At 54.8% G+C, this 135447-nt stretch overlaps 8 protein-coding genes and 1 long non-coding RNA gene across 22 annotated transcripts; 4 read left to right on the forward strand and 5 right to left on the reverse strand.

Moving 5' to 3' along the window:
- Positions 1-14931: 14931 nt before the first annotated feature.
- Positions 14932-15396, forward strand: LOC117200942 (uncharacterized). Its single transcript, XR_004482772.2, has 2 exons — positions 14932-15067; positions 15192-15396. It is a non-coding gene; the product is annotated as an uncharacterized LOC117200942 (long non-coding RNA).
- A 4951-nt stretch (positions 15397-20347) lies between these two features.
- On the forward strand, positions 20348-26194 carry ACHE (acetylcholinesterase (Cartwright blood group)). 3 transcript variants are annotated; one of them, XM_049699778.1, is made up of 5 exons: positions 20348-20476; positions 22064-23153; positions 23515-23999; positions 24780-24949; positions 25064-25460. In XM_049699778.1, the coding sequence occupies exons 2-5, from the start codon at positions 22089-22091 to the stop codon at positions 25189-25191; spliced, it is 1848 nt and encodes a 615-aa protein (XP_049555735.1). In that variant the 5' UTR covers positions 20348-20476; positions 22064-22088; the 3' UTR covers positions 25192-25460. The 3 variants fall into 3 exon arrangements, with proteins under 3 accessions (XP_049555735.1, XP_004268899.1, XP_004268898.1); XM_004268851.4 differs by lacking the exon at positions 25064-25460 and adding an exon at positions 25848-26194 and having other exon boundaries at positions 20350-20476; positions 22067-23153; XM_004268850.3 differs by having other exon boundaries at positions 20350-20476; positions 22067-23153.
- A 174-nt stretch (positions 26195-26368) lies between these two features.
- UFSP1 (UFM1 specific peptidase 1 (inactive)) lies at positions 26369-27437 on the forward strand. Its single transcript, XM_004268855.4, has one exon. The coding sequence runs from the start codon at positions 26880-26882 to the stop codon at positions 27306-27308; it is 429 nt and encodes a 142-aa protein (XP_004268903.1). The 5' UTR covers positions 26369-26879; the 3' UTR covers positions 27309-27437.
- Positions 27438-27504: 67 nt separating this feature from the next.
- On the reverse strand, positions 27505-41770 carry SRRT (serrate, RNA effector molecule). Of its 6 annotated transcripts, none has more exons than XM_004268857.4 (20): positions 40971-41770; positions 40559-40698; positions 35246-35374; positions 34838-34984; positions 34392-34580; positions 32378-32547; positions 32064-32248; positions 31779-31877; positions 31580-31697; positions 31226-31383; positions 30828-30889; positions 30637-30715; positions 30148-30336; positions 29627-29800; positions 29374-29527; positions 29025-29218; positions 28672-28828; positions 28040-28129; positions 27801-27927; positions 27505-27699 (listed from the first exon to the last, which is right to left on the reverse strand). In XM_004268857.4, exons 2-20 carry the CDS (start codon positions 40678-40680, stop codon positions 27624-27626), a joined length of 2619 nt encoding a protein of 872 aa, XP_004268905.1. In that variant the 5' UTR covers positions 40681-40698; positions 40971-41770; the 3' UTR covers positions 27505-27623. The 6 variants fall into 6 exon arrangements, with proteins under 6 accessions (XP_004268905.1, XP_033282322.1, XP_033282320.1 ...); XM_033426431.2 differs by having other exon boundaries at positions 27505-27643; positions 28040-28141; XM_033426429.2 differs by having other exon boundaries at positions 28040-28141; positions 41045-41769.
- Positions 41771-42291: 521 nt separating this feature from the next.
- Positions 42292-46441, reverse strand: TRIP6 (thyroid hormone receptor interactor 6). The gene is made up of 9 exons (XM_004268858.3): positions 46007-46441; positions 45589-45716; positions 45375-45500; positions 44693-45079; positions 44285-44378; positions 43998-44167; positions 43071-43249; positions 42677-42797; positions 42292-42562 (listed from the first exon to the last, which is right to left on the reverse strand). Exons 1-9 carry the CDS (start codon positions 46113-46115, stop codon positions 42431-42433), a joined length of 1446 nt encoding a protein of 481 aa, XP_004268906.1. The 5' UTR covers positions 46116-46441; the 3' UTR covers positions 42292-42430.
- Positions 45354-59308, reverse strand: SLC12A9 (solute carrier family 12 member 9). 4 transcript variants are annotated; one of them, XR_007472318.1, is made up of 17 exons: positions 55924-59307; positions 54955-55177; positions 54663-54797; positions 54071-54202; positions 53349-53657; positions 52321-52428; positions 52088-52199; positions 51360-51517; positions 51169-51251; positions 50860-50984; positions 50521-50713; positions 50175-50349; positions 49805-49951; positions 46967-47886; positions 46007-46118; positions 45589-45666; positions 45354-45500 (listed from the first exon to the last, which is right to left on the reverse strand). XR_007472318.1 is itself a non-coding variant. In XM_033426426.2 (14 exons), exons 2-14 carry the CDS (start codon positions 55133-55135, stop codon positions 46994-46996), a joined length of 2751 nt encoding a protein of 916 aa, XP_033282317.1. In that variant the 5' UTR covers positions 55136-55177; positions 55928-59308; the 3' UTR covers positions 46583-46993. The 4 variants fall into 4 exon arrangements, 3 of the variants coding, with proteins under 3 accessions (XP_033282317.1, XP_012388211.1, XP_033282316.1); XM_033426426.2 differs by lacking the exons at positions 45354-45500; positions 45589-45666; positions 46007-46118 and having other exon boundaries at positions 46583-47886; positions 55928-59308; XM_012532757.3 differs by lacking the exons at positions 45354-45500; positions 45589-45666; positions 46007-46118 and having other exon boundaries at positions 46583-47886; positions 55924-59306.
- Positions 59309-66029: 6721 nt separating this feature from the next.
- EPHB4 (EPH receptor B4) lies at positions 66030-82980 on the forward strand. The gene is made up of 17 exons (XM_004268861.3): positions 66030-66469; positions 69154-69224; positions 69433-69720; positions 70415-70811; positions 71788-71943; positions 72130-72462; positions 73042-73166; positions 73679-73844; positions 75620-75722; positions 75918-75982; positions 76090-76203; positions 76341-76588; positions 79176-79391; positions 79702-79851; positions 80278-80471; positions 80665-80820; positions 81925-82980. The coding sequence occupies exons 1-17, from the start codon at positions 66418-66420 to the stop codon at positions 82052-82054; spliced, it is 2964 nt and encodes a 987-aa protein (XP_004268909.1). The 5' UTR covers positions 66030-66417; the 3' UTR covers positions 82055-82980.
- Positions 82981-85162: 2182 nt separating this feature from the next.
- Positions 85163-118352, reverse strand: ZAN (zonadhesin). 4 transcript variants are annotated; one of them, XM_049699780.1, is made up of 46 exons: positions 118200-118352; positions 117642-117694; positions 116599-117158; positions 116335-116422; positions 114796-114948; positions 112732-112896; positions 112303-112394; positions 112039-112117; positions 111801-111947; positions 110997-111268; positions 110603-110687; positions 108703-110130; positions 107860-108044; positions 105454-105595; positions 105173-105289; positions 104549-104673; positions 104208-104353; positions 103402-103545; positions 102928-103035; positions 102637-102806; positions 101584-101786; positions 100242-100383; positions 99701-99948; positions 99314-99494; positions 98935-99046; positions 98526-98620; positions 98052-98228; positions 96474-96682; positions 96064-96208; positions 95510-95754; positions 95258-95422; positions 94991-95115; positions 94352-94647; positions 91352-91563; positions 90698-90839; positions 90112-90359; positions 89484-89613; positions 89116-89290; positions 88635-88808; positions 88257-88396; positions 87598-87797; positions 87360-87498; positions 86708-86848; positions 85480-85579; positions 85339-85376; positions 85163-85247 (listed from the first exon to the last, which is right to left on the reverse strand). In XM_049699780.1, exons 3-46 carry the CDS (start codon positions 116851-116853, stop codon positions 85207-85209), a joined length of 8124 nt encoding a protein of 2707 aa, XP_049555737.1. In that variant the 5' UTR covers positions 116854-117158; positions 117642-117694; positions 118200-118352; the 3' UTR covers positions 85163-85206. The 4 variants fall into 4 exon arrangements, with proteins under 4 accessions (XP_049555737.1, XP_033282305.2, XP_049555736.1 ...); XM_033426414.2 differs by lacking the exon at positions 118200-118352 and having other exon boundaries at positions 116599-116870; positions 117012-117158; positions 117642-117789; XM_049699779.1 differs by lacking the exons at positions 112732-112896; positions 118200-118352 and having other exon boundaries at positions 116599-116870; positions 117012-117158; positions 117642-117789.
- A 5024-nt stretch (positions 118353-123376) lies between these two features.
- EPO (erythropoietin) lies at positions 123377-130716 on the reverse strand. The gene is made up of 5 exons (XM_004268862.3): positions 130430-130716; positions 129738-129877; positions 129413-129499; positions 128991-129170; positions 123377-128841 (listed from the first exon to the last, which is right to left on the reverse strand). Exons 1-5 carry the CDS (start codon positions 130440-130442, stop codon positions 128683-128685), a joined length of 579 nt encoding a protein of 192 aa, XP_004268910.1. The 5' UTR covers positions 130443-130716; the 3' UTR covers positions 123377-128682.
- Positions 130717-135447: the final 4731 nt, after the last annotated feature.

Below are 135447 nucleotides of genomic sequence, written 5' to 3' on the forward strand. Positions count from 1 at the left end.
TGCGGTACGCGGGCCTCTCAGTGCTGTGGCCTCTCCCATTGCGGAGCACAGGCTCCAGACGTGCAGGCTCAGTGGCCATGGCTCACGGGCCCAGCCGCTCCGCGGCATGTGGGATCTTCCCGGACCGGGGCACGAACCCGTGTCCCCTGCATCGGCAGGCGGACTCTCAACCACTGCGCCACCAGGGAAGCCCTATATGATGGTTTTTGAAGGTAATTAAAAAATAATTTAGAGGAGGATTCTGGGGAGGTTGTGGGCTAGGACACACCAGGAATCCATCTCCCCACCAAGACAACAATTGCATTAGCAGAATCTGTCTGATGTAACTATTTCAGAATTCTAGAGTCTGTTGAAGACTTGAAACTTCCAGGGGAAGACCTGGATGGTAAATTGCAAATTTCAGTTAATTTTGGTCAATTTTAGCACAGTAGCAGGTACCCATTCAACACCTCCAGCCACAGAGCAGGTAGCTATGCATGTGTTCCAGGAGTTGCTTGCACATAGCTTGTGGTAGGCAAAAAGGACTATGTACAAATATCAGGGATCTATGTTCTAATTCACTGATTGCTGCTTCTGATCACATAAGTGCAGGAAAACAGGTAGATAGCCACTGTAGTTGCACCTCCCCCTCCATTCTTGCAAGAACTTCCCCCTCCATCTGAAATGACTTCTGGGTGATTTAAAGGGCCAACACCCCTTCCCCCCTTCATTTTTTGCCTTCTCCCCTTTTGGGATTCAGACATTAAAGACTAGGACATTCAGAAACTACTGCATATATGGGGAAAATTAGAAAGTGGCCATGCATGCCCAGGGGAAGGATTAAAAAAGACCTGAGAAGACCTTAATCTGCACATTATTCTGATCCTTGGCACAGACACAGACCACAATGATCAAAAAATAAACAAAAACAAAACAAAAAACCCGGCAGACTCTAGGGAAGGAGAATCTGATTTCCGGAGTTGCCACACTATCAGATTCAAATGTTTATTGTTCAACGAACAAGAAACAAAATGTTAGCAAACCAAATTCAACATTACATTAAAAGGACCACACACCATGATAAAGTGGGATTTATTCTAGGGATGCAAGAATGGTTCAATATCTGCAAATCAACATGATACACCACATTAACAAAATGAAAGATAAAAATCATATGGTCATCTCATTAGACGCAGGAAAAGCACTTGACAAAACTCAACAACTTAAGAGTTTTTAAAAACCTCTCAACAAGGGCTTCCCTGGTGGCGCAGTGGTTGAGAGTCTGCCTGCCGATGCAGGGGACGCAGGTTCGTGCCCCGGTCCAGGAGGATCCCACACGCCGCAGAGCGGCTGGGCCCGTGAGCCATGGCCGCTGAGCCTGCACGTCCGGAGCCTGTGCTCCGCAACGGGAGAGGCCACGACAGTGAGAGGCCCGCGTACCACAAAAAAAAAAAAAAAAAAAAGTTCATACTACCTGAAGCAATCTACAGATTCAGTGTAATCCCTATCAAAACCCCAACGATGTTTTTCACAAAATAGAACCAAAAGTTCTAAAATTTATAAGGAACTACAAAAGACTCCACCAATCTGTTCTCTGTTTCAATGAGCTTTGGTTTTGTTTTAGATTCCACATATAAGTGAGATCATACAGTACTTGTCATTTTCTGTCTGAGTTATTTCACTTAGCATAATGCCCTCGAGGTCCATCCACGTTGTTACAAATGTTGGGATTCCCTTCTTTGTATGGATGAATAATATTAGATTGTGTATATATATACCACGTTTCCTTTTCCATTCATCCATTGATGGACATTCAGTTTCTTTCCATGTCTTGGCTATTGTAAATAATGCTGCAATGAATATGAGGGTGCAGGTACCTTTTCAAGTTAGTGGGGTTTTTTCCTTTGATAAATACCCAACAGTGGAAATGCTAGATCCACTAGATCCATTTACTATGGTAGTCCTACTTTTGATTTTTTGAGGATCCTCCATACTGTTTTCCATAGTGATTGCACCAATTTACATTCCCACCAAGAGTGCACAGGGAATCCCTCTTCTCCACATCCTCTCCAACACGTGTTGTTTCTTGTCTTTTTGATAATAGCCATTATAGCAGGTGTGAAGTGGTATCTCATTGTGGTTCGGATTTGCATTTCCCTGATGGTAAGTGATGTTGAGCACGTTTTCATGTACCTGTTGGCTATCTGTGTGTCTGTAGTATGTTTATGATATAGGAATGTCATGGGTAAAATGTTTTCAATATAGTTTTTGAAACTTCTGTTTCCATGTGAAATTTGTTCCTTGTGAAGTTTTTTCCATTAATTAATATCCCCCTCCCTCAGCCCTGCTCATCTCTCCTTCTTTGTTTCACGTATCCATAGTGATTCCTAGGATAGAATCAAGTGCCTAGCTCACACTATTCAGGAACCGAAGATCATAAGATGCCATTCCAAGTGGCAGCCAGTTCTGTTCTTAACTTTCATTTTGACAGTTTTATTTTATTACCACCGTTTCTATAAATCCATTATAAGGTTTATGATTTAATGCAAACACTCTAGCCTGAGAAAAGAAAGTGTGGGGTGGGGGAGGGAGGGAGAGAACAAGAATTTGCCAGTTTCTGTGTGCAGTATGACTTGATATTATTGCCATCACTTTCTTTCTTATGAGGACTAACACCCTATTTAATTTAAGTATGGGATTTATCCTCTTAGGAGGAATTCTCACCTTAAGTTAGAGAAATGAATGCCACCATTTATAGATTTATGAGTTAAAAAAAAGACTCACAGGGCTTCCCTGGTGGCGCAGTGGTTGGGAGTCCGCCTGCCGATGCAGGGGACGCGGGTTCGTGCCCTGGTCCGGGAGGATCCCACACGCCGCGGAGCGGCTGGGCCCGTGAGCCATGGCCACTGAGCCTGCGCGTCCGGGGCCTGTGCTCCGCAATGGGAGAGGCCACAGCAGTGAGAGGCCCGCGTACCGCAGAAACAAAAACAAAAACAAAACAAAAAATCAAAAAACAAAACAAAACTCACAGAAAGCTTGTACAAATATTTCTCACGTGGCAATAGATTTCTGAGGATTGCATATAAGGAAGACCAGGTCAGCTTGAGGACATTTCTGAAGGTTCAACAAAATGATATCAACTCAAGGAAACTGAATCTCAATTTTCCCTGGCATTTATTTCTTCTCTTACTCAGTCTTCTTCCTAAAGTCTGTTATATTAGGAAGTTCTGTTAACACTAGTCTACCCCATACAGTCAGGCCAGGAACAACTATTGCTTTCCTATAAATACAGAGGGTGCTACTGGCCTGCTACTTATAATGCCAACAGAATACTGAACAGTAAACACTCACCTAAAACATGATTGAAGCTTTGGGCCACAGCTAATGGAACTGAAAGAACTATTTGTTGAGTTTCTCAGACCATAAGCTGTCACTCAGTTTTCACTTCCTGTTAGTTATACTCTTGCTGCTTCCAAGCTCTTGGTTTTTTGGGGTTTTTTTGGTTTTTTGGGGTTTTTTTGGTTTTTTGGTTTTTTGGCTTTGTTTTCTGGTTGGAAAAGTTGCTTTTGTAAGAGTATGTATTTATAAGTACAAATTTGCTCTTAAGGTTTATTTGTTTTTGTTCATCTGTTTACGAAATTAATGCACAAGTCTTCTATTGGCTTTGGAGAACTTCAGTTCTTGCTGAGTTTCAATCCTGATATCTAGATCAACTTCCACCTCGAACCATGCTAGTAAATGTTTTTGGCTCCAAACCTTAGGAATGTTTTAGAAATTAAAACTGGTTTTTCCCTGTTGGTGACCTTAAAGACTATGCTTAGCAGTTTTAATAGTTCTATTCTCTAACTACAGTTTTAAGTAGCTACAGCATGACTTGTCTTAGTGAATTTGTTAAAGTGTGCATTTTATTCAAAAGTAAAATTTAAGACAAAACATATACTAAACACACAGATGTCTAGAAAACTTGGCTTGTGGTACATATGATGGATTACTAAATAACTGTTATAGGTAGCTTTTGTGTCACACTTTTCATTCCTGGGTATTGTTTTTACAATTCAGTTCCACTTTTATGATGTGAATGAATACCATATTTAAAAAATATAACTAGGCCAGTACCATTCTTATACTTTATACTACAGGAAATTTAATTTAATGGGTTTGAAATGAGTCCGTTGTTGATGAGACTATAAAAAGCAAACTACTTCTTCTCAAGTTTACATGGAACATTCGCCAAGATAGACTACATCCTGGGCAATACAACACACCTGAACAAATTTAAAATAGAAATCATACAATGTCTGCTCTCAGATGACAATGGAATTAAAGTAGAAATCACTAATAGAAAGATAACTGGAAAAACATCAAACTATGTGGAGATTAAACAACACACTTCTACATAACACACGAGACAAAGAAGAAATCTCAAGAGAAACTTTAAAATATTTTGAACTAAATGAAAATGAAAACACAACTTTTCAAAATTTGTGGAATGCAGTGAAAGCAGTGCTTAGGTGGAAATGTATAGCATTGAATGCATATATTAGAAAAGAAGATCTAAAATTAATCATCTAAGTTTCCACCTTAGGAAGCTAAAAAAAAAAAAAGAGCAAATTAAATCCAGAGTCAGCAGAAGAAAAGAAACAATAAGAATTAAAGAAGTCAATGAAATTGACAACAGGAAATCAAGAGAGAAAAATCAGGAATTCCCTGGTGGCACAGTGGTTAAGAATCCGCCTGCCAATGCAGGGGACACGGGTTCGATCCCTGGTCCAGGAAGATCCCACATGCTGCGGAGCAACTAAGCTCATGCGCCACAACTACTGAGCCTGCGCTCTAGAGCCCGCGAGCCACAACTACTGAAGATCGCACGCCCTAGGGCCCACGCGCCACAACTACTGGAGCCGGCATGCTGCAACTACTGAAGCCCTCACACCTAGAGCCCGTGCTCTGCAACAAGAGAAGCCACCACAATGAGAAGCCCGTGCACCGCAACGAAAATTAGCGCCTGCTCACCACAACTAGAGAAAGCCCAGGCGCAGCAACGAAGACCCAACACAGCCAAGGATATAAAAAATAAATTAAAATTTTAAAAAAGAGAGAAAAACCAATGTAACCGAAATCTAGTTCTTTGAAAAGATCAATCAAGTCGATAAGACTCTAGCCTGGCTCACTAAGAAAAAAAGAGAAAGGACACAAGCTACTAACATAGAAACGAAAGAGGAGACATCACTACAGATCCCCTGGACATTAAAAAGATTATAAAGGAATACTAAGAACAACTCTATGCCCACAAATTTGATAACCCAGATGAAATGGACCAGTTTTCTTTTTGGTTCGAAAACTAACCCCCATACACGCAGGGCAAGGAGAGACTGAAGAAAGAGGCAGACCACTCCAGATTGGTAGGTGGCAGTTCTAATGAGCAAGGGAACTTACCCAGGCTTGTGTTGGGCTGCTCACAAGATGAGTAGTTTTCTGCACCCACTTGCCAAATCTTAAAAGTTTCTATACAGGCCTTACCTGGGTTCAGTCACTGTCTAGACGGTCTCAACAGCATATTGCTCTCTCAAGGTTGCGTCCTTGAAAACGGCTCCCACTTTGAGAACAGTGGGGAGAGTGTATATTCCAAGCACAGGTTGGGAGTGGGGTGGGTGAGGAGCTTCTGATTGTCCAGGTCCAGATCTTGGGTCAAAACACAAAGAACCCCATGATCTAAACCACTGATTTACTAAGTCCCCTAGGTTGGGGGGTCGGATCACTCAGGGTGTTCACTTGTGTCTTCATGTGATTTAATAAGACGGCACATTGGCAGGCTCATTAGGTATGAACACACGATGTTCTGTTTGGATAATGGCACAGATGCCTCCTTGTAAGGCAGTAATAATGTTCAAGACCCTTCTTTTTTGGAGGACAGCCTTTCTCTTTAGAGATCTTTCAGCGTTCAGTAAGGACAAGCTTTGTTTGCTGTCACTTAAGCCTTGCTGGGTGAATTCAGTAAGGACTATAATGTCCTCCAGGACCATGGAGGGAACAAAGTCAGCAGCCAAATGATTCTATGTGTAGGAAACAGAACGTGCCCACCTGGTCTTGAGGGGAGGGAGGCTGGCAGCTTTAGGAACTTGACCTGGTTGTACATACCATACAAGTTGGGTGGGGGAGGCAGCACTGTCAGATGGGCTGGGGGCCGGATATGCCAGACCAGGACCCCCACCTTCTCCCCTCAGTGGTGTGTGTTCCATTCCAGGTACTGAGAGTTTCAACAGGTCCAGCTTGTAGCAGGACAATGGGATCCCAGTGGAGACTGAGTAGTTGCTCCTCCCCCAAGGGTGTGAAGTAATTCACCCATCCTGGTGGGATATCTCATCGCAAATTCCAGTAGATAATGCCTTTCCCAGGCATGATGCCGCTTGGTATTCTCTACAGCATAGCACATTGATCCACGGTGACAGTCAGGGCAATGCCTGTCTCCCACCACTTTCACCCCTTTACCGTGTTGGGTGTCTTGACAGGGGTCCCCACTCTGGCATGTGGGGCATCGGGCCTTACTGGTTGATCATTTCAATATGTAAAATCATTTAAATGTATTAACTGATTAAACAGTACTTTAGTCCACCCAGCCAAGGTGGTTTTTACCTGTTAGGTATTTAATCTGCTACTTATTAAATATTAATTTCATTATTTTTTACCAACCCTGCTACTTGCAGGTTATAGGGGAGACGGATCCTCCATTCAACGTTACGTTCTTTCGCCCAGTCTTCCACATCATGACCTTTGAAACGTGACTCCCGATCACTGTCTGTTCAACAAGGGTGTCCATACATGGCACTCAGCTTCTCTAATCCACTAATGGTGGCACCTGGTTTGCAAGGAGACAGGGAAAACTTGGGTTAAGCCAGACACAGTGTGCATACAAACCAGGGCAGGTTTAGAGCCCCCACTCGGAGGGAGAGGGCTGATATAATCATTTTGCCAATCCCTCACCAACTGGAATTCTAGTGGTGGCCCCAGACTCTTTTGGTGGTTGCCTTGGGTGTTGTTCAGAACTCTCAGGATATGCTGTTACTGCATTATCCAAGTCACTGTATTTCAAGGGCAATCCAGCATCCTTGATGATACACCACCCCACCTGCACTGAGGTGGCCACTCTTGCTGCTGTGGTACCCAATCTACTGTATCTACTGAAGTGTCAGTTGCTAGGGCTCATATCCAAGCTAGGGCATCAGCTTCATGATTGCCAGGGTGTGTCAATGCCTTAGGAGCTGGGATGTGGGAAACAGTGAGGACTGCCTCAGGCTCTTGCAGGTGAACCAAAATGTCCCTTCACACATCCTGACCCCATAAGTGCCCACTCATGAATCATCCACCCCTTGGCTTCCCCTTGCCCAAGCCACAGGGTTAATCTCTTTAGAACAGCCCAGCACAAAGGGCTAACAACCAGGGCTCATGGTCACCAGTCAAACTACTCTGAGTTCTGGCCATTGGCGGCTGCGGTTTAGTCCCCGAGAGATCCACCTGGAGGAGCATGTGTACGCTGCTAGGAGCTGCTGCTCTGTGGGGGTATATGGGGTTTCTGTCCCCTTCCAGAGCTGGGACCAAAATCCCAGGGGCACTATCCCCTTCCCTTGTCTCTGCCCCAGTGTCTGACCCATGCCTTCTGGTGTCACAGACACATCTAACTCAAATGACCGCCCTACTCAGGCGATACCCAGAGCTGCTTCACTAGTATTTTGCCTTCTCAAAAGTAGTTTCCTGGGCTTCCCTGGTGGCGCAGTGGTTGAGAGTCCGCCTGCTGATGCAGAGGACATGGGTTCGTGCCCCGGTCCGGGAAGATCCCACATGCCGCGGAGCGGCTGGGCCCGTGAGCCATGGCTGCTGAGCCTGCACGTCCAGAGCCTGTGCTCCACAACTGGAGAGGCCACAACAGTGAGAGGCCCGCGTACTGCAAAAAAAAAAAAAAAAAAGTAGTTTGCTGCTCGGATCCCCAGTCCCATGTGTACCTTTCTTTACCTGGAAGCATAGAGGTGGAGGCACTGTGCCAGGTGGGGAATAAAAGTCCTCTTAAAACCCCCAAATCCCTGCAAAGCCTCACATCTCCTTTATATTCTTAGGGGTTGTATAGGCTTGCATCTTACCCAACACAGCTTCTGGGACAACACGCCTCTCACTCGACCGAACGACTCCAAAAACCTTACAGCTGTGCTTGGGCCTTGAATTTTCTGTGGGTTCACTGCCCAACTCCCTCACAGGTGTTCCAACAAAGCCTGCAGAGTGTCCTGCACCAGAGGCAAGTCTCCACATGTTAACATTAACCATCCATGTAATGGGCCCATTTTACTGGGGTGGGGAAGGAGAACAAGGACAGGTTTGGGGCTACCATCCCATGACATATGTGCAGGTAGCCTCGGGGAACACTTGAAAGGTTCCCTGTTGTCCCTCCCAGGTGAAGACAAATTGATCTTGTGACTCAGTGGCCAGGGGAGAACTGATAAAGGCATTTGATAAGTACTCATTTACCACGTGTACTGGACTCCTGTACAGTGCATACTGTCCATGCACTACTGTCCATGCACTCCCAGGACCATGGCCAAGGTGTCTAGGATGGTGGTGATGTGGGGCTCAGCCCCACAGATGGGAAGCACTACCTTGTTCAATTCTCGGTTGTCCGGCGTCATCCACGTGAACCATCTGGCTTTTTTACCAGGCATGCTGGGTGGCTGAAAGCACTATGGGCGGGGCGTAAAATACCCAGGCAGTGCAGTTTATGGACACCTTCTCCTATCTCCTTATGCCCCACCCCCCAGGCAACTCATATGGCTTGTCAGTTACCACTCTTTGAGGGAAGGGCAAGCTTACCAGCTCCCAGTTGCTGTTTCCCCTCAGCACTGGTTGGATTCACACAGAAGCGGAAATCACAGATAGAGGTTGCAGAGTTTGACCTTGTAGGATGCCAAGGCTTATGTTCTCTGTATTAGAGAGGTAAAAACTTCTTATTCTCTGGGAGTAGAATACCCAATTTTCAGCGTCAAAAGGACCTTCCTGATCATGACTGTTTGCCCTCCCTAACAGGCGAGGGGACCAGAAAACGGAGAGTGACCATGTACTAGAGTCCATTGAGCACCACCACCCGCCAGAGCTGTCACATTTTGTTTATTTCCAGGAGACCAGTGAACAGTGAGCTCAACATGAGGCCTTTGATTGCCTCCGAGAGCCGTCACCTGGAGGCAATCCTGATCTGCATCCTATACCCGGGGTGTGGGAGGCACCCACCCCAAAGAGAACTGTATCCCTGATGTCTCTGCTGGAACAGGCAGGGCATCGGGGATGCTAGGGGCAGATGGGTCAGGTCTGAGCTGTTGTTTGGGTTTTAAGGCTTTCTACAGGTTGACCCACCCAGCAATGTGTTGTCGGTCCATCTGTTCAGGTGAGGTTCCCACAGCCATGGGGTCAAACACATTTGTTTCCAGGTTTCTTCCCCAAACCTTTACAGCCAATTAGGATAGCCCTTTTGGCTTTCTGAGCTCCCTCCTAGTCTCTGGTCTTTCCCAGGGCCTGTGTCCATTCCTGGGATTTGTCAGTTTCCCCTAGATCAGCAATGGATTGCCAAACATCATCAGGGACTTCCCTGGCGGTCCAGTGGTTAAGACTGTGCTCCCAATGCAGGGGGCATGGGTTCGATCCCTGGCAGGGGACCTAAGATCCCGCATGCCTCACAGTGTGGCCAAAAAAAAAAAAAAAAAATTTTTTTTCTTTAAATAAATATCTTGTGCCACAACTGGGCTCAGCATGGCTATCCCATCCCACTCCAGGTGGTGGGGGCAGACGAGAGCATCTTAACTCATTCCTGCAGTGAATGTGGCTCAATCAGGGCCTTCAAAGACAGGGGCATAGACTGCCTGTCTCATTCCCAACTCCCTAAGAATTTGTTGTACCTCATCTATACATTTCCAGGGTCCCATATGCCCAGTCATTGGGCAAGCCTCCCCGCAGGAGAGAATAAGCCAATCTATAAGGGAGTGAGGACCTGAACCCTCCCGCCAAGCCCAGCACCACGCAGGTGCTGTCGGAGGGTAGAGTGTCTGATGTTGTTCATCTTCTCTGCTTCCTGCCCAGTCAAAGAAACCATAGCTGCTCATATCCCACGGCTGCACCAACCGTGCCTGGTAACTCTCCCTGCCCTTTGGCTGGAATTTAGCACCTATATCCATAAGCTCAGCGGGTGTGTATTCTTTCATCATGAACCTTTCCTGGATTGGGGGCTCCTGTCCCTAAGCCTGGCCGGGGTTGCTGTGGCTGTGCTTTTGTTCTCCTTTGTATGTGATTGGAGTCATAGTTACACAACTTTGTGAATCTACTAAAAACTACTGAATTGTACACTTTAAAAAGGTGAATTGGGTAGTACATCTCAATAAATAAATGTTTTTAAAATCTAGTGAAGATTGGGTAGGGGTGGGGGTGAGAAAAAAACTAGAAAATATTGTTCTCATGAGCCTTTTATGAAAATAAAAAATACTAAAATAAAAAAGTCAGCCAACCAAGAGATGAGTGGACAAACTACTAACTCTGATCACTGAATCTCTCTAACTGATGAAGTAAAACTAAAAACAATATGAGGATTATAGCTAAAAGATAATGAATACATTATAAAATCTAACGACGTAAAAACACGTATTGTTCATTGGGAGGGAAAAGGAAGTTCAGGTATGATTTCCTTACCTTCTACAGGTGGAGATTTACATACCTCATTGAAAACTGATTAACCAGTAATGAACTTATAAAACTACTGAACAGTACAAAGGTAAATATTAAGAAAGATAATAAGATAAACAACAAGGTACTACTGTATAGCACAAGGAACTATATTCAATATCTTGAAAACGAATGTGAAAAAGATTATATATATGTATGACTGAATCACTTTGCTATACACCAGACTCAACACTGTAAATCAACTACACTAAAAAATTAAAAACAAAAAGATAATAAGTACAAACAAAGGGAGTGAAGGACGGGAAGGCAGAAGAAGAAAAGTATATTGATCTAATTATTGCTCACAGCAGGGAATTCATTCCTAAAGAAACAGAATTACAGCTACTGTATAAGTTACATATTCTATAACAGTAACCATAGTAAAATAATTTAATATTCCAAATTATCAGAAGAAACGAACACAAAAGAAAGCAGAGCCCAAACAATAAAAGTGTTTTTAAGTTATAAAGCGTGGGGGGGGGGGAATGTGAGGGGAAAAAAAAAAAAAGCTGTCATATAAATAAAAGAAAATGAATTAAGCTCACTTACTTTTTAAAAAGACTTTAACAAAAAGGAAAATCCAACTCTACTGCATACAAAAGACACATCCCAAAGTGATTCAGAAACTTTTTAAAATATTTTAATTATATTAGAGTGTAGTTGATTTACAATGTTGTGTTAGTTTCAGGTATACAGCAAAGTGATTCAATTATAAATACATATACTTATATCATTCTTTTTTAGATTCTTTTCTTGATTCAGAAACTTTTGATGGCCAAAAGTTTCCTAGGCAAATGCAAACAAGAAAGTGAAGGTCATAATATTGAGTTGTTCCTTTTGTATTATAATAGTGTTCTTTTATTCCTTACTTCCTTTCTATAAATTTTTATTATCTTTCTTTGGAAGATCTGCCAAGGCATCCGAGGCTCACAGTTTTGGCAATCTGTGTGCCAGCAATTAGAGCACAGTGTTCTGAAAATAGCAAAGATCCGGTATGTGGATTCACAGACATAGCTGCAATACAAAGGGAAAGAGGAAAAATCCAAGGACTGAACTATATCCTGGTTTCAGTCCTTACATTAAAATTACATTGAGATATAATATTGTACAACTTCATTTTTAACCTTATTTGCCACGCCTTAGAATCTTTTCTAACTAAAAATGAAACAGAAACCCCACAGAAGAATATCGTTTGGTGTTGCTCTGGTAACCCATGCAATTTGTGTGCAGGCCTATAAATTATTAATCTGAATCTATAATTTTATATTTCAAGGTGCCTCCACCTGTCACTCATCTCAGATTAAATGAAACCGAAAATAAACATGCAAAGCTTCCCCATCCAAACTGAGATCATAGAGTAACTCATAAAGTATATAAAGTATCAAATCCAAACATTTTAATGTTGTACTGTGTGCATTCCCCAATTATAGTGTATAATTCCTACCATACTTCTCATTTTTGTTGAAAAATGCAGTAAGTATCCATTTTAAAATACACCAAAAAGGGCTTCCCTGGTGGCGCAGTGGTTGAGAGTCCGCCTGCCGATGCAGGGGACGCGGATTCGTGCCTCGGTCCGGGAAGATCCCACATGCCGCGGAGCGGCTGGGCCCGTGAGCCATGGCCACAGAACCTGTGCGTCCGGAGCCTGTGCTCTGCAACGGGAGAGGCCACAACAGTGAGAGGTCCGCGTACCGCAAACAAACAAACAAATTATCATACAGTAAAATTGACTTTTTGGTGTACAATGCAATGAATTTTAACACTGGTCTAGATTCACGCAGCCACCGCTACAATCAGAACACAAAACAATTCTCCCAGTCCAGAAACCTCCCTCCGTGCTCTCTTTGCTGTCACAACCTCTTCCCACCCCTAACTTCTGAAAACTCCTGATCTGTCCACTATCCCTGAGCTTTGTGAGAACGTCACATAAATGGATCTTTTGAGATTGGCTTCTTCCTCTCAGCATAATGCCTTTGAGATTCATCCAAGTTATTGGTGTATCGATAGCAGTTCTTTCATTTTTATCGCTGACTTAGTCCATGGTATGGATATACCAGTTTATTTACTCATTCACCGCTGGAGGGCCATTTGGATTGTTGCCAGTGTGTGACATTTCTGCGTGAACTGAAAATTTCACTTTGCTAGTGCAAACACCCAAGAGAGGGCTTGATGGGTCATATGGTGAGTGGATATTTACTTGGTAAGAAACTACCAAACTTCTCCAGAGCGGCTGCACCATCGAGCACTCCCGGCAGCAAGGTACATTTGCTCACCGGTCCCATCAGCACTTTACCCAGTGTCAGTGCTTTTTGAAGTTTAGCCATTCTCATAGGCGTGTAATGGTGTTTCACTGGGGTTTCAATTTGCATTTCCTTAATGACTAGCAGTGAGGAACATCTTTTGATATTCTTATTTACCATTTATATATCCTCTTTGGTGAAGTATCTGTTCAAGTCTTATTCACTTTTCAGTTGAGTTCTTTGTTTTCTTACAGTTGAATTTTGAGAGTTTTTTTATAAATTCTGAATACAAGTCCCTTTTCAGACGTGTGATTTGCAAATATGTTCTCCCAGTCTGTAGTTTATTTCATTCTCTTAGCAGTGTCTCTCACAGAGCAAAAGTTTTTAATTTTGACAAAATCCAATTTATCCATTTGTTTCCTTCTATAGACGGTGCTTTGGGTACCACAAAAGACACTTTCTAATGGCAGGGTGTACAATTCACAATGAAGATATGAAAGTTATGAACATCTGTGCACCAATTTGCAAAGCATCAACATTTTTTGAGCTACACTTATACAAAATATAAGAAGAAACAGACGGAAGCATGTAATAGAAAACTAATTCATTTCTCTTAGCCCAGGATAAATCAAATGGACCAAAAAAGAAATGAATGTAGAAAGGGTTTAATAGAATATAAAAAGCCTGAATAACATACTAAGGCAAATCCGACTGATCTATATAATGAATACTGTATGCTGAAAACAGAGAACAGATCTCTTTTGCAGGTGCCAATGGAACATTCTAATGCATACTTTACCATGCATTAGACCAAAGGAAGAAAACACATCCCCAAAAGAATTATACAGTATTTCATCAGTGGTCAGGGAAGAGTCAGAGAGATGGGGCCTGGGGTTGCACTGGGCTGTGGGTCCTGAGAGCGACTCAGAAAGCACTAACCTCCCCATGCCCTCAGGCCCTGTCCAGGCTGAGGAGGGTGGCATCCTGCTGTAGGGAGAGGCCTCTGGGTGTGGGAGTGGAGTGGAGTGGAGGTGTGAGGTCCCAAATTGTGAGGAGGAAGCATCCCTGGAAACTGCAGAGACCATCACCTGTCCTTCTCCCCCAGAGTTTATCCTGCTTCTGCTCTTGCCCCTCAGAACGCTGGGGCAATACCCTAGCACCTCTCACCCGGACCCCGTCGTCTTAATGGTCCAAGATAGCTAGAAGGTCTGACAGGCAGAATCCCAGGAGGGAGAGAGCAACGGAGGGAGGGAGGGAGGGACAGTAGGCAGGAAGGGAGGAGGGGAGAGTGGGAGGCAAGTAGGAAGCTGTCCCTGGAAGCACAGGCACCCACCCCCATCCCTTTTCATTTCTCAGACTCTAGGAGTTAACTTTCTGGAAGTCACAGAAGAGGTGACTGGCTCTGAAGCACAACCCCATCTCAGGACAGAGTTCCTGTCCAAAATCCAGGGCCTCCACTTACCAGCTGATGAAAGTAAGAAAAAGCTTAACCTCTCTGTGTGTCAGTTTCAGTTTCCTGACTGTTAACGTGTAAGGATTACAGGGTGTATCCCTTTGGAATGTTGTGAGTGAGAATGAAATAGGGTGATGCTTTGCCACGTGATCAGTCCAGCAGCTGGCAAACAAGCCCCCAGTAAATGCTAATGTGGAAGTAACGCTGAGTCTGGGCTACTCACCAACCCCACTCTGGTGTCCCCATGTTGCAGACATTCACCTTGGGTCTACAGCTGTCCACAGGACCACTGGCCACGCGGCTAACCTTGCAGTCAGCCCCAGACAGGCCCTGCTGGCCTCTGCACCACTCCTGGATCCGATGCCTGGTGTCCCTGGACCACAGCCAGGTTCTTTCAAGGAACCTCTGCTTTGGGATGGCTCTCATTGGCTGGCTGATACCTGCAGGGCAGCCAGGAGCAGCTGGGAACATTTACAGGAGCTCCCTGGGTGTCATGGATAGTATTTAGTTCAACCTTGCCAGCTGTTCCCAAGAAGTCATCCAAGGTACACTGCTAACCTTTAAACCAAAACCATCATCAGAGTTGGCTGGGGCCTGTGTGAAACCAGGATCCGAGCGAGCAACAGTTCAGCGCTCCAGGATCCCTCAGGTGGGTGCTGGGTCACACTCCTGGATCCTGAGTTCCTTCAGGGTTCTGACACAGAGCAGATAAATGATAACACAGGGCTAAGTGCACTCACTGTGAATTAACTTACACTTTTGATTTCTTTCAGAACCATTACAGCTTATGGATGGAAACCAACCCCAGAAGGGTCCTGATTAATCAGTCCGGGTCACAGGGATATGAAACCCCCGCTCCACCCTGTCCTCAGCTAGAAAAGGGGAGAAAATAAAGGATGTTTGATGAACTGCATGGGAAAAACTGTGAACTGGTTAAATATTTAACAGAACTGTGAAAATAAAATTAGACTATCCAGAGACTGGCTTAAAAATGTGTGAAATACTCAAAACTAGCAAAAGAGGGGAAAGGTAAAAACAGGATGGACGGATGAGTCCAAGGAGGAATCATATGAAATGATGAAACTTGGATCAAGTATGAATGTTAGGCCAACCTTCAGGAGGGGTCACAGGGAGGGGTGGGGAGAGGGGAGGAAAGCCTCTTGCATGGCTCAGGCTCCCAACTCTGCAGATCAACAACCTGGCTTAACGTGGATTGTAGCAGAGGTCACATCAGGCGCCCTCCAGCCCTAGGTGGGGGCAGTCCTGCAGAATATCCTTGGCCTGAACCAGCGCCCCTGACTCGCTATGAGCACGGGGGTGATGGGAGGACCCCGGTGGGAGCGCCGCGTCTGGAAACCCTTTGCAGCCCTCACCCTTCCACCCCCAGCGCGCTCACTGCCCCCCCTCCCCCCCCCCCCCCCCCCCCGCCGCCGCCTAGCCGGTCCCTCCTCCGGGAGCGCGCGCAACGGAGACGCTCGGCGCTACCTGCAGCGGCAAAGCCGGGGCCCGGCCAGGCCCACGCCCAGCGCCCTCCAGCGGATGACCACCTCGCAGCGCCCGAGAACCAGTGCGTGTCCGTGGAGAAGCAGCTGGGGACAGCAGAGGTCCCAAGTCACAGAAATCGCAGGGTGGGGACGTTCACGAAAGAAAGGGGGTGGGCGGGATTCCCTGGCGGTCCAGTGCTTAGGACTCCGCGCTTTCACTGCGGTGAGCCCGGGGTTCAATCCCTGGTTGGCAAACTAAGATACCGCAAGCCGCAGGGTGCGGCCGGAAAAAAAAAAAAGAAAAAAAAGGAGCGGGGAAGGCGGGTACCGGGGTGGGGGACATCATCCCTGAATTGAAACATTTTAGAAGTGTGTTTCAGTCTTGCACTGACGAAGCAAAGGAAGCCTTCATGCGGTTTGGCAAACGTCTGCTATCCCCAGTATCTGCCCCACCTTCTTCCTTAGTATTAGGACAGCCAAGGTTTAGATGAGTAACCTGTCATCCAGAACTTCCTGTATAGCCAGTTATGACTTTAGGATTAAGTTCTGACCAGTGGGATAGAAACTGAAGTGCTGTGTCTGTGATTTCCAAGAAATGTCCTTAAAGGGAGGAGCGATGCCCTTCTTCAGTCCTTCCTCCTTCCTGCTGGCTGGGAATGTAGATGTGATGGCTGAGGCTCCAGCAACCATATTACACCATGCAGTGGAAGCTACATACTGAAGACAGTTAAGTAACAAAATTCTCTGTAAAGGAACGAGGTCCCCGATATCAAGGGCACCCTGCCAACCCTGCATGGCCTACTTATGGGTCCCTTTTATCTAAGAGAGAAATACATTTCCATTACATTTCATTCAAGCCATTACTGTGTGGTTTTCTGTCTCACATAGCTGAACTGAATCCTAACCAATAAACAGAGGAGATAAGAATCCTTTTTGTTGGCAGAGGTAGGCAAGGACTGTAATGGAAGTAGGGGTTCCCCGTGTTAGCAAAGGTGGGAGACAGAGATGCAAGGAAAGTATCAATAGAATTGGCAGCACTGGTGATAGAAGTCAGATTGATTACTGGATAAACAGACATGGTGAAGGAAGAAATGGATCAAGGATATCTCTGTAGTGGCAGCTGTGTAGGGTGGGGTCACAGAGGACATTGGGGAGGTTAACATGTTGGACTATGTAGGGACAGGTGTCATGGCTAGACAGGTGAGGTCCCTGTGTTGACAAAGGTTGGAGAGAGGCTAAAGGTAAAAAGAGGAATTGTTCCTGGAAGTTCTATCCATTTTAAAGAACGAGTTCAAGTCCCTGTCCATCTCCCTTGGTGGCCAGAGGCGTCCCTGTTAGTTCTTGTATCCACTGACTGCCCACAGCACCTCCTGCTGACCCACACAGCCTGTTGATCCAGAGGAGGTCAGTTTGGCCTGACTGTGAGGGCAACTCATCCAGCATTTCTCCTCATGTAGTCCTCAGACCACCCTCATGGGACTGCCCTGACGACCTGTTAAAAACACAGACTTAAGAACACTCAATACCAGATGGATCAGCCCCTCTAAATAGCCCCATGATTCTGACGTATACTCAAGTCCAATCCACCTTTTTTTTTTTTTTTTTTTTGCGGTACGCGGGCCTCTCACTGCTGTGGCCTCTCCCGTTGCGGAGCACAGGCTCTGGACGCGCTCCGCCGCATGCGGGATCCTCCCGGACCGGGGCACGAACCTGCGTCCCCTGCATCGGCAGGCGGACTCCCAACCACTGCACCACCAGAGAAGCCCCACCTTTTTATACGTCAGGAAACAGAGGCCCAGACAACGAGTGTGGCCCCTCCAGAGGTCTCCCTGCCCGTCAGCAGAACACTGAGAACCCAGTCCAGGGCTTGCTCCAATGCCCTGTGGATCTCCCAACACCTGCACCCTTTATCTTGGCTCCCTCCAGTGGTCAGCTGCTAATTTTAAAACTCTCTGAGATGGGGACACAATCTGAATGATCTCCTCCATGCTCACAATCCTGGGACAAACTGCCGGCTGAGGACACACCGTGTCTCCTCGGCGCATCTCCCAGAGCTGTGTGCAGCTGCAGAGCCCTGGCCTCCTTCTGCAGCACCTCCCGAGCAGGCACAGGGCCTGCATGCCCTAGGACTCCATGCAGACTTGCAGATTCTTCTGGCTGGACATTCAACTGACCCCTCCCTGACCCAGGGCCTGGGGAAGCACAGTAGGGGCTCCAAGATCAGAATACCCTCCTCAGATCCCAACCTAACCCCCTGCCGGGCCTGCCTGCCCTTCCTCCCATCTCCCTAGTGCAGCCCTGCCCCTGCCTTCCCCATGCCTGCGGAAGGCGGAGAAGGGTATTGACATAACTGGCTGCATCCCCTTTCTGCCCCAGAATCTGAAGCATCTTCATGTGCAACTTCCCCTTCCCTCTCCTACTGGCTGACCTTCCATATTCCACCCCCAGCTCCACCCCACCCCACCCCCGCCAAAATAAAGTTCTGACTGGCTTCAGAAGACTCCACAAATCTAGAAAAAAGGTACAGATGAACAAGTTTGCAAGGCATAGAGACACAGATGTAGAGAACAAATGTACAGACACCAAGGGAGGAAAGCGGGGGTGGGGGTGGGGGGATGAATTGAGAGATTGGGATTGACATGTATACACCAACATGTATAAAACAGATAATAAGAACCTGTTGCATAAAAAACTAAATTAAATTAAATTAAAAAAAAAAAAGAAATCTCCACAACCAGCCTTGCCCTTACCTGCCATGGATTCCCCCACAGGTACTGCCCCACTGATGCCATTTCCAAGCGCAGGAGCCAGCACTCACCTCTCCGAGGAGGTCTCTGCTGGGCCAACTCCTAGAACATGCCCTGTCTTTTCACCTTCTAAGCTATCACTAGTTCATGACAACCCCAGGCTATAAGCTGTCCCTGACCTCGCTATCTCCGTGGTCCGGGCCTAGGACTTCATGACTACAGCAGTCAGGTGAGGCGACCCCGTGGCACAGCCCGTTCAGGAGAGTGACAAGGAGGCAAGCCCCCATCACCCCCAAGACCTTTATGGGCCATCCCAGTTTCCAAGGCTGGAGCGGCTGCCTTCGGCGCCACCTGGCGGCCGCCGCCCGAAAGCGGAGAGTGGACCCAGCGCGGGCCGGTTCCCGCGGGACGGGTGGGTAGGCTGGAGGGGGGTCGCCCACCTTATAGAGCAGAGACCAAGCGGCCCAGGGCCTGGCACGTCTCTGGATTCCCGCGGATCCCGCGGTCCTCGCGAGACCCCGAGACCCGGTGCCACCCGGCCCCTAGCGGCGGCGGACGGCCTCGTCGGACGCTGCGGGGCGCTCGGCGGCCGAGTGAGCGTGCGCGCACGCGCCCGCCCCACGCATCGCCCCGCACCGCCGCGCGCTCGCACGCACGCACACCCCGACGCTCGCCCGCGCCGGGCGGTCTCTCACGCAGTGAGCTGGTAGCGAGTTCCCGAGCCAGCTACCCCGGGAGAGGAAGGCGCTTACGCGCGGCGAGCTAGAGCGGGCACACCAAGACCCATTTTTTTCCACCTCACTTCGCGCGCGGGGACGCCGCCGTGGCCGCACCGTCCTCATGGGTGACCCCCTCAGGGCGGGACCTGGGGGTCCGTGCGGCCCAGGCCCTTCCGACCAGGCTGCGCGAGCCCAGACCAGGCCGCTCCCACCGGCCGGCCGCGGCGGCCAATGAGAGCCTGGCGTGGTGATGTCATGCCCCGACCGGATCCTGGTGACGAGAAGTCCGAGGTCACCCGTCAGGGAACCAGCGCACACCCACCCGCGGGGGTTCCGGAAGTTTCCACTGCGGCGGCGGCCTCACCCCGCAGCCTCGCGCGTGCCACCACGTTGGCCTTCCTTGTCTGGTGTCCCGGAGTCACCTCTCCCTCCCCCCGGGGGTCTCCTCCCTCTTCGGGGGTCCCCTTCGTGTCCCCTCGTGATCTCATGTTCACATCCTCATTCTCACAGGTGTCACCTTTTCTCCACCGGTGCCACTCGGGCCCCTGAGGGGGTCCTCAACCGCATTTTCACGTACCGGTCCTCCCATGCCACCCCTGCTCTGTCGTGGCCAGGGACGCTCATTTATTCGGCCCCCAGCCCCGACTTGTCAATGTGTCCAAGTGTGTCCGTCCGTCTGTGAATGTCGGTCACTGCGTTTGTCTCTGGCTGTCACTGCATGAGACTGTCCGTCTGCATGTGTCTGTCTCCGCGGGCTTCTGTCCTTCTGTCTGTCCCTGTGGGTGTCTGCTCCGCCGCTGAGGGTCTTTCTGTCGTGTCTGTCACTGCGTGTCTGTCCGTCTGTCGGCGTCTGTCACTGGAGTGCGTCTGGGCCCCGGGGTCTCTGGGTCTGGGCTCCGAGAGAGGGAGAGGGAGAGGAGGTGGCAGCCCGGGGAGGCGGGGAGGGGCGGGGGCGGAGACAGTGGGCGGGGGCGGGCGGGGGCGCCGAGCGGCCCGGAGGGGGTGTGTGCGGGGGGCCGGAGGCGGCGGCTGTCAGAGTCGGCTCAGCCTGCGCTGGGGAACATCGGCCGCCTCCAGCTCCCGGCGCGGCCCGGCCCGGCCGCCTCAGGTGAGTCTCCCGCCCCGCCCAGGACCCTCCTCCGGCCCGCGGCCCATTCCGCATCCTGGGAACGGTGCGCGCCCCGAGGGACCCAGGCTCCCAAACAGGACGCCCACCGCGCCCCGGGGCCTGCCCAGCGACGCCCCCCGACGCCCCACACTCACCCTTAACTCTTCCCTCACCGCCGCATACTTAACGATTGCCCGCGCGGGAGACAGCATCCCGCAGGGCCAGCTGCCGCCTCTGCTCTCGAATTCCTGTGGGGACCCCCGAGCGCCGCTGCCCCTGCTCGCCCCCAAGTCTGGGGCCACTGGAAGATGCCCCCTGCTTGGGGGCGGAATCCAAGCTGCGCAGGTTCCTGGAGCCCGGCTGGGCCCTCCGGGATCCCGCGACCCCAGCGCCCCTGCGCAGCTCCCAGCCGAAGCCCCCTCCCAGGCCCAGGCGTCCCCCTCCCGCGGGGACTCCGTCTCTATTTTAGGGGAAGGGGAGGCTTAGCGGAAGCCCCGAGTTATAATTAGCCCCACTCGGGTTTCCTAGTTAATCTCCATCACCACCACCCCAGCTCAGGGCGGCGAGGGCTGGGTGAGGGGTGACCGGCGGGAGAGGAGGGAGTTCCGACCCGGGGAATTTTGATCCCTTGGCTGGAGATGCCGGAACCGCAGCAGCTGCTGCCCCAAAATAGCGCCCCTGCCCCTGCAGCCGGGGATCTCCGGAGCTCCGAGAACGCAGGCGTCCCGCCTCGCCCTTCAGACCCCTCGGCAATGCCCGCGAGCCCCCAGACCCCCGCCCCAAGTTCCCGGCTCCTGGACTCGGGGCGGGGAGCGCCGTCCTTTTCTCAGTCTTTACTGCCCCCCGCTGGCGGCAGCGTGCACCGCAGCATCGGATGGATGGGGGGACTCGAGTCCTGTGGGGCCAGGGCTAGCGAGCCTGTTGGCTGAGGCTAGGCGAGGGGGGTGCGCAGTTGACGGGCATTCGCGGGTACCAACGCGCTGTGTCAGACAGTGGATGAGGCGGGGCTGGGTGGGGCAGGGTGTGGAGTAGGCAGGATTTGGGGTACCCCGGGAACTGCGACTCCCACACCCTGAATGCCCAACCCACACCCTCCCAGGGTACGGCCCTGGCCAACTGCATGAGAGGCTGAGCCTTCACGCCACCTCAAGCTCCCCCGTCGGCGCCTCCCGTCAGTGAGGGCCCCGCCCCTGTCGGGAGGACTGTGCGTGGCCTTCGGCCTCTGGTGCTGGTGCCCCGCACTGCTCGAACTGGGCCCAAGGCAGTCCACCCAGCTGGGGGAAGGAAGTGAGGGCGGTGGGTCTTCTGCGGGGCAGGGGAGGGTATTGCTTGGCAGGTCTGTCTCTGTTCCCTGCATTTGTCCGTCTGGGTGTATGTGTGTGTGCCTGATCTCTGTCCCCTCTTGCTTCTCCCTGTCTGTGTCCTTGTCTCTGCCTGTCTCTCTCCCTCCCTCCATTTCTCTCCTTTCTGCCAACCTGCCCCACCTCCTCTGCAGCTCAGTGATAACCCCTGGGCAAGAGTGTTACCTAATCATCTCCTCCCTCCTGGCAGCTTTGAGCCTTCACCCTCTGCCTTTCTTTCTCCCAGCAGACGCCTGCCTGCCCTGGCAGCCATGAGGCCCCCGTGGTGTCCCCTGCACACGCCCTCCCTGGCTTCCCCGCTCCTTCTCCTCCTCTTCCTCCTGGGAGGAGGGGCAGAGGCTGAGGGCCCAGAGGACCCAGAGCTGCTGGTGACTGTGCGTGGGGGCCGGCTACGGGGCCTCCGCCTAATGGCCCCTGGGGGCCCTGTCTCTGCTTTTCTGGGCATCCCCTTCGCAGAGCCACCTGTGGGCCCCCGTCGCTTTCTGCCACCAGAGCCCAAGCGGCCCTGGCCAGGGGTGCTGAATGCCACAGCCTTCCAAAGAGTCTGCTACCAATATGTAGACACCTTGTACCCCGGCTTTGAGGGCACCGAGATGTGGAACCCCAACCGTGAGCTGAGCGAGGACTGCCTCTACCTCAATGTGTGGACACCGTACCCCCGGCCTGCGTCCCCCACCCCTGTCCTTGTCTGGATCTACGGGGGTGGCTTCTACAGCGGGGCCTCCTCCCTGGACGTGTATGATGGTCGCTTCCTGGCCCAGGCCGAGGGGACTGTGCTGGTGTCCATGAACTACCGGGTGGGAGCCTTTGGCTTCTTGGCCCTGCCGGGGAGCCGGGAAGCCCCAGGCAATGTGGGTCTACTGGATCAGAGGCTGGCACTGCAGTGGGTGCAGGAGAACGTAGCAGCCTTCGGGGGGGATCCAACGTCAGTGACTCTGTTTGGGGAAAGCGCAGGTGCCGCCTCCGTGGGCATGCACCTGCTGTCCCCACCCAGCCGGGGCCTGTTCCACAGGGCCGTGCTGCAGAGCGGGGCACCCAATGGGCCCTGGGCCACAGTGGGTGTGGGAGAGGCCCGCCGCAGGGCCACGCTGCTGGCCCGCCTCGTGGGCTGTCCGCCTGGTGGGGCTGGTGGCAATGACACAGACCTGGTGGCCTGCCTGCGGACACGGCCGTCTCAGGATCTGGTGGACCACGAGTGGCATGTGCTGCCTCAGGAAAGCGTCTTCCGCTTCTCCTTCGTGCCTGTGGTGGATGGAGACTTCCTCAGTGACACGCCCGAAGCCCTCATCAATGCTGGAGACTTCCATGGCCTGCAGGTGACTAGTGGCTGGAGGGGGTGGAGCTGCTTCCTCTAGGCCTGTTCTTCACCTGCCCCTCCCCGTGGGGACCCAGGCATGAGGGCTCCTCAAAACCCACTCCCAAAGGCCCAGGCTTCTGGGCCCCATGGCCCGCTCCTCTCCCCTGAGGGCTCAATCCCAGGGTGGTCCGTGGGACAGAGAGGAAAGGAAATGTGGGTGTATTTTCTCTTTCTCTCTTTCCCTTCCCCAATCTCGAACTCTCTTCCTCCCTGGTCCTGGGTCTATAACTGTTCACCTCTCTGGCTCTTTGTCCATCTGTTTCTGTCTGCCTGTCTGTCTGTGCTTCCCCTCCCCCCATCCCTCCGTCCTGTCCCCTCAGGTGCTGGTGGGTGTGGTGAAGGATGAGGGATCCTATTTTCTGGTTTACGGGGCCCCAGGCTTCAGCAAAGACAACGAGTCTCTCATCAGCCGGGCCCAGTTCCTGGCCGGGGTGCGGGTCGGGGTCCCCCAGGCAAGTGACCTGGCTGCCGAGGCTGTGGTCCTGCATTACACAGACTGGCTGCACCCTGAGGACCCGGCACGCCTGAGGGAGGCCATGAGTGATGTGGTGGGCGACCACAACGTCGTGTGCCCCGTAGCCCAGCTGGCTGGGCGACTGGCCGCCCAAGGCGCTCGCGTCTATGCCTACATCTTTGAACACCGTGCATCCACGCTCTCCTGGCCCCTCTGGATGGGGGTGCCCCACGGCTACGAGATCGAGTTTATCTTCGGGCTCCCCCTGGAACCCTCGCTAAACTACACTGTCGAGGAGAGAAACTTTGCCCAACGACTGATGAGATACTGGGCCAACTTCGCCCGCACAGGGTCAGCGGGGCTGAGGGGAGGAGGGCCTCCAGGAGCCAGGGAGGCAAGGGGCGGGGGGAACAGACAGAGAGGGAGGGAGACAAGCAGAAAGGGCGGGGGGGGGGGGGGGGGAGACGAGTTCACAAAGGAAAGGAGACAAAGGGGGAGAGAGAGAATGACAAAGGAGACCCCAAGAGAAGGGAAGGAGGGAGGAAGGCAAGGTGGCAGATCCTGATGAGACAAGGACAGAGCTGAGGGAGGCAAAGAGAAGAGACAGACAAGGAGAGACAGACAAAGGAGTTACCAGAGCAGTTAGGAGTGTGGATTGTAGAACTGGATCAATTGGACCAGTGATGATTTTTTTAGCTGTGACACACACGAATGCACACACACGCACACAGTTTACCTGTCTGAAGAAGGGGACCATAAATATCCCATCACATGGGTGTCCGCAGAAGTAAACATGATGTTTGTAGAGATAGGACTGGGCCTGAGTATATAGTAAGGGCTCAGTAAGTCATAGCAATTTTTTAAATGGGAGAAACAAAGATGGAGCAGAAAAATTGAGGGAAAAAAAAAGAGGAACAACAGAAAGAGGGAGGGCAGGAGGAAGGGGAAGACTCCGGAGGACGGAGCATATTGGAAAAGAGAAAGGATGAAGGAGAATGTGGGAGGGAGGAGAAAGGGCTCTCCCTGGAGCCTAAGAGGGAACGGCATGGGTCAGGAAGCAGCCTGCCTCCTCCTACTCTCCATCTCCATTCCCCAGCCCCCAGGGGCTGAGCTTTCCCTTTCCTTCCGCAGGGACCCCAATGACCCCCGAGACCCCAAAGCCCCGCAGTGGCCACCATACACGGCGGGAGCGCAGCAGTACGTGAGCCTGAACCTGCGGCCACTAGAGGTGCGGCGGGGGCTGCGCGCCCAGGCCTGCGCCTTCTGGAACCGCTTCCTACCCAAATTGCTCAGCGCCACCGGTACGCAGGGGCCAGCGGGCAGGGGCTGGGAGGAGGCGGGGGAGAAAAGGGGCGCGGAGAGAGAGAGAGGGAACTGGGAGCCGGCCGGGTGTAACCCCTCTCTTCTCCCCCCAGCCTCGGAGGCCCCCTGCACCTGCTCAGGCCCCGCCCACGGGGGGGCTGCCCCGAGGCCCAGGCCCGGCCTCCCCCTGTCCCTCCTCCTCCTCCTCTTCCTCCTCCTCTCCCGGCTCCTGCGGCTGTGACCACGGCCTCTTCCCCCTCCGGCCTCAGGGGGCCCCTCCTCTAATGAGTGGTCTGACTGTGGGGAAGGGCTCCACTCAGGGATCTCCGACCCAGCGGCCCCTGCCTCCTCAAACCGAGAAACTCAAACTGGACAGGGCTGGGGGCAGAGGGGGTGGGGTGGGGTGGGGTGGGAGGACACCTACGACCCATCTCAGGGATCCACACGCCTTTATTGTTTAAATGGAAATGAAAAAGACAATTTTCTTTTTTTATAAAATTATTATTTGGAGCCTGAGCTTGGTGTTGGGGTGGGAGGGAGGCCCTAGGGCTAGATAGCACCCCCCAGTGGGGCTATAACCGCCAACCATTTCTGTCTCTTCTCTTTTCCCCACCAACCCACGGATCCTCCTCCTCTGATCCCTTCTGTCCCCCTGTCTTCCGGTCATTTTCTCCCCCTCCCTCCTCCTTCCCGCCATCCTTCTCTGGCCCCGCCTCTACCCTCGTCCTTCCCCTGGTCTTCCGTCTGTTGCATGTTCTCCTGATCCTCTTTCCACCACCCAACGTGGTCTCCTACATTCTCCGTGTGCCCTCCCTGAACTCACGCACCCCTCCATGTCCGTTCCCGTCCTTCCCCATGTCCTCCCCCCCACCCACTTGCCGGGCACCCTGGCCGCAGACACGCTGGACGAGGCTGAGCGCCAGTGGAAGGCTGAGTTCCACCGCTGGAGCTCCTACATGGTGCACTGGAAGAACCAGTTTGACCATTACAGCAAGCAGGATCGCTGCTCAGACCTGTGACCCAGGAGGGACCCCCTCGTCCCGCTGCCCTGCCCGCTCCGCCCGGCCCCTCAGCTGTATATACTATTTATTTAAGGGTTGGGATATAACACAGAGGATCCCTAGACCCTGCCCACCCACCCCCGACTTTCCCCTGGGGCTCCCCGCCCTCTGCATGCCTCGGGCCGAGCCCCCTCCCCCGCGGTGCCTTCGCCCCTCTGGGCTGCCAATAAACTGTTACAGCCACAGGAGTGTGCGCGCCTGGGGAGCCAGGGTCCGGGCAGAATGCCTCAACCACTGGGATTGAATGAATGGAGGGATGGGTGCTAAAGCCGGCGGGAAGAGCGGATCTGAGGGGTGGGGTGATGGGCGCCCGCGCCACGCCCCCGCCGCTGCGGCGAGTACCTTCCGCCCGGCGAGGTGGAGCTCACGCCTGCGCAGTGAGGACGGCGGCGCGGACGCGGCGGTGCATTGTGGGAGCCCCGCGCGGCAGCTTGGTGGTGGTTGCCGCGGGGCGCGCCACGCGCTTAAAGCTGGGGCCAGGCGAGAGCGACCCCAGGGACTGTACGCCCGCAGTTAGCCCAAGACTCGGGGCTGAGAGGAAGCGCTAGAGCCCAGAGTTCTCCCTGGAGTTCGCTCCGCGCCGCCTGGAGAACGGATCTGCCCGGCCCAGCGACCGCCGCTCCCGCCCACCGCCCTGGAGCCGCTGAAGGACGTCCACCTGGGCCTGGCCCCGCCCGGCCGCGGTGGCGGCCGCGCTCGCCTGGCCCTCCTCTCGGGCCATTACATTTACTATCATTACGGCTGCGACGGCGTGGACGACCGGGGCTGGGGCTGCGGCTACCGCACTCTGCAAACGCTGTGCTCGTGGCCAGAGGGCCGGCAGGCGGGCGTACCCGAACTGGGTGACGTGCAGGCGGCCCTGGAGGACATGGGCGACAAGCCCCCCGGGTTCCGGGGCTCTCGGAGCTGGATCGGCTGTGTAGAGGCCAGCCTCTGCCTTGACCACTTCGGGGGTCCCCAAGGGCGCCTATGTCACGTGCCCCGTGGAGCAGGGCTTCAGGGGGAATTGGAGAGGCTCTATTCCCACTTCGCAGGGGGCGGGGGACCTGTAATGGTTGGAGGGGATGCGGATGCCCGGTCAAAGGCCTTGCTGGGAGTGTGCCTGGGGCCAGGAACGGAAGCCTACGTCCTGGTATTGGACCCTCACTGCTGGGGTGCCCCGAAAAACCCCAGTGAACTACAGGCTGCTGGCTGGGTGGGCTGGCGAGAAGTGAGCACAGCCTTTGACCCCAACTCCTTCTACAACCTGTGCTTGACCAGCTGTAACTCAAAAAAGCAGCTGCCCACCCTGGACTGAGGCTTCTCTAGCGCCATACCCGTTGATCTAACCCATCTCAAAGGCAGAGGCTGCCTGATGTCAGACCCTCAGGAAGCCCCAGCAGAGCCTGGGATCTTTGGTGTCAATAAAGTGGCAAGGCCCAGCCAACCATGGCCCCAGCTTATTTTTGGGAGCATCTGGGGAAGTACATTACATATATACATTAAGCCAGGAGTCACCACGCAAGTGTTTTTATTGGCAGTAGGGCTGAACGTACAAAAACTTCTCAGAGCTGGATGGGACGAGGCAGTCACAAGTATAGATGATGACCAGGAGTGAGGAAACGTATATGACTCAAAAGAAATCCACATCATCTGGAGCATCCAGGTCACGGTATTCCACAATGGCCCGTGGGTCTCCACGGACCATCCTGTGAGATTAGAAAGAGGTAAGAGGGGGTGAGATTTGAGGGTCCCTGAAAGGGAGTTTGAAGAGGGCCAAGAAAACTGAGACATCTTAGCCCAGTCTCACCTGTTTCGGGGTTTCCCAGGATAACCTCCCTGGCCTCGGAAGGCATCATAGTTCCCTCGGCCAGCACCATAGGGAGCATGGGGATATGGAGGCCCTCCTGTGGGCACTGCAGGGCGAACAGCACCAGCTATGAAAAAGATCAGTGTTGAGTTGAAAAACTGTGACCTCAGCTACATCCTAGCTAAGTTTTCTTTCTCCCAGCCCCAGTCCAGGTCCTTTCAACTCCCTCTTACACTTACCTCCATAACCCAAGATGGGGGGCCGGGGCTGACCATAGGGCATCAGGCCCTGGGGAGTCTGGTGTGGGTAGGGGAGTCCCGGGGTCAGACCTGGGGGGAGTACAATACAGACAGGGACATGAATTACTGCGGGGGGGGGGGGGGCGCGGGGCAGTGGCGGGAGATGGACAGCTGGCTTTTTAGTAATATGGCCTGAGAGTGAGGTAGAAACTTCACAGGATACAACAAGTTAAAGAGAACCAGGAGGCGCTTCCGTGGTGGTGCAGTGGTTAAGAATCCGCCTGCCAATGCAGGGGACACGGGTTCGAGCCCTGGTCCTGGAAGATCCCACATGCCTCGGAGCAACTAAGCCCGTGCACCACAACTGAGTCTGCGCTCTACAGAGCTCGCAAGCCACAACTACTGAAGCCCGCGTGCCTAGAGCCCATGCTCCACAACAAAAGAAGCCACCACAATGAATGAGAAGCCCACGCACCGCAACAAAGAGTAGTCGCTGCTCGCCGCAACTAGAGAAAGCCCGCGCACAGCGACAAAGACCCAACGCAGCCAAAATAAATAAATAAATAAAACCAGGAGTCTTTGAACAGTCAAGGGAGAGGGAATGGGGCAGACCCTCATGGATCGTATCTTACTCTGGGCAGGGCCAGGTGGCTGAGCTGGCTTTATCTCAGGCAGAGCTGGTCGCTTGGCATCAGTGAGAAAGTTGTTAAAAAATGCAACCTCCTTCTTTACTTCCTCAATTTTCTCTGCATGCTTGTTGAAGATATGTTTGCGTACAAACTCAGGGCCCTGGGTGAACAGAGGAGGGGGTGAGAACTGAGTCAGCAATGAGGGTTCCCTAGCTCCCCAGACCCAACCTGCAAGGACACTCCACCTCCCCTCTGTCTCATCCCAATGAGCAGTTCCTCCCCAGGCTCTGAGGAGGCTTCCCGGCTGAACCCTCTCCTCCCACAGTCCTAACACACAAATGTCTAACATCCCAGACCTTGAATTTCTTGCCACTGAGAGGGCACAGCCACTTATCCTTGCCCAGTTCCTGGGTGTTGGAGGTCACAAACTTTTCCACTTCCTGCTCAGGGTCTTTGCGACCCATCTTCTGGGCCTCTTCCTCTGAAAGAGATTCCCGCACACTCAGCAGCGGAGTCAGCTTCTCCTCAAATGTCTTCTGCCATTCTAGCACTGTGGTTTTGGAACAGACGGAGAGCAGGTTGGAGAAGGGAGCCCGGAGGCGGGGATTAGAGGAGAGGGTGGCAGAGCATTGCTACCAGAGCAGAACTAAGGCCAGAGGCAGCTGGGAGAGAGGGAAACCAGGAATGGGAAAGCTGGGAGGTCACCTTCTCCATGACTGATGCGGTTGGGCGGCATGGGCCCCCGAACATGGATGATGCCACAGCGGTTGGGCATCTCATCCTCATTGGGGTACTCGCACGTGTTATAATAATCCAGGGAATGCACGATGCGCAAATAAAGGAGGAGTTTGTCCAAAACCTAAGAGAAATGAGAAGCTGAGAGTTCCCCATACACTTGCCCCTTTACCGCCCCGAGCCAGGCTCTCCCACGCCCCACACACTCTGCACCCACTGGCACCTTGATCAGCTTCTCATCCCGCTCCACGTTGATCTCTGCAGGGTTCCCTTCCTTAGGAGGCTCCTCAGGAGGGGCCCCCCCACTGCTCCCCAGCAGCTCCTCCTCCTCAGCGCTCACTTCCTCAATCAGGTAGTCAGTGATATTCTTCAAGATGGGGTTCTGCGAGGGCAGACTCTGGTAGGGTGAGAGAGGTAGAGCAGACAAAACTCCTCAGGGTAGCCTAGGAACCTTCTCATTTGAAAAGGCAATGTGGGGCAGAAAGGAGTTCAGGGCTCGGCTGGGCTGTTACATTTGCCTCATTATTTGTCTTAATTTGTGTACGTGTCCTGCCCTAGCCGATAAGTAATCACTAATACCAATCTGTTCTGTTGGAAGCTGGAGATGCTGCTCAGGAGGAGAGGGGCAAATACGGGGGTGGGTACAAGGGGGTCAGTGCTACAGACCAGGTAGGGCCAGAGGTGCCCACAGCAGATGAGGGGGAACCAGCGGCTTTTTAACAAGTTCCACGAGGAGTCACTAACCGCTGGCAGAGGCGGCGTCCCAGGCTCAGAGGCCCAGAGCTGGGTCCTGTCATCCAGCGTGTGGATCAGCTTGGCCGCCAGCTTGATGTCGTTGCGCACTATCTGCTTGTGCTGGGTGATGCCGTTGATGTTGCGGACACGACGGGTCAGGTCTCTGTTCACACCAGGGCTCAGCTCACACTCCCGGAGCTGGAGGGAACAGAAGGCTCACCAACACTTGCCGAAGAAGAGCCACTCAAAGATTGGCCCGACTGAGCACGCTAGCGATCAGACTGAGCTCCCTAAGGACAGGGACCGGGGTGTCTTGTTCACAGGAACAGTCTCAGAGCCAAACCGAGAGACAACTGCATACAATTCACGTGAGCAGACTAAATGGATGAAATAAGGAGCAGATGGATGAAGCCATCAATGAACGAAGGGATCAGAGACTGTGTGGAGCAGAGGGAGCCCCGCCTTCTCTCCCTCAACAGCCCCACTCCCAGGACTCACTCGGATATTCTGCAGGTTCCAACAGATCTCTTTAATGTTAACGCTGCGGTCAAAGGTCACCCAGCCACGACGGAAAAACCTAAACAAGAAAATGTCAGCATAATCCTGGGATGGACGTGATGTTGGCCACCAATCTTCCCCTGCACCTTTTCCCCAAGGTATCCAGGGTCACACCTCCCTCCATTCCTTACCTCCTCTCCGGCTGGGGCTCCGATAATGCCACGCGCATAAAGCCGGGGTATCTTTTACAAAGCTGGAAAAGCAGAAACAGAAGCCCCACTTGTGATTCAAGGATTCACTTCTTCCTCCAATCCCCATGTCCTCAGAACCCTGGGGAACTGCCTTTTCATCCTTCCTTCGACTAGGAAGAAACAATTAAGGGCTTAAGAATAACAGCACTTGAAAGCAAACCATGCAACCAGGGCCAGCCTCTCTGAAGGGCGTGGGCCCATGGGAAGGGGGCCTCCCCATCAGAGAAACAGAGATGTAGGTCAGAAGCAGTGCCAGGTTATCTTCTCGCTGTCGCCCCCGCCCGAAGGAATGGAGCCTGGGCGTCATCCCTGCCCCCAGTACCATTCTTCCCACTCACAGAAATGATCTCAGCCCGGGAGATGTTGGGCGCGATGTTGCGCATGAAGAGAGAACAAGTCTTATGCAGCGGTCGGGGCTTACATTCCAGCCCAGGAGCGTCCTTAGGCTTCTCCCTCTCTTCTTCCTTGGGCTTCTCCTTTTCCTTGAGTGCTTCCTCTATGTAGGAAGTGGTGGGAGTTGGTGAAAATTTATTGTCAATTGAGGAGCGGAGGACAGAGAGGCTGTCAAACCTCCCCACACCAGTCCCTCCCAAAAGGCCACCCTCCCATCAATTTCACAAACCTCTCACCTCCCCCCGCCACACCGGTCAGTATGAAGAGACTGGACTAGAAGCAAAGAAAATAAAACCTACCAGCCTCCTCCTTCTCCTCCTCGGCCTGGCCACTCTCCGACTCCGACTCCGACTCGGACACACTGCCTTCGTCAAAGCTGTCATCACCACTATGCTTCCTATTCCGCTTCTTGCTGCTCTGTAAGAGCCACAGCAAGGGGAGATGAGTCAGGTACCAGGACCCAGCCCCGACACCGACCTTGTGCAAAGGAGAGCCCACCTTTTTGGCTTCTTTCTCAGAGTCTTCTTTCTTCTCTTCCTTGTCCCCATCACCCTCGGATTTCTTGGTTTTGTCATCACTAGAACTATCGTTTTCGGCCTACAGGTAGAGACAAATCACCAGGGATGCTGGTCTCCCCTTCAGCCTTTGTCAGAGGGCCCCGCCCACCCTCCACAGCTGAGCCCACAAGTTCGCCTCTCCCCCACCCGAGACACGACCCCTGAGGCAGCCCCATTCTCCTGCCCAGGCGGCACAGGCAGCACCCAGAAGCCCCGGCACTCAGACCTGTTTGCCGTCCTCTTTCTTGTCATCCTTCTCATTGGTCTTGCGTTCTCCATCGCCCGGGCCTGGTCCAACCCGGCCTTCCTCTTTCTTGCTGGGCTCCCCGGGCTTCCCTGCCTGTTCCTCCTCCTCCTCCTGCTCCAGGATGCGTAGGTCATTCTCTGTACCTCCTTCCATCTTAATCACAGCTACCAACAAAGGGAGCAGAGGTCACCATCCAAGGGCCCTGGCCTTCAGCCTCTGGCTTTCTGTCCATCTATTTCCATTTTCAACCAAGACCTTGGTGCAGACAATCCCACCCCTCCCAATCCACCCACCTGCATCCAGCATCTTGACAATGGCATCAGCTTTGTCTATGTCCAGCAGAAGATTATCAAACCAGCCGCTCTCCATGAGGGACAGGAATACCCTCAGTCGGTTTTGCAGGGCCCCCCGGGCCTCCTGCCGACGCTTCCCCACCTCATCTGGGTGGTACTTAGACCGAAACCTGGGAAGGAAGTGGGGAGGGAAGAGGCCAAACAGTCACTGGAGGCCAGAGCCAGGACATGGGGAGGGGCCCAGGAAAATCAGGGGAAAGCCCCCATCCTCTCACACCCACAAAAGATCATAAAAGCAGAGATGAGGGGAGAGGGGTGCACTAGAACCACCCAATCCCCCCAAAAGGAACCAGAGGTTACGCTCTGAGAAGATCTAGGGAAGAGCCAGGAACTAAGAGCTCTGGATCTGGAAAGAGCATGACTACAGGGGGAGCCAGGGCTGGAGGCAGACTGACTGCCCTGAGTATCTGGGAAACACAAATTTTAAAACGTGTAGTTTCCCAAAGCTTCCCAGAGGAACTCTAAGGAAATAGTAGGCCCCAAAGAACCTCCCTCTCCTTGCCAACCCCAAACTAGAGTCATTAAAAGGATTGCTCCCACCAGCTCCCTCCATCCCTTGGTGGAAGACAGGGAAACCTGAAATCACCAGAAAGGAAAAGCCAAAAAAGGCAGGATACCTTTCTCCCCCCTTGGGAAGATAAGCAGATGGTGAAGGGACAGGGAAAGAGCAAAGGGAGAAACTGAAGTGCCCTTATAACCTCAGGTACTGCCCACAGGGATCGAGAGAGGACAGGGTGGGGAGTTAGGATAGATCATGAAAAAGGAAACACTTAAATTAGGACCCTGGGCAGGGGGGCAGGAGTGGGGGGGAGGGACAGAAGAAATCAGGCTATGCAAAAAAGAAAGGAGAAAGTGAGAGAAAGTCCCAGAAGTCAAAAACAAAAAGGAAAACTAAAGACCAAACAGACTAGGGGGAGAAAAAAAAAACAGGAGAAAGAAGCGTTAGGCAGGAGCAAGAACAAGGACGGAGAAAGAAGGAAAGGTTCACGAGAGAGTGAGACAAAGACACAGATTAGGAAGAAAGAGGAGACGTGACAGAACAGAACCACGAGTTGAGCGTAAGAGGAAAGGAAAGCCGCAGGCGTCACCTCCAGGATCTTTACCTTGGCCGCTTGGTCAAACAGAGCTCAAGATTTAACTAGCCGCGCCCAGGGCCCATGCTGGCTGGTGGGCCACCGGCTGGCTCCTGGCTGGGGCGCCCGGCCCGGATGCCCCACCCCCGCGGGACTCCGCGGAGGCGGCCCTGACTGACTAGCTGCCTGAGCAATCACATTCAGCTAAACCGCTGCATTGTGCACAGCAGTGCCCTGCCTGTCTGCCTGGCCGGGGCAGCGCCGTCAGCCCAGGGGCTCATGTATGGGCTGGGTATGGTGGGGGTGGAGGTGGGTTTGCTCCGAGCTCCGTCGATGAGCGGGTGTAGTTCCCAGTTCTGGCTCTTTTCAAGGAGGAGGAGCAGAAAGAGGATGAGGAGGAGGAGGAGCAGGAAGGGGGGAAAAGATGGTTGATTAAAATTAAAACATCCACAAAAGGAAAAAAATTAAAATTCTTTTTCTGTCAAACGACACTGAGATCTTTGCTTTTCTTGTCTGGATTCACTCGTTGCTTTTGGGAGGATGCCATGGCCAAACAGGGTCCCGGCGATCAGGGATGACAGTGACCCAGTATCAGCGAATGGGAAGCAGTCTGCTGCCCCAAGGGAACAGGTGGCTCTGGCCAGCTGCCTGGAGGCGTCTCACTCACTGAGGACAGTGGGGAAGGGAGATGGCGTGGGGGCCGTGGTGGACGTGGAAGTGAGGAGGAGAACCCATCAGCCAGTGCTGTGACGCTTCCCATCCCCCACCCCCAGGAAGTTCTGGATTGGGGAAAATGGGAAGAGGACAGGGCTGCAGGCTCCGCTGGCGGGGCCAGGGGAAACATGCCAGGGAAAAGACAGCAGGAGAGGAGGGGCACTCACCACTCCTCATCTTTATGAGCCAGGAAGAAATCCTGCATCTGCTGCCTCCGGAAATCCAGCTTGTAGTCGTTATAGCGCTTAACTGCCTCTGTCTCATCCACAGAGTCATCCAAAGACAGGAGAAACTCCTTGAAGGTCTTCATCACAGGTGGCGGCACACCCAAGTCGATCTCTGCTATGCTGCCCAGCCTGAGGGGGGGCCCGGTCAGGAAGTCTTGGTTGTGGGGGAAGAGGGTGGGGGGATGGCGGGCCGAGGTAGCCAGCTGCCCCCTTCCTTCGCCCACCAGGAACATGACCCCAGGCGCCAGCTGCGGCCACCCCCACGGGCACGCCAGTGTGCCTGACCCACTTCTCCTGGCTCCAGCCGTGGTCTTCAGCAGCCCCAATCCATCCCCCAGGCCTACCGACTCCCTTCTCCCAAGAACCCCAGAACCGCAGGTCTTTACCTGGCCTGGATAGGCAGAACATGGTGCTGCATGATGTGGACGTCTGGATGAACCCAGGGCTGAGGGGGGCCATAAGCTGGGCCCCCACCCCCCCCAGCATAGGGCATCTCATAGCCACTGTGGTATGGGTCAGAGCTGTGCTCATCCCTGAGGGTGGGGGACACAAAAGTCAGACAGAGAAGGCCATCATGTCTCCTGAGCGCAAAGGCAGATGGGACAGAGGGAGGGGCACACCTGCCATGTGGGCTCTCACCCAAGGGTTTAGAGGAACCAAAGAAGATGGGTTTATGGGAACTTTGAGAAAAGGAAATGACCAAGAAAGTTCTCAGCAGAAGTGAGGGAAGACAGCTGAGGCCCAGGTAGAACCGAGGCTGAGAAGAGAAGACAGAGAAACCGTGGCCATCTCACCAGTCTCGCCTCATGCGCTTCTGCGGGGGGCTGAGCTCGTGTCGCGGAGGAGAGAAGCGCTCTCGCCGATTCCTGTCATAGTCACGATATTCACCCCGACTGCGGCGCTCCCGGCCACGGTCCCACTCTCTGGAGATAAGAACAAGTAGCAGTAAGTAAGACACAGTTGGATATCCCAAGATCACACTCTTGGACAGGCCCTTCCCATCGTATTTGAGACACGAGACTAAAAGCCTGAAATTATAAAACTTCCCTCTAAGAGGAAAAAAACTCTTGTCTACTTCCATCACTTCAGCCATTCCCCACAAACTGATGGCCTGCCAACTCCTCCAGCCAGGCCTTTTTCCTGAGCTTCAGACCAACATCAACAACCCCTCCTAGACGGCCACTATCACCTCAAAATCAACATGTCAGAATCGAGCCTATTATTTCTATCACTATGGGCCCAAACTTGCTTCCCCTCTCCTGTTTCCCACTCTCAGTTGCACCAACATTATCGCCAGGTATCCAGTTATCAAGTGTCACCCTCACCACTAATTTGTTACTGGCTTGTTAATCCTCTGCCTCAAATGAAAGCTGTCCTTTTCCGTGCCATCCCCACAAACTCTGCCCTAGTCCACGCGCCCTGGTCCTGGCCATTTCTCCTTTAAGTGCAGCCTTGGTTTGTCTTCCCTACCTCTGGTCTCTCCCTTTCCTCCACTCCAAGGTCAAAGTGATCTTTCTCAAACACAAATCCAATCATGCCATGCCCTTGCTTAAATGCCAGTACAAAATACTATTCAAAACCTTCCCTGGCTTCCCTGGTGGCACAGTGGTTAAGAATATGCCTGCCAATGCAGGGGACAGGGGTTTGAGCCCTGGTCCAGGAAGATCCCACATGCCACGGAGCAACTAAGGCCATGTGTCACAACTTCTGAGCCTGTGCTCTAGAGCCCACGAGCCACAACTACTGAAGCCCGTGTGCCTAGAGACCGTGCCCCGCAACAAGAGAAGCCACCGCAATGAGAAGCCTGCGCAACGCAATGAAGAGTAGCCCCCGCTCGCCACAACTAGAGAAGCCCACATGTAGCAACAAAGACCCAACGCAGCCAAAAATAAATAAATAAATAAATAAAATTTATTAAAAAAAAAAAAACCTTGGTTCCTGGCTGTCATTCCAGGTTCTCTACCCGTTACCAGCCAACCCCATCTCCATCTAACAGAATAAAAAAGAAAATCCTCTGCTATAACCCAGTGGTTTTCAAACTGTTCAGTCTTGGGACCCCCTTTACACTCTTAAAAATTACTGAAGATTGAAGAGCTTTTGCTTATGTGCATGAGAGCTCTCAATACTTAACTGTATTCATAATTAGAACAGAAAAAAACACCTAATAATTTTGAAGTTATATAATAACATAAACTACCCATTTATACATTTTTATAAAAAATGGCTATTTTACAAAAAAATTTAGTGAGAAAAGTTGCATCGTTATTTCATTTACAAATCTTTTCAAGGTCTGGCTTAATAGAGGCAGCTGGATTCTCATAGTATATACTTCTCCATTCAACCTATTATGAGACGCTGTTTGGTTGAAAAAGAAGAAGATCTGGCTTCACAGTGATATGTAGTTGGAAAAGGGAACACTTTAATAACCTTTTCAGATAGCTGGGGATATTCTTTGCTTTTGATACTACCCAAAACTTGGCAAGAGATAGCTTCTTAAAGGCTAGCTGCAATGTTGAATCTGAAACTAAATCAATGAACATTTTGTACTCTATATTAAAATTCATTATTCTACCTTGCTCTTTGAAAAGATCTTCACACATCTCATTACACGGTATAAAAATATCATAATCATTAGTATCACTCCCTATCTCACCAGAAAAGTCTTTAAAGTAATAGGAAGCTGTCAAGCTGACACTGGTAGATACTAGTTTTCCAAAATTTTAGTTTACACTGGGAAGTTCCACTTCCTCACTGGCAACAAAACTGACAATTTTCCTTAAAGTAACAAGTTCTCTTAACTTTTTTCAAAATGTCTACCAAATACCCAGATATGAATAAGCATTGTTTGATAGCCTTTCATTCAGGTAACAAACCTGAAGCGGGGGGGTGGGGGGGGAAGGATGAGGACTGTTAGTTCAGCTCACAACTCAATCCCACAAGTGCTCCTCCTCAAGGTAACCACCACACTACATGCAGAAGTGCTTTATGCATCCTTCCTATCATCACAGGTATTGAAAACCATATAGTCAGCCTTCCCTGGTGGCGCAGTGGTTAAGAACCCGCCTGCCGATGCAGGGGACACGGGTTCAAGCCCTGGTCCAGGAAGATCCCACATGTCGCGGAGCAGCTAAGCCCGTGCGCCACAACTACTGAGCCTGCGCTCTACAGCCCTCGAGCCACAACTACTGAGCCCACACACCACAACTACTGAAGCCTGCGTGCCTTGAGCCCGTGCTCCGCAACGAGAAGCCACCACAATTAGAAGCACGCGCACCGCAACAAAGAGTAGCCCTCGCTCTCCGCAACCCGAGAAAGCCCACATGCAGCAGCGAAGACCCAATGCAGCCCAAACTAAATTAATTAACTTAAAAAAAAACAACATGTAGTCAAGAATCCAATTTAATAAAGTTTAAAATTCTTATTGCTTCATTAATGACATGAAGTGAAACTTTTTTTTAACTGTCTGGTGCCACTGCCTTGATTTGTGCTAAGGCACCAGCAGTTTTACCCACCACTGCTATAGTACCAAATGCCAGTACAGTGAAACAACAATACTGTCTATCTTAATATTACTATGAAAATAGTTGTAAGCTAACAACAAATGCTGGAGAGGGTGTGGAGAAAAGGGGACCCTCCTACACTGTTGGTGGGAAGGTAAGTTGGCGCAGCCACTATGGAGAACAGTACGGAGAGTCCTCAAAAAACTAAAAACAGTTGCCATATGATGCAGCAATCCCACTCCTGGGCATGTATCTGGACAAAACTATAATTCAAAAAGATACACGCACTCCTATGTTCACAGCAGCACTATTCACAATAGCCAAGATGTGGAAACCACTTAAATGTCCACCAACAAATGAATGACTAAACAAGATGTGGTAAATATATGCAATGGAATACTACTTAGCCATAAAAAAGAATGAGATAATGCCATTTGTAACAACATGGATGAACCTAGAGATTATCATACTAAGTCAAGTAAGTCAGAAAGAGAAAGATAAATACCATATGATATCACTTATACGTGGAATCTAAACTATGACACAAATGAACTATTATAAAACAGAAACAGACTCATAGAGAAGAGACTTGTGGTTGCGGGGGCGGGGGGAGGAATGCGGTGGGAGTTTGGCTTAGCAGATGCAAACTATTTTCTATAGAATGGATAAACAACAAGGTCCTACTGTATAGCACAGGGAACTATATTCACTATTCTGCAATACACCATAATGAAAAAGAATTTTTAAAAAATAATAAAAATTAAAAAGAAAATAAAAAATAGTTGTAAGCTTAGGGGCTTCCCTGGTGGCGCAGTGGTTAAGAATCCGCCTGCCAATGCAGGGGACACGGGTTCGATCCCTGGTCCAGGAAGATCCCACATGCTGCAGAGCAACTAAGTCCGTGCTCCACAACTACTGAGCCTGCGCTCTAGAGCCCGTGAGCCACAACTACTGAAGCCCGCACGCCTAGAGCCCGTGCTCCGCAACAAGAGAAGCCACCACAATGAGAAGCCTGCGCACCGCAACCAAGAATAGCCCCCGCTCGCCGCAACTAGAGAAAGCCTGTGTGCAGCAACAAAGACCCAATGCAGCCAAAAATAAATAAAATAAATTTTAAAAAAAATAGTCGTAAGCTCAAAGACCTCTTAGGGATTTTGAGAACCACTACTCTAAAAAAACTAGAACATGTGCTTTTTTCTGTGCACAACATTATGCCCCCAACTCCAAGGTGCACACTCCACCTGTGTCTGAGGAATCCCCACTCATCTTTCCAAGCCTTGCTAGGTGTCCCTTTCGTGTCGCTCTCCCCTACAACACCTCCACCACTTGTCCCCTCCCTCAGATCTGTTCCCTCAACATTTCACATCTTCATCATGACCTCTCATATATACTCATTTGCAAAATACACCCAAGGCCATTTTGCCCCACACTCCAAGCCCCAGACTGTAAACTCCTTAAGGGCAATAACTATACCTTAGCCAGCTTCAGAATTAAGAACACCTTTTGTTGTCGTCTGACATTCTTAGAAGATACTAAACAAAACAAAGTGCCACATAAAGTCTCCACAGTGAAGAGATATACTGACTGAACGATTTACTGAACTCACTTTTCAAAACAACACTGAATGAATAAATGCTATTGCAATAAGCCACCTCAAACTTTTTCCCTGATAACCTGTTTCCAAATCAAGCCTGCGCCATCAGCTCACCGATTAGATATTTATGATGTCCCTTAGATAAAAGTCTTCCACAGTTCCTTTAAATATCAGCTGTTTCTCTTTTTTTTTAATAAATTTATTTATTTAATTTTTGGGTCTTTGTGGCTACGCGTAGGCTTTCTTTAGTTGCACTGCGCAGGCTTCTCATTACGGTGGCTTCTCTTGTTGCGTAGCACGGGCTCTAGGTGCTCGGGCTTCAGTAGTTGCGGCACGCGGGCTCAGTAGTTGTGGCTCGCGGCCTCTAGAGCGCAGGCTCAGTAGTTGTGGTGCATGGGCTTAGTTGCTCCTCGGCATGTGGGATCTTCCCGGACCAGGGCTCGAACCCGTGTACCTTACACTGGCAGGCGGATTCCCAACCACTGTGCCACCAGGGAAGCCCCTATCAGCTGTTTCTTAACAGAAACACCTCAAGTATAATTAACTCAAGAACATCCCAAAAAGCTAATCACTAGCTGAGTCAAACCTAATCAATTAACTCAACCATCACTATTCAAAGAACTCTTTCAGTTTTTAGGCTAGACTATTACAAGAAATTTACATATCCTGCTAGGGTACTTGTCTGACAACCTCTCCAGTCAAGTCAGTTCTGTAATACTACTTTTTTTGAATCAACATTTTTGGGGTATAATTTACAAACAATAAAACACACACAAAAACACTGGTTTTTCATACTTAAACTCTTACCTCTATTGCTTTGATCTGCTGGACATTTCAAAAATCAAGCCACAGCTAGCTCCTTCGCCAAGAGCAAATAGGCTGAACCACATGAAACGGTCAAGTATGAGCGATTTCATATGGTTCGCTCTAATAAAACCTTAAGGGAAATGCAACGAGACTTGAATGCAAGAGAATAAGACGGGGGACAAAATTAAGAAAAAGCAGTGTCTTACCGATCATTCCAATCATCCCCTCGACGTCTTTCATCTCTTTCCCGGGAACGGTCATAGTCGCTGCGCTCTCTTCTAAACTTGTCCCTGCGCCTTCGATCATACTCGTCATCACTGTCACCCATGGCGCGGAAAGAAGGGGCCTGGAGCCCGGACAGGAATAATCAGGGTGTTGAACAATGACGACAGGAGCAAAGGATTCCCCCCCACCCCTTGAAGCAGCACGCCCGCCTCCCTCCGCAAAGGCCAACCTTCCGCTGTCCCCGCCAGCCTAAGCCCTCGGCCCCGGGAGCTGTAAGGATCCGACTCTCCACTCTCCCCCAGGGGCCTCCACGCCCACCTCCCCGCCCACCCGCAGGCCCCTGTCCCAGCTGCCGGCCACAGCCCGGCTCTGCAGGCCCCTCCCCTCCCCCACCAGGGAGCGGTGGTGGCCGTTCTTCTCGCGCTCAGGCCAGCAGATTCTCCCGGTGACCTGGGCCCGCCCCTTGCCTCGGGCGCGCGACGGGGATTGCGAGTGTGAGAGGGAGACACGGGGCTCTCAGCGACGGGGCCGAGTAGACGCGAACAAAGTGGGACAGCAGAAGATGGGCGGTCGGCTCGCGCCGCCCGAGCTGCGCCTGCGTCACCCGCAGAACGGCGCCTCGGCTCACAAACTACAACCCGCCGTGCCTGATCTGGAACCAACTCAAAGAAGCAAAAGCGGGGAGCACCGGGGACTGATGGGAAGGGGCGGGGAGCCGGAAGTCTCGCGCTCTTTCCAGGACGAGAACTGCGGGCGAGAGGAACTACGGGAGCGGAGCGGGACCAAGCGTAGCTTCGGGAGGGAGATAGAACCCTCAGGGCGTGAGGGGAAGTTTCCTCCCGCCGAGGTCGAAGGTCGCGCTTTCCCGGATGTGCCCGGGGTCTGAAACAGTTCGCGTCCAGCCGCTTTCGCCCAAGCTTTGATCACGGAGCCTCCGGACCTCATCGGGGGTGGTTCCCCCTTCTTCTTGCGCAGGGCACGGGTTTGGGGAGTGAGGGCGTTTAGCGGATACGGCAACCATTTTAAAGCATTTTCTACCATTTTGTGGTCCCATCAGAGAACCAGCCTTTGTTGGTGCCTCAGCACGTGCTACCTGCAAAATCCATTGTTCCTGCTCTTCTTCCAGAAAGGCACCCCATCTTTAAGCAAAAGTGGCAAACCCCAACCAGTACTTTGATGAGATCGGTTATAGGTTTAGGGCCTGACCACCAAGCAGGATCTGGGTTGCCCCAGATTAAATGCACCGCCCCCCCGCCTTGTTCACTGAGTTGAGTGTGAAGACTTGTTTAGAATAGGAAATGCTGCCTCCCTTGCACATGCTGCAGCCCTGCTCCCAGCGCTGAGAGAAGGGGTGTCTTTACAGAAACTACATTAAAAAGAGTGTACAGTGGAGTTGCAAAAAAAACTGGCCCAGGACTAAGAAGACCCTTCTGAACTTGCTTCTGCCATTTGGGAGCGATCGATGTAAGCTGAAGAAGTCACTTTTTGTTTTTTTGGGGGTTTTTTTTTGGCCGTGCTGCTCAGCATGAGGGAATCTTAGTTCCCAGACCAGGGATCAAACCTGTGCCCCCTGCAGTGGAAGCTCAGAGTCCTAACCACTGGACCACCAGGGAAGTCCCAGGAAGTCACTTCTTAGCCAAAAACGCAGGCAGTCACAACAACCGTGCTTGTGTTGTTCTGCTGTGAGAATCAGATAAGAAAACAGACTTCAAAGTGTTTTACAAACTCTCGAGGGATTATTATTTCATGATTGGAGGAAGAGGAGACAGCATTTGGTGACAAAGTTATAAAGGTAGATGTCGGGGAGGGTGGTTGATGGGAAGGGAGAACACAGCAGGTGCTCCTGGGGAGACTCAGCAGTCGGTGGTGACGGTGGCTGAGAGCTCCTGGATGCGCCAGGCACTGCAAGCCTTGCACAAGATGTGCCCATCCAGCGGGTAGCAGCCCTGACACTCACCCTCAGACGAGAGCAGCAGCCCACACTCCTGTTCGGAAAGAAGCAACAGCTCTCCATCAGGCCCGGACCCCTGAGTTCCTTCTCCCTCGTGCTCAGCACCCCAGACCCCAATAACCCTTCTTCCCTTGCCCAGCCCTCCTACCTCACACTTGTAACAGCCAATGTGAAAACTGCGATCCAGAGCTACGATTCGCACGGTCTCCTCCTGACCTGGCTCAGGCATGATGGCCCCACCACACACTGAGCATCTTGGGGCAAACTTCCTGGGGTGGAAGGGAACCAAGGAGGCTGTCAAGCCCCAGGGTTAGAGGGAACTAACAACAGAGCCCAGAGAAGGTGGGATGCAGGAGGGAACGGGAGAGGCCAGAGGTAGGTAGGGTCTTGGATCTTAGGGAAAGAGAGTGATTTTAATGAGAAGGAGGCATGGCCAGGGGTGTGAAACAGGAGCGGCTGGTACCGGGATATGAAGGAGAGATGAGGAAAGTGGGTAAGGCCAGGCCAGACATCCTAAGACAAAAGGTGGGGACCCCGCTGACCTGTGGAAGTCCTCGATGCAGTGGATCTGGCTGGTGGCATCCACAGTGAAAGGGATGCCGTCGAGGCCGCGGTGGCACACCACACAGGTGAAGCAGCCAGGGTGGTAGGCCTTCCCCATAGCCCGCAGAATCCGGTCCAGGATGGGCTGGGAGCACGTGGAGCACTTCTCCAGGGTGGCCTGTCGGGAAGGAGGGCAGGAAGGTCGGGGGCTGGGGACACCCACGGCAGCCCTTACAGGCATCCTGCCAGCCTACCCATCTGTTTCTGTAGCCCCCTGCATGTGATTCAGTGAAAGGTGGCCTTGAACAGATCTGAGTGCAAGCCCCAGCACTGCAGCTTCCTGGACAAATTATTTAACCTCCCTGAGCTTCAGTTTCCTTCAGTAGTAATATCTGCCTCACATTCCCTTAAATCTAAAATAAATGCCTCGGGACTTTCCTGGTGGTCCAGTGGTTAAGAATCCTCCTTCCAATACAGGGGACGTGGGTTCGATCCCTGGTCGGGGAACTAAGATCCCACATGCCGTGGGGCAACTAAGCCCATGCGCCACAACTAGAGAGCCTGCGTGCCGCAAACTACAGAGCCCACGCGCCCTGGAGCCCGAGAGCCACAATTGGAGGAGAGAAAACCAGTGCACAACAACGAAGAGCCCGTGTGCCGCAGCGAAAGATCCCATGTGCCGCAACTAAGACCCGATGCTGCCAAAAGAATCTTTAATTTAAAATAAAATAAAATAAATGCCTCACACGTATGAGGGAATATCGTCCTTCCTCTCCAGCAGCCCGTGTATTGCTACTGACTTCATTCAACTCCTCTTGTGTATCAGTTTTAGTTCCCCTGCTTCAAGCCCTATTCCTCTCTGGGGCTTGGATATCGAGTTCCCATCTCAGACTGGAAACCTCCCCCCGCCAGCCCCAACCACTCACCACATAGCAGCTCTCACAATATGCCCTCCTCTCCACGGCGTAGAAATGCTGGCCCCGGAGCTGGGCCCGGCACGTAGAACACACAAAGCAGCCAACGTGAAAGACGCGGTCCAGGGCCACGACCCCGGCCCCATCCCCGACCACATCTTCTCCGCAGCCACCACACCGGCCTGGGGACGGGCAGGGACAGGGTCAATCTGCACAAGCCGGGAAGTTGGATCCACGGGCCTTCTGACTCTCCAGCCCCATCTCCCCTTTCCCGCCCCACCCGGGGTCAGCTCACCCACCGAAGTACTCCCCGCTGGGTGGGTGGTTCATGTCGTGCACCAGCTTCTTGGTCAGCCTCTCCAGCTCCTCCTCGGGAGGCTGGCTCAGGGGGACCTGGGCGGTGAGAATCAGGGGCTTGCCCCTACCTCTAGCTCCTGATGCTGTCACTGAGGGTGACCGGGCAATTCTACCCAGAGAGTTCATCGGAGAACATCCCAGCTCAGGGGCCAGGGGTGCCCCTGCAGGAGCCAGGGTGCAGATCTGGACCCCTTCCTCCTTTATTTCCTGACCTGCCCCCACCCGCAGAGGATCCAGGGCTCCAGCGCCGCAGCCCTCTGACAACCGGGACGTGAAACCCCACCCACACCCCACCTGGTCAGCGTCCAGTTGTCTTTGAGGACCCCAAATCCCAGTGCCCAGGGGCTTACCTGGGACCCGTACCCGCCTCCTCTTCCTCCGGCAGAGCTGGAGACCCCAGCAGCCTCTTCTTTGCCCCCCGGCCCTGGCTCGCGGTGGCTCCTATAGCCAGCCCCCCAGACTTCACCTCGGCCTGGGAGAGGAAAGTGGGGCCCCGGGAGGGGCCCAGAGGCCTGAGAGGCCCCCCGCCTGGGGGGGCCACAGCCCCTCACTGGTTGTGCCACCTTCACTTGCACAGGGAAGGCAGGGCCGGCGGGGGTGCTGGCCGTAGCATAGGAGGCTGGAGTGGGGCCCCCATAGGGGGATGCTGGGAGCGGCGGGGGAGGAACACCCCCTCCATTCGGCTTCAGGGAGCCTGAGCCTGAGCGGTAGGCAGGGGGCTGAGGGGGCTCGTAAGCCTGGGGAGAAACGCAGACCAGAAGGAGTGAGCTGGGCCCATTCTAGGACACACATCTGTAGCACCCCCTACCCCATGTGGCACCCAGGCAAGCACTGGTTTTGGCAAGGGGCCTCCCTCAAGTGGTTGACAACCTAGTGAGTCTTGGTGACCCAGCTTCCTCCACGCTGGTGTGGGCATCACTCACACAGAGGGGGAGAGCGGGTGAGAATTCAGAGTAGGGACCAGGCTTGGGAGGGGAGGGGGAGGGGCACGGGACAAGGACCGGAAGGGACGGGGCAGGACAGGGGAGTCACCTGCCGGTCAGGCCGCCTTGGGGCGTGACCTCGACCCCCGTCCAACTCAGCCAGCATGCTGGTCAGGGAATCTATCTCAGCATCCAGACTTCCTGGGCGCAAGCCCCCCCTGTCTGCGGGGAGCCCCTGGGGATGGAGCAAAAGCAGGGAGAAAGCAAATCACACGGTCTCCTCTCCTGCCCTAAGCCCCCCACCCCCCAATCCCCGTGCTCACCTGCGAGCGCTGGGTTGCTCCATGGCACCCCACCCAGGCCAGCCCCCGATCCTCCGGTCCCCCAGGGGCCTGGTAACACTGCTCAGATGGGAGGGGGCAAAAATTGACCCTGGGGTGGGGCTGGAGTGCTGGGTTGAGGGAAGAGAGAGTGAAGGTGGGGTTGGGGAAGGAGAGAGTGACACTTGTGGACGCCGCCGTCTTGGGTCCCTCTTCTCCCCTCCCCCACGCCCCCACCCCCGCACCTGGGGTCCGCGGATGAGGCAGGAGGCAGGGAGGGCCGCGAGGGGGCAGGGGCGGCGAGGTCCAGCCGGGCTTGGGAAGGGGCGGCAGTGGCGGGCTCAGCGGGAGGCAGCAGCCACAGGACAGAGGTGAGCGCTGGTGGCCCGGTGGCCTCCTCGGCCGCACTGGGCTGCCTTACCTGCTCCGTGGGCCGCCGGCGGCCCCGAGGCGCCTCGGGGGAGCCCTCTCCCCTGAGGGGCTCTGGCAGGCTCCGGCTGCTTCGGGGTGAGCCAGGTGGGCCCGGACATGGCCTGGAAAGGGGGACCCCAGACAGCGGTCAGGGCCCCACGGAGCCCCGGGCCTCTGACTTTGATCCCTTCTTCCGTCCCACACCTCGCTTGGGACTCCAGGAAAGAAACTTTTTCTGGCTTCTTTTTTCCCCTTCCTCCCTAATTTTGGGTACGGCCACGCCCCCGGTGACGTCACCGCATTCCTGGGGGAGGGTCACGTGGCCCCCTAGGCCCTAAACTGCCGTCCCTCCCCGAGCCGGGCCCCCTCCTGCGAGCAGGGAGGGCTTTCCTCGGGAGCCTGAGTCTGGGGGCTGCGGGCAGCCTCCATCTCCACCAGCTTCCCCCAGGCCCGGAGCCCCGGGTCCCGCACGTGGCCCCCTCGCCGCTGGGACGCTCCAGCGCCCCTCTTTCCCCATCCCCCATACAGATTTCTCCCTCTTTCCGTCCCAGCTACCCGCCCCCTCCAGAAACGCCCGGCCAACGCGTAGTGTTTTGATCTTTTATTCACGTTCGGCAGTTAGAAAAATAAAACAGAACAAAAACATCAAAACCCCAGTGGTCGGGGAGTCTGTTGGGCGAGGTGGGGAGACTGAGGTAGCCTAGAGTCACAAGCGGAGACCCAGCCCCCGTCAAGGCACGGGTGAAGGGAGGGAGTGCAGTGGGGGAGGGAGCCCTCCCCCGTGGTGGCGGGGACAGCTGCCCTGCGTTAGTTAGTGCACCGGGGCCCCTCTCCCAGAGACCGAGAGATGACAGAGACCAGGATCCCCTAATACCTCCACCAGGGTCCGAGTCCCACGTGCCAGGCGGGTGGAAGGCGGCCCTTCCCCTCCTCACCCCATAATCAAGGTGGGCCACCCGATTAAGATTACCTAGACACTCTCTACTTGGAACGGGCATCAGAGATCAGTGCAAGTGACAGGGGTGACGCCATGAATGAGCAGCGTGGGGCCCAGATCGCGGCTCAGAACTTCCAGCAGCGCCAGGTAGCGAGGATAGCGAGCAGGGTCAGCAGGTGGCCGGGGCAGGTACAGGAAGGTCAGGGCGGTGGCGGGCCCCTCCTCGCCATCCCCACCCTCAGGGCCACCAGGCCCCCCTCCTCCGCCGCGCCCCTGCTGGGCCCGAACCAGGGCGTTGGCGCTACATGCCAGGGCCTCTGCCTCGGCGTCTCCCCGCCTGCCGTTCATGAAGTCCCCTTCCTCCTCCTCCTCAGGCTCCTGGGACGACGCAGACCCCTCGCCCCACACCACCTCCTGCACCTGGGCCCGGATCCTCAGCTGGCTCAGCAGTGCCCGCAGCCGCCCCTCGGCTGCCCCTGGCGCCTCGCGAGGCCCCAGGCACAAGAAGATCCGCAGGCGGGCACTGTGCCAAGCAGGCACCATGCCCAAGATGGTTGCCATCTGCAGCAGGAAGAGGCCGCAGACATCGACGTAGCCGGGCCCGCCCCGGGGCCGCAGCAAGTTGAGGGGCCACACGTCCACGTGGTGCAGCTGAGGGGCGCCCCCAGACCCCCGGCGCAGCCGCTCGGGGGGCAGGGCTCCACAGGCCCGGGCCAGAGCCACATTCTTGTTCATCTTCAGGGCGTCTGCCACTGTAGCCACGTAGTCCTGGGGACTGAGAGCCCGGGGGCTTCCTGGAGCCCGGGGTGGAGGGAACAGGGTGCTCAGGGCTGGGGACCCGCCCTCCTGGATGCCATCCGCAGGCTCAGAGAAAGCTGGGTCCGTCAGGAAGTGGTCCTGGGGTGCAGCATCGTCGTAGAAACCCAGGACCAGCGTGTTGGGCTTCATGCCACCTGGGGTAGGCAGGAAGGAACCCACAAGAGTCAGACTCATGGCTGAGTTCACACTATGCTAATAGGTGTCCACTCCCACCCGCTGACAGCAGCGTGTGTCAGCCATCAGGTGTGACATGCGCATTATGCTCGGCCTCTCACGGCAACATAATGCACATTTGCATAACGACTTTTAGTTTTCCCAAACACTTTCACATGCATTTATTTGATTTATCTCCATGACTAATCTCCCCCATTTAAATAGGCAAAGTTCGCCTTAGGAGTCTTGTAACTAAGAAGCACTTCCGTTCAGGGGTAGTAGGATGTATTCACTCTGGCCTTCGACACCTTTTTCATGATAGGAGATACAAGTCTGACTCCACTGGCAGACGGGACCCCCTGATGAGTCAAGCTCCTGGCCTCAATCCCCAGGGAAACAGCGCTCAGACCCTGCTAGGGGAGGATGAGAACTCAGGGCTGGGGCTGCACAATCTGTTTCTATGACTGCAAAGCCCTAACGACAGCGTGTCCAAAGCACTGTCCCCTGTGAGCCACCATCTGCACGCTGACTGGAGCCCCCAGCCTGCTGAAAGCACTTGGTGTTTTAACTCATCTGATCCTTGAAGTAACAGGATGAGGTAGGGACTATTACTCACCCCCCTTTACAGATAAGGAACCTGAGACCCAGAGAGGTGAAGTCACTTGCCCCAAGGCTCATGGCCAGCAAGTGAACACGACGTACCCAGCACCAGAGCCCATTCTCTGAGCCACTAAGCTGGTGGTGCACCAACCACAAAGTCCCCAGTCCCTGCTGACAGCTCCTGGGTTTTAGTATCTGAACAACGAATATGGAATTGGATAATTTCCCCTGTACCAGGGCTGAGTTTACAGGAAGACTCAGACCTCCTCCAAGACCCCTTCTCACGGGACAAAAGGTGTACTCAAAATCTGCCAGTATATCAAATTCTCCATGCTGGGGGATTAACCACTTTAAGGAAACCTTTTCCTTTTCATTTGAATCATTTTCTGCAGGATGAATTGCGTGAAAGGAGTGGTCTCTTGGTCCAGAGACCAAGGGTCTCTCCCCAACAAAAGGTGGGGCTGAGGAGAGACGAGCCCTCAGACACTCCAGGTTCTAGCTGACAACGCTTGATAACACCCCTAAAACACCTTGGCAGGTGGGAACTCCAACTGATCTTGCAAATTAAACTAGTCACACCCCCTCCTGAGCATTTCCCAGGGTTCTGATTGACACCGACCAGGGCAATGTCCAACACTTGAACTTTAGCCAGATTGTAAATGGAGCAGGAAGCATGCGTTCAGAGATGGCACAGACGCCAGTCCCGGGGTTGAGAAAGATGGAGGCGCTGAGCAGGGATCTGGAGGAAGCTGGTGAGCTGGGCCGGAGGCCTTGGCACAAAGACACAGTCACGGAGCTGCGACTGTTCCACTCCATGCGACAGCGTCAGACCCACACACCCCTGGCATCCTTCGTAGTCTCTGGGAGCCACGTTACACGGCCCCCTACTTCTCTGCTGCTCTCAAGGCCCAGCTGAGATACCATCTCATCACAAAACCTCTGCCGGCCACATTGGTGACAGTGGTCTTCCTCTCTGAACTCTGGTGGTTAGAAAGCATCTACCCTAGATTTGATGGGGCAGCCCCACCTCAAATACTTCTCCCACTGCCCCCTGAAAGACGACATGTTCTGCAGAGCCTGTGCCCCAAGCATGGGTCAGAAAGAAAACAAACAAACGGTGCCGCTCCCTCTCTAGTCCTTAAGGCATCACCTCGGAGACCTTATCACACACTTTTATCTTTGAGAACCAAGTGCTGTCTGCACTAGATTGTGGGTTCCTTTTGGAGTTTGCAGTCTGTGGTTGACTCTCTGGGGGAGGGGAGCAGAGATTGAGAGGGGCCACGGAGCGGAGCAACTCACCAAGACCTGAGATCCGCAGCAGGTGCTGAGCCCCCTGGCGCACGGAGGGCGAGAGGGTGAGGTCCACGAAGGCCTTCACTTGGGCCCGGTCCACCAGGCTCAGCCACGCCCCGTACTGCGGCTGCACGGGGTCCGAGGGCAGGGAGTCTGCGGAGGAGGCAGGCAGCCCATGTGGGCCAGATTCACGTACTTTCTCCTAGAGTCCAAGTCCACGTGGGCAGAAAAGAAAGGTCTGGGCAGGGGTATGGCTGGTAGGGAGGGTCATCTGGGAAGAAGCACGAGGCCTCTGGGGCACAAAGAACACAAAGAGCTTCCGGGAAGGGGAGGGAGAGAGAGGTCGGGGCGGAGGGGTGAGTGGAGGGCAACTGACCGAGGTCTCCCAGGGTGACATGGCCCAGCACATAGAGGCCCCCTTTCTTGAGCTGGTTGGCCAACCGCAGCAGAGGCAGCGCGCCCCGGGGGTTCCCCACCAGCAGCAGCAGCTGAGGCCGCCAGAACTTCACGTGGTCCTTCCGGACGTCCAGCCGGAGCAGGTACTTCCGCACCTGGGGACCAGGTGAGGTGACAGGAGGAAGGGCTCTGGGGCGCGGCGCCCATTCACCACCTGGGCCGGAACCAGCGGCAGGCAGCCCGGGGGGAAGAGGAGGCCTCCTCCGGGCGTGGGCGTTCCCGTCCCAGCCCCCCCTCCCCCCTCCCCCTCCCCCCGCTCCCCCCACCTGATGGAAAAGCAGGGCCTGGCTGACGTAACCCCAGCTGCTGGGGCCTCCTCGAGCCGTGAGCAGGGCAGAAAGCAGGCCCATGAGAAGCAGGGAGCCGCCAGCGGCCCCGGGGCTGATGAGGAACATCATGAGCAGGCAGGAGGCCACCCCCAGCAAGCACGTGTGCCAGGAGAAGAGGCTGAAGGTGGGGCTGGGGGCCGACACGGAAGGAAGGAGGCTCGGGGCTGCCCCGACGGCGAGCCGCCCCACTCCATCCCCAGCCTCCGCCCGCCTGGTCCCAGGCCTCCCCATTCCTCCCTCCCTTTCTCTGGGGACACAGGCATCTCCTTCGCTCACCGGAAGTTGGGGGCTGAGGCCCACTCGAGGCTCAGGCAGGACAGGTCCACGGCAGCATAGGCCACCAAGTAGAAGACAGTGACCACAGCGGCCAGCGTGTTCAGCTTCCCAGCCAGGAGCACCAGCTGGACAAGGACCAAGAGGCTGGGCGTTCATCCACGCGCCCCGCTCCCCATCAAACGCCAACACATACTGCCTTTTCAGGCACGTCTCCCAGTGCGCGTCTGACCCTTCCTGGTCCCGCGAGTGTAACCAGGGGGGGCTTACGGTGAGGGTGAGGGTGAGGGCAGCTTGAAGAGGAAAGCTTACCTGCACTAGGCCCCAAGAATACAGCACGGCTCCCCAGGGGTTCCCCCCTTGGGATATAACCTTAGCTGGCGCCAGGATCACTCCTGTGCAAACGGAAATGCAGCAGACACATCAGCCTGGGCCAAGGGGGGAACCGAGACAGACACGGGAGGGTGCGCTCAGAGCCGGGCACGAGGCAGGGGACAGCGCACCAAAGAGGTTGTCCTGGGCCAGGGCGTGGAGGATGCGGGAGGCGCCGATGAGGGAGCTCATGGAGGCTGAGAGCGACGTGGCATAGATACCGGTCAGCACCAGCGGGGGCCACAGGCTGATGGCTTGGAAGAACCCGTAGTCCTCCTGCAGCAGGATCCTACAGGGAAGGAAAGGAGGAGGATGCAGATAATAAACGTGCCTCCATCCTAGGGGCCCGGTGAGAACAGTTCTCACAACACTGGCTGAGGTTAAGCGCTGGGTATTCTGAGCTGACCCCAGCCCCGATCTCAAGGACCGTATTAACAGATCAAGTGTGCCCAGGGGTTAGACTTGGCATTCACTGGTTGTCGTTGGGCCGCTTTGGATTTAATCACAGGGTGGACATTCCCAACAGTATGTGCACAAGAAGCCAAATATTTATGGAAATACAAGTTGACTAGAAAGCTCTTCCCCACCCCACCCCCAAGCCAAGTACTTACAATAGTACCAGGGACAGGGCAAATGCTGGCTTCGGGTTGGCTGTTACCGTGTAGCCAGCCCTCCACATCCAGGGCAGCAGCTCTAACTCTCTCCCAGTGGGAGGAACAGGCCCCATTTTCTCCACACCGCCCAACAGCTTGGGTATCTGCCCCCACCCCGCCCTGGCCCGTGCTTCCCTGGGCGATCCAGGTGTGACAATGCCTCCATCCACCCCCTCAAGGACCAGGCTCACCCCCTCCCCAGGCACCTGTCGCAGGTGAAGCTGGAGAGGAAGAAAAGCAGGATGTAGATGAAGAAAGTATAGGCAACGGCAACAATCGTGCCCAGAGGAATGGCCCGGCTGGGATCCTTCAGCTCCCCTGGAGGGCAGGGAGCAGAGGGAGGGAGGTCAACCCTCCACCACGTCCTGTATCCCTGAAGCCTCAGTGCCCTGTAGGGGCACAAGGTGGCAAGGCAGCCCCCTGCCCCAAGGACTCTCACCTGACATGTTGGCCCCAGCCATGATGCCTGTGCAGCCGTTAAAAAGGACGGCAAAGACGCTAGCAAAGGTCATCGTGGCCCCCGTGGTGTAGTCCTTGGCGTAGCCAGCTGAGGAGAGGGGAATCGTTCCCAGGGAGGAGAGGGGGATCAGCATCCGTCCTAGGGATCCGGGCGTTTTGGCCCTGCTACCCTCTCCTCACGTTCTAAACCTGCCCCCACTGCCTCTCCACCAGCCTCACCAGCTCACCGAGACCCCAGCCCTGACCCGTCTCTGGCCCTGGCTCAGCTGACCTCATCACCTCCTTCTCCCCACACTTCTCCGTTCCTCCCTCCAGGCCTTCATCCACGCTCTTTCCTCAGACGCCTTCCCTCCACCTCCTGTCTGAATTTCCCAACCCCGCTCACGCCACCTCTAGCTCCACCGGCCCGCGCCCTCCCCGGCCCAAACCCAGGTCTCCCTCCTCTGGACTCCTCTGTGCTTCTTGTCTACTTGAATTACACTCGGTCCTATTATGCAGTTTGTTTCCTGAATGTACATCTTATCTCTCCAACTAAACAAGTTCCTCTAAGGTAGGGACTGTCTCGTGGTCACTCTCGTGCCCAGCTGGGTCAAACAGACAGCGGCCAATACACGCCCAACAGATCTTAATCAACCTGTACTGCTCCAGGTCCAGACCTCCCGCCCCTGATTTTCTCTGACATCTCTTCTCATCCAGGGATTCCAAGCCACACACACACGCACACACACACACACATACACACACACACACACACACACACACACACACACACACCCGCCCCTCGCCCTGAGAACCCCAGGGCTCCTGCACCCAGCTCACCGCTTATCCAGGGATTCCAAGCCCCCCCCCTCCCCCCCCCCACACACACACACGCCCGCCCCTCGCCCAGAGAACCCCAGGGCTCCTGCACCCAGCTCACCGCCCATCCAGGGATTCCAAGCCCCGCCCACACACACACACGCCCCGCCCCTCGCCCCGAGACCCCCAGGGCTCCTGCACCCAGCTCACCGCCCAGATTGGCCTTCAGGGTGCTGCTGTTGAAGCCGGTGAAGTGGCCAACCTGGGGCGGCAGGGAGGAGCCGTTGGGGCCAGGCCTAGGGGTCAAGGGGATGTCCCTGGGCCTCACAGCCACAAAGCTGACCAGCACAGAGGCCAGGGAACCAGAGACCAGCAGGAATGTGAGGAAGGAGGCGCGGGCGTAGAGGCCGGCCCCCAGGGTGCAGACCCCGCCCACCAGGCCCAGCAGCAAGGAGCCGTAGAGCAGGTTCCAGCCGTAGCCCTGCGGTAGGGTGCGGAGCCCGCTGGACCCCGTGGCATCTGTAGAGAGGAAGGAACAGAGTTAGAAAGCCAGACCCCCAAGGAGGGACCCCAACCATGACTCAGAGCAGGAAGGGACCCCATCTTTGGCCCACCAGTCCTCAGAGAGGCCATCTTTCCCACTCCCCCGCCCAACTGTACCCCAGCATCCTAGCCCTGCCTGGTGGGTACCACCAATCTTGCTCTGTCAATTTTAGGAGTGTTAATCTGGCCTCCCTGACTAGATGGGAAGCTCCTCACAGGCCAGGACATTCTCTCGGATGTCTGGATGTCTGCACGAGGCTGGGCACAGAGCAGGAGCTCAAGAAAGTTGAGCATCTCTCCTGGAGAGGGCTTCTCTCCCTGCCATGATCCCAGAATCCCAGACCCGGCAAATCCTCAGAGCTGCCCAGACCAGCGTGGGGAGCACAGACCAGCCCCGAAGACATCAAGCATGGCCTCCACCAGCCCCAGCAGGGAGACAGCACAGCCACAGACGTTAGCCAGGTAGAACATGAGGCCGATGCTGCCCCCGACCTCAGGCCCCAGGGTGCGACTGATCATGACTGAAAGTGGAAGCAGGGGGTGAGCGTTAAGGGAAAAGAAAGTGAACTGGAGCGTGAGGAAGGGCCCAGCACGAAGCACCATACAGCTGGCCCTCCAGGCCTCCTCTCCCTGAACACACGGGACTGTGCCCAGAGGCAGTGCGTCCCACTGCAGCCACTTCCAAGCCACGTGGCTTTGCCCAAGTCACTAACGCTCTTGAATGTCCTCGTCCATAAGATGAATACTACCTAACTGACAGGACGGTCAAGTAGAACCAAAATGGCAGCTGGGAAGACACCTGGTGAACTGGAATGTAGCACTACCGAGTCAGGTCGTGTTTGCCCCCTTCCCCATACCAACCTGTCTGCTGGACATTCATTAGATCTTGTCCTACCCCCCAGGGGATGCAGGGAGGGGCCCTCTCCTACCCCCTATAAGACAGAAGAGCCCAGACCCCTGTCCACCGAGGTTGGAGGATACAGTAGGCTCCGCCCCCTCGCACAGCTCCATTGGTAGCGATGGCACAGACGGAGAGGACAGTGAGTGCCAGGATGAGGTAGGCAACCAGGAGCATGGCCAAAGCCTGCAGCAGTCCAGCGTGGCCCACCACGAACCCTGCGACAGGAGTGGCAAAGCAGGTGAGACGGCAGCTCACCCATCGCACCCCCCACCCCACCCCAAGCCCTTCATCCACCCGCGTCTCCCAGGGCCCTTCCCCAACCTCATCCCAGTCCCACCCCATTGCACCCCCAAGTAAACCCCTGCCACTCACCAATCCTCAAGAAGACAACTATACTGAACATGGACAGGACCGTGGGTACCACCACACCCAGGAAGGTGGAGAGCTTCCGGGCAGGCGCCCCTCCAGGACCCCCAGCTCCACCGGCAGGGAAGGAAACCCCCTCCTCCCCCAGGAGCCGGTAGGCCAGCAGAGGAGAGTTCTCATTGGCCATGGTCGACAGCGGGCAGAGGAAGCCGCCAATGGGTTATGAAGCCTGCAAAGAGTTTGCTGAGTGGAAGGCAGCTCCGTGGAGCCCCCCACAAAACACCTCTAACCAAACACCCAGAAGCTTCCCCAAAAAGGAAACACACACACAGACACACTCACGTTCACCAACAACTCAAAGAGTTAGTGGAGGGCAGACTGGTCCCGGCCACTGCCGCAACAATGGCAGACTCTTAAGCCTCAGCAGTGGGTACCATGGCCCCTCCCAGCTCCTGAGGCCACCCCTTCCCCCGTATCCCTGAGACTAGGGATGGCAGTGGCTCTGGAAAGGTGCAAAGATCCTCCGCCTTCTTAACTAGCAGCGCAAGAGGAAGCAAATCCTCCAGAAGGGAAGTGAGTGATGGGCAGGAGGCCCTCCTCACCCCATCCTCCGGAGTCCTGAGCCGCCCCCCAAGATCCTCCATGCAATCACCTCATCCCCGGGCGATAAGAAACTTCCGAATCTTCCAAAGCCCCACCCTCCATCAACACTCTCCCTCAACCCATCTCAAACAGCCTCCTCTTTCCTTAATCTCACCAGATTCCTCCCACCCACACAGGCGTCCCCCAAACTCCACCGCCCCAACAACTCCTCGACGACCAAAACAAAAACACCGTCCGGCGACACAAGGTGGTCCTCCTCCCCGCACCGGTTCCTGCCCACTTTCTCCCGGGGCGGGTTGGAGGGGGCCGAGATTCGCTCCTCCCCGGCCAGGCGCACCCTCACCGCCCGGGTGTGGCAGGGCGTTCACTTACCCACCGGAGGATGCAGCCGCTCAGGAGTGATCCCCGAGAGCCGGAGGGTCCGCTACTGGCGGAGGGGGCAAGAGTGCCGGAAAGACAGCTGTGGCTACCGGGATGCCAGGCCTCGAGCCTGACCCACCCCCAGCACACAAACGCCCCATTGGTCCCCGGGCTCGGCCCCGCCCCGTGGGCGAGCCCGGGGAAGCCCCGCCCCACCCAGCTCTCGCTGCCTGCGAGGTTCCCGCCCCACGTGCGACCCGGGTGCTGCTCGGGGTCGCCACTCGGACGTGCGTCTCCGGCAGGGTGTGGGCCACGGCTCCCACTGCGCCTATCACCCTGGTGCAAACAGGCGCCCGCCGCGCGGGCAGGACCCCACTCGGAGCTCGGAGGCGTCCGGAGGAGACACTGCTGAAAGGGGCGTGTCGTGACGGCGGAAGGCCTCCGGCAGGTGGGCGGGGCCACAACACCTGGCCCAGGTGCGCCACCCGGAACGCGGGGCCCTACTCCTCCAGCCTCTCGGATCCTTGCAAAGCCCACCAGGTCCTGGCCTCAGCCCTCGCCCCTGCGGCGCCCTCCCCTCGCGCCCCGTCCAGCCCACTGGCTGCTCTCCTCTCTTCCGCCACCAGAGGGAGCCATTGGCCGCCGATCCGGGCCAGCCCGGGAGGCGCAAGCTGCCGTAGGTCGGACTGGTCCCCCGCCCGCTTTCGCGCCTCCCCGCAACGTTGTCCCCTCCAGACTTTTGAACCTCTGAGAGTTAGGACCCACTCCTCACTCTACAGGTGCCATCAACGTCGGCACCACCTGGCAACGTTTCCTCATCTGTAAAATGGGGATTAACTAGACCCTCCCGGTTAAGGTTGCTGTGAGTGTTCAATAAACTAATAGGCACTTGAGAACAATACCGAAATGTTCAACAACTTATTTGCATACGGTACTACATGAAATATGCATAACCACTTTGTGAGGTAGATCCCGCTATGATTTCCATTTTTCACATTAGCAAATTGAAGCTTGGAGAACTTCAGTAATAATTTCCTAACTTTATATAGAGTCCTTTATGGTTACACTGTCATTTGAGCCTCAGGAAATGAACACCGCTTTTCCTGCCACTGGCCTTTGGCTGTAAATTATCTGCAACCTTTCCCTAGGAGAGGAAGGGGCTCAAAGCAGCACAAATGTGGCTTTGCCAGGAAGAGGTCTCATGAGCAGTTAAACTGGCATTTTCAATGGTCATCTCTGCTACCCACAACACGGAGCTTGGCTCCTGGGTCTCTCCAACATCCCTCCTGTCACAATTTTTGGTGATTTCAACATCCACATGGATGAGACTTCCAACACCCTGGGCTGGCAGGTGCTTAAACTCCATTTCTCCATAGATCTCACCCTCCATCCCACCCAATGGTGATGCCTAGACTTTGTCATTACCAGTAATGTACCCTCTCCTCTTTTCATTCACCACTTCTAGTTATGCCTGTTGTGGAAAAAAAATAATCTGACACTTGCTAAAACAGTAAAGAAGACTTTATTCAGAGCTATTGAAATAGGTGTCAAGACTCACAGTAGGGGAGAGAGAACAGGCTCAACTCCAAATACAGCAAAAACAGCTGGGGATTTAGAGCCAACAAGCAGAATGAGGGGGTCAGTGAATGTAAAATTACTAGGAGGAAGCACCAAGCATTGGGGGATTCTAGCTAAAGGGACTTAACAGGATCCTTGCTGAAGGCAGGCCAGGGAGATCAGATATGAAGGGTGGGTGGGTTCTCTCTAAACTGAGCTAGGAAGGCCCAGCAAGGATGGGGGCTAAGGTCGAAGCCTAGTCCAGAAGAAGGTTCAGAGGAAACTGACTGAAGTTTGGTCAAGGGGAGGGTCTTTGTCATGCCCTGACCCGAACACTCCTCCACCTCACTGGTGCCTCAATCCATTGATCCTGCCCTCTGCCCACTGTCCCCCACTCACTTCCCATCTTACCCAGCTTAAAGCTCACAGTCACTGAAAAGCACTCCCTTGCCCCTCTCTCACTTTATTACACCTCCTGGCAAAATCACAGCCCTGGTAAATGCAACTATCCTCCCGTTCAGTCTCCTTTGCTGGTTCTTCCTCATCTCTTGTCTCAACTCTGGAGCACTCCTAGGTGTTGGAGGAACAGCCAAGAGGCCACTGTGGACTGGAGGCTCCACTGAGCACTGGAAGCTCAGTCCACAGACATCTTTTCACCACTTACACCCACTCCCTTGGTGATCGCATCCAATCCTCTAGTTTTAAATACCATCTCTATAACAGTGCCTTAAGGGTGTATCTACAGCCCAGATCTCTATTCTGAACTTCAGACTTCCAAGAACATACTAACATCTCTGCTCGCACATCAAACGGGCAACTCAAACTTGGCATATCCAAAATCCAACGCCTGAACATACCCCCACAACCTACGCCTCTTGTGCTTGTCCCACTTGCCCAGGTGCTTAGGTCAAAAACCTTGGGGTTGTGCTTGAAAACTCTCTTACACCCCACATCCAACGCATCAGCAATTCCTTTGGCCTCTACTTTTTTTTTTTTTTGGCCTCTACTTTTAAAATACAACCAGTATCCAACCCCAATTTACCACCCTAGTCCAAGTCACCATCATCTCTTGCCTGCATTATTGCGACAGCTCCCTGACTGGTGGCCCCCTAACTGGTGTGTCTGCTTCTGTTCTGGCCCCTACATTCTATTCTCAACAGATTAGAGTGATGCTATTAAAGGAAGTATCCATTCATGACACTTCCCTTTTCAAAACTGTCCAGTGGTTTCCCATTTTCCTCAGAGTAAAAATCAAAGTCCCTTAAGGTAACCATACTTACCTTCTGATTCACCGACTACAGTCCAGCTACCAGGTTATGCCTGCTGCCTTAGCATAAGTATTAACAGCATATCCTTCGCTCAGAAGTGACCCAGAGCGGTCTACATATTACATGGGCACCCTACGCATGAAGCCCTACCCGATCTGCATCCTGCCCTCACCTCTGCTCATCTCCTGATCTTACCCCACAACGACCTCTGGGCTGTGTCCAAGAACGCCCTGTGGGCACACAGGGCATGAGCCCCCTTTGTCTTCTGAACTCAAATATTATCTTCTTAGTGAAATCTTCTCTGCCAGTCCCATTTAAATATTGAACTACACCTTCCTTCCCATCCCACTTTCCTATTTTTTTTTCTCCATAGCTCTTAACACTAATACATGTCGTTTACTTGTGTATCTTGTTCATTGACTGTCTATTCCCAACAGAAAATTAAGCTCCACGAAACAGGAACTTATCTTTTCTTCGCTGCTCTAGCTCCGGTACTTCTAACAGCCCCTGGCACTCGAGGGGACCTCAGGAACCATTCCCTGACGGTTCTGGGAACCATCGCGGACCTGAGGGCTTGCTCCTCACGTGACTGCATTGGCCCCGCCCCGCCCACTGTGAAGGGAATATGGCGGCGCCCAGGGTAGCCTCAGAGAGAGGGCAACCAAAGAGAGGGCGCCAGCTTGCTAGAGCGTCCGCGCCGCCGCCTAGTCTGCGGGCGCGTCCTGGGAAAGCGTGAATTCTTAGGCGAAGTGCTGGTCCTCCTCCCCACCATTTTTAAAAGAAAAAGGAATTAGCTAATCCTCAGAAACTGTCTGGGCTGACCTGCCTACCGTCTCCCCACCGCTTGGGATTCGAGGCGTGTAGGACGAGGTTGTGGGATTCAGTATCTAGATTTTTCTCCCCTCGTGTTGGCTCCCACTTATTAGGTCACCTCGGGGTGTCCCTCCAGCCTCCAGTTCTAGGAATCCCCGAACACACACCCGGACCGCCCCTCGGAGATAGGACGTCCAATCCCCGCCCCCGGGTGCCCCAACTCCGAGTTCAGGCCCTAAATGCCAATTCCCCGGCGATCGAGCCTCCCTACCCCCGCCGTGAGCTCCCCAGGATTAAGTCTCGTGAATCCGGACCCCCCCCCTCCCCCAGGCCCCAGGGGCAGATGAGCCCTTGGCCACCGCCCCTACAGTTTCCTGCAGACCCAGCAAACAAAAGGCTCGGGAAGAGAGGCGAGGCTGAGCAGGGCGCCCTTCCTGCAGGAACAGCTGATGGAGCAAAATGACCCAGGAGGGAGAGGAGGGGATGGATGAAATTCCAGGGTTCCTGGAGGACCGCAGCGGGAGGCCAGACTCCTGGATCCTGGGGAGGGAGGGAGGGAGTACAGGAAAGCGGCGGTGGAGGGCCCAGGCCGGACCCCGGAGTTCGCTGGGCTCTACCAGCTCCCAACCGCCCTGGTTGGGGGGGGGGGTGTCAACACTGTATTTCAGGTGAGCTCTCAGGCCCCCACGCTGGAATGGTGGGGGCTGGGAGAGGCCTGAAGGGCTGCGTCATCTCCTCTGGGCCCAGCCTACCGCCCCCTGGCCCGACCTGCTACCCTCGGTGCAGGCCCCACCCTGGCCTGGCTTCCTGCTCCTCCCCAGGCACGAAGCTTTCCCTGCCAAGCTCCACGAACTAGCCCGGGGGCTTCTGGTCCCATCAGGACCTCGGTAGCCTAGCCCCCAGCCACGAATAGTCCTTATATTCCCGCCTAGAGCCATTGCCCCTGCCCCCATCCCTGTCAAGGATACAATGGTAAGGGGAGGGCCCTGTCCAGTGGGTGGGGGGGATGCTGGCATGGAGGGGGGGGCTTGGCCTCATATCCTGTCAGGCTGCCAAGGGAAGAGAGGAAACAAAAGACTTCCCCCTGCTGGGACAATGAGCCTCCCATTACCTCTCCCCCCCCCTCCCTCCCGCACTACCCACCCCCAGCCCTCCCTTTAAGCTCTGGTCCCCAGCCCCCTTGCCTCCGTTCTCTCTACCTCCTTGCCTTCTGGTAGCCTTGGCCTCTGTGGTGAGCTCTGCCCTTCCCCCGCCCTCCTTCTTATCAGCTCGCACTGATGCTTTCTCCCAGTCTTGGCAGTTTCGGTCCTCTGCCACTCCATCAGTGCTCAGGGTCCTTCCTCTTCCCCATCACCAAGATTGGGGGCTGGCTGAGCCAGGCTCTGGTGACTGTTAGGGGCCAAATCACACCCCTTTAATGTCTAGTGGGAAGTAGGGGCTCCACAAGAGAAAGGGTCCAAGGCTGAGGGAGGGAAGTGCCCGGCCTGGCCTGGGTGAGCGAGGAAGGAGGAAAAGGACACGTGTGTCCTACAGGTCCTTGGAGGTGGGGCTGGAAGGCTGTCCTGTATGCTGAGTGCGGCGTCAGGCCCACCTGCTGGCTACTAGCTGAGTGCATTGCACAGGTCACTTAACCTTCCGAGCCTGTCTCATTTTTAAAGTGGATATCATGATAACGCCCATCCGCTTACGGGGTTCCTATGATGATTTAAATTCGATAATGCTTGTTTAGAAAAAAAAAAGGTGAAGTAGTAAAGCTTTCCTCAGTCTTCCCAATCTCTACAGCCTCCCCCACACCCCCATTCCCACTCCCCGCAGTTTCCATCGCCATCATACGCCAATAACTCCCAAACTGGTATCTCCAGCCAAAAACCTGTCTCTGAGCTGCAGACCCATTGAGCTCAGATCTAGCTCACTTCTGGCCCCGCCTGGATGGTGCACAGGGATCTGAAACGCAACATGCCCATCATCTTCCGGCCCGTTTCACTAGCTCCCACCAAGCTGCCCAGTCCCTCACCGTCCCAGCCAGGCTCCAGGTCCTGCCCACTCTAGCTCCTTGGCGTCTTTTGAATCCTCCCCCCTCCCCCCACCACACTCATCCATGTCAGTTCAAGTCCTCACTGTCATTTGGAGAACTGCATTTGGTTTCTCTGCCTTCAACCTTGATCACTTTCGATCTATTCTCCAAAGTTGTACAAGTGGGAACAAATCTGACGATGTTGCTTCTTTGCCAAAAACCCTTCGGTTTCAGGTCTCCAGCTCACCCATCGTCACTATCTCTGCACCCCACACCTTGGCGATGTGAACGCTGGCAGCTTGAGGACAATCTCACCACATCCATGCTTTTGTACTTGCTGTTCCTTCTGCCTTGAAAGCAACCTTTCCCACCAGTCTCCTCCAGGACTCATAGCATCATCTTCTCCAGAAAGCTCACCTTGAACCTGCAGGCTGGATTCGTGTGCTTCCTCTGTGATCCCATAGGACCCTCTGCCTGCCACCCTTTATGCTCAACACGTCGCCTCCTGTGTTCTGTTGAGGTTTAATGGCAATTTCTACCCCTGGGCTGTCAAGTCCTAGAAGGTAGAGGATAACTTTGTATTTCCAGGCCTGGTTCATAGTAATTCTTCAAAAAGTAATTATTGGGGCACTTCCCGGGCAGTCCAGGGGTTGGGACTCTGCACTTCCACTTCAGAGGGGCACGGGTTCGATCCCTGGTCAGGGAACTAAGATCCCACATGCCTTGCGGCGTGGCCAAGAAAAACCCCATGTGTGTGTGTATATATATATATATATATACAAAAAATTATTGCTGAGTAAATTAAAGAATGACTAATCAATAAAGGGATAAATAGTCCACAAATATTTATTGAGCATTTACTATGAGAAAGCCTTGCGTGGGACTTAAAGCAGTGAACACAACGTATGTTGCACCTGCTTTCATGAAGCTTAGAACCACATACAAGCAAATATACAATCACTAATAAATTAAGGCATGTGTCTATTAGAACTTTGCATATGATGAGTTCAGGAAGGTTTGTGGTGGTCATAGGAGCAGTGGATTCAGGTTTTTTGGGTCCTGATGCTTTTGTTTGTTTGTTTAATTTATTTATTTAATTAATTTATTTTTGGCTGCATTGGGTCTTTGTTGCAGTGCGCGGGCTTCTCATTGCGGTGGCTTCTCTTGTTGCAGAGCACAGGCTCTAGGCGCCCGGGCTTCAGGAGTTGTGCCTCGCGGGCTCTGGAGCACAGGCTCAGTAGTTGTGGCGCACAGGCTTAGCTGCTCCGAGGCATGTGGGATCTTACCGGACCAGGGCTCGAACCCGTGTCCCCTGCATCAGCAGGCGGATTCTTAACTACTGAGCCACCAGGGAAGCCCGGTCCTGATGTTTTTACAATTTGGGGGAACCCTCCTTAAGAAAACAACAAAACTATGAATATAAAATTAGGTGTAAAAGTTAATGTTTACCTAGATTGAGGAATCACAACCAGTTGCAATGTTAAGGTGATAAAACACCATAAATATTACAAAATCTAGAAATATTTGTAGTTAATAGCTGCCAGCACTTCGCTATAATAATTTCATGTCCTGTTTCTTAGATACGAACTCTTTGACCACCTCTTCATATGATAATGATTTTATAATATTATTTTCTATTCTCTTTGTCTCTCTGTCTTTCTCTAGTATGGCCAATTCAATTTTTTTTTCTTTCATTGTTGAGAGTTTATAAAAACCTCATTGAGCTCTACAGCTTATTATTGGTACTGTCAGAATCTCTTATCAAATTCCTTTCGTGTAAGAGGTGTGAGATTTGGGGCCATTTCAAACATTCTCCTACTGTGAGTCACCTTGAAAACTGTTTAAATTGATGGGACTCATTAACCAGGGTGGTGGGAGGAGCCTGGAAGGTGAGGGCTGCCTAAATTTAAACTTGCTGAGCTCCCAGGTAAACTTAACTCTAGACTTGACGGGGTCAGGTGGGCCTTACAAGGGGGACTTGGATATGGGAAAAGGAGTGATGATTTCTACAACTGATGGTGAAAGGGGTGATTTGTTTGTTGTTTGTTTATTACATATAGAAAAAAGTCCGAACTCCAAGCCCACTCCAAACAACTGTAACCAGGTGGATAGCAAAGAGAAAACCCTACCAGCTGCTGGGGGAGAGGTGTGCTCCACACAGGCACTGCCACAGCAATATATTGATCATGGACAGGGAACAGGGAGGACAGCCACATATTTGGGCTGGGAGGACAGTGAAGTGCTCTAAGTGCTCTAATAATGAAGGAAGGAGGGCTTGAGATTTGTTTGGGTCTGTGGAGCAAGCATCAAACCAGGTAGTGACATGGGTACTCGCCTGTGTGATGACACTCAGTGGAGACTGAATTCGCTTGCCTGCTAAGTGGTCCGAGGGTGGAGGAAATGACCTCACACCCCCAGGAGAGACCGAGGATGATTTTTGAGGATAGGAGTGAAAAATCTCAGCTATCGTCTCCATGGAAGAGGGAAATAATGGGATTTCCACCAGAGTATAGACCTTTGAGGTGAGAAGCCCTGTTTTACAAATCTTGCAAACTGGCACGGTGATCACCTGGCACACAGTAGATGTTCAATAAAGGTTTCATTTTAATCATTCCTTGTTTGGTGTACACTAGATATTAGGAACTGAATTACCTGCTGGGGGATGGGGGCTGATGACCTATGATGCGGGATCAACTGGGTATCTTCTTAGCTGTGGTGCTTTGCTCGCTCTAGCTGAGGGAGTCCTGGTGCTCAGGGGGTCAGAAATACAGGGTTTGAATCTGCGGTGAGCTGTTGCATCTCTTCACCCCTCCAGTCTCATCAGCCCCTTGCTCCACCCAGCCTCATTTCTCCGTGCACCTGGGTTTCTCTTCCATTCCGGCCATGCACCGACTCCCCCCGCCCCAACCATGATGATGAACTACATCCCCCATCAAAGGAGACAATTCAAGCAACCAAGAGCCTGAGGTGGGGTTGAGGGCAGGGCCCAGGAGGAGACACAATCATAACTCTTAGAGGCTAGAGAATGAGTGCAGAGTGAGAGCAGGGAAAGGTGCGTCCGCAGGAGATGGATAGCCTGGAGGAGAAACTGAACAAGGGATACTGGGCTTGGATCGGGGAGGGAGGAGGGAATTCCCAGCCCTGGACTGGTCTGCCTGGCTCCAGCCAAGCTGGCTGTTTCCTGCCCCCTGTGACCCCCCCCCCCACCCCGGAGCAGGACCCAGGCAGGGCTACGAGGAAGGGCAAGGGTGTGGGGAGCACCACTTGTGGCAGCAAGATAAGTGCGCTGGGACAAGAGGTCACTGCAGGCCTGGCTGTCCTCGCTGTGGGTTAGAGGGGCTTGGCAACCCCCCAAGCACCAAGGACTCCTCTTTCCCTCTCTCGGCTGCTCAGCTCCTCTTACTCGCCCCCCCTTAAATACCTTCTGAGTCTAAGCTCTTTCCTTCCAGCTCTTCTGGGAGGAGCTGCTTTCCTGGACCCTCCCCTCTAACTCACGAGATTTGGTAGGGGGTGGATGGCGACGAGAGGAAAGGCCCTCCCAGCCACGCCGAGGGCCCCCAGGAGCCCGACAGGAAACAGCCTTAGGAAAGACAGACAGCAGCAGCCCCGGCCCGAGCCCCAGGGGTCAGGACTGAGGGTGTCGCGGAGCCCTCCTAATCGCGACGGTGAGAGTGAGGACCATGATCTGGGAATCCGTCTGGGCCCCTCACTCTCTCGGACCCAACTACCTTTTACTTACCCTTGCTTCCTGGGTTTTCTACACTCCCCATCTCAACCCAGGTGCCCCTCTTCCTCTGCACATTTTTCAGCGCTGCGTTGCGCGCACAGTAGGTCCCCAATACTTAATGTTTGTTAAATGATTGTGTGAACGTTCGCTCTAGGCGTATCTAAGCTGAGACCGCTGCCTTGGGGCCCGTTGGGCCACCCTCCATCTTTAAAAATTTCCCCCAAACACGGTCCCCTGCGCCAACCAGGGGGTGGTGGGAATCCGAAGTCCGCAGGAAGATCGGATAGGGCTTCGAGCGTGCGGCCCTCCATGCTGCGGGGTGTGTTTCTCTGCTCCCTGGTGTCTGCCGGGCTCGGACCTGACCCGGGGGTCCCTGGGCTCCGGCCCCGACACGCGCGGTCCGGATCAGGGGCGCACGGCCACGGGGCAGGTCTGGGCGGTCCCCGGGCTCCGCACCCGCCGCCCCTCCCCCTTCGCCAAACTTTCTCCCAACTTCCCGACCTGCTCAGCTCGACGCCCCGCTCCGCTTCCCTCATGAATTATTCAGCAGCGCGCGCTCCAATCAGCACGCCCCGGCCCCCTCGCCTCGCCTGGGCTGGGGGGTAACTCCCCCCGCCCCCCGCGCGCCCGGCCCTCCCCGGCCAGGCGCCGCCCGGCCCAACCCCAGCCTGCTCGGCCCCGCGCCGCAGTCCCCTCCCTCCCGATCCCGTCCCCGCTCCGCTCCCACCCTCCCTGCCGACGCGGAGCGCACTCGGCCCGGCGGCGCAAGCAGCGCCACTCCAGGGAGGGGGGGAGAGCGCGAGCGGCCGGCCCACCCCCAGCCACCCGGGGCGGGACCCCGAGGCCCCGGAGGGACCCCGACTCCAGCCACGTCTTGCTCTGCTCGCGCCCCGCGCGGCCGCTGCCAGGACGCCCCCGCCCTCCCGTCTGCGCGCGCGGCTGGGACGCGGGGCCACATCTGGGCGCCGCCACCGGGTGCCCGGCGCGCCCGCATGGGCCCGCGCTGAGGGCCCCGACCGAGTTCAGCGCGGGGAGTCGACGTACACCCGCTCGGGGGGGGGGTTTAGACCTGGGGGGGCTAGCGCCCCCCAAACTCGGATCGGATTCAACCAGAGTGAGGCGGCGCCATGGAGCTCCGGGCTCTGCTCTGCTGGGCTTCGCTTGTAGCCGCTTTAGAAGGTGAGTTTACTTGGAGTCACCCCGCCACTTCTGGGGTCCCCCGAAGATGGACCTCGGGGTGGAAGGGCCGACATCTGTCTCCCCCAAACCCGGCACCCCAACAGCGAACACTCCGGACCGATAGTGCTAGCCCGGGAGGGGGGCGGGGAGGAGGCGGCCCAGCGGGGAGTGGAGTTTTCTTTTGTTTGGGAAAGAGATGGAGGCGAGCTCTGTCCCGGGACATGCCCCGGTCCCGGCTCCCCACACTCTTACTCCGGACTCCAGACGCCCTTGGCAGCCTTTCCTTTTCTCTCCAATTTTCTACTCCCATCTTCAAAACTCTCTCCAAAGTTTCTGTCCTCTCCTCCCACCTCTGCCAAACAGGAGGAAACATTTCTGGAGGAACAAGACAAGGCAGAACTTTGTGCTAGCCCATAAAACTACCCCCACCCCCCCATTCCGGAGCATTCACACCTTGACCCTACAATTCCACACACCGCCGTGGGGATGGCCACCTTCTGCACTCACACTCCAAACCTCCAGATCTCTCCCAAAGCCACGGCCCCTGCGCCAGGGAGGCCCCTTCCCTGGTTTCCCCAGGCTGCACCCCAGCCCTTTAAATGCTGTCTAGACCCTGCCCCAGTCCCACCAGAGTCCTTTCCTCTAACCCTAGGCCGGCAGAAACTGACCTACACAGCCCCCGTGTGCCCTGAACTCAGCTTAACTGCTGTCTACTTGTCTCTCTTAAACTTCTAATTTTTCTGCATCCCCCCACCCCAGCCAAAATGTTACTTTATCCATGAGTCTGCCCTCCCCCCAACCCCTAGAGGGGGAGCCAAGAGCCCTGTAAACCCTCCTCCCATGGCCCTAATCTCCTTTCAATGAGCTGCCTCCTTCCCCTCCTTCACTGCCTGGAATCAAAGGGGTCTCTGGGGAGTGGGCCATGGGGGGCTACTGAGGAGAAGGAATCAAAGGCAGTTAGAAACCCCTCTCCCCCAGGCTGGGCAGTGCTGCTCTGGGCTGGGGATCAAAGGCTGGGTGTGGGGGAAGAGGAGAGACTTGCTGGGCTTGGGGAAAGATGGGGAAAGAACTGTGGGAGAGAAAGGGGAAAGTAAAGCAGGGAGAAAACCCGTCGGGATGATGTGTGGTGAGAGAGAAAGAAAGATGCGAAGAGGAACAGGGAGTAACTTCTAATTTCTATTACCTCAGTGCTTTCTGGGCCCGAGGCCCATGCTGAGTGCTTTATGTTTTCAGGGTTCCAACAGCCCTGTGGGTGGGATGTATTGTTGCTCCCATTTTACAGATGAGGAGACTGAGACGAGAGTTCAGTCTTTTATCCAAGGCTCTGTGCCCCAGGGATGGTGAAAGGTGGGAGACAGAAAGCAGAGTGACAGTCAGAAAGAGAAATGGAGGTGGATGGAGAGCGGGAGAGAGAGGTGGGAGGCAAAAGAAGTGACAGATCAAAGAGAGAGGGTGAGAGAAAGTGAGCCGCTCAGAGCGCCCGGGACAGCCTGAAACAGAGACAGTGTATAAATTGGAGACAGGAAAACACTATCCAGTCTGGAACAATGGAGGGTGGAGACGGCAGCCTCTATCCGCCCCCTTCCCAGAACCCGGGCATCCTGTCCCCAGCGTGCTGGGCTGTCTCCCGCCATCCATGGGGGCCCAGGCCTCACCCCCAGCTGCCTGGCCGGGGTCCCGCCTGACCCCTTGCCCTCCGTGGACATCACCTGGTCCCTGGGAGGAGGCTGCCCGCCCACCTGCCTTCCCTTCTCTCCTGCAGCTCCCACCAGGGAGGGGGGCCCTGGTCCCAGGTGTGCTGCTGGCTCCCCTGGGGGCCCCCTCTCGGCTCCTCCCAGGGCAGGCCTGCAGCACCCCACCCACAAGTCTGCGAGGGGATTCCCCTACCCTCCCTCCCCGCCCCCTCAGCCAGGGGCGGGGGGCGTGGGGGGGGCTGTGCAGTTTCACCTAATCCCCACCTTCCGCCAGAGCCGCGCCCCTCTCCTCCCCAGAGAGAGGCCAGAGCAGAGCCAGGTGTGCTCACCGCCCCCCTTACACACACCCCTAAAATCTCCTCCCCTTTTCCTTCCCATAACCAAATCCAGATGTGAGGCCCCTGCACACAGGGGCCCAGGGCAGGAACCCAAGCGTCCCGGCCTCCAGCACTTCCTCCTCCGAGGGCAGCTAGCTGGGGGGAGGGAATGGGGGGTCAGGGCTGGGCCTCAGGAGGTCAGCACCACCTTCAAGGATCTGAAGGGCTGGGGTGTTTGGTCTGAAGGGGGGGTGGGGACGGAGGCAGCACGTTCTTTGGATTTGGGAACGGACTGCAGAGGCTGAGGCAGGCCCTGGTGGGAGGGGTGTCCCTGTATCCCACCTCGGGGTCAGGGTCAGGTCTGGGCTCTAGCTTAGCCCTTTCTGAGCTGTTTGCCTTTTTCCCCTTTCAGCATCTGTGTCCCCCCTTCTCCTCTGGGGCACAGCAGTTCACAGAGGCCTAGATCTGGGAGTCCCGAAGGTCAGCTCCGTGCCTGTCAGCTGTCAGGGGCGGGGCTGGCACTCAGAAAAGAGGCTGGGAGTCTGGGCTTGCTGGGGGGGCAGAGGGCAGGGCTCGCTCCCCTCCTCGGCCTGTCTGTCTGTCTCAGCTCCCAGGGATCTGGGCTTCCTGGTGTCTCTCCCAAGCGCTTACTGACTCTGTCTGTCTGTCTTAGAGACCCTACTGAACACAAAATTGGAAACTGCCGATCTGAAGTGGGTGACATTCCCTCAGGTAGAGGGACAGGTAAGAGCTGGGGCTTGGAGAGAAACCGAGGGAGGGGGTCCACCTGTGCTCCTGCTTCCCAGGCCCCCCCCACACACACACACAGCCGTCGCAGCAGCCGAAGCAGGTATCCTCTGAGCCCTTGCTCTCCAGCCCCTCGTGGCTTTATGGCACTGACCTTCACCCACCCACTTAGCAGCCCCCAGGCTGAGCGCCCTTCTCCCCGCAGTGGGAGGAGCTGAGCGGCCTGGACGAGGAGCAGCACAGTGTTCGGACCTACGAGGTGTGTGACGTGCAGCGGGCCCCAGGCCTGGCCCACTGGCTGCGCACGGGCTGGGTGCCCCGGCGGGGCGCCGTGCACGTGTATGCCACGCTGCGCTTCACCATGCTGGAGTGCCTCTCCCTGCCGCGGGCCGGCCGCTCCTGCAAGGAGACCTTCACCGTCTTCTACTTTGAGAGCGACGCGGACACGGCCACGGCCCACACGCCAGCCTGGATGGAGAACCCTTACATCAAGGTACCCAGGTGCCCCAGGCCAAGGTGGGGTCTGGGGCCGGCCTGTGGTCTAGAGGCGCTGGGGGCGAGAAGCAAGAGGCCCGGGTCTGAGGAGGGGAGAGGGTGGCCTGCTAGGTGAGACAGCCGCTCTACTCCATGTGCTGGGCCCCCCTACACTTCCCCATTCTCTGAGTACACTTCGCCCCTTTACAGCCCCCTGCCTTTGCACCAGCTGATGCCTCACCCTAGAATGCCTTCTCTCTGCCTCTCCCACCCAACTCCTCGCCTTGTAACTTCCAGCTCCGAGGTGCCCCTCGGGACGCCTTTGCTGATGTGCCCTGCCCTGGGGTCCCGCCTGCCGTAGCACTCATCATACTTTTAATTTATCATTAGCTCATCAGCGTTGCCTTCATTTCTGGTTCCTTGGCGTGGAGGCCAGGGCCTGGCACAGAGTGGGTGTTGATAAGTGTCTGTAGGATGAGTGAATGCACAGAAAGGGGGTGCGGGACAGTGGCTGGATGCATCATAGGAGCTCGGCGGGTGTTAATGGACAATGTTGGGGCCTGCAGGAAAGCGTACGTTGGGAACGGTGGAGAGAAGGTTCTGGAACAGGAGGCAGGCAGGTCAGGGAGAGGGTGAGCTGGGAAGAAGACAGTCCAGCGGGGTCCTGGGGGAATGGAGGACAGCGGCAGTGAGTCTCTTCCCCAACCTGGCAGGTGGACACAGTTGCTGCTGAGCACCTGACCCGGAAGCGCCCCGGGGCCGAGGCCACCGGGAAGGTGAACGTCAAGACGCTGCGTCTGGGCCCGCTCACCAAGGCCGGCTTCTATCTGGCCTTCCAGGACCAGGGCGCCTGCATGGCCCTGCTGTCCCTGCACCTCTTCTATAAGAAGTGCGCCCAGCTGACCGTGAACCTCACCTGCTTCCCGGAGACCGTGCCTCGTGAGCTGGTGGTTCCCGTGGCGGGGAGCTGCGTGGCCGATGCCGTGCCCGCCCCTGGCCCCAGCCCGAGCCTCTACTGCCGGGAGGATGGCCAGTGGGCTGAGCAGCCGGTCACGGGCTGCAGCTGTGCTCCAGGGTTTGAGGCCGCCGAGGGGAATACCAGGTGCCGAGGTGAGGGCTAGCCCTTCCCCCACAGAGCTTGCCCATGTCTGCAGGAGGCCTGGCTGGTACCCTGCTCTTGGATCCGCTTCTTAAATTTCCATTTTAAAAGTTCTTTATTCTCCTGGGCACTCAGTTACTGGAGGGTGTGTTTTCAGGGCCCCCAGCACAGTTCTGAGCTCTCCATCATTTCCACACTCATCCTTCTATCTATGTCCAATTCCTTTCTGGGCTGTGGGACTGTCCTCGGGGCTGGGGGACCTTATTGGACTCAGAGGACAAAGGCTTCACGGTCTGTAGTCTTTTTTGTTATGGTTTCGTCAAATTTACTGATATTGAATTCTCACGTAGCCTTTTCTCCAGAGCAGAGTTTCTTAACCTGGGTTTTGTAGGTAGAATGTAGGGGAATCTGTGAACTTTGGTGGAAGGGAAAAAAAATGACTATTTCTTTGCACTCATCTTTACCTGAAATTGGCCACTCCTCTTACGGAGTGTCAGCCACAGCCCAACGGTCGAGCAGGACCTGAAACTTGGGCCCCATTCAAATCCTGGGTGTTTTCACAGCCCATTAGAGATGACGCAAGACTGGCAAAATGTTGTTTTTCGCTCATGGTGACTTCAGTATTTCCTCGCCTGTCAGCCTTGCCGCTGTATCTTGTTGGTACAGAAACACACGTTGCTGTGTTGCAAAGTTTCTTCATGTTTCGATCACTATTTTTAGTTATTTGGTTTTCTTGGTAATCTGTGTATTTTGTGGTGTGCATTTAAAATCTTTCCTCGGAGCAGGGGTCTGGGTTTCACCCGGCTGCCGTGGAGTGGCTGGGGGTACACGTCCGGGTTCAGACCCCTGGTCTGGAGGGAGGTCTTCTCTTAGAGGTGCTTCTCCCTCCCTGTTCTCCCTTTTGCACCTCGTGCGACTTTAATAGCTGCCGAATGTCCTTTTTTTGGTCCCCCCCGCTGAATGTCTCTGATGGATGCTTTCTCGCAGCCTGTGCTCAGGGCACCTTCAAGCCCCTGTCTGGGGAGGGGTCCTGCCAGCCGTGCCCAGCCAACAGCCACTCCAACACCATTGGCTCGCCCATCTGCCAGTGTCGCATCGGGTACTTCAGGGCCCGCACAGACCCCCGAGGTGCACCCTGTACCAGTAAGTGGCCAGTGACCCCTGGGGTGGACCCCCGACCCCAGTCCCATCCTCCTCCCACACCTTCCTCCTCTTGACCCTGGCCTGGTGCCCGGCCAAGACAAGACGTCAGTGTGGCTGCCTGTCTGTCCCACTCCCCGTCCCCTGCCCGTCTGCTCAGCCTCTGCCTGACGTCCTGGTCTCCTGCAGCCCCTCCGTCCGCCCCGAGAAGCGTGGTTCCCCGCCTGAACGGCTCTTCCCTGCGCCTGGAATGGAGTGCCCCCCTCGAGTCGGGAGGCCGAGAGGACCTCACCTATGCGCTCCGGTGCCGGGAGTGCCGCCCCGGCGGCTCCTGCACGCCCTGCGGGGGAGACCTGACCTTCGACCCCGGCCCCCGGGACCTGATGGAGCCCTGGGTGGCCATTCGTGGGTTGCGTCCTGACTTCACCTATACCTTCGAGGTCACCGCCGTGAACGGGGTGTCCTCCTTAGCCAGCGGGCCAGTTCCATTTGAGGCTGTGAATGTCACCACTGACCGTGAGGGTGAGACTGGGGGCTGGGGGCAGGGGGCAGCCTGTGGTCGGATGGGAGAGGCGTTGGTGGGAAAGGCTCGCGAGGGATATGGACAGTCTAAAGGCCTGAGGGGGAAAAGGCAGCAGCTGGGGAGTGGGATCCCCAGGAAATATAGCGGGTCAAGGCCTTTGGGGCAAGAGGCAGAAAGAGAATTAAAAAGATGCAAAAGTGGGGCTTCCCTGGTGGCGCAGTGGTTGAGAGTCCGCCTGCCGATGCAGGGGACGCGGGTTCGTGCCCTGGTCCAGGAGGATCCCGCATGCCACGGAGTTGCTGGGCCCGTGGGCCATGGCCGCTGGGCCTGCGCGTCTGGAGCCTGTGCTCCGCAACGGGAGAGGCCACAACAGTGAGAGGCCCACGTACTGCAAAAAAAAAAAAAAAAAAAAAGATGCAGAGGTGGACTGGAGAGTTCAGGACGGGGCAGAGAGAGCCACAAGGAATTCCGGAAACAGCTGGGGGACCGAGACAAGAGTGGCCAGTAGAGGAGGAGCTGGGAAAGATGAGAGACAAACCTGCCACGATCAAGGGCCCCAAGGCGTCTGTCTCTTGCAGTGCCGCCCCCAGTGTCCGACATCAGGGTGACTCGGTCATCACCCAGCAGCTTGAGCCTGGCATGGGCTGTTCCCTGGGCACCCAGCGGGGCAGTGCTGGACTACGAGGTCAAGTATCACGAGAAGGTGAGACCAGGCCCCGCCCCAGGGGTGGGGGTGGGCAGTGGGATCCGCTCCAGGGACCAGGACACCTGAATTGCAGCCCTCTGCCACGTACTAGCCAAGTGACCTTGTGTCAACCCCTTGGCCTCTCTGAGCTTAATATCCTCATTGTAAAATGCTTAGGATAGGACTTCCCTGGCAGTCCAGTGGTTAAGACTCTGTGCTTCCACTGCAGGGGGCATGGGTTCGATCCCTCGTCGGGGAACTAAGATCCCGCATGCCCCGCGGCGAGGCCCCCCCCCACCCCCCAAAAATGCTTAGGATAATGGAACCTATCCCACAGAAGCGCTACAAGGATTAAATGATATAATTAATGCAAAACACAAGGCACAGTGCATACATAAGTGAGCACAAAGGCCGCACCTGCCACTCAGCAGGACAGAGATGCTAGGGATGCAGGCCCAGGGCGGGGGGAGGCAGAAGGAGCAGTGGAATCTAGGGGCCCTGGCTCACGGCCAGTCCCCTCTCCTGAACAGGGCGCAGAGGGCCCCAGCAGTGTGCGGTTCCTGAAGACATCGGAGAACCGGGCAGAGCTGCGGGGACTGAAGCGGGGAGCCAGCTACCTGGTCCAGGTGCGGGCGCGCTCCGAGGCTGGCTACGGGCCCTTCGGCCAGGAGCACCACAGCCAGACCCAGCTGGACGGTGAGCCCGGGGAGCCGGATGCGGGTGGGGTTGGCTGACCTGACCAGGCGGGAGGCCTTGGCTCTGCCCTCAGGACCCCCAAAGCCACAGCCCCACGCTTCTCTTTCTCTCAACCACGAGGCATTTTGGCCTGGGGATAAGATGTAGAAACCAAAAGCAACAGCTGGGTGTGAAGGCCAGCTCAGCGGCTCTCCAGCTATGTGACCTTTAGCAAAAAGTTGACCCCTGAGCCCCAGCTCTCTCATCCAAAAAAATGGAAATATAAGGCCTCTCTCACAGGGCTCCCAGGATTAACTGAGGTGACACTATGATAGATTTTGTATGCTGGCTCAGTGGTTTTCTAAACTTTTGAACTTTTTTAACCATTTTATTGAGATATGACTCATACACCATGATTCACCCATTTAAAATGTATAATTCATGGGCTCCCCTGGCGGCGCAGTGGTTGAGAATCTGCCTGCCAATGCAGGGGACACGGGTTCGAGTCCTGGTCTGGGAGGATCCCACATGCCGCGGAGCAACTAGGCTCGTGAGCCACAACTACTGAGCCTGCGCGTCTGGAGCCTGTGCTCTGCAACAAGAGAGGCTGGGATAGTGAGAGGCCCGCGCACCGCAAGGAAGAGTGGCCCCCGCTTGCCACAACTAGAGAAAGCCCTCGCACAGAAACAAAGACCCAACACAGCCAAAAATAAAAATAAATAAATTTTAAAATAAAATAAAATGTATAATTCATTGACTTATAATATATTCACAGAGTTGTGCAACCATCACCGCAATTAATTTTAGATCATTTCAGCACCTCAAAAAAGAGATGCTTATAACTCTTCCATTACCTCCCAGCCCCTGGCAAACACTAGTCTACTTTTTTTTTTTTTTTGGCGGTACACGGGCCTCTCACTGTTGTGACCTCTCCCGTTGCGGAGCACAGGCTCCGGACGCGCAGGCTCAGCGGCCATGGCTCACGGGCCCAGCCGCTCTGCAGCATGTGGGATCTTCCCGGACCGGGGCACGAACCCGTGTCCCCTGCATCAGCAGGCGGACTCTCAACCACTGCGCCACCAGGGAAGCCCAGAAGCTTGGAGTCTTAACCACTGGACTGACAGGGAAGTCCCGCGGATTGATTTTTTTTTTTTTTTTTTTTTTTTTTTTTTTTGCGGTACACGGGCCTCTCACCGCTGTGGCCTCTCCCGTTGTGGAGCACAGGCTCTGGACGCACAGGCTCAGCGGCCATGGCTCACGGGCCCAGCCGCTCCGCGGCATGTGGGATCTTCCCGGACCGGGGCACGAACCCGTGTCCCCTGCATCGGCAGGCGGACTCTCAACCACTGCGCAACTAGGGAAGCCTAGTCTACCTTTTGTGTCTGTAGTTTGCCTGTGCTGGACCTTTCATACAAATGCAGGCGTACGATACGGTCTTTTGGGACTGGCTTCTTTTACGTGGCATGATGTTTTCAAGGTTCATCCGTGTTGTAGAACATGTCAGGACTTCATTCCGTCTCGTGGCTGAAAAATACTCCATTGAATGGCTGCGGCACATTTTATTTATCCATTCATCCGTTGATGGACATTTGGGTTGTTTCCACTTTTTGTCTACGAACCTTTTCATTTTTAGCCTTTGGAACCTTCTGTTCAAGTGGAACCTTTTGTGGTTTCCAGTATTTATAACAGAACAAAATCAAACCCACCAGGGCTGGGAAACTTCTTTGCTTGCCCTGAGGGACTTGAGGGGAGCCCACGGGCCCGCCGGGTCCCCCTGATCACCAGTTCTTCTCCAGAGAACGAGAGCTGGCGGGAACAGCTGGCCCTGATTGCTGGCACGGCGGTCGTGGGCGCGGTGCTGGTCCTCGTGGTCGTCGTCATTGCTGTCCTTTGCCTCAGGTGAGGGCTCTGGGCACCCGGGGGCCCCTGCGAAGCCCTGTGTAGCTGGCCACCTGCCCTCCTGCTCCAGGGCAAACCTCCCCCGATGTCCCGGGAGCCTGTTTTCACCTGGAACCTTCTCTGATTCCCATCCTTCCCCTCTGGAAACATCGAGATGTGTGACTCAGTTTACCTCTTCTTTCCCATCGGCTACAGGAAGCAGAGCAACGGGAGAGAAGCTGAATACTCAGACAAACACGGACAGTATCTCATTGGGCACGGTGGGTAGGCCCATCCTGGAGGAGATAGGGCTGGGGTGCGAGCTGTGAGCCAGGGACCAGGGCATCTGAATGCAGTGGTGCCTGACAAGCCCCACGTGATTCCTCAGGTACTAAGGTCTACATTGACCCCTTCACTTACGAAGACCCTAATGAGGCTGTGAGGGAATTTGCCAAAGAGATCGATGTCTCCTATGTCAAGATTGAAGAGGTGATTGGCGCAGGTGAGAGGAAGATGCCTGGGTGCCCGGGTCGGGGGGAGGGGTGGGGAGAGGGACTGCAGGGCCGGACCTGGGGTTGGGGCCAGGGGCGGGGGGGGGGGGCGGGTCAGGAGAGCTGACCCTCGGCCTCCTTCCTGAAGGCGAGTTTGGGGAGGTGTGCCGGGGGCGGCTGAAGGCCCCAGGGAAGAAGGAGAGCTGTGTGGCCATCAAGACCCTGAAGGGCGGCTACACGGAGCGGCAGCGGCGGGAGTTCCTGAGCGAGGCCTCCATCATGGGCCAGTTCGAGCACCCCAACATCATCCGCCTGGAGGGCGTGGTCACCAACAGCGTGCCCGTCATGATTCTCACCGAGTTCATGGAGAATGGCGCTCTGGACTCCTTCCTGAGGGTGAGACCCCCTGCTCCCAGCTTTCCGCATCCACCCTGTGCTCCCGTAGTGCAAGCAAGGAGCTCAGAACCCGGGACAGACAGTGGGTCCTGCGTCACTGCCCCTCTGCCCTTCATTCTCCACCAGGGAAGGTTGAGTCCTGGGATTGGTCTCCCTGTGGGGCCGGCTGACCCTGGGACATGGAGGGGTTGTCGTCTGTCCTCGTGACAAATATTTACTGAGCGCCTCGTTGTGTAGCAGCCACTGTACTGGGCCTCGGGGGATAGAGCCGTGACCGTCTCTGCTCTTGGAGAGTTGGTGGCGTAATGGGGGAGACTGAAGACTAACAAGTACAAACAAGGTTTTACAAAAAGTAAACATGATTTCAGATGTGAAAAAAATGAAACAGGATCATAGAAATGAGAGAGAAGAGCTCATTTTTGCTACCTTAACAAAACTGTATGAATTTTATTATTTTTTAAACTTTCCTGTGCATCTTCTGTAAAAAACCAAAACTTTCTTTTTTTTGGCCACTTCACGCGGCGTGCGGAATTTCCCTGACCCGGGATTGAAGCCGCTCCCCCTGCCGTGGAAGTGCGGCGTCTTAACCACTGGACCACCAGGGAAGTCCCCAAAACGTTTTTCTACATAACAAAGTAACATTGCGTTTAACAGAATTACAACAATTCCTTGGTATCACCTAATGCCAACTTGATACTCATATTTCTCTAGTTGTCCCCAAAATGTCCCGGCATCCAGTTCAGGATCAAGCATTGCACCTGTGGTTATTGTTTTGAGCCTTTTCTACATCCAGGACAGTCCCTTGGTGGGGTTCTGATACACTGAAGGGCTGGGCCACTTGTCCACTTGAATGTCTTATCTTCGGGATTTATCGGATTCTTCCTTGTGGGGTCATCTAGCTTGTTTCTCTGTATTTCCTGTAAGGGAAGCAATGTCTATTAATGTTGTGCTAAGTTCAAAATTAAACGTCTGTGGCCAGCCTACATCAGGGGGAGCCGTGTACTTCCCGTGGCACCGCATCAGGAGACACAGGCTACCCGGCTGCCAACACGAGGGATGCTGAGGCCTGGAGCACTGCCAGGATGGCCTGACCCTCCCTTGTGGATACGGGAGTCTGTTCCATTGTCCGGTTGCAGGAAAGGGAAGGGGGTCTATCTTAGAAGAGATGACGTTTGGGTAGATGAGAAAGCCAGCCATGAGAAGATGGGGGGAAGCGTGTCGGGGGCAGAGAGTAGCAACCCAGGGTGGGCGGGATCCCAGCCTGTTTAAGAAGCAGAAAGGCCGGTGAAGCTGAACCAGGTCAGCAGAGGAGTGATAGTGGATCACGTTGCGGTTGGCGGCTGGGCCTCGTGACCTTAGAAGTTTGGATGCGATTAGAAGTCTGAGGGGAAGCTTTTCAGCAGGAGAGGGAGGTGATTTGAGGAGATCCCTCTGACGGATGCTGGGGGATAGGAGCCGATGAGAACACTGGCATCATTCAGGCCACGGGGGCTGCAGTGAATGCGCAGAAGTGGTTGGTTTGGGGTGCGTTTTGGAGGCACAGTCAGCAGAACTTGCTGATGGACTGTAAGCCATGGGAGTGGGAGACTCCGAGGTCTCTACCCTGAGCGTCTGGAAGTGAGTCCACCAGCTGAGATGTGAGGCGTGGGGTGGGTGCAGGCTTGGAGGATGGATTCAGAGTTCGGTTTCTGAGCTCTGTGTTGCTGGCCCTGGAGGGCTGCCGAGGGTCCCCTGCGTGCTAGCTGGACCCAGAAGGTGGGCTGAGTTAACTGTCCATGACTGGTCGGCTTACCTGGTGAGAGGCAGCTCTATAAAGCTCAAGGTCGGGCTTTAGACCTTGGGTTTGGTGCTGTGGTCACTGATCACACCCGATTCCTCATGTTCTCTTGCATCCTGCATACAGTTGGTCCAAGAGGGCCGAGCGAGACTGTGGCAGGTTCAGCACCGACGCACGCATCTCCACCTGTCGAAGGGTGGCTTCAGAGCACGCGCGTAACTGTCAGCGCTCTGTTGCTGTCAAATAAAGAGAACATAGATCAAAGGCATTTGCTGAGTATTTCCTGGATGTAAAGCACTGTACTAGGTTAAATGGAAGAAAATCTTAAAATGTCTCCTTATAATCTAATTACGAGAGACTGAAAGCAAATATTTGAAAGTGGGACAATTGTAAGCATTGTGTCACGATACCATAGTAAGAGCTGAGAGAACTCAGGGTAAAAGAAAGGAGGGAGGGACTTCCCTGGCGGTCCAGTGGTTAAGACTCCGCACTCCCAATGCAGGGAGCCCAGGTTCGATACCCGGTCGGGGAACTAAGATCCCGCATGCACGACCAAAAAATAAAATAAAATAAACCGTCTATAGATTTCAAATAATAAAATTTAAAAATAAGAAAATAAATAAAATAAAGAATTTTTTTTTTTTTTTTTTTTAAAGAAAGGGGGTGGTTTACCTGGGATGTCAGCAGGCCAGTCCTACAGGTGGGTCTGTGAGTTGGGTCTGGGAGGGACAAATACTGTTTAGAACGTGGAAGGAAGGGGGAGCGGTGGGTGAGCTGTCCGAACCACGCCCCCGCCATGTCCATCTCCAGCTGAACGACGGCCAGTTCACCGTCATCCAGCTCGTGGGCATGTTACGGGGCATCGCTTCGGGCATGCGGTACCTTGCTGAGATGAGCTACGTCCACCGAGACCTGGCTGCCCGCAACATCTTGGTCAACAGCAACCTCGTCTGCAAGGTTTCAGACTTTGGCCTCTCCCGATTCCTGGAGGAGAACTCTTCTGATCCCACCTACACGAGCTCTCTGGTGAGGCTGGGGCGCAGGCATATGAACTAGGTTCCTAGGGCCAGGTGAGCAGGGCAGGTTGGAAAGTTGGGAGGCTGAGGGCTTGACAGCTCTGGTCCAAGACAGGTTGTAAGAGTAGACTTTGTGGGGGCAGGGGGGGCAGCTTAAGGAACCTGGCTACCGGGTGTCTAGGAAAAGAACAGAGTCGGGGAGCTGGGTGTTTGGGTCCCAGAAAGAAAGGAGGCCTGAGCTGGGGGAAACGCAAAGGTGGGGGGCAGAATGCCTGAGTCCTGTGAGTCCCCCAGCTCACCTTTTCCTCCCCCATCTTTAGGGAGGAAAGATTCCCATCCGATGGACAGCCCCTGAGGCCATTGCATTCCGGAAGTTCACATCTGCCAGTGATGCCTGGAGCTATGGGATTGTGATGTGGGAGGTCATGTCATTTGGGGAACGGCCGTACTGGGATATGAGCAATCAGGATGTAAGTGTCCTACCAAGCTTTCCTGGAACGTCCTCTCTCTTGGGATATGGGGCGGTGGGGGTGGGGGGTGGGGGGGGTTGGTTCTCAGAGAGCTCATCACTGCTTGGTCCTTGAGGTGGTGAGGGTGGCGCTGTGAGGAGCTGATCTCTGTATCCAAGGGCTCAATACAGCCTATCTGGTCACAGAAGGACACAGCGATGGAGGGCAGCCTTGGGAAGTTACATGTCTGGATCATAGCTCACGCGCTTCTGGGACGCTGAGCCACAGCCAGTGGCCTCGGCCCTGGCCAGGAGCCCCCCAGAACTGCCCTTCTGGGGGTGTTGTAGCAGCCATCCCGGCATCTGTGAAGTCGCCGTTTCCCTGGGGTCCTTTGGCAGCCTCGTTTTCCCTGACATCCTCACCCAGTGCTTCTACCTGTCATTCCAGGTGATCAATGCCATTGAACAGGACTACCGGTTGCCCCCGCCCCCAGACTGCCCCACCTCCCTGCATCAGCTTATGCTGGACTGTTGGCAGAAAGACCGGAACGCGCGGCCCCGCTTCCCCCAGGTGGTCAGTGCCCTCGACAAGATGATCCGGAACCCTGCCAGCCTCAAAATCGTGGCCCGCGAGAATGGCGGGTGAGGACCCCAGAGGATGGGCCCTCTTTCCTGCACTCTGCCATCCCCTGAGAACCTCGCTTCCCCCTGAGAAGTATCCGTCCCGTTGGTGGTATGTGGGATGGTTCCTGTCCACCTCTCCAGGGCTGGGCTCTACGTCGCCACCCTGACACGGGCTGGTTCTCAGTGTGTCCTCCCCATCCTTGCCTCCCAGGGCCTCGCACCCCCTCCTGGATCAGCGGCAGCCTCACTACTCAGCTTTTGGCTCTGTGGGCGAGTGGCTTCGAGCCATCAAGATGGGAAGATACGAAGAAAGTTTTGCAGCCGCTGGGTTTGGCTCCTTCGAGCTGGTCAGCCAGATCTCCACTGAGTAAGTCGTGGCAGGAGATGGAGGTGGGGGAGTGGTGAGGGCCAAGCAGCCAGGAGGGGTGGTGCTTGGGGACCAGAATCAGGTCCACAGTTTCAGCAGGGGCCTTTGGGGTCAACTCCTGGTGCCAACTCTGTTTTCTAAAGCCCCTCCCCTGCCAAAGCAGTAACAGCTGCAGGGGCTGAGAGCCCCAGGATTCTTCCCGGTCAGCTGTGCGCGCCTCACCCCCTTGCACCATCTCAGCCCGGGGCCATCTCGCTCCCACCTCGCAATCTGTATGTATCTTCGTGCATCTGTCTGCATTCCAGACCCTGCTCTCACATTAACGACGTGTCAACTCTGGATGCTTTCCCACCCATAAAAGGAGAAGGTTGGACTAGGTTTTGGAGAGCCTTTCCAGCTTTAATGTTAAATGGTTTTATGATTCCAACGCCTCCCAAATACTGGTTTTCCCTAGCTGGCCTCTCCCTGGTCCTCCTTTCTGCCTTTCCATTTCTCTCCCAACGACTCTTCTTGCCCCAGGTTTGAATCACAGAAATAGAAGGAATATAAACCCAGACACAGAGGGTCCAGGAGGCCCTCCCTCTCCCTGGAAGGCAGGTCCCGGGCCAGTCTGCCCCACCAGGTCTGGGCATCTCCTCCCTGACTTGCTCTAGCCTCGCCTTGACACGGGTTCCCTGACACGAGCTCTTGCCCTCCATTTCTCACCTCTTCTTTTTTCCTTATTCCCGTCTCCCCGCATCAGGATGGGGCTGGGAGCAGTTTGTTTTTGTCCTCTCCCGCCCCCTCCTCTCCACCCACCCAGCTCTTTCTTTCCTTCCCTCTCTCTCTCTCTCTCTCTCTCTTTCTCTCTCTCTCTCTCTCTCTCAGCCCGCCCCACCTCCTGCATCTCGACCCCCGCGGGTACCTAGCCCCGCTCCTTACTGCGGCTGCGCAGAACTGTGGAGGCTCCTAAATCCTCCGGAAACTGACTGGCAACTATTGACGTCAGCCCCCTTTCCCGCCGGCCATTCTGATTGGCGGACAGTCCCGAGGCGAGGATGGGGTTTTGGTAGGAGAGCCGCCCGGGAGCCCAGTGGCCTCACCTAGCTGTTCATTCTTCCCCAGGGACCTGCTCCGAATCGGAGTCACTCTGGCGGGGCATCAGAAAAAAATCCTGGCCAGTGTCCAGCACATGAAGTCCCAGGCCAAGCCTGGAGCCTCAGGAGGGTCGGGGGCACCAGCGCCCCAGTACTGACCTGCGCCTCCTCGCCTGGCCCCCCAGCTCTGGAGCGGCAGGAACTCCCACGCTGGGGACACCGCTCCCCTTATTCCCGGGGCAGAATCGGGTGGGGACCCAAGAGGCTCCCATCCCCGGGCCCCACTGGATTGCACTTTGAACCCATGGGGGCGGGGAGCTGGTAATTTGGAGAGAAGGGATTTGGGGATTCGGCCGTACGGGAGTGTAGAAATCAGACCCTCCCCAAGCGGGGAACCCCAAACTGAGGGTGTGGGAGCCCTTCCCTCGGGATTGGGTCTGACCGGAGGAAAAGAAGTGCCCAGAATCTGCCAACATCCCGGGGGGGGGGTTGGGCACAATCCCCACGGCCTCCCTCCGATCCCCAATTAGAGCCCCCAGGTGCCCCTCCTCACCTTGAAGGGCAGCGACCCTGCAGACCAAAGAAAAGGGGGGACTAGCCTGCGAGTCGTGAGGCAGGAAGGGGCGGCCTGGCCCAGTGACAAAATCATTGGACTTGGATGTCCCAACCTTGCTGCTGTCTCCACCGAATTCGGTTTTCCCTTGTAAATGCCCCTCCCCCATCTGCTGCCTTCATATTGAAGGTTTTTGAGTTTTAGTTTTTGTTTTCGGTCTTATTTTTCCTTCCCTTTTTTTTTTTTTTTTTTTATACCGTCCTTGTAACTTTTTGTGTTAGAGGGGACCTGTTTATCGCCTCCTTTGCCCAAGTTGAAACAGGGACCCATCGTTGTGTGTTTCCAGAACAGTGCCTTGGTCACGCCGCAACCCCAGACATTTCCCTGCCCCCCCAAGTACCCCTAAGCTGTGTCCATGAGGGGGTGTGGGGGGCAGTGGTGTTAGAAACAAGAGACAGACACTGGTGCTTGGAGGGGTTCTTAAATTATATTTAAAACAATTGTTTTGTATAAATAAAAGAAAATGGAAAGTGTCCTGGCTCTGGGGATGATTGGGAGTGGGGTGGGTGGAGGGTGGGGACTGGTGTGAAGGAGCTTTTGAGCCAGGCTGAGAGGGGTCGGAGGTCTGGAGACGGGGCTGGGCGCTTGGTTTCCAGCCCCACGGTGTGTTTGAGGTGGGAGGGTGGGGGCAGTGGAAGATGAGTCATCGGCAGCTGCTTCTAACGGCTCCAGACGGCTCTGCCAATAGCCTGGGGCACCTCCGGGATGGGGTTGCCCTCCCTCCCCTGCCCTGGTTCCCTAGCCCTGGCAGGGGGCTTTGTGAGGCAGGGGAGGCCTTGAGCTCGGAGCCCGGCCCTACAGCCCCCTGAAGGGGGGAGGGGGGAATCTGGGGTGGAGGTCCAGTCACATGAAAGAGACAGATGTGGGCCAGATGTTGACAGCTGGGGTTGGTTTAGAGGCAATGTGGGGGGAGTGTCTGCATCGGCTGTGGAGGAGGGGCAGAGGCTGGAGTGGAGGACGTGGACCCCCCACAAGTACACACACACACACACACACACACACACACACACACACGTGTGTATAGATGCTGCGCTAGGTTGGGAGGACAATTCCCCCTTTCAAGATGCTGCCCAGGCAGGTTCTCCCAGCCTCTTGGGAAGGGAAGGGAAACCACCTGAGTGTCTTCCCCTAACTTCTCCCTCCCAAACAGGAAGATGAGATGAGGGTGGGGGTCAATCCCCCGAAGTCTCTCAGCATCTTTGGTTTCCCAGCCTGCCCGCCCCAGGAGACAACTGCAGGGGCAGCCCTGGACCGGGTCAGGTTTGTCAAGCTGGTGCAGCCCTGCCATTTCTGCATCTCAGCTGACCCCTGTTGTTGTGTTGGGGTCAGTACAGGACCCCAAATCACAGTCTCTGCCTCTCCCAGCCCAGGAAGCCTCCAGCAGTGATCCTGTCCCCAATTTCCTGCCTCTACAACTGCCTTCGGGATTCCTCCCTCGATGACACGGCCCAGGTGTTGTACCCCTAAAAGCGGGTGGATGGGAGTCCGTCCTGCCGATGACAGCGGGGGTCTGGGTCCCCCTACTTCCAGAAAGAGGAAGTCTATCTCGAGGATGCTGGTCCAGGCCACCTCCTTTGCTGCCAACCAGACATCCAGGCTGGATAAGGAGACCTTAGCTGGGTGAGGGGAGGAACCGAGATCAAGGGGGCAGGATATAGATGAAGAACAGAGAGGCAGAGGATCAAAGAGCAGGAGAAGGGAGCTCAGTGCGGGCAGGCATGCCGCCGGGAGCCCCGTGATGCCCAGGTTAAAGCACGGCCAGTCCAGTTCCAGAATGCCTGAGCCTTCCTGTCACAAGCTCCAGAGTGTGAGCTGCTCCCCCCAGCTAAGGGGCTGGGTGGCCTGGCCAGGGGCACCCCTCCCTTGGAGCCCGTTCCCCAGCCAGCTTGGGTCCTGCTTCCTTACATGAAGGTGGCTTCTGGGGTCATTTGGAGGACAAGCACAGAATAAGGATTCCTTTCTAGAACCCAGGGTCCTGCCTGTTTTGGCATCCCCTGTCCTTGGGGGTCCCACATCCTGAGCACCCCCGTTGACAACCTTCTTTTTCTTGGAGCCCAAGCAGGATGTCCCACCCCTTCCCCCAGGACCTGCCTGGTGAGAGGCACGAGGCACAGGGGTCAGGGTGGGAATGTTTGCACTTTGGCCTTTGGCTGAGGTGAGCTGCTCACTCCTAATAGGATGGAGCTCCAAACTCCTCCCAAGCCAGCCCTCAGACTCCACCCTCAGTTACCATAGGAACCCCAAGGCCCTTTTGGTCACAGGCCGGCCGGTTCACCCTTTGGAAAAAGCCACATCCCCAGTCCTTAGCCTCTGCCCAGCGCCTTAGTCGCATCGTTAGAAATGGAAAACCTCAGGATCACCTTTCACTACCTGCCGGTGGGGAGCTCTGAGGCCAAGTCCGCCAAGAACAAGGATTCCTGGCGTGAAGTCTTTTCTCCTGTATCCCCGAAGCAGAGGGCCGGTGGCCCACCCTCACGTGGCTTTGTCTAAGGGACAGACAGCCCCTCACCTCCGCAGACCTCTGTTCCCCTCCCCTCTGGATGCTCTGTGGAGCCCCCAGCCCTAGACCCTCACACCCCGTCTCCCTCCTACTTCTCCCCTCAGGACCCCCCTCACAGAGCCTTTCTCCACCAGAATCATGTACAAATTCACGTCTCAAAAATAAATAATTTTATGTCTCCTTCTTCTGTGGACAACTCAAAACTGAGCGACTTTGAAGGCATGGTCTGGAGCAAAATCTGAGGAGAAAGCGAGAAAACCTTGTATTAGAAGCAGACCCGACTTCCCGGAGCCAAAGCTGTGGACGGTGGGGCTGGTGCTCGCCGGTACCTGGCAGCTCGTCTCTGGTCTGGCCCTGCATTTTCTCCCTAGAGGGCGTGGGGAACAGACACCAGCTTGAAGGTCGGCGCCCGCTCCCCGTGTTTGCTCCCCTACCAGCCGCCCCTCCTCTTCCCCTTTCCTGAAACTCACCCCCTCCTCTTCCTGGAAATGCATTCTCTGGTCACTGCTGACACTATGACCAGCACAGTCACCAGCAATCCCAACAGGATGACCGCAAAGTTGGAGGCTTCTGGGACATGGGGAAGAGAAATAGGGATGTGGGATAGGAAGGGGTGACAGAGACACTCCCTTTCCGTCCTCGGCTGCCACCCTGGAGGGATTGCATCCCCTACATCCCTGGTGGCTGTTTCTCCCTCAAGGAGGCTGCTGCTCCCAGGGGTTTCAAGGCCTTGGTGCTGCCCTCCTGCTTCTGGACACACAACTCCCATGAACCTTCTAAGGGATGTTTATCCAGTTGGTCCCCTAGAGTCCAGGGTATTATGTCAGTCCGTGCTTCTCAAAGAGTAGCCCAGGCATCACTTCCATCGGTCACCTGGGAGCTTGTGAAAAATGCAGATCTCTGGGGCCCCCTCCAGACCTACTGAATCCAAATCTCTGGGGATGAGTCCCGGAATGAACAAGGTAAACAAGACAGCCCTGCTCCACCCCGATCTTAGACACGAGGATGAAGTTGGAGAACCGCTGGCCCAGAGGCTCACAGGAATTACAGTTTGGGATGGAGAATACCAATAAAAGGTACTGGAGGCTCAGAGGGACACAAGGGAGGGGAATAACAGCAGGGTGAGGCATACAGATCTCAGAAGTGGGGAGCTCAGGATCAGACAGAAGATTCCAGAGTGTGTGGGTAGGAGATGGGCAAAGGGACTCTGAGATCCTTGAAGGACACTGACCCGGCTAATCTGTAGGGATCATATTATAATATTATTACATTTCATATAGTAATATACCACATTGATACTATACTATCTATTATACATCTATAATAGATATTATAGGTTAATACTATATATATGGGATAATTCTGCGGCCATTGTTTGTGGGGAAGGGGCTGTGAGGATACAGGCTGGGATGAAGGATACGGGCTGGGATACAGGCTGTGAGGATACAGGCTAGGATGAAGGATACGGGCTGGGATACAGGCTGTGAGGATACAGGCTGGGATGAAGGATACGGGCTGGGATACAGGCTGTGAGGATACAGGCTGGGATGAAGGATACGGGCTGGGATACAGGCTGTGAGGATACAGGCTGGGATGAAGGATACGGGCTGGGATACAGGCTGTGAGGATACAGGCTGGGATGAAGGATACGGGCTGGGATACAGGCTGTGAGGATACAGGCTGGGATGAAGTTCTTGCCTGGCTTTTTGGGGGGTGGCACATCCCGAGGCTCCGTGCAGAGGTGTCCCCCGTAACCAAGCTCACACTCACAGGTGAAGTGGGTTCCCTGCTCCTGGCAGCGACCATCATTCTGACAGGGGTTCTGTAGGCACGGGCTGTCTGCAAGGTTGGAAGGGGTTGGGAGGGGGGTTCTGAGAGGGGCTTCTCCACAGCCAGGGAGAGGGGCCTGGGGGCTGGGACGCCAGGGAAGAAAGCAGCAGCTGACAGAGACTCTCCAGGGTCCGCTGGCCGGGTTTCCAGTCCTGGCTCTACACTCCCCGAGCTCTGGGGAAACTGCTCACCCTCTCTGAACTCCATTTTCTTTACCTATAAAGTGGGGATGCTGTGCTTACCCCCAGGTGGTGAGTAAGGACTAAAGGAGATCCTGGGAAGCTAACGCTGGGCAAAGGGCCCAGCACAGTGCCCGGCAGAGAGCAGAGGCTCAGAGAAGGCAGGGCCTGTGCCTTTGCCCCTCCCGAAGAAGACAGAGTGGGATCGCATGGCACGAACTTCCTGACACTGATGAGATGGAGTCCCAGGCACAGGACTGGGAGGGATGCTCCTCGGTCCAGGGACACCTCCACCCTCACCCCCACCCGCAGCCCGCTGTCAAGGGCCGGTCCAGGCTCACCTCGGAAGCAGCCACGAGTGAGGTTCCCCAGGGTGCAGATCTCCCCAGGGCTGCAGCTGAGGGGCTCACACAGCAGGACCCCCGAGCTGGCACAGGTGCAGCGCTGGGAGCAATCCTCGGTCACGAAGCCGTCACCCTGCTGGAGAGGGAGAAGGGGCGGGAGGTGGGGTTCTGGTTCACCTCCAGAGTCTGGCTCTCCTTGTCTGCTCTCCCGAGGCCTCCCACTTCCAGCCCGGACCTGGTAGTAGATGCCATTGTTGGTGCAGCCGCAGTGGGCCAGGGGGAGGCTCTGGGCACCGCTGTAGATGTAGCCTGGGAGGCTGGCACAGCCCTCCACGCAGGGGCCCTTGCAGTCCCTGGGAGCTGCCAGGGTGGCACAGGAGGCTGGGCAGGGTGTCATACAGCTCTGATAGACGGTATTGGCTGGACACGGCAAGGCTGAGGGGACAGAGGGGACAGAGTCATAGTCAGAAGGTGGCTGCGCTGGGGCTGGCCCCCCACGTGTGGGCAACGAGGTCACCCAACAGAGCACAGAGCTTGGTAGAGGCAGGGGAGCCAGAAGAGTGGACCAGCTTTACGTGTCTTTTTGTCTGTGACACCAGCGCATGAGGTGGAGCGAGGATGGGCACCGGCGAGAAGGAGCAGGACGGGGTGATGGGGTGACAGGGTGATGGGGTGACAGGGTGACGGGGTGACGGGGCTGAGGCTTCGGGTGAGGGCACAGAAGGAGTTAGTTCGGGAGGGCGTTGACAAGGGGAAAGTTCAGGGCTGGGGGAAGCAAGGCAGGAAGCCAAGGTGCGGGTACCGGTGGGGGCTCAGAGCGGAGCAGAGGGCGGAAATGGCCGGGGGCAGGGGAGGAGGCCAGGAGCCCGCGGCTGGGGAAGGTCAGGGCCTCACCGCAGTGGGTGTGGTTCCGCCAGCTGACTGGGTTGGCGCCCACCTCCTGGCAGATGATGGCGTACCCGCTGAGGACCTGGCAACGCCGCTCGTCCTGCTCTTTGGGGTCCCGGGCGGCACACAGATCAGACACACAGTGCCTGGGGGGATGGCAGGGACAGTTGGGTGCTGTCAGAGAGGGGGAGGCAAGGAGACCCGGCCCCACAGAAGAGGCCCTGGAAGCCCACCAGGCAGTGTGCGTGTGTGCATGTGTGTGTGTGTGTGTGAGACAAGTACCAAGGCCACAGAGAGAACTGTGCCCAACAGAGAGCCGATCAGAGAACAGGCCCCAGGACCTGGAGAAAGTCCATTCCCACGTGGCCTGGGTCCCCGACTCACTCCAGGAAGGGTTCCGGGGCCACAGGCTGGTGGCAGGCAGCGAAGGGGCCCTGGGGGTCCACCAGCACGCTACACGCCCGTGTGTGCTCGATGAGCTCCAGCTGCTCCGGGCTGCATTCTGACACATGAAAGCCTGACACCTCCTCTTCTTTCACTTCCTCCTCTTGTACCTCCCTGGGGCAGAGATAGTGAAGGGCCAGGTGAGGCCCACCATGGCTGTGAACTCAGGAAGAACTGGGGTGGGAGGGGAGGGGAGGGCTCGGGCACAGACCGGGATCCACAGGGCAGGTGCCCCACAGTCAGTGGGAGGGGAAAGAAACGATGGGATTAGGAGAATCAAGCCAGTCTGAGCCCTTGACCTCGGGGTTCCTCCTCTGCTGAGGATACGGGGGTGAGCAGGGTGTAAACAGATACTACGGTGTCTCTCATCGCCCCTCCAGCCCAGGCTGGGCCTCCCTGCTCAGAGCCCCAGCCCTTTCACCTTGAGAAGCGGGGGAGGCCTCCCTTGGTCTTCTTCACCTCCCAACTGTTGCCAAAGACAAGGAGGTTCTGGGTGAGGGCACCGTCGGGCAGCATAAAATCATTCCTCTTGTTCTGGTCGTAGTTGCCGCACAGGCCGCGCACAAGCCTTCGGTACGTGATGGGCAGGGAGATCACTGCAGGAGGAAGGGGTCCCAGCATCGAAACTCCCCACCTCGTCACTTCCCACGCCTCCTGGGTCCTCCCCTGGAGCTCGGGGGCCCCACTCCCAGGCAGAGGTCCTTTCACTACGTTCGGCCCAAGACGTGGTTTTCCCTACCCCCATCCTTGGAATGTCCCTGCGGCCCTCCGGTCCCCACGCTCAGGCACCTGCGTTGTTCTTTCCATTGAAGCTGATGACCAGCTCAAAGTCTGTGATCAGATACAGGCGGTGGCCTCGCATGGTGACCCGCAGCTGGTCGTTGGGCTCGTAGGGGATGGTCACCTTCTGACCGTTGACCTGGAGAAGGCAGACAGGAGCCGCACGGAGGCCTGAATCAAGGTGACCCTCTGCCGCTTTGGCCTCTGTCTCTCTGCACATCTTGGTACCGCTCGGTGCCGTCATTCCAGGCAACAAGATACCGCAGGAAGCTTTGCTGCCCCGAGTGGCAAAGGCCTCCCTGAGGTCTGCTCCTGTTGCAGCCTCAGCCCCTTCCTTGCAAAGAAACTGGCAGGTGGGTGCCCTGGTACTTCTTCAGCACAGCTCCACCCTCACACTGCATGAGTTTCCCTTCTCTCTCTCCCCTGCCTCTCTCCCACCTTGTGTGTAATCCCACTGCCCTCCTCTGCCCTCCCCCTCACAAGGAGGTGAGTGTGGCACTGATTCTGATTTCCAAAACTAGGCAGCCTCTGCTGGGACCTTCCCAGGGAACACAGAGTCCTGGCTTCACCTGCTCCAGGTGGCCTCCCATGGCCCGACCTGCCTCCCCAGACCCTCCCGGCCTGGCCTGGCTCTTACTACAAGTCCCAGTTCCGTCTGGAGCTGGACTGTGTAGCCGTAGACCGTCACGATGATTTCGTGCAGGAAGATGGGGTTGAAGGACGGATACACCTTGTTGCGGCCCTCCACGACCAAGGGCTCCACCCCATCAGGGAGCACGTCCAAGGTCTTGATCAGAAAGTAGGTCATGCGGCCCTGGAAGCGGTAGCTGAGGCCATCAAATGTGCGGTAAGTGGGGTCCCCATAAATTGTGCATTGCTCCGACTCTGAAAAGAAGGGCCAACGCTGAGAAGGCACCCTGAGTGATGTAACTGCCCCAGAGCCCCTCACCTGCCTGGGGGCTCCTGTCACCTTCCCTCTTAGCCCTGGGCTCCCCGTGGACTTGATCGTCCACTTTCTCCCTCTCCCAGCTTGAGAGGATCTCCTTGTCTGGTTCCCTCTTTTTGCCCTGAAGATAGCAGATCCCAGAGAGGATCATGCAGGCGACCAGGGAGCTGGTAAGAGCCTGAGAGCCTAGGCCCACTCCTGCCCGCGCCGGGTCCCTCCCTCTCCAGATCCCCCAGCCCAGGCCCCTCTGGCTCCACCTCCCCGAGGGCCCCCTTACTCTCGGGTGCGCAGTAGTCTTTGCAGTCCTTGTTGGGCTGGCACTGGGAGCCCGAGGGGCAGGCGAAGGGCCCGCACTGAATGACGCCCGCTCTGCAGACACACCTCTTGGAGCAGCCTCCGGAGAACCAGGACTTACCCGCCTGCAGACGCCGCAGGAAGAATGGGGAGTGAGAAGCGAAGGGCCAGCTCTCTTTCCTTGATGTCTTCAGCCTAAGCCTACAGTCTGATGGCTCACTGGGCACGGGCCAGAGGCAGTCCCGGCGCCATCTGCACCCTTATGGACCTGTACCGCCCCCTAGAGGCGTTGTGCTGGGTGTGTCTCACACAGGCTGCTCAGGAGGTACTGCTGAACCCATCTTACAGATGAGGAAACTGAGGTCACAGAGGTCCCCTGACTCGTGAGTGGTACCATCAGGATCCAAATCAAAGCCACCCTACCGGCTGCATCCCTGTGGTTTGCATTTCTCAGTCCCCAAACCCAAACCACACACCCTCCAGCCCACCCAGGAGGCCACCCTGCCCCATCACCAGCCTTCACACCCAGGGCAGGAGGTAGAGGTGTGGGTGGCCCAGGCCTAGAGAGGCACGGGAAAGGAGAACATGGCATCCCGAAGGTATGTTACCCCCACCCCTACTTCCTGGCCCCACTCACAGGGAGGGAGTTGCCCTGGGCGTCCCTGCAGCTGCACTGGCTCCTGGGCACACACTGCTGTCCACTGAGCACGTAGCCGGGCTCACAGACACAGCCCTCCTCGCAGGTGGAGGGCACTCTGGAGCCTTTGCACTGGCCTTCCGGGTCCCAGCAGGAAGGAGGGCAGGAGGGAACGCAGGTGGTGTAGGTGCTGTGGGCGGAGCAGTCCAGAGCTGGAGTTGGGGGGGAACATTGACTGAGCGTGGGCTGTGTGCTGGCTCCGAGGACAGAAGAGAGCAAGAACTGGTTCTCCCCGCTCAGCGTGGGAATCCGGGGTCAGCCCGCAGCCGCAGCAGCGCGACCCTGGTGCATCTGGTCAGTAAGCATGTGACTGGCGTGTGTGTGTACGAGGTGTGACAGGAGCACAGGGCAGGGAGGTATCCACTGTGCTGGAGGAGCTAAATAAAGCCCTTTAAGTAGAAGTAGTTGCAAACAAATGGAACTGTTCACAGATGGGAAGACGTCAGTCTTCCCTAAGTTAATTTAATTATTATTTAGTTTTTTGGCCGCGCCACGCGCCATGTGGGATCTTAGTTCCCCGACCAGGGATCGAACTTGTGCCCCCCATGGAAGCGCAGAATCCTAACCACTGGACTGCCAGGGAAGTCCCTCCCTAATTATACATTTAATACGATACCCCCAAAATACACCAACAGGATTTTGTTTTGTTTTTTAATAGGACAAGATGATATTAATGTGGAAATGAGGATCTAAACAAAGCAGAAAAGCTGGGAAAATTCTAAAACAAACCAAAAAAAAACTGGGAAAAAAAAAAAACCAGCAGTAGGTAGTGTATGTCCTTACCAGAAATCTAAACACTATCTAAACTCTCAATGACCACAACATTGTGCTGCTGGTAAATGAAGATAAATGGAGCAGTGGAAGCGGAGAAAAAGGCCCAGAGAGGGATCCAAATACGTGTGGGAATTTAATATAAATCATGGCATCTGAGTCAGTGGAAAAAGAGAGAATGGTCATTTAATAATACTGGGAAAAAATAAACACAAAGTTGATTCAGTTCTCATCCTACACACCAGGGTAAATCCCCATGGATCAAACGTTTAAATATAAAAAAAAAAGAAACAATACAAATACTAGAGCAAAACACAGGCAAATTCTTTTTTAACTTCAGAGTGGGGAAGCCGTTTGTAACTAAGGCTCAAACTGCAGAAGCCATAAAACAAAGATTATTATATTTGACCTCACAAATACATATATATATATATATATATATATTTTTTTTTTTTCCCTGCATGGTAAAAAAGAGTGAAAGATGAAAAAAAGAGACCTGGACAAAATTTTTGTAACTCATGGCACTAATGAAGGGCTACTCTCTGCAGCAGACAAAGGACATCTATAAAACATTTCAACAAAGACCAACAAACCAGTGGAAAAAATGGTGAATGGGTACGAAGAAATCACAGAAAGGGAAATCCACATTGCTCCCGAACATAGGAAAGAATGCACAACTTCACTCATAATAGGAAAAATACAAATTAAGGCTCTTTTTATCTTTCACATATCAGATAGGCAAAAATCCAAAAGCACGATAATGCTGTGTGTTGGCCAGTCTGTGGGGAAATGGGCACTCTCGTATGTTGCTGGTGGGAATGTAAATTCCTCAACCCCTATGGAAGGCCATTTGGCAACATCTCTCAAAAGCACAAATCCACACAATCCTTGATCCAACAATTCCAGGTCTACAAATTTATCCCACAGATAAGAGACACACACGTAGAGAATTGTATCTGCATGAGGTTATCCTTGCAGCACTGTTTGCAATAGCAAAAGACTGGAAACAACGAGAAAGTCCATCGCTAGAAGACTAGTTAAATAAATTATGATAAATGAATTATGACGCAGCTGCAAAAGAGAATGAGGATACTCTTTACATATCTGACGGGGAAGGACCGCCAAGCTAGTTTGTCAAGTGAAAAAAAATAAAGTGCAAACTACTGTGTCCCGTCTGCTGTTTGTAAGAAAATACAGAAAATAAATTTGCATTTGTCTGCATGTGCAGAAATAAAAGACTTTTGGAAAAATACTCAGACGCTGAAAAGAGCAGGCTGGGACCAGGGCCCCTGGGGTCAGGCGAGAGGGAGACTTTTCACTGGGGACCTTTTAATACTTTCAAAGTTTTTGAACCATAGGAATGCATCACATAGGAAAAACACCGTAATCACTGTTTTAAAATTTAAAATGTTCTTGGGGACTTCCCTGGTGGTGCAGTGGGTAAGACTCTGTGCTCCCAAAGCAGGGGGCCCGGGGTTCGATCCCTGGTCAGGGAACTAGAACCCACACGCACGCCGCAACTAAGACCCGGCGCAGCCTAAATAAATAAATAAAAATAAAAGGTTCTGGAATTAGATAGTGGTGCTGGTTGTACAACTTTGTGAAGATCCTGAAAATCAGTAAACTGTATCCTTTTAAAGGGTAGAAGAATATGGTATGTGAATAATAATTTTTTAAAAAATTTTTTAAAGGAAAGAGCTAGAGGAGGATGCCTCAGAGTCTGCCAGGAGGGGAGAAGAAAGAACCTTTCGGGTGCAGGGCATGGTATGTATAAAGGCAGGGAGGGGTGTGGGAAAGCGAGGCCTGTGTGGAGAATGGGATGGTTTGATGCAGGTGATGCTGGCGCACAGGAAAGGGGCGTGGGGGAGGGGCACAGCTTGCAGGATCTCTCAGACATCTCAGAGAGGAGCTTGGACTTGCAGGCAACAGCCGTGCAGGGGCCTAACACGATCACATTTCTTTTGGAAAGGAGCTGCTGACAAGCAGCCCGTGCGGTCCTGGTGGTGTGGGGCACTAGCTAAGAGCCTGCCGTAAATGGTCCACATCAGAGAAAATGAGGTCAGAAATAGGTCGGGAACAACTGAAATGGAGAATGGGGGCGCTTTCGGAGATACACAGACGGAAAGAGGGTTTGGGAGCAGTCTGGGGGCGGCCCGAGGACACACTCACGGCAGAAGCTGCTGTTTCTCCAGATCGGAGGCTTGATCCCCTGGGCCTGGCAGGCGGCCCCGAAGGCTTGTAGAGACTGGCAGAGAGCATGGTTGAGGCCTCCAGACTCACAGAGGCTGTGGGTACATCTGAGCAGGAAGGGACTGGGAATCACGCGGGTGGCACACTTCGCCCAGGCTGGAGCCTGGAAAGCCGCCTGGCATTGCTCCCGGGCTCTTGCCAGGTCAGCTGCCCGGCAGTTCGTGTTTGGCTTCTCCTGAGGTTCTGCTTCAGTCTTCTTGTCATCTTCTTGGCAACTGGGAAGGGAAAGGGCGTCATCATAGGGACAGCCACTGCCTCATCTATGATAGTGACTTGGCGCTCCCAAACCACACCCTGAAGACGCCTCCTGTCTTCACCGGGAAGCTGGCCTGAGCTCTGGCCAGCCTTCCATGTGGCCTCGGTCTCCTCCCACGTTTCGAAGCCAAGACAGGAAGACTTTCTCGTTTCCCCATATAGGTTCCTGGGACCCAGACGCCATTGCCTGTCAAGTTACACGCACAAAGGACCACTCTGGTCTTCCCATCCAGGTGGGCCATACGGTCTAGAATCCCAACTCGTGTTCCTATGCAAAGGCAGAGGTTCTTCGGGGACAATTACTTTGGGTCGATCTCCTCGTCTTGCCAACTGTCCACATACATGACGTCATCCAGGGCTAGTTCGTCATTAGGCATCAATAGTTCGTCTTCTTCCTCGCCGTTGAAGTTCCCGCACATGCCGCAGGTCTGTGTGGGCAGAGGGGATCCAGGGATCTTCAGTGCCAGGGATGGCAGAGGGCATTTTTTGTCGGCATCCCCTTTAAGAGAAAGGCGCCCCCCTCCCTGCAGGCTGACTCCCCCTACGAAGAGACCCAGGTGTTTTCCTCACCTTTTCATAATAGGCTTTGGGGATTTCGACCTCTAGGAAACCATTGCCGTCAAACTTGACTTGCACCCCAATGTTGATGGTGAGCACGGTGTAGCCGTCCCTGGAAATGACTTTGACTCCCCGGATCTGGGTGGTCGCCGGGAGGGTGACCCGTGTGCCATTGATCTACAGAGGAGGGCAGGACCCGTGAGCAGGAAGAAGGACCAGAGCCCCGTCCCCAGAGCCCATGTCCTCCCCGCTGGCCTCGCTCACCAGCACTTGGTCCTTCTTCAGGGTGACCAGGGTATTGAAGATGTCCACGTGGACCTGGCGGAGGTAGAAAGTGTGGGGCTGGTCTTTCCGCTTCCCATTCTTGCCACTGATCTTGAAGAAAGGCAGGTCCACGGTGGAGTGGCATATTTTCACCAAGACGTAAGTGCAGGTGCCCCTGACCGCATGGTAACTGCCATCGAAGCTTGCGTAGTGGGACGCGTTGCGGAGGTGGCACTCTCCCATCCCTGGAGGGCAGACAGGTGGCTGAGGAGTGGTCCAGCCTCTAGCGAGAACAGGCCTTCTCCCCTGCCTCAAGGAAAGGATGGGAGGAGAGGGAGCCTCAGAAGGGAAGGCGACAAAGAAGAGAGTCAAGACACGAGGAGGTGGGGCAGGTGTCATTCGGCCAGGGAGAGACTTCTACTATCCCGTCTAAGTCCACGGCTGCCACGGGGAACCGTGAGTGAACCCCAAGGAGCCCTTCTTGATAGAGGGGGAGTTGGGGAGCGTTGGCCTTGGTGGCTGAAGGTCCTCCTCCACACTCAGTGGAGGCCTACCTGCCGCCCGGCACCGTATCAGCCCATCCCGGGACCCGCACATCTGGCCAGGCTCGCAGGCGGTCTGGAGGCAGGAGATGTTGTTGTGAGCGGAGCAGGTGCAGAGCCTGGAGCAGGTGTTGTCCGTGTACCAGCTCTCCCCGACCTGTGGGGCGCAGGCATCAGTGGAGCCGATAGAAACTTGGAAGCCAGAGGTGGTCGGAGCCGCCCACACCCCAGGGCCCGCATGAGGCTCGCTGCCCTTGGCTGCCTGCCTCCATCGCTAGCCTTCCTCAGGCTCTTGGCTTCTGGATTTGCCCCTCAGCCCCCAGCACTGGCCCACCCTGCCCCTTTTCAGGCTCTGAGCCCTCTGGCCCCCAAACTCGGGGAGCTGGGAAGGGCAGGGCACCCTCTGTGGTCTGGCCTCTCACCGGGTGGTAGGAGCCCCTCTGGCTGGTACAGCCACACTGGCTGAGGGGCACACAGGAGGTCCCACTCAGGATGTGGCCTTTCTGGCACTCGCAGCCCTCGGCGCAGGGCAGCGAGGACGGGCAGTATGATGGAGCGCTCAGGCTGAGGCAGGTGGCCGGGCAGGGCTTGGCACAGGTGCTGTAGCTGCTGCCCAGTGGGCAGTTCAGAGCTAAGAAGAAATCGGTGTTTAGGAAGGAAGAGTGATTTCCAGCTCTCTGACCTTGGGGCATCAAGAGTTCCTGGGAGGGACTTCCCTGGTGGTCCAGTGGTTAAGACTTGGCCTTCCACTGCAGGAGGTACGGGCTTCATCCCTGGTTGGGGAGCTAAGATCCCACATGCCTCGAGTCCAAAAAAATCAAAAACATAAAACAGAAACAATACTGTAACAAATTCAATAAAGACTTTAAAAATGGTCCATATCAAAAAAATCTTAAAAAAAAAAAAAGAGTTCCTGGGGACGTCCATCAGACGAATGGATAAACAAAACGGGGTCCAATCAGACAACGGAATATGGTTCAGCCTTAAAGAGAAGGACATTCCGGTACTTGCTACGACATGGTGAGCCCTGGGAATGTGACGCTAAGTGAAATAAACGAGTCACAAGGAGATGGACACTGTGTGATCCCACTGAGCCGAGGCCCCTGGAGTCTTCGAATTCACAAAGACGGAGAGTAGATGGTGGTTGCCAGGGGCTGGGGGAGGGGATGGGGACTCACAGTGTTTAATGCGGACAGGGTTTCAGTTTGGGAAGATGAAAAAGCTCTGGGGGCGATGGTGGTGATGGTCGCACAATGAGGTGAGTGCGCTCAATGCCGCTGGACACTTAGAAATGGTCCCAATGGGCTTCCCTGGTGGCGCAGTGGTTGAGAGTCCGCCCGCCGATGCGGGGGACGCGGGTTCGTGCCCCGGTCCGGGAGGATCCCACATGCCGCGGAGCGGCTGGGCCCGTGAGCCATGGCCGCTGAGCCTGCGCGTCCGGAGCCTGTGCTCCGCAACGGGAGAGGCCACGGCAGTGAGAGGCCCGCGTACCGCAAAAAAAAAAAAAAAAAAAAAAAAAAAAAATTGTCACAATGGTAATTTTTATGTTCTGTATGTTTTACTACAATTAAAAAAAAAAAGCGTTTCTGGGAAAGAAGAAAGGTCACAGAGCTGGCCCAGGGAAGAAGGGAAGGAGGCAGTAACCAAATGAGATCAGAACTTTTTTGGGGGCCACGCCCCATGGCATGTGGGATCTGAACCAGGGATCGAAACGGTGCCCCCTGCGGCGGACGCGCGGAGTCCTAACCACTGGACCGCCAGGGAATCCCTGGGAGGTCAGAACTTTCTGGTGAAGTGAGAATCGGAGGGAGGCTCCCAGAAGAGGGAGACAAGTAGAGGCTGGGGGCTGGGCTCCGAGAGACCGGGGAGACGGGAACAGAGGAGGGTCCCACGTGGGGCCTGGGGGCCGGGCTGCGAAGGGAAGAGTGAAGGAGCAGAGTTTAGGGAGAGGAAGAGAGGGCAGGGCTCTCGGGGCTCCCCCTGGCTGTCAGGTCACTCACGGCAGAAGGTGGTGTTCCGCCAGGCGAGGGCCTGGCCTGCGCGGGCGCACAGGGACGCGTAGGCCTGCAGGGAGCGGCACAGGGTCGAGGTGTCGCCCTTGGTCCCACACTGGCCGTACACGCAACTGGTGAAGCTGGAGTGTGGGGCCACCACCCCGTGGCACTGGGAGAAGGGTCCTGGATGAAACGTAGGTGAGACTAAGCTTGGGGAGGGAGCAGAACCACGCGGCTGCTCTGGGGCAAATTCAACATCCATTTCCATCAGAACCCATAATTATTGAGAACCTACTGCCTGAGATGCAAAAAACGCCACAGATCCGTCAGCGTTCCCAGGTGACCACTGCCTCTGCATTCCCTCTGCCTGCCTCTTGAGGGCCACTACTTCCTGTCTCACCCTTCCTCCCTCCCAGCTCAGTGCCCCTCCTCTGTCTCCTGTCCCCGGGGGAGCAAAAAGGGGCCCCCTGAGTGGCTTACCCTGAGGGTTCATTAAGATATCACAGTTCTTATTCCAGGCCTCCGTCACTTTCTTCCCCAGGCACCTGGGGGGCCCGCCACCCGCAGCAAAGCAGCTGACAGAGGAGGAGGGGAAAGGACAGGAGTTTTGGATTGGAGGAAGCTTTCCAAAAGCCAGAGCAAAAGTGAAGAGGGAAACAGGGAGGGGAGTAAGGACTGGAGAGGAGAACAGTGATGGCCTCAAGTAGTAAGGTCAGCAGATGCAGCAGGAAAGCACAAGGTTAGATCTCAGGGTGGACTTCCCAAGAGACAGATCAGTCATCAGCTCCAGGAAAGACTGGGGATGCACAGGGAACACCTCCAGGCTGCCCGCCAAGCCTGCGCCCCTGGTCCGGCTCCGCCCCCCCCCCCCGCCCCCGTTCCGGCTCACCCAGGTTCAGACAACTCATTTAGCTTCCAGGAGGCCCCCAGCTTCACGGAGCTGACCGCAGGCCTTTTATCAGGCTGCAGATTGTCATCTAGGCTGTTGTTGTTGAAGTTCCCTGCAGGACGGAACAGTCAGCAGAGGCCTTGAACTCAGCCCCGGGACCAAGAAGCATCCCTCCCTCTTCATGCAACCAACCAAGATGAGCCCTTTCTCTTCCTTCATCTTCGGCTTCCCTTCATGCCTACCCTAGCGCACGACACCTTCAACCAAGTAAGAGGTCGACAAGCACCAAGGACGCCTAATCAGATGTGTGGATGAGCAGGACCGGGACAGGCTCCAGCCCATGACCCCGGCCTCACCTGCTGGTGCCCTAGGAACTCACCGCACATCCCGCAGAGCCGGCCAGCGTAGGAGGAGGGCACGGTCACTTCCACCAGGTGGTTCCCATCATAGCGAACTTGAAGCCCGAAGTCCGTGTAGAGGAGGATAAAGGAGCCACTGGACCTCACGTTCACCCGGCCTTGTGCAGGCCACACGGGCAGGGCCACCCGGCGACCATCTAGCTACAGAGGCAGGGAGGACACTGTAGGGAAAGGCGCCTGGGACAAGGACAACAACGAGGCCAAGACCAGGGAGCAGGAGGGGGTGGCGGGGGTGTCTCAGAAACTGGGGCTGCGTCTGCCAGACAGGGCCTGCAGGCAAGGAGACGCGGAGAAGAGATGCAGCGTGGGCTGGGGGTGGGGCCGGGGAGGCCGGCGCAGGCACGCACCATGACCTTGCGGCCTTTGATCATGGAGATTCTGAGGTTGAAGACCTGCACTTGGACGGTTTTGACATAGGAGGCCTCCAAGTTTCCGCCGCGGAACTCGTTGGTGGCGCTCACGACGAAGTAATTTTCTGGGGACCTCAACCAACAAGGCTGGGTCAGGGTGTAGGTGCAGGTGCCCATGAAGTGGTGCAGGGCTCCGTCGAATGTCAGGTAATGGGGGTCCCCCGAGACAGTGCAGGTAGCGGACCCTGGGCAGGAGGAGATGGCGTTCAGAGAGGCACTGACCCTGAGCTGCCATCTTGGCGAGTCCACATTGGAATGGTACCCACGGCTCAACGGGGTGGTTGGTGTGACTTGGAGAGGTCAAGGTCAGGGACCGCCCCAGCCTCACTCTCTGGGTCCTTGAAGACGCGGCTTTGGCTCTGGGCAATTGCCTTCCAGCCCCCTGGTTATGCTCCAGCTCTCTGCGTTAGGACAGGACCATGCCTTTGCTCGAGGCCACATGGGCAGCCCCCATGAGCACCTTCTTTCGACTGCTCACCTTGAGCGTGGCAGCCATAGATGCCATCCTGCCGACCACACACCTCCTGGGCCTGGCACCTCCACTGCTCACAGCGAGCTCTGTTGCTGCCCTCGCAGATGCAGAGCTGTCTGCAGCCTGGCTTGAGCCACCGCTCCCCTACCTGGAGGACGGACCGAAGGAAGGGAAATAAGTTATCCCCTGATCGATTAGCACTGCTATTCAGATCACCGGCCTGCTCACCAGGAAGGCATTCGTGTCATCCCAAAGCTCCAGGCTTGGTTGCAAAACCCTGGCATCCGCTCACTCGTTCAGTCACTCCACTGTTTGTTTGTTCACTAGTTCAACAGACAGTTATCATCTGCCTTGTGCCAGGCGTCAGGGATTCAGTAATGAGCTGGATGGATGAGGTCCCTGCCCTAACAGAACTCACAGTCCAGAGAGGGCAGTCAACATGTAAACAGATAGATCACGTGGTCCAACACACTCTGCACCCAAAGACGATAATCAGGGCACCCAGGGAGAGTTTCGTGCCATTGACACAGGCGATCGGCACTCGCCATGAGAGCTTAGAGATGCTTCTCAGGAGGCCTTCGAGGAAGAAGCAGCATTTCAACAGGGCCTCAAAGGAGGTGAGAGTGGCTAACAGGCATAGTGCCTGGGAGGCAGAGCAGTGGGGAAGGGCTGAAAAGAAGGTGAAACTGAGAGAGCAAAGCGCAGACGAGGAGAGTTCCGTGGGCCAGCCTGGAATGCGGCACCGAGCAGGGAGAGCCCAGGGGACACCAGGTGGGAGGGGGCTGGGATGGACATCAGTGTCACCCCAGGCCTCGGGTGAGGGACAGGCAAAGGAAGAGAGAGAGAAGTTTCAAGGATGAGAGTCTAGCTCCAAGTGCTGCCTCTGAGAAGATGGTGAAGACGGGGCCCAGGTAGCAGCTGAAATCCTTCAGCAGAGAAAGGGACCCTCAGTAGGAAAGAAAGAGTACAGGTGAGATGCAGACATGCCTGGGCCTTCAGAGGATGAGAAACCGGGAAAGTGACTCAGGGATGTGATGGGCAGGGAAGATAGGAGGGGAGAGAACTAGGGGTCCCAGGCTCTGCTGGGCAGCGTGGGAAATAACTGTGCTATGACTCCATCCCGGTCTGCAGGGATGAAAAGTACTAGAACTGAAGAAAGAAAAAGGGAAATTAGACCTAAGCCCGAAGTTCCTTAATCCCAGCCCGCCCCCGCCCCTCCCCCCGCCCCTCCCCCCGCCCCCCTCCCCCTGCTTTTTCTCTCCCGCCCACGAGCTGGCCGTAGACTTCAGAGCTGGGATGAGTGCCTTCTGGCTGCAGGGCTGAGAGAGTCCCAGCCCCAGCGGCTCACCTTGAAGTAGCCGGCCGTGGGGTCAAGGCAGCCACATTCGGACCTGGGGACGCACTGGAGACCGCTGAGGACGAAGCCCGGGTCGCACTCGCAGCCCTCCACGCAGCGGTTCTGGCAGGCCATGCCCGAGAGCTCGGAATGGCAGGTGTCGGGGCACAGCTTGGCACACAGGGTGTATCGGCTGTTGGGTGGACAGGCCAGTGCTGGCAGAGGGGGGGAGCACAGGTGAGGCGGGATGGGGAAGAGCGGAAAGAGGTAGCTCCCAGCCCAGAGTTCAGAAGGCCGGGGGCTAGAGGCTTCCGCCCCAACTTGAGAAGAAGACAGTGACTGGGAGAAACCACCGAGGAGCTCAGCTTCCACGTCCCGGGCCTGGAAGGGGGCCTGCAGGGAACCGCCAAGAGGCAGGACCACAGGAGCAGACTGACCCAGAAGCCTCAGTGGCACTGCTGTGGAGGGTGGAGGGGAGCAGAGGGAACCCATGTGGTCCCACCAAGGCCCCAAAGCAGGCTCCCCAGAGGGCTGGGCCACGCCCAGGAGCTGTGGGGCCGTCACGACGCGCCATCCCACCCACCAGTCTGCACTGTATCCACGTTTTGTGTATTCTACGTGTGCATCCCTCGACCTGGGTGTGAATTTACACACATATGCATTGCTCTGCATGCCCGTACCTTCAGGTAGCTGGGAAAGCTTTCTTTCTTTTTTTTTTTCTTCCCCCCAAAGAGCTTTAATTAAGACTTTAATAGAGCAAAAAGAGGTCAAAGTGTCGTCAGGGCCCAAATCAGAGGTAACAAAACCAAGCTGGATGCAGGCTGAAAGTGTTGCCTGGAAAATCCACAGCTGGGAGCAAACCCTGGGAAGGCTTTCTGAGTTTGCAGGTGACCGTGTGATTTTCTCAGTGCATGTTTCTGACTCTGCAGATTTCCCTGTCCTAGTGTGGAGGCAAAGGGGTTCCACCAGGGCGCCGCCCAGCCTGTGCCACCACTCTCAGATGCCACCGGCCCTCCACTGCGTTTGCGTCTGAAAGAAGGGGCCCTTCATCTTGGTACAACTCACGGCAGAACTGGGGTCCTCTCCAGGGCTTCACCACGTAGCCGGCATCCTGGCAGGTCTCGGTCAAGGCCGACATGTGGGCACACAGCATCTGCTGCAGCCCCTGGAAATTACACATGTCAAACACGCAGTTGTCGAAGAAGGAAGAGGCCCTGAGGTGAGGCAGGCAGGCCCTGAGGAGAGAGGCCAGGTCAGAAGGAATGAGGGGGCAGAACTTCCCGCCTCCTGCCACGGAGGACCTGGTCCCCCCGCCATGGCCCTTCCTGTCCCCCCACCCCGGGCCCCCGCACATACTCAAAAGGTCCGTGAGCGACCGTGAGCCGTCCACAGAACTCTGGCCCTGACACAGTGTTCTGCAAGGCAGTGTCGCAAGATGGGGGAGATGCCCGGTTCTCCTGGCACCTGGAAGAGACCCACCCCAAACGCCCTAAGGACCGAGGCTCACCTCCACGCCCAGCCCGCCCCAACAGTCTCCCGGCTCTCGGCATCCCCTAGTGGAGAACATCTGAACACCAAGAGGCGGGAAAACTTGGAGCCGAGCAAGCAAGAGGCGGGGCTGCCCACAGTCGCCTGGGGATGACTGACTGATGGTGGGGCTGGGGGTGAACGTGGTGGCAATGAACTCTGCTGGGAATGGGAGCGGGGAGAAGAATGACAGACGTGGGGGTGTGCAGCAGAGGAGAAAAGGGGTGATGCCAGTCGGGATTCTTGGTTCCTCGAAGGGGCAAAGGAGCAGGAGGGTGGAGACAGAGGCGGGGAGGCCCTCACTCGTGGTCTTCATCCTCCGAGGCCCGCCAGCTGATACCCAGCTCCGTCTCATCTCGCGCTGGTCTACCATCCGGCTTCTGGTTGTCGTTGCTACTGTCTCCATCATAGTTGCCACAGAAACCGCAGAGTTTGCCAGAGTAGGTGCTGCGGGGGGGCCGGGGGGAGGGGAGGAGGAGGCGTTAGTGGAGAGAAGGGGCCTCCGGCATCTGAGGGACCACAGCAGAGAGGAGATGAGTCGCGGGGGCCACTGGCACGAGGCGGGTGGAGGATGCAGAGGTGCAGACTCGGAACAAGGGTTCCACGCCAGGCACCAGGCAGGCAAGGGCCCCAAGCTCTCACTCTCGAGCCACCCTGACGTCTCCCCTCGTCCTCTTCTGCTCACACTTCATCTTCCAGCCATAACAAACTTCTTGCTGGCCCTAAGACATTCTACTTTTTCCCTCGCAATGACTGTTCACTATTTCTATAGTCTTTCTTTCCCTTGTTTGGCCATCTGAGGAGCTACTCATCCTTGAAGACTGCAGTCAAGGGACCACTCTTCTGAAGGCTCCCACGACTCATTAGCAACCCCTTCGAGAACATTCCCAAAGCCTTGTGTATATATCCTGCTCCTATCACACTGCCCTGAAACCATTTCCTCCCCCTCCTCAACCAAAGGGAGGCCTGTCCGTTGAGCTAGGTGTCTCCTACCCACGACTGAGAATTAGCGCCTGGGATGGCAGGGGCCGGGGATGGGAGGGTCCCGGGAGAGGGAGGGGCAGGGTGGGAGGAGTGGTAGCTGCCTCGCTGGGTGGTAGCCCCCTCACCTGGGCACGCTCACAGACAGCTGCTGGTCACCATCCCATCTCACCCGCAGACCGAATGCCGTCTGCAGCTGCACAGATCGCCCGCTTGGAGTCAGGAAGATGCCTTTAGAAGGTATGGCTGGGAGGGTGACTCGCTGATCCCCAACCTGGAAGGCGGGGCCGAGGGAGGAGACCGAGAGACAGATCTGGGGGTCAAGGAGGACCCCCAGCGGACTCCCAGATCCCCACCGCCATGCTAATGACCTCTTCTGCTCCACGTGGAATGCTCTGGAGGAGATGGGCGGGACAAGGCCACAACCAAGGCCGGCAGCCCTGCAGGGCTGAGTGGAGAACGGACTCACCAGTGTGTGTCTGCCCTTGAGCAGGGTGATGGTGGTTTCGGGCAGAGTCACGTAGACCTTGCTCAGGCAGGACACGCCCTCCTGTCCTCGCTCCTCATGCTTCACCGTCAGCCTGAAGAATGGCTCTGGGCAGGGAGAGGGGCGGAGAGCGCCCAGGGGCTCATTCCAGAAGCATTTCTGAGCACCCCTGAGGGTGCCACCCCCAACCGGCCCTGCGCCCTGCGAGGATAAAGGGCCACAAAGGTGGCGGCTCTACGGTTCAAGAGGGGAGGAAGGACCCTGGCAGGAGTGGGGCGTCGTCCAGAACAGCGTGGGGCTGTGTGCCACGAATCTGTCCCCCCAGGACACAGGGACCTCCTCTGCCAGGCACTCCCTAGTCCAAGCCAGCCAAGGAAGCGACGGATCCAGAGAGGAGTCCTAACCCGCATTTTCCCCATGGTCTGGTCCTCACAAAGTCCTGCTTGGGGATGGACGTGTCATCCCTTGCTCGACCGCCGGCCTTGCTCCCATCTTGCCCCTGCCAGCGGCTCTGGCCCTTTCCTGCCGGCCAGTGCGCCCCATGCCCAGCTCTTCTAATCTCAGACCCCACGCCCAGGCCGTCGGGGGGCATCTCCAGGGGCCTACCCGTCAAGTTGCCACAGGGTTGGGCCAGGATGTAGGTGCACTTGCCCATGAAGCTAAAGTGCCTCCCGTCGAAGGTCAGGTAATGAGGGTCTCCGTAGATGAAGCAGGTGGCAGTGCCTGCCGAGGGGACACCGGGGACATGTGAAGCTGGTTCTCCAGGCCAGGCCCCAGGGCCCACCTCACCCACCCAGTGGCCTGCCCGGGCTCCCCTGGTCGAGGGAGGGATGGGGACCCTGGAGTCACACCCACGTGGACAGGTGGGAACAGCCTGAGGGTCTCACCATAGGGGTGGCATCCGTACTGGCCATTCTTCAGCTGGCACACTGTATGTGTCCCGCACTTATAGGGCTGGCACTCCGTCCAACCGCCAGGCTGGCAGCGGCAACGTTCTGTGCAGTTGGGGCTGAACCACCCCGTCCCTGGCTGAGGGAAAGGGGGCCGGAGTCACGAGGCCATAGCTCCTGGGCAGACTCTGTCATCCCATGCTGTAGTCCCCTCTCCTCCTGCAGACCTCACCTTGCTCAGACTCCTCTCCTCATTGCCTACCAGATATTCCTGCTCAACCCAGGCCCTTTGCACATGCTGTGCTGGAACGTGTCCCTCTCCCTCTCTCTAACCCATTCCTGTGCAACTAGTGGAGTTCAGCTCAAGGGTTGCTACCTTCTCAGGAAGACTCTCCAGACCTCCTTGACTACCTCTGGGTACCTTTCCTTCCCAGGACTTACCACAATTGCACTTTTATATTCATCTTTGTGATTATTTGATAAGCGCCCCTGCGAGGGACCATGTCTGTCTTTACTCACTATCTCAGCGCCAACACGTAGCACAGTGCCTGGCAAAGAGTTCTCATTTAATAAATACTTACTGAATGAAAGAACGAACCAACATCCTATGTGCCCCCCGGAATCTGACAGCATTAGTAGAGCAAGGACATGCCCTATTCGTGGTTACCCCAATGCCGAGAGGTTTGAAGGTACCCAATAAACGTTTATTGAATGCATAAGTGAACATACAATAAGTTCGTATGTGTCTCCCAGGGCAGAGGGAAGAGATGCTTGGTACTGATGGTTGTGACAGATAGTTCTACCCGGGCTGCAGCTGAAGCTACTCCCAACACTGACGCAGGGACGCCCGGGAGACCGGTCAAGAGGGCTGGAGGAGGAAGGGGCCCCCGAGGAGGCAAGCAAGAAACTCGGACGCCCCGTGGGGAGAATGCCGGAGCTGAGAAGAGGAACTGACGCTAATGAATAGCTGACTGAACTTCTGCTTCACAGGTCGCATATATTTACCATAAATTGCTAACAATAGTGATTAGCATTTATTAAGTAATTGCTCTGTGTCAGGATCTAATCTCACCTTCACAACAACCTAATGCGGTAGAAAATCTTGTTGTGCCCATTTTATAGATATGGGAACAGATTTGAAGAAGGCCAGAAAGAACCTCGCCCAGGGTCACTCTGCAAACGAGTGGCGGAGCGGGGATTTGACCTCAGATTGCCCTGACTCTTGGGCGGCTCTGTCCAATACAGTGGCCACCAGCCACATGCCACTGAGCTCCTGAGATGTGGCCGGTGCAAACTGACACAGGCTGTAAGTGGAAAATACACACTGGAGTTTGAAGACTTAGTAGGAAAAAAAAAAAAAAGGTACGCAAATGATCTCATTGATAACCATTGATTACAGGCTAAAACGGGTAGATGACTGGAGTTAACTTAACCTGTTTCCTTGTACTTTTTCTTTTTTTTGTTTTTTGGCCTCACTCGTGGCTTGCGGGATCTTAGTTCCCCAAGCAGGGATTGAACCCGGGCCCTCAGCAGTGAGAGTGTGGAGTCCTAACCACTGGGCCACCAGGGAATTCCCTCCTTGTAGTTTTTTTTTTTTTAATGTGGCTATTAGGACAAGTAAATGCTGTGTGAGGTTTGCATGCCATCCCTCTTAGACAGCGCTGGCCCAGAGCCTGTGCTCCACCAGAATCTCCCGGGGGGATGGGGATGGGCATCAATTAGGAGAGACAAGAACAGTATCTCCTCTCCTTTGACCTAGCCTATCAAAATTGGCAAGTTCCGTTGGAAGAAGGTTCTGGAATGCCTCATTCTGCCCTGAAAATGCCTGAACACACTCAGTGTCCAGGGCTCTCTGTATACTCAGGGACCCCTGACTTTCCTCAGGATGGAGATGAGGGCCCTGCACCACCTGGCTGGTCTATCGTCTAATGCATCATGGCTGCCAGTGCAGGACGGAGAAATACAGAAATATCAAAGCTGCCAGGAGCACCGAGGACAGGGCCACGGGCTGACAAGATCTTCCACACAGCCTAGTGTCAGGCTGGGCCAAAGCAGGTGCTTCACAAGTATTTATTGTGTGAACAGAGCTGAGGGACTTCCCTGGTGGTCCAGTGGTTAAGACTCCGCACTTCCACTGCAAGGGGCACAGGTTCAATCCCTGGTCAGGGAACTAAGATCCCACATGCCGTGTGGCGTGGCCAAGAAAAGAAAATAATAAAGTTAAGGCAAAAAACCACACACCGAATGAATGACTCCACCACCGTGTCACAGCTGCCGGCGAGCTGACCCCTTGGGAATGTCCCAGGGAGCCAAAATCATGTCACCTGGGGAGCAGGTGGCGCTGGACCCCAGGTGTTCTGCTCTCAGTCTCCCTCAGAGGATCTGGGCATCCTGGGGTCTCACCTTATAGTAATTGTCATTGTAGGAGCAATTGCAGGAAGAGGCATTGATGCAGCGGGAGTCACTGAACAGAAAGCCAGGATCGCAGACACAGCCGGACTTGCAAAGGAGCCCACAGCTGGGCGCGGGGCTCTGGCAGGATGCTGGGCAGGCACAGCGCTCGTAGTGGGCATTCGGCGGGCAGCTCACTGAGGGGAAAACAGCCTCCGTCAAGCCCCCGGCTTTCCTCCTGTCTCCCCTCTACCCCCCACTCCCGTTCTTCTTGAAGAAGGAGGTCCATGTTACTCTGCCATTCAAAGGAAGGAAGTCCTGACACAAACTACAATCTGGATGAACCTTGACAACAACATATGCTGAGAAAAAAGAAGCCAGGTCCTCGGTATGAAATGTACCGAACAGACAGAACGCAGATTCGTGGTTGCCAGGGGCTGGGGGGCGGGGGGAATGGGAGTGACCGCTAACGGGTACGGGCTTTCTTTATGGGGTGATGCAAATGTCCTGACATGGAAAAGTGAGGATGGCTGCACAGTCTTGTGGATATGCTAAAACCACCAAATCATACACTTTGAAAGGATGAATTTTTACAGCAGTGAATTATATCTCAATTTAAAAAAAAAGCAATAGTAAGTCTAGTGCTTGGTTCCCAACAACTCCCGCTCCCCCATGCCCACCCCACCGCGGCCCTCTCACTCAGGGTCGTCCTCATCATCCTTTCTAAAGTCATCGTGTCTGGTTCCCCTCTCCTCTGAGACTGCAGTTTTCTACTGGAAGCGTCCGTTTCCCCAGCCCTCTCCCCTCATCACTGTCTCTGACTTTCAGCTCTTTGTCCAATGCTCCACCACAAACCTGGAGTAGGTCTTGGGGTTGCAGTGGTGGCCGGGGTCACGGTGGTCATGGAGGTACTTGGCATCACGAAAACTGTTGGCCAGGTGGGTACAAGAGTTGGGCTGGGCTGGGGTGTCGTGGGAACTGTGGGCCTTTCAGTGGGGACTGTGGGTTTTTCCGTGGGGATGGTGGTCCTTTTGGTGGGAACTGTGGGCCTTTCAGTGGGGACTGTGGGTTTTTCTGTGGGGATGGTGGTCTTTTTAGTGGGGATGGTGGTCCTTTCGGTGGGGACCGTGGGTTTTTCTGTGGGGATGGTGGTCTTTTTAGTGGGGATGGTGGTCCTTTCGGTGGGGACCGTGGGTTTTTCTGTGGGGATGGTGGTCTTTTTAGTGGGGATGGTGGTCCTTTCGGTGGGGACCGTGGGTTTTTCTGTGGGGATGGTGGTCTTTTTAGTGGGGAAGGTGGTGCTTTCGGTGGGGACCGTGGGTTTTTCTGTGGGGATGGTGGTCTTTTTAGTGGGGATGGTGGTCCTTTCGGTGGGGACCGTGGGTTTTTCTGTGGGGATGGTGGTCTTTTTAGTGGGGAAGGTGGTGCTTTCGGTGGGGACCGTGGGTTTTTCTGTGGGGATGGTGGTCTTTTTAGTGGGGAAGGTGGTGCTTTCGGTGGGGACCGTGGGTTTTTCTGTGGGGATGGTGGTCTTTTTAGTGGGGATGGTGGTCCTTTCTGTGGGGACCGTGGGTTTTTCTGTGGGGATGGTGGTCTTTTTAGTGGGGATGGTGGTCCTTTCGGTGGGGACCGTGGGTTTTTCTGTGGGGATGGTGGTCTTTTTAGTGGGGAAGGTGGTGCTTTCGGTGGGGACCGTGGGTTTTTCTGTGGGGATGGTGGTCTTTTTAGTGGGGAAGGTGGTCCTTTCGGTGGGGACCGTGGGTTTTTCTGTGGGGATGGTGGTCTTTTTAGTGGGGAAGGTGGTCCTTTCGGTGGGGACCGTGGGTTTTTCTGTGGGGATGGTGGTCTTTTTAGTGGGGATGGTGGTCCTTTCGGTGGGGACCGTGGGTTTTTCTGTGGGGATGGTGGTCTTTTTAGTGGGGAAGGTGGTGCTTTCGGTGGGGACCGTGGGTTTTTCTGTGGGGATGGTGGTCTTTTTAGTGGGGAATGTGGTCCTTTCGGTGGGGACCGTGGGTTTTTCTGTGGGGATGGTGGTCTTTTTAGTGGGGAAGGTGGTCCTTTCGGTGGGGACCGTGGGTTTTTCTGTGGGGATGGTGGTCTTTTTAGTGGGGAAGGTGGTCCTTTCGGTGGGGGCCACAGGTTTCCCTGTGGGGATGGTGAATATTTCAGTGGGGACGGTGGGTGTTTCCTCAGGGGCCACAAGTTTCTCTGTGCAGACAGGGGTTTCAGGAGGGCCAGTGCAGGTAACGGCAGGTTTGGAAGGAGGCGCTACTGAGGCAGGTCCTGCAAAGAAAATAAATCCCTGGAGTTTAGTCAGAATCGTACCACCCCGCCCTTGACTCACATCTAATTGGAATGGGTGCGCTCAAAGCAGTAACTCATTCACACCTCTGCTTCTCCCTCCCGCCCCAGCCTCCACTCGGGTAACACTGACCAACACCATTCCTAACATATGTCCGATCTTGCGCCGGGCACAGGAAACAAATAACAAATAGGATATCAGCCTTCCCTTCGGGATCACCATTCACTAGGTGAGGGGTCTGACCACAGAAGTCCACGGCGTCAAAGTTCCACTCACTCAAGCAAGCATTCTGATGGGCTGGGAAGGTACGGGTGGGCAGAATATAGGAAGCAAAGCTGCGTGAGGACTCGACACAAAAGAGGACTTGCATTTTAAGCAGCTCACGCAGAGAAGCCCAAGAGATGGTCATCCTGGAGCATGGCCCCCTTTCCGGGACCTGGGGTTTTGTCTTACCTTGACAGGTCCCGTGACTGATCGAGATGAAACCCAGAGCAACAATGAAGGCGGTGCTGGTGCCCCTCTCGGCCTCAAACATCAGCTGAAGGTACGAGGGAGAAAGAAGCAACAGAGAGATGGAAGCGAAGCCCCGTCAACTCAGCGACTCTCCGGGCAGAGGGCGTGTCCTCTGCTAAGATGTCGCCTTGTTCTGGCCTCAACAGTGCAACGGGGGCCCGGGCCCCTTCCAGCAGCCAGAGAGCCTCACAGGGAACACAGAGCACCCTCTGCTCTGCTGTTTTTCCAGTGTCCCATCCTCTCAGCCCTGGTTGTGCTCCCTGATCCCAGGCGTTATGTCCCCCTCACCTGGCCTCACAGTGACACTTAAAGAGCGACTCTCTCTGTCTCTCACCTGCATGGGCTGTTGATGTCCCGAAGGGACGGTGATGGAGACGTTCAGCCAGTCAGCGCTTTGAGACCCAACTCGTTCCCAGAGAGGAGTTGGGGAGCTGTCCGCAGGGCTCCCCAGCAGAAGCCTGAGCTTTGTGCCATTCCCGAGGCCATACATGTGGTAGGTAAACTCCACACAGATCGCACCCGGGGCACAGAAGGTCCGGCTCGTCAGTCTGAAAGACTGGCCTGCCTGGGAGAACTTGTCGGCCTCAAGGTAGACAAAGTGACCCTCTGGGCAAAAGAAGGGAACAGGCAAGGTGAGAAACCTGCAGAGGACAAGTCTGGTGCTTTCTTGAGCGACATCTTGCTTTCCAAATGGGGATCTGATGCAAACACCCAAACTCCCCACATTGCAGTGGGGTGTTGTTTGTTTGTTTTGTTTTTTTCTCTGCTCATTTTAGACTTCTAACTAAGAAGCCGGGATCAGAAAGAAAGGGAAAACCAAGCCAGCAACCCAGATTCCTTTGTTGGCTGCACCAGTCAATGTCTTGACTGAAAATGACCCAGTGGATTTTGAGGCCTTGGGCTCAATGAAGCACTATACCTGGATCTTCTGGGGGTTTCAAGTGACCCCAGAACCACGAGAATCCTCAGCTCACTCTACCTCTGTGGCCTCCACAGCTCTGGCCCCATGGCGGCTTCCCAGGAAACATCCGCTGGCTGACCCTCACCGCCTACACCTTGCGTCAATCATACCAGTCCACCCCCTCGCTGGGAGCAGATTCAGTAACTCGTTGGCTTGAGGGGTCCTCCATCTCCTCACCTCCATTAAGGGAGGCTCCCGAGGGGCCTGTACCCTGGATGAGCGTGTTTTTACTTCCCTGGGTCCAGTGTCCGCCATCCTGTAATGCCTGGACCCAGTCACAGAAGGGATGGGCCTCATCTTCAAAGTCACACTGAGGAAAGCTCTCTGGGGGATCAAAATGGGAGATGGGAGAAATCTGGGCCATGCTCTCTATTCCTCCCCCATCCCCAACCCCCATTCTCAGAGCTGCTCTCACCCCCGCAGGGAGCAATGCTGATTGCATCCACCGCCACCACTGGCTCTGGGATCTCTCCAAACACGCCCACCATGGTGAACTGAAGAGAGAGGGAGAAGGGGCCGGGAGTGAGCAAACAGCCCAAATGTTCAGCCCCCTCCATTTGATTTTACTCTCTTCAGGGACCCAGGCACCCGGCTTCCAGGGCCCAGATCTTCAGTCCTTGTCAATAACAGGTGCGCCTCCCACGTCCAAGGAGACCTGACACCTCCTGCTCCTCTGTACCTGAATCTGTCCCTGGCCTGTGTAATTGACAGAAACGGGCTGCCAGTTGGGTCCGGGTTGTCCTGAAAAGAGTGTGTGTTTCCGGCGGCTGCCTACAATGGAAGGAACCCAAGAGAGCCGTGAGATGACTGGGGGCTGGAAAATGACTTCAAACCTATACTCAGAAGGATGAGTAGCAGAGGGACCACTTGGAGTGGATTCCCCTCCCCGATGTGCAAGCACGTCCTTCTCTCTCTCACTCTCCTGGCGTTTTTATCTATTTTTCCAGAACCCTGTGCCTTCCGCTCCCAAATTCCACTCCACAGAATCATCTTGCAAGTATCCCAGGTTTCCCCAGACCCCAAGAGATGCCCCCACGTTTCCTCGTCAACCCAACCCTGGGAGAAGAGCCTCAGGACAGTGTAAATGCCATGACGTTGTCACTCTCACCCAAGTCAGAAGCATAGACCGTGAGGGCTGCGCCAGGAGACTGGCCACGTAGGGTGTAGTGAAAGGACAGGCTCAGGCAGCCGAAGGACTGGAGCACAGGGCTCAGGAGGGCAGAGCTCTGCCTCGGTTTTGCATTCTTGGGGTCCAGGAGCATGTAGAAGCCGCCTGGGAAGGAAAAGGCCAGTAAAGTGGGGGATGGCACAGGGATAGGGGCTGCGAGGGCAGGGAGCCTGGCCCTGGGGAGCCCTAACAGTTGCCTAGGATCAGCCGGCGCTGAGATGGGCCTAAACCCATCACACGACTGGCTGAGGCCTCGGTTCCTTCCAGAAGTGCTTGGCAGGGGAGGACGCGGGCGCCGCCCAAGAAACGCGGCATCCTCTCAGAAGCAGCCAGAATCCTGTCCTTTGGATTCAGACTTTTGAGGTCCCCCCACAGTCACATCCTCTTCCTTTTCTTAACCCACAGGACATAGCTGATTCACGCCAAGTGGTGAGAGTCCCGATCTGATGCTGACCGGCAGGGATCTCCTGCCCCCTGCCGCCAGCTCACGCAGCCAATCAGCCTGGACCTCGCTCCGTGACGCAACTGGTAGCCGTGGGAAGGAGGGGGGAATTAAGGAGGCCTCCGACCGCGCGCACGCACGTGCCGGACGCCCCACGGGGTTCTGCCTGGAGAGTGAAACCTGGAAAGGTGTCCTTCTGAAAGGGAGAGAAGACGGCTGAAGAGGAGGGAGTGGGCAGAAGTGCGAGAGAAAAGAAAGGAGCCAACAGGGAAGAAGGAGGGAAAGAGTAAAATGGTGAAAGAACGCAACAAGTGTCCATACTGGGACGTCTGAGAAATGGAAAAGGAGATGCGGGAGAGAAAGAGGAAAGATGGAAGAACGTAAGGAAGGGAGCAAGGTGGAAAAAGGAAGAGAGAGAAAATGGAAACAAACAAACAAACAAACAAACCCAACGACGTTTACTGAAACTGCTGGGCACGGGATTTGGTGCTAAATCTAAGGGGGATGCAGAGATGGGCTGGCCCTGCCCTGTTCTCCAGGGGCTTAGAATGAACGTGGGCTGGGGTTTTCACCAGGTCTTTCTAGAAAGCAAACCTCAGGCAGCAGGAAAGATCAGAGGAAGGAGAGCAAGGATTTGGGGGTAGGGAAGGATGGAGAAGAATGGCCTCTGTCCTTGCCCCATCCCTTCAGTGGATTCTCATACAAAAAAACCCAGGTGATCCTTTTAAACATAAGTAGATAAGGTCACTCCTCTGCTCCAAATCCTGCAAAGGCTCCCCATCCACATAGAATAAAAGCCACAATCAGTCCTGACAATGGTCTGCCCCTCCTAGGACCCGTCTGAGCTCATTCTCTCCATCCCAGCCACGAGGCTCCTTGCTGCACTTCAACACCCACCCCCCAAGCCACTGCTACCTCAGGGTCTTTGCATGGCTGGCCCCTCTGCTTAGAATGTTCTTCCCCTCGATAATTTCGTGCCTCACTCCCTCACCTCCTAAAAGTTTGTGCTCAAATGTGACCTGTCTGAGATCTACTCTGACCACCCTATTTAAAACTTACAACCCACCTACCCTGCTCTCCCGATCCCCTTACTTTGTTCAACTTTTTTTTTTTTTCTGATAGCGCTGGTCATCTTAAAGCTTATATAATTTACTTCTTTATTGTTTCAGGAACTGTCTCCTCCTTGTCCCCCACCATCCTCTGTCTGTTTTGTAAGCTGATGCATCTCAACGGCCTGGGACTTGGCATATTGTAGGTGCTCAATAAATATTTGTTGGATGAATGAAGAAGGAAGGGTGTCAGGGAAAAGAGGTGAGGAGTCGGCTGTGTTGGGTCTACCGGCTGTAGGGCTTTTGGGGTGGCAGTGGGGGAAGCTGGCTGGGTGCTTAAATCTGTTTTCTGTCCTGTAACTTAAGCTGATGGAGGTCTGAGCTCGCTGACTTTCGCCCCAGGCCATCCCAAGAGAGTTATTGTAGGGTGGTCAGGCAAGCATCGTAAACTCCCGCAAAGGTCACTAGAAGCTCAGAACGTCAAAGGACGGAAGAAGCATGGCCATTACTCACTACCAGGGCTAGAGAAGTCATCCTCAGGCCCCACGTTCGGCACCCCTGTTGACCCCTTCTTCTGGACCCACTTGGCCCCAGAGGCCGTCGGGATCCAGCTCCAGCCACAGAGATCATTTGGAGTGTCAAAACTGCACGTTTGCGTCTTGCAGACTGAGGGAAAAGGAAAGAGGAAGGATTTAGCTTTTTCTAAGGGGAGGCAGCTCAGAAAAGTATGCCTCAAACACAACATTGTTAATCAACTATACTCCAATATAAGATAAAAATTTTTTTTTTTTTTTTTTTTTTTATTTATTTAGTTGTTTTTATTGAAGTATGGTTGATTTACAATGTTGTGTTAGTTTCAGCTGTACAGCAAAGCGATTCAGTTATATACATATATATATTATTTTTCATATTCTTTTTCATTATGGTTTATGACAGGATATTGAATATAGTTTCCTGTGCTATACAGTAGGGCCTCGTTGTTTATTTTATAGATAGTAGTGTGTATCTGCTAATCCCAAACTACTAATTTATCCCTCCCCGCTCTTCCCCTTTGGTAACCAGAAGTTTGTTTTCTATGTCTGTGAGCCTGTTTCTGTTTTGTAAATAAGTTCATTTGTGTCATATTTTAGATTCCACATATAAGTGACATCATATGATATTTGTCTTTCTCTGTCTGGCTCACTTCACTTAGTATGATAATCTCTAGGTCCATCCACGTTGCTGTAAATGGCATTCTTTTTTTTTTTTTTTTTTTTTTAACATCTTTATTGGGGTATAATTGCTTTACAATGGTGTGTTAGTTTCTGCTTTATAACAAAGTGAATCAGTCATATATAAACATATGTTCCCATATGTCTTCCCAAAAATTTTTAAAAAAAGAAAAGTATGCCTCAGTCTGGAGTCAGAACTCTTGAGTCTCAGCCTGGGTCCTAATGTGAGCCACGGCCGGCTTGCAAGCCAGATATGGACTTGCTCCCCTGTGGCTGTGTTCCTGGCACGGATTACTTAGGCTGCCCAAACCTCAGTTTCCCCATCGATAAGCTGGGAACAACAGCACTTGCCTGTTGTAAGTTACACCCCGTGTGGGAGCATGTGGCACAGTTCCTGTGCTCAGTAAGTGTTGGCTCCTTGCATGCAACTTCTGGAATGTCCCTTCCCTTGAATTCGCTCCCCTCAAATCTCTAACATCAGCCTAGAGTGCTAATTCTGGATAGATCTGGGGTAACAGCCAGGTTGACCAAATGTCCAGGTTTGCCAGAGACTGAGGGGTTTCCTGAGATGCAGCACTTCCGTGCTAAAAGAGGCACCACCCAGGGCAAATCAGAATGGTCACTGGTCACTCTAGGACAGGTGTCACCACAATTCTGGGTTCCAGAAGAACGTCTCTTTAGATGTGGCTGCTTCAGGGGTCAAAGGTGTGGGGTGTGGAAGTAAAGGGAAGCAAGTCGCCCCAGCTCTGGAAGAAACCAGGGTCTCGGTCCCTGAGCTACTCCTGCCACCTGGGCAGATGCATAGGCGTGGGGGGAAAGAGGAGGAGGGACGGGGGCTCACCCCGACTGCAGGAGCCCCGACGGATAGAGATGGCATCCAGAGCGATGTCCAGATAAACCGTGCTGCCCCTGACTCCTTCAAATGTCAGCTGCGGGAGGGAGGGGGGATCACCCACGCTGTGAGCCCCTTTGCCTCGGGCTCCCACTTTCCTGCCTGAATTCAGGTGGCCCAGCCCCCGTGCCCCTCCTTGTCCCAGCCCAGCCCCTCCTGGACCCCCCACAGCCAGAGTCCCACTGGGACCCCAGGTCGTGTCTTCGGCCTCACCCGACTGGGCAGGATGCGCCCGATGGGCACCGTGACGGCGGTGGGTATCCAGGAGGGGCTCTGGGTGTTCCTGTGTTTCCAGAGCACGTTGGGGCGCTTGCCCTTGGGGTCCGTGGTCAACAGCAGCTTGAGCTGGGCGCCCCACGACGGCCCGAACATGTAGTAGGCGAAGCGCACGCAGAGGAGGCCTTGCTCCCATACGGGGGGGCTGCGCAGGCGCGCCACCCCGCCCGGGCGGAAGGTGTTGGAGTCCATGTGCAGGTAGTAGCCCTCTGGGGGAGGCAGAGCCAGGGATGGTGAGGCCCTGCCGCCCCCCTTCCCAGAGCCCGGGTATCACTTCCGGCCGCCTCCCTGCACCCAGATCCACCAGTGTCCACCTCCCAGATGCCTCCCTAAACCTTCGGCTTCCTCACTTCCATTGGGGTACCCTCCGGCGGGCGCGGTGCTGCTGGTGGGGGAGGGCTCACTGGCCCGAGTCCAGGCCCCGTCATCTTTAGACACTTGGCTCCAATCACAGAGGGGTTTGGAGTCATCCTCAAAATCACACTGGGTGAGAACGGCTGGGAAGAAAGGGCCACTGTGAGGCCAGGAGAGGGGAGAGGGGAGGGGGTCGGCTGCAGAGCCAGTGGGGCTGGGGGGGGGGGTAGGAGGTGGGGGGAGGGAAGCAGAAAAGGGTTGCAAGGTGGCCACTAAGATTTAGGGTCCAGAGCAGAGATTTGGGAAAGGGAAGCTGAGAAATAAGTCTTCTCTTAGGAGAAATTCAGGGCTGGGGTCAGTGAGGGGCAGAATGACTAGGTCAGGGGTTGCAAACGGAGGTCGCAGTCAGGCAGGCTTGTCTGGGAAGCATACATTTGTTGTTGTTCATTTGAATGTGGATGTTTCAGGCAGGACTTGTACTCTACTCCTCCCCGGTTCCCTCCCCGCTCCATCCTCTGAGGGCTGCCCTTCACACATTTATTACATATTTATGTCATCACCCTGCCTGAGGGCACCTGGGGTGGCCACCCCTGGGAGGGACTGAGCAGCCCCGGCTTCCAACTCACAGTTTTCCCTCGAGCTGCTAGAGACGGGCTTCCAGTCCAGAGGCTTCTCTTTCCTTGGCATTGATATGGAGACAGAGAGAAAAAAAATAAATGTGATCCTCATCGTTACCAAGAACTGTTAAGCCTCCAGGACTGTGAGCTTTCTGGAGGATTGTTCCTTTCTTTTTATCCATATTGTATCAACGTGTATGCAGTGACATGTATTTACTTGAAGGTTTTCAAATAGGTCACTCACAGCCTTCTCACCTTAAGCTGTCATCTGTCTCCTAGATAGCATCTCCCCTCCAAGTTCCTCACATCCCCACTGGTCCCTCCACCCCTCTATGTCCTGGATGTCACGCGGGGTTCTCTCGCATGAGTAAGAACCAGTTTCTTTGTACGGGAATTCTCACGCAGCGCCTAAGCGTTTGGCCCTGAGCAATCTCCTTCCTTCAGGTCGAGCTCTTCCTGTGCTATAGCCCAAGTTTTCCCCACAGAGTAGGGACTGTATGGGTCCCATGTTGCCAGGTAGGTGTCAGGGATGGTATTGCCCCAACTGAACACACAGCTGAGCAACACCTTAGAAATTCCACAGAGAAGCCGGCTGCCCTTTTCCAGGTGGTGTGGGCCACGTAGAACAGCCCTTTGTTTTAGTAGTTCAAGTCCTGCTCGTTCAAATCCCCTCAAACAAGCTCCAGGACACCAAGCCACCCATCATTTCTTGCTGCTTCCTACTTGCTGTCTGTCTGTCGCTGGGTCTGCTCTGGGTGTTGTCCTTTTTCTGAGGGCCCGACCTCTCTCTCCTCCCCTGCCATGCTCAGACCTGTCTCCCCGGCTCTGCACCTCCTTCCTCTCTCCTCGCCCTTCAGCTCTGTCCTGCTCGCACTGAGCTGCTCACGCATCTCAGGTCCAGGCTTGTGGGCTGCGGGGCTCCACCCACTCCTGTTCAGCATCCTTCTCACACCCATCACTCCCGCCTTCCTTACCAGGGCCGTGCCCTTCATCGCTAGCCCACTTGCCCCTTCCAGCTTCGCCCCTCGCTCTTCCTCAGAGCCACCCCCAGCTGCCCCCTGAGCCCAGCTTACCGGGCAGGGGTAGGCATGAGGCCCTGGCCCCAGGCAGCCCCCAGCAGCAGCAGCAGAGTCCAGACTGGAGGAGCCATGCGGGACCTCAGAAGCAGCTCTCAGGGGAGAGGAGAAAGGCGGAGTGAGGGGCCCAGGCCACCTTATTCACCCCCACCCCTCCTCGCTTGGCACCCTCCTGAGGATGCCATGAACACTGGACAGAGAACACAAGAAAGCTCTGGGAAATGAAAACTGTGAGCGCTGAAATTTAAAAGCCAGTAGAAGAGTTATACATTGAAATCAAGAGAAATCAAAACGAGAGCAAGAGAGAAGGAAAGAAAGAAAGAAAGGAGAGACTTGGAGGGTTGGTCCAGGAAGCCTAACATTCAACCAGAAGGGTTCAAAAAAGAAAGAACAAAGGAAAAGAAATTACTTAAGAAAAACCACAGAAGAAGATTTCCCGGAACAGATGTAGGAGCCTCTTGATTAAAAGGGGTCTGGTACGATGAATGCAGAGAGACCCATGAAAGGCACGTCATGAAATTTCAGAACATCAGGGCTGAAGAGAAGATCCTAAACACTTTCAGACAGAAGAAAGCAGGTCACGTACTAAGGATCAGGAATCAGCGTGACACGGGACTTTTCACTAGCAACCACGGATTCTATGAGGCAGTGGAACATTGTCTGCAGAATTCCAACAGAAAACCATTTCAAACCTAAAGTGCTATAGCTAGCAACAGTATCCAAGGTGACGGAAAGATGGAGTAAAGTGAGGACTGAAAATGCTTCTTGGCAAAGAATTGAAAAAGACAAGTCACAGAGGAAGAGCTACAAGCAGCCAGTATACGTTGGAAAAGATGTTCTGCTTCTGGGACTTCCCTGGTGGTGCAGTGGTTAAGACTCCATGCTCCCAATGCAGGGGGCCCGGGTTTGATCCCTGGTCAGGGAACTAGATCCCACATGAGTGCCACAACTAAGAGTTTGCATGCCACAACTAAGGAGCAGGTGAGCCACAATTAAGGAGCCCACATACGGCAACTAAGGAGCCAGCAAGCCACAAGTAAGACCTGACACAACCAAATAAAAATAAATAAATAAATATGAAATAAAAAATTTTTTAAATGTTCTGCTTCTGTTATAAGAAGGGAAATGCTAATCAAAACTACAACTTTCATGTTGACAACAATTTAAAAGATTGAAGCATTGAGTGTTGGCCAGAATGCAGGTAGACACACTAAAATACATTGATGCTAAGACTGCATGTTGGTGAAAACGTCTTAGAAGATAATTTGACAATGACCGTTTAACTTTCAGATGTGCTTATCTTTGACCCAGCGATACCTTTGTAGGAATCTTCCCACATAAATACGTGCGTATTTTCACAAAGATGTACATACCTTAAAGACGTTAATTGCAGCATCATTTACAATAGGAAAAGAAATCGAGGTTACCTAAATGTTTGCCAGGAGTTGTGTGTTTGGATCGTATTCAAGGAATATTATTTATACAAAGGAATATTATACAGGTATTAAAAAGAATGGCACTCCTCAAAAAATTGACAGTAGAATTACCATATTGCCCAGCAATTCCACTTCTGGGTATATGCCCAAAAGAATTGAAAGCAGGGACTTGAACAGATACTTGTACACCTATGTTTATAGTGGCGTTACCAAAATAGCCGAAAGGTGACAGCAACCCAAGGGCCCATAGACAGATGAGTTTTTTTTTTTACTGAGATATAGTTGATTTACAATGTTGTGTTAATTTCATATGCACGTGTTTTGAGTAGAGGTGTAGAGATGGAAGTAGGACACACAGACAGCTGTTCATGGTGGCTCCCTCCGGGAGGGGGTGGCCGGGCTCTCCATGCATTCTGCATACTTATGCGCACGACAAGGATGTTTCCAGGCCTTCCTGTGTAACGGGTGTGGTTCATTATAGGGACCTTAGTGAAAGTCATTTGAGGAGCCTGGTTGGGAGGAAATCAGACTGGAGGGTTCAAGGAGGGAGCGGAAGTTGAAGAAGGAATCCCACCAGGAGGGGACAGCGTTTTGGGGCTGTTTGGCCATCTAGAGGGGACTCGGAGGGCAGGTGCTGAAGTTAGGACGAGGTAAGGTCTTTTCAAAATAAGAGAAATTTGAGCCTGTATAAATACTCATGGGAAGGTGGGTGGGAAGAGTTCAGAACGAAAACAGCAGGAGGGGCAAAAGCCAGCTCTGTGATGGGGGGCGGTGGGGGGATGCACCATGCCGGTGCACATCTAGCGGCTTCCGTTTTATCTGTGAAGTGGCAGGTGAATGGAGAAGGTTCTGCTGGCAAGAAGGTCACAGGAGCGCCCCTCCCAGGCAAGCTCCCTGGTGGTGCTGCCCACAGCCAGCAAGTCCCTACCTCCCAGCCCTGCCAATGCTAGCCCTCCCTCCGCCGCCCACCCCTTCCCACCTTCTGCCAGGCTCGACAGCTGTATCAATGTGCATTCCTGGGGCTGGACAGATAAGTGCTTTGCTACGGAGCGGAGCGTGGAAAAGGAATCCGTGACTCAGGTCACTGATGACAGGAAGGGAAGGGAGCTGGTTGGGGAAGGCTTTTGGCAAGAGGTGACACCTGAGGGGCTTTCTGAAGTATCAAGAGGGACTTCCATGGCGGTCCAGCGGTTAGACGCTGAGCTTCCGCTGCAGGGGGCGCAGGTTCGATCCCTGGTCGGGGAACTAAGATCCCCCATGCCACGCGGTGTGGCCAAAAAAAAAATACCAAGAGATGGTAACTAGGCAAAGAAGTTGGGAAGGCACATTCCAGGAAGAGGGAATGTTCAAGCTTAGAGGGAGCATGACACTTGGAGGATAGCTGAGCGTGTGTGTGTGTGTGTGTGTGTGTGTGTGTGTGTGTGTGTGTGTGTGTGTGTGTGTGTGTGTAGGCAGGGGCCCTGTCTTGGAGGACCTTGAATGCCATAGCTTTGTGGAGCCACCAAAAGTTTTGAAGCAGTGGGTGTGACTTGATTCCACTTGCCTTTTCAAAAGGCTACTCCAGCATCCCCAGGTGGATATGGATGAAGGAGGGGCTGGGCAGAGCTAGGGAGATGGGAGAGGAGGTTGTGGAAGGTGAGAGATGGGAGGGGCTGATGGACGCTGATGTCAAGGTAGCGGGAGTGGGGGATGCAAGTGGATCGAGATCTTTCCAGGAGCCGCAAACAGCAATTCTTGCCAGCTCACCTAACTGAATCTCATGTTCTCCCTCTTTCTTAAAAAAATGTATTTTATTGAAGTATAGTTGATTTACACTGTTGTGTTAATCTGCTGTACAGCAAAGTGATTCAGTTGTACATATATATATACTTTTTCATATTCTTTTCCATTATGGTTTTTCACAGGCTATTGAATATAGTTCCCTGTGCTATACAGTAGAACCTTGTTGTTTATCCATCCTATATATAATAGTTTGCATCTGCTACTTCCAAACTCCCACTCCATTCCTCCCCCAGCCCCCTCCCCCTTGGCAACCACAAGTCTGTTCTCTATATCTGTGAGTCTGTTTCATTTGTTTTTGTTTCATAGATAAGTTCATTTGTGTCAAATTTCAGATTCTACATATAAATGATATCATATGGTATTTGCCTTTCTTTCTTTTTTAAAAAATATTTATTTATTTAGCTGCGCCGGGTCTTTAGTTGTGGCATGCGGGATCTTTTAGTTGCGGCATGCAGGATCTAGTTCCCTGACCAGAGATTGAACCCAGGCCCCCTGCCTTGGAGTCTTAACCACTGGACCACCAGAGAAGTCCCTGTCTTTCTCTTTCTGACTTACTTCACTTGGCATGATAATCTCTAGGTCCGTCCATGTTGCTGCAAATGGCATTATTTCATTCTTTTTTATGGCTGAGTAGTATTCCATTGTATATATGTACCACATCTTCTTTATTCATTCATCTGTTGGTGGACATTTAAGTGCTTTCCATGTCTTGGCTATTGTGAATAATGCTGCTATGAACATAGGAGTGCATGTATCTTTTTGAATTATAGTTTTGTCCAGATATATGCCCAGGAGTGGGATTGCTGGATCATACAGCAACTCTATTTTTAGGGTTTTTTTTTGTTTTTTTTTGCGGTACGCGGGCCTCTCACTGTTGTGGCCTCTCCCGTTGCGGAGCACAGGCTCCGGACGCGCAGGCTCAGCGGCCATGGCTCACGGACCCAGCCGCTCCGCGGCATGTGGGATCTTCCCAGAACGGGGCACGAACCCGTGTCCCCTGCATCGGCAGGCGGACTCTCAACCACTGTGCCACCAGGGAAGCCCTATTTTTAGTTTTTTGAGGAACCTCCATACTGTTTTCCATAGTGGCTGCACAGGTGTACGTTCCCACCAACAGTGTAGGAGGGTTCCCTTTTCTCCCCATCCTCTCCAGCATTTGCTATTTGTAGATTTTTTTGATGATGGCCATTCTGACCAGTGTGAGGTGATACCTCATTGTAATTTTGATTTGCATTTCTCTAATAATTAGCTATGTTGAGCATATTTTCATGTGCCTGTTTCACGTGCCAATCTCATGTTCTCTTCATCGCAAAATTCTTGTCCTCATTTCCCGCATGTGGAAACTGAGCTCTAGAGAAATGATGTCAGTTGCCCAGCAGAAGGGCGTGGTGCTGACGGTCCCTACGAGGTGTCCTGCCAAGTCCCATGGTTCCCTGAAGTGCATCTAAATGGGGCCGGGGTTCCATCCCAGCCAGAGCAGATCTGCCTTTGTCAGTTTCATCAATAGCAAGTCTACATGAGAATGCAGCTAAGAGGGTGGTTTTGCCGCTTCTTAAAAACAGCACTGACGCTTGCTCATGGCTCTATCTTGGCTGGTGGGCTGGCCTGGCAGCAAGATGAACTATCGTGAATCCAGAGTTCCTGTATCCCACGCCCAGGTGTTCCTAGAAATCTTCAGTTTCATTCCCTTTACTTTGGCAGCCCCCGTCCCTACTGTCAAATCTATGCCCAGTGTGCCTGGCCTTGGCCCCTGACATGTGACAGGGTTGCCTGGGCCAGCTATTCTCATGAGCTGTCAGGGAGGGGCCGGTGCTGTCATGCCCCAGGTGTTGGAGCGGGAAGTCCCAACCCCCTTCGGAGTCCTGGGGGCTCCTTCTGCCCAAGTGAGCACCCACAGAGCCCACGGAGGGGGTCAATCCCGAAAAAGAGAGATCCTCTGCCCCTTTATATCAAAGCTGGGGGTGTAAAGGATGCCCAGCCCAAACCCCGATCTTCCCTTCCTCCAGAGCAGGTTAGGAGAGCATTCAACAAAGGGACAAAGCCAGGAAAGGGTTAACCCAGGGAAAAGCAGCAGAAGCCAATTGATCCCCAGCCCCTCCAGGTTAGGCAATAAGTCCTCTGAGGGCTGCTCTCGCTGACCTCCCTCTGGCGCCGCAGAGCTGGACGGTCACAGCTTCCAGCCTGTCTGGGGGTGGGGGGTTGGTGCTCAGGCAGGACAGGAAGGAATGTGGTGTGGGAGGGAACCACGGGCTCTGCCTTTTGGGGAGTCCAGAACGGGCAAGGCCCCAGAGGCTTTGTCACCTGACAAGACTGACAGGAATAGGTGTGAGGGACCCTGGGATGTGGAAGAACCTGGGAATCACTCCAGGAAGCTGCAGCCAGTCCTGGCTTCCCTGTGTGTCCTTGGACACTTTGCTCATCTGCTCTGGGCTTCAGTTTCCTCATCTGTAAGATGGAGAGACCAGCACAGCTAAGGTTTTTTAAAAACCAGAAATGGTGCGTGTGTGGTATAATTTTTTTAATAACTCATTTTTTAGAATCGAGGAGGGAGTTTATCGACATTTGGGCATGACTCACGTAGGCTGGGAAACCATCCTGCTATCTGTTTTTCTGTTGCCAATAATCTTTTATAATGTCACAGTTTTATGATGGAATTTTAAGAGGAATGAGCCTTGACCAGCTGGAAATAATGTAGCTAACATTCAGCCTAGATTCCAGTGTCTGAGAGGCCTCATTTAGCTAACTCAGCTCTAGCAACAATCACCTACTGTGGGAGACCAGTAGACTGAGTAGTTCCAGGAGAATCCCAGGTGGCCTGGAGGCTGGGGTCAGGCGGATGCATTGGTCAGCCTGATGCTCAGGCCCAGGAAGACCGTTTGGGCCAGTGGTACCCAGAGCCAAGAGGCTGCAGTCGAGGTGGGAGCTGGCGCTGCAGGAGGCAGATGAGGTGGGCCCCAGTGCTGGGAGATTTGGTGGTGGGGAGGGTGATAGGCACTTTCTGCCTTTCCAGGGAGGAAGTGGGCACCGGGGGCAGGGGATGGAGCGGGAAAGAGTTGGTAGCGAGAAGTGGATGGGACTCATGCCTCTCTGACTGAAGCTGTTTCCTCTCCTCTGTCCACTCCCTCTGCTTTCTCTTCTCCCCATGATCCTTGCTTCTAGTAGAAGAGGGACCCAGAGTCCAAGAGCCTGGCTCCTGGTCCTGACACGTCCTCTCAGTGTCTTACGACCTGGGCCAGACCCATTCATAATCTCTCCGGATCTCGGTTTCCTCCTCTGCAAAACGGGGATCCTCTCCTGTCTCTGCCTTCCTCATGGGGTTAGGAGAGCAAATGTGAGACTGCCCGGGAAAGCACCTTGGAAATCGCAAAGCACTCTACAAACAGAATGCGTCTCCATGAAACAGTTATGTAACCCGCTGACTCAGAACCGGGCTGAGCTGGCTCCTGTCCCACCCGGAAGTCAGAAGAGCTGGCTTGGTCACTTACCTGGAGGAACTTAGTTTTACTTTCCCTGTCTGACAAAAGAGGATGATGCCCTACTGTCCTCCTTTTTTCATGGAGTGATGGTGAGAATCAGAGCAGATCGTGTAAGTGCCAGAGATTAATATGTTGTTAATCATCGTAACAGTGGTGCAGAAGAAACTTTACACCCCTGGTCCGCACTTGAAGAACCTGGGAAATCTGGCCACGCCCTCCTTGCATATCTGTGTCTCTTCGCAGGGACTGTAGGTGTCACCAGGTTCTTCCCATCCAGGCCTCTCAGCGCCCCCCCCTCAGGACCCAGTCACATGCCAAGCTGGCTCTGTCTACGCCTACATTCATGAGCACCTGTCTTTTTGCCACCAGGACTGCCCGCTCTAGGAGGACACTGGGCTGTGAGTGGCACAGACCGTCTTTCCAAGTTTCCTAGCATTTAGTGCAAAGGCTGGAACACGGTAGGCACTCCGTAAATGTGGAATAAAGTATTTTTTTTAATATATTTCTTTTATTTACTAAATCAGAGTTTCTAAAACTGTTCCATCTGTCCTGTAAGATGTTCCACGAAAAAGAAAAGGACTCCTGTCTAAAAGTTCATGAAATAGGAAACCCTATTCCTTCCTTAGAGATTTATCAAGCCCGCTAGCACACTAAAGTCTGTGAGAAGTCCTATAGTCGAAAAAGTGATTTAATTTTTTTGTTTAACATCTTTATTGCAGTATAATTGCTTTACTAAAGTATGTTTTAAAATTACGTTCTTAACCTACTCGCCCATCACACCTGACCCAGGTCATATACTTCAGGTTCTGTTAACTCCTTTTTTTTTTCTTTTTCTTTAATTGAAAGCAGTAAGAAGTCTGAAACGAAGTCGAGGAATAAGGTCAGGAGGAAAAAAGATCCAGGGGATGTTTAGGCAGCACATCAGGCTGAAAGGTGGACAGGACTTTGGGGTTATGAGTTCTAAATCTCAAGTTCAGGTCCCAGCTGTAACTTACTAGCTGGATTCCCTGGGCTTCAGGACAAGTCTCTTAGCTTCAGTTTTGCCAGCGAGAAAGAGAGATTCCTTCTTTCCTGATTCACAGCGTTGGAGCAAGAACCGGATGGCATGTGTGGAAATCATAACACGAATTTTTATCGAAATGCACAAGGTCAGAGTCCTCAGGGTTCTATAGCTTGTAGATTACTCTAGCATTTCCCAAGAGGGCCTGAAGAGGGCACTGTAGCCCAGAAGCAGGGTTGGCCAGAGTGAAAATTCTCCTTGGGTCCTGCCCTTGGCTGACTCCTCCCACCACAAGTTCACCCCTACCCTCTCACACACATATACTTGGCAAATACCTTCCAACCCCCCAACCTGCCCATATTCTTCCTGCCGCAGATTGCAAAACATTCCCTGCTTTGTGCATATTTGCCAGGGTGCAGGCTGACTTCTCCGTTTTGTGATATAAGTGAAAGACCGATCCCCCCATCCATGTACGATAATGGCCAGGATCGGGGGTTCCCGCACAGTTCTGTGACAGCTTTTGCTATCTGCACAGGTCTCTCTCGGGCGTTACTTTGCAGCTGAAACATTATTTCTGGGAAGGAATTTGAAATTGATTGTCAGGGGAAAGGGTAAAATTAGAAGTACAAATTCCCTGGCGGTCCAGTGGTTAAGACTCTGCTTCCACTGCAGAGGACACGGGTTAGATCCCTGGTTGGGGGACTAAGGTCCCGCATGCGGTGTGGCCAAAAAAAAAAAGAGAAAAAGAAGCAAGTAGGGATCAACTGTGGAGTTGGAGTGAGTTTGTCCCATGTCCCCCATCCCAGGGGAGCTGGGAGGGCTCATGTGGCAGAAATAAGAAGAAGAGGGAAGGGGCTGAGTGCTGGGAGGATGGGGGATCCTGTCATCTTGGCCTCGGGCAAGGTACTTTACTTCTTCATCTGTACCATGGGAATGACTGCAGTGCCATTCTCCCAGGGCTGTGTGAGGAGTAAAATGAGGTCATATAAGTGAACTACCTGCAGTAGCTCTGGGCAGAGCGATTGATCAACAAGATGGTTGTCTGGGAAGTTGGTTCCCACTGTACCCCACTCTACTACTGCCCCTTGGGCAAGTTTCAGGGTAGAGCATTCATGGTAACCATCCCCAGGCAAGGAAAGTTCCACTGGATTTAGAGGGGGCTTGTGTGCTGAGATGGCAAAGGCTGGTGCTGGGCTTGTGGCATTAGAAGAAGCGGCCACAGAGAAGAGGGTCCAGCAGGGAGCATGGGCAGCTGCTGCCAGCCCCCAAAGGGGCCCCTCCTGCTGGCTCCTGTGTCCTTGCCGGCAGCCGAGGCTCACTAAAGACATCAGCCTGGGGACTTCCCTGGCGGTCCAGTGGTTAGGATTCCGTGCTCTCACTGCCGGGGCCCAGGTTCCATCCCTGGTTGGGGAACTAAGATCCCACAAGCCGTGCGATTCAGCCAAAAAAAAAAAAAAAAAAAGACTTATCCTGGGCCAGATGCCTACTGAGGACTAGCCTTGAATGGAGCCACGTTATTGACCAGCGCGGGCAGAGCTTGTGGCCTCAGGCCCAGTGGGGTCAACAGGTCAGACGGGCCATGCGAGGCAGCACGTAGGGCCCGGCCCCCTCCACCTCTGGTTTCCCGGACCTGCAGCCTGCTGCCAGGATGGGGACAGAGCCAGGGAAGTAGGGGTCTCCCGGGAAAACAGAAAAGCCAAGAGCCAGGTTGCGGTTTCAGTTCTTGCCAGTGAGATTGAAAAATACACAAGACTTGGACCCAGTGAGAGCCAGGAGCCAGCCCCCATCCCATCTTCACGGCTCCCACCACCCTCCTTATCCAGCGGGCTCTGCTGTCACGGAATCCCCATGAGACCCGGAGAATTCATGGCTTGCCCCCTAAATTCTCCAGTCCGTCCTGTCCCTGCTTGCTAGGTGCAAAAGGAATTATTTGCCCTCCAGCTTGTCCCAGCATCACGCAGCATCGCGGTTCTGCAAGGCACTGAGATGAGTATCAGTGTCTCCCCAGCATGGCGCTGTCCCCAAGTTTAAGTTGAACTCTCTGAATTCCTCCTGCTTTGGAGACTCAGGCTGACCCTGTGACATCCTTAGATCTGAGTTGAGCTCTGAACAGTTCCTCTAGCCCCTGAGATATCACCGCTGGCCCTGGAGTGTCCGTGGGACAGTCTGGCGCTGAGCTGATGGCCCATCGACAGGGGTTGGGAGTGGAGGTGCAGAAGGCGTGGCACAGGCAGTGGTGGTGAGCGAGGTGGTGGACGTGCCCGGGGTGGGAGCACCGGGTCACCTGTCCCCTCTCCTGCAGGCCTCCCCTGTGTACAGCGTCAGCTTTCCCCGCAGGAAATTGGAGTAGATTCGGAAAAGTTTGCACAGAGTATCAACAGTGAATGTTCGGAGCGGGGCTGCAGAGGAGGCTGCGTTTGGAAGGGGGACGGCTCCCTTCTGCCAAGGAGAGAACAGGAGGTTACCAGTGGGGACCCCGGCAGGAGAGGGAACTTGGGACAGAATTGCAGCAGGGATTCCTTGGCGGAGCCATTCTCCCATTTCACAGAAAGGGCAAACACAAGTGCGAGGGAAGGTCCTACACGTACCTGGGCTCCCAGTGCCCGAAGCAGGGAGGTGAGACTTCGCAGGCCGCTGACAGCTTTGTCCACGTGCAGCTGCAGGGCCTCGGATGGCTGGGACGAGTTGGCCAACAGGGCCTGGCCCTGCAGGATGGCTTCTGAGAGCAGGGCCAGGCCCTGCCAGACTTCCACAGCCTGCTGCTGGACCTAAAGGGAGTGGAGACTTGGAGTTAGCTGGCCCAAGCCAGCCCCGCCCTCCTCCCTCTCGGCAGCCCCAAGCAAACAGTTTTGTTGAATGAATGAATGAATGAACAAATGAATAAATGAATGAACATATTCCATTCAGCCCTCATCTTTGCTGCTCTGTTTCTTCTCTCTATCATTCTCCTTCCTGCCCTAGGAGGTTCCCAAAATGAGACTCCCCAAGAGGAAGGAAAAAGTGAACTCACCTCCATCCTCTTCCAGGCATAGAAGTTAACCTTGGTGTCCGGGACAGTGATGTTCTCACTGAAGCTGCAGCCCTCAGCACAGCCCAGCTGAAATGCACAAGCCTGGAGTCAGGGGCCCCAGGGGCTCCTGCTGGCTTCGCCCCTTACCTAGCTTCCAGGTGTGCACTGGGGACTACCACTCTTATTACTTTTACTGGGGGCTCTGGCTCCCCGCTTCCACCCCTGAACCAAGTGCCGGGGGGGGGGTCCAGGTTCCTGGATCTTGGGGGAGACCCTGGACCCCTGAGGGTGAGTTCTGTGGAAGGTCCTGGGGAGGGGGCCTCACCGTGGCATTTTCGGCCTCCCTGGCCTCCAGGATGTACCTCTCCAGGACTCGGCTGTCACAGATGAGGTGTGGGGGGGCGCCCAGGACTGGGAGGCCCAGAGGAAGCAGCAGCAAGGACAGCAGAAGCAGCAGAAGACATTCTAGGAGAGAGAGCTGGGCTGAGTGTGAGGCCGGGACTTGCAGGAGAAGGGGTGGTTTGGACCTGCACGTTCACCCATCCCGCTGCTCTGGCCCCGCGAGTCCTCCCGACCCGAACCTTGCGAGCGCTCAGGCTCTGCCTCCTTTGCCTTCATTCAATCCCGCGGCCGCGTGCACACCCCACCCCCCAGCTACCGGCATCCACTTCTCCCGGCCAAACTTCAATCCCGGTGTGACAGAGGCTTCCCCTCTCGCAGATCCGAGTTGTTGCTCCCAGACCCAGGTATCAGCTCCCTCGGCACCCACGTAGCCGCCCCTCTTCTCCCTGGACCCCCAGTCCTCCATCGCGTCTCCAGCTCAGATTCCGACTTTCCCGGGGACTCCCCCAGCCCGGCCGGCAGGTGAAGGCTGCCCCACCCCCCTTGCCCTTCCGGGGTCCTTGGCAAGTCGCAGGTCCTTGAACCCGGCCACCCCGGGGCCAACAGCCCCAGTGGTAAATTCCTCCTCAAACAGGGGCCGGGGGGGCGGGCGCTCCCGCGGCCGGGAGTACTCACCGCGCACCCCCATCTCCGCGCCTCGCCCGGCCCCTCAGCGACCTGGGGCTCGGCGGGTGCCCGCGCCGGGGGCCCGCATCCCGGGAAGCTCGGCGGGGCAGAGCCACCCCGCCGCCCGAAGGAGGGGGCCGCCGTCCGGGGCGCCGAGCCGGGGTCGGGGCAGAGCGCGCAGGGCCCGGGGCCAGGGTCCGGAGGACGGCGCGGCGAGGCGGCCGGCCGGGGTTGGCCCGGGGACTGTTGGCCCGGGGAACTGCGGCGGCGGCCGGGGGTCGGGGCTGTTATCAGCTGTGTGCGTGCGTGTGGGGGGTTGGGGGGGGGCTGTGTGCGTGAGGGGTCGCGGGAGGGGGGGGCCGGAGGGGTCAGAGCCGGGGGCAGGACGCCTGGGTCGGGGGCTCGCCGGGGCGGGAGCCGAGCTGCCGCCCCGTCGTCGGACCCCAGGGTCTCGGGAGGGGCGGCTGGGTGCGCGCAGCGGGACGGGCAGAAGGCTGCGCTGCGAGAGCAGTGCCATTCTGGGAAAGGCTGGGGACCCCGACGTCCCCCCAGGGAAGGGGGCGTCCCAGTCTTGGGCGGGGACTAGGAGCTGGGGCTGTCTGGGTTCCTGCGAGGCAGCTAGGGCTGGAAGCCCGGAAGGTGCCTGCGGGGCAAGTCAGTGGCCTCCTCCTCACGATCCTAGTTCTTGTTCTAGAAACCAGTGTTCTTGTTGAGAAATTTAACGGGGCCGCACAAAGCAAGAAACCTGAGGGGGTCTTCTCCCCCACTCCTCACTTTTGAAGACCCTGAAAACCCAGAAATTGAACTTTTAGGTTAGACTGCATGGTAAAATTCTTAGGAACTCTGAAATAGAGTGAACCCCCAGAGTGCTGGCCCTTGGGATTTGCAGCTAAGCCTTTGTGGCTTCTAGGAAGCCCTGAGGCAGCGGGGGAGCTCCCGGGGTGGGGGTGGGGGGCAGGAGTCCAAGGCTAGCTGGCTTATCAAACCTTGGAAAGTGGCCTGAGTCCCTGAGCCTCAGTGCTCTCACCTGTCAAATGGGCCTCATGAAAGCACCAGTGCCAGCTCATGCAGCTTTCATAATAGACAGGGAAGTCCTACAAATACCGGCGGTTATTTATACGTTCATTCACTCCCTCCCCAGTCCCATGATATTAGAGATACTTTATTCATGCGTTCAGTGCCTTCTTTGTGCAAGACAATTGACTAAGAACTTTTCAGGACAAAAAGGTGTTTTGAGCCCTAAGTCCTGCCTCCTGGAGTTTGTAGTTTACAATAGAGATAAGGTGGGGACACGGAACTGTGCACGAGGACTGGAGTGTGCAGATCCGAGCTGTGAGAGTTTGGAAGAGGGGGAGCTCACCTCTAGCTGGGAAATCAAGGAAGATTTGATGCAGGAGGTGACAACAAGCTCAGCCTTGAAGGGTGGGTAAGATTTCAATGGGAAAAGATGTGAGGTGGGTGCAGAGGCCGGTCCAGCCAAGTGCTTGGTGGGTCAGGTGTGTTGGGGCGAAAGGTGGGGTGGGGGAGGGAGAGGTGGAGATCAGACTAGGGTGGCGGTTAGGGAGAGGTCAGGTTGTGAAGGGCCTTGAATGCCCCTCTGAAGAATTTGGAGTTTGTTTGGAAAGATGGGAAGTATTCATTCATTCATTCATTCAAGAAATATACATATAAGAGTACCTACTCTTGGCCAGAGACCTGGGGATAGAGCAGTGAATGAAACAGACAAGAATGCCTGACCCGGTGGAGCTGACATTCTAGTGGAGAGATGGATGATAAACACAGAGAATGAATAAAAGATAGAGGAGCTCCAATGGCTAAAAGAACTAAAAAGGCCCAGGAGTGTTGGAGGAGGTGGCAATTTTCGATGAAGCAGGCAGGGATGCCTGCTGAGAGGTGACAGAGGTGAGGGAGGGAGATAAGGGGTGGGGGGAGGAGCCTGATCAAAGAGGGGTTCAGAAAGATGAATGCGAGGGGTGGGGAGGCAGAGGCTTGTGGGAACTAACGAGGGCCCGAGTCGCTCCCCTGCCCTCCGCTCACTGCGAGCCTCCTCTCGGGGTCCTCCCCGAACCTGGTGTGCGGCTGCTGTGGCTCTGCACACCTCACTACGTCCTCTGGTCCCCGTTTCCTCCTCAGCACCCAGGCAGCCTCCCAGCCCCACTTGGCCCTCAGAGCCCAGCTCTGGGACAAGATCCCAGCTGTGGGACAAGCACACGCACACTCACGTCCACACACGTCCGCACATGCGTTCTGTCCCGACCCACAACACACCCCCCAGCCTCTGCTCTCTGGGTCCCCTGACTCCTGCGTCACTGCCCTGACCTGACCATGGAGAGGGGCCGGGGACAGATCGGGGGTGGGGGGGAGTAGACACAGCCGGAGGAGAGGAGGAGCCGTTCGGGCTGTGGGACCTGCTTCTGCCCTCACACCGGTTTGTCAGAGGTCCCCAGGCCCCTGCCTTCGAGAAAGGGAGATGGGCCCTGAGCACCCAGCCCCTAGCTGCTGGGGCCTGCTGGACAGGGGTGATGCTGGCTCATCCGCTGGGGCTTTGGGAGAGAGAACTGCGATGCAGCCTGGGAGAGAGGGCAGAGTAGAGGATCTCAGCTCACCCTGCACCCAATCCCTAAGCTGTAGTAATCCTACCAAGAGGGCAGAGGCTGGTTTAGGAGCCAACTTCAACCCAGGTGCTTGTGGATACTGCCCAGTAGGGTCCATGCATCCAGCCTTGACAGCAGGGGCCCCTGAGGAGCAGGAAGCTACCCAGGGCTCTCCCTCCGATGCCCACCACCCCCTGCCAGTGCCCCTCCATCTGCCTGTTTGTATTTCTCTGGCACGGGGCTGGACCAGTGCCAGGACCACCGCGGAGGGTCTCCGCACCATCCCCTCCAGTTATCCCCAGCCCTGCCACTAGAGCAACTTTCCCACTGAATAGCTCGTTCGTGGCATTCCCCAGAGCAGGAGCCTGCAGCGGCTCCCGGTTGCCTCTGAACTAAGACCCTCTGTGCTCTGCCATCCACCTACCTTTCCAGCCTGTTCTCCCACTTTGCTCACTCCCACTCGCCTGCATCACGTGAGCTCAGTTAGATGGTTTGCTGCTTCCTGCCCTTCGCTCACTATGTGCCTTCCACCTGGATCACCCTCCCCCTCCCACTATGGCTCTCAAAAGCCCAAACCCAAGCATTACCTCCTCTATGAAGCCTTCCCTGATACCCCAGCAGGAAGCTGTCTCCCTGCTCTGGGCTGCCATCCTTTATGTACACGTCTTAGGCCTCTCCTGACCGGGCCACCATATACAGCTGTCACGGTTGAGCACTGCACAACTCCAGGGGGCGCCATTCATATCGACCCTGATGAGAATGGTACTCTCTGGAGTCATGCAGCACAGGTGCTCTGTTAACCGGAGGAGAGAGCAAAGGACAGTGTAGGCAGGTCTTGTTCACCTGGGTGGCACTGGGCACCCAGCATGTTGCCTGTTTATGGGCTTCCCTCAAGTGTGGTTTGCATTGTGTGGTCCCTCCACTCCAGACACCTCAGCCAGAGAATGGGAGACCTAGAGGGAGGAAGTGAGCTACTCATCCTCTGAATGCTTGCTGGAGCCATGCCTGGACAACCTAGCTCTGGGTTCGTGGGGGCCTCAGAGGCCTCCATCTACTTCCTGAGCAGGCAGCCCCCCGAGGCGGGGTCTGAACCAGAGGATGGCGGGGGTGGAGGCAGGCTCTGTTCCATGGAGTCTTCCTGGCAGCCAATTCAGACTGAAAATCCAAGAAGCAAATTTACAGCCCCCTGAGCTGTCGCAGACCCGCAGGCAGCACGAAGTCCCAGCTGCCTGGAGTCGTGTAGGGGGCGAGGGGGGCCTCTGGACTTCTCCTCCCTCCTCCTTTCCAAGCAGTGGCTTCTCAGCTGGGCTCGGGAGTTCAGCCAGCAGCCCAAAAGACCTTCTGTGCTGGGAAGTGAGGTGGCCGGGACCTTGGAGGGTGCGGTGGGGGAGGGCTTCCTGGCGCTTGGGGAACTGGGAAGGGAGTGAGGACTTGGAGAAGGGATTCCTGCCAGACAGCAAAAGGAAGTCCTGTGCGAAGGTCACTTTGGAGAAACTGAGGGAAGTTCTGCTTACTTGGCCACAGAGTAGCCAGTAGAACCAGACATCCGGGTTTCTGTTCTCAGCGAGCAGCTCTGGGGCTTCAGCAGGCTAATGGGGCTCGTCTGGCAAACAAGGGAGCCCAGATTGGAGGCCTGAGCTGTGCCACTAGCACCTGACGTGGACAAGTGACGTTACGTCTGAGCCTGGGGATGGTAAAAAACTCTAGTAATCGCTTGCCAGGGCCGTCGTGGGATTATGTAATGCCCGGCACGGGGTAATCAATAATGCTAGCCATTATCACGGCGCCCTCTGCTTTACTGTGGCTGCTACCTGGCTTTGGAGGCCTGGAGACCAAATCTGCAGCATGTTCGTCAGCCCTCCTCCGGCGTCCTCTACTGTTCCCTCTGGGGAGCTGGGCGTGGGTTCATGACACCTTATCTCCGGTGTTGTACCTTTACCAAACAACTCAGTGGTAAAGGTCATGGGGATAGTGGGGTGCGGATGGAGGTACCGCCGGGTGTACACATCCACTGCTCTTTGCAGAAACTTGCCACTGAACAAAACTGAGTGAAATGGCATCACTGTGGGAGCTGGGGGGTGGCGGGGGTGAAGACACAGATGTCAAGACAAGTCTCACACTTAGTTTATTCAAAGCCTGGGGCCAAACAGGGGTTTCTCGTCCCATTAACATGGGTCTCCTCCCAAGGGAGGCCCGGAGAAGTCCCAAGGACGTTGGACTGAATGAGGCCTGAAGCATTACCAGGCCAGCTTCCTTGGTTACTTGTCTCTTGCCTCTCCTCCAGTGCTTGAGTCCTTGAAGGAGGGCGCCCACAGCACCAAGACCTCCACCTTGGGATCCAGAAACACTTCCCCAGGTTAGGTTTCTATGAAGTGTCAACCCCATCTTAGGATCTCTTGCTCACAAGTATGGCTGGATATTCCCAAGCTCCTT

This window comes from Orcinus orca, chromosome 16 (assembly GCF_937001465.1).
Source record: "Orcinus orca chromosome 16, mOrcOrc1.1, whole genome shotgun sequence".
Classification (NCBI taxonomy): domain Eukaryota; kingdom Metazoa; phylum Chordata; class Mammalia; order Artiodactyla; family Delphinidae; genus Orcinus; species Orcinus orca.

Excerpts from the sequence above, each read along its gene's own strand:
- EPHB4 (XM_004268861.3), top strand. The coding sequence starts at position 66,418 with ATGGAGCTCCGGGCTCTGCTCTGCTGGGCTTCGCTTGTAGCCGCTTTA. Across the intron at positions 79,392-79,701 it reads CCACCTACACGAGCTCTCTG|GGAGGAAAGATTCCCATCCG; the intron begins GTGAGGCTGGGG and ends CCCCATCTTTAG. Across the intron at positions 80,472-80,664 it reads GTGGCCCGCGAGAATGGCGG|GGCCTCGCACCCCCTCCTGG; the intron begins GTGAGGACCCCA and ends CTTGCCTCCCAG.
- SRRT (XM_033426429.2), bottom strand. The coding sequence starts at position 40,680 with ATGGGTGACAGTGATGACGAGTATGATCGAAGGCGCAGGGACAAGTTT. Across the intron at positions 32,548-34,391 it reads GCTCATAAAGATGAGGAGTG|GTTTCGGTCTAAGTACCACC; the intron begins GTGAGTGCCCCT and ends CTTCCTTCCCAG. Across the intron at positions 32,249-32,377 it reads TGTCAAGATGCTGGATGCAG|CTGTGATTAAGATGGAAGGA; the intron begins GTGGGTGGATTG and ends CTTTGTTGGTAG.
- EPO (XM_004268862.3), bottom strand. Across the intron at positions 129,500-129,737 it reads GGGAGGCCGAAAATGCCACG|CTGGGCTGTGCTGAGGGCTG; the intron begins GTGAGGCCCCCT and ends TGTGCATTTCAG. Across the intron at positions 128,842-128,990 it reads TTCGGGCACTGGGAGCCCAG|AAGGGAGCCGTCCCCCTTCC; the intron begins GTACGTGTAGGA and ends TCTCCTTGGCAG.
- ZAN (XM_033426414.2), bottom strand. The coding sequence starts at position 117,744 with ATGAGGATCACATTTATTTTTTTTCTCTCTGTCTCCATATCAATGCCA. Across the intron at positions 111,269-111,800 it reads GGGAGCCTCCCTTAATGGAG|AGGGTCACTTTGTCTACCTT; the intron begins GTGAGGAGATGG and ends TCTTTTGCCCAG. Across the intron at positions 91,564-94,351 it reads GAGAAACAGCAGCTTCTGCC|CTCTGGACTGCTCCGCCCAC; the intron begins GTGAGTGTGTCC and ends CCCCAACTCCAG.
- SLC12A9 (XM_033426426.2), bottom strand. The coding sequence starts at position 55,135 with ATGGCCAATGAGAACTCTCCTCTGCTGGCCTACCGGCTCCTGGGGGAG. Across the intron at positions 54,203-54,662 it reads GCGAGGGGGCGGAGCCTACT|TCATGATCAGTCGCACCCTG; the intron begins GTATCCTCCAAC and ends TTCCACTTTCAG. Across the intron at positions 49,952-50,174 it reads TGTCACCCTGGGAGACCTCG|ACTCCCTGCCCTCGGACCCC; the intron begins GTCAGTTGCCCT and ends CCTCCTCCGCAG.
- TRIP6 (XM_004268858.3), bottom strand. The coding sequence starts at position 46,115 with ATGTCCGGGCCCACCTGGCTCACCCCGAAGCAGCCGGAGCCTGCCAGA. Across the intron at positions 42,798-43,070 it reads TGCATCGAGGACTTCCACAG|GAAGTTTGCCCCAAGATGCT; the intron begins GTCAGCGGGGTC and ends CTTCCACCCCAG. Across the intron at positions 42,563-42,676 it reads TTGGCTGTTACAAGTGTGAG|GAGTGTGGGCTGCTGCTCTC; the intron begins GTAGGAGGGCTG and ends CTTTCCGAACAG.
- ACHE (XM_049699778.1), top strand. The coding sequence starts at position 22,089 with ATGAGGCCCCCGTGGTGTCCCCTGCACACGCCCTCCCTGGCTTCCCCG. Across the intron at positions 23,154-23,514 it reads GAGACTTCCATGGCCTGCAG|GTGCTGGTGGGTGTGGTGAA; the intron begins GTGACTAGTGGC and ends CTGTCCCCTCAG. Across the intron at positions 24,950-25,063 it reads CAAATTGCTCAGCGCCACCG|CCTCGGAGGCCCCCTGCACC; the intron begins GTACGCAGGGGC and ends TTCTCCCCCCAG.
- UFSP1 (XM_004268855.4), top strand. The coding sequence starts at position 26,880 with ATGGGCGACAAGCCCCCCGGGTTCCGGGGCTCTCGGAGCTGGATCGGC.